Source organism: Stegodyphus dumicola, chromosome X2 (genome assembly GCF_044657685.1).
Source record: "Stegodyphus dumicola isolate Sdum_Otavi_A_Nest chromosome X2, ASM4465768v1".
NCBI lineage: Eukaryota > Metazoa > Arthropoda > Arachnida > Araneae > Eresidae > Stegodyphus > Stegodyphus dumicola.
The window spans coordinates 100,879,096-101,023,274 of record NC_140781.1 but is presented as its reverse complement, the minus strand read 5'-3'; the positions used below and the strand labels follow the sequence as shown (position 1 = coordinate 101,023,274).

Genomic DNA, 144,179 nt, shown 5'->3' with positions numbered 1-144,179 from the left:
CAACTAAGAAAAAGCACATTTTGAGCATCCTTAAGAGAATACAATTTGGCTCCACTAACTTTCTTTACGAGTATACATTAAATTTTTATTTACATTTCTTTTTTATTCAACACTTAACTTTCAATGGTTTTAAGAGAAAAAGCACTTGATAGAGAGACTCTAAATTCGGAAAAAACTGAAACAAAATTGGTTTATACCCAGGCAGTGCAATTACACTGGCCTGTTGGGAAGAGAAGACCCCGTTGGACATGGAAAATATTAGGCCACACAGAGAGGAAAATGTTTAGCCTCCTCCTCGTAATGCGAAAGGAGGCCACTTGGGAAAAAATTACACCACACAGTACTTTTGAAACCACTACGAACAAATCTCAGACTTCGGATGATTATAGTGTGATGAACAGTTCAACCTCACTTCGAATATTACAATACAAGATAGAGAAAGCACCAATTCAGACACTTCAATATGGAATTCAAAACCTACGAAATTAATGCACAAATGCTACCCTAACCATTAAAACATAATGTGACGCATTCATGTAAAATAAATAACTAGTAAAGCTCCAATATAAAGCAACATGTGAAAAGGGATGGACAAATTATAACATTCAAGTATTTCTAGTGGAAATAAAGTTGATAGAAAACAAGACTTACCAGCCACAGATGTCTTTTTGCTCTGCATTATTCCTCCGTTCTTTTCATCATCGTTCTTTTTCTTTCACGATATCATGTTCTGCATTCCAAGAGTGCACAAAAGTGATGACAAATTACACTAGAAGAGGCCAAAAGGGGAAAAAAAATCGAATCATTAGATTTTATTTACTTTGATATTAAAGAATAATTATACACAAAGAGAAATATCTAATATTGTTTCTTAATATATAAAACTTCAAAAGTCGCCTTCTTTGTTTTAAACTCCAGCAATGTGCTACATTGTTACTGTTAAGCATGACTGCAATCGATAGAAAAGCTGATTTTCCTAATACGACAGAAGTACAGTAAGCGAAAGGGGTTTTTAATATATGGGTACAACATGAATAATGAAAGAAAAAAAAATTAGACAGTTATTACGGATACACAGAATAAAAGGGATAATGATCTTCGAGAAGAGTAAATAATTGCAGCGCTGGTAGAAAGATGGCACCAAAAGACAAAGAGCAGGTAATTTTAAATCACAAATAAACAAAATAAACTTTACTGCTAGCTTTGAAGCAGGTGTTATATATTAAACTATCTTAATTCACACACAGAATTAGTGACATAACAGATCAAAATAGAGTAAGAATCAAACTCGCAATGCATTAACATTAAAAGAGTTATACATATATACTTTTAACGATTTTTTTTAAAAAATGGGCACAAAAACACCTCTCTAAAAACAGACTTCGACGAACACCTTGGAAACAAAAGTCGTATACCATAAAAGAAATATTTCATTCAGAATTTTAACGTAAGAACCGTTTCTAATTTTAAGTTCTCTACTTAGGTACTCTCATCCATGAGAGAGGACAGCTTAGTCCGATATACCAGAAATTATCTTGAAATATTACCAGGTGACTTTAATGTAATTATAGAAATATTTCACTCAGGGAAAGAACATATTGTCTAGCTGCCCGGGTTCGAGCCCAGCTTTAATATAGCAAGCTAAAACACATCAAATGCCATTGAATGATACAGCATTTTGAAATGTTACAAAAAATTTAAATGCAATTTCGTGGAAGAGCTATTGCAATTACCTACATACTAAAATTTTGACCAAAAATTCAAGAAAACTAAGATACTCCTTTTTCTTTCGAAGGAATCAAAGTCATATACTAATGTAGGGATGCTCAACCTATTGTACTATGAAACCTACACAAAGGAATGAAATTTTGTCAGCTATGTGAGATGTCCAATACCGAGAAATTCCGTAAATTGTAGAATAGAACCTGCGTCTGAAAACAGACGAAAGGTAAAACATTATTCAAATACTTTACCTTTAGCCTTGAAGCAGGTGTTCTATATTAAACTGTGTTAATTCACATACAGAATTAGTAATATAATAGCTCAAAATATTTTAAGAACCAAACACGCATTATATAAACATTAAAAAATCTATATACATTTATTAGTGTTACGGGGGTTTATTCTGAAATATTATAAGGTCACTTTCAAAGAAATGATAGAACTTTTCACTCAGGGAAGGGACATTCTGTCTGGCTGCCCGGGTTCCATCCCAGCTTCTGTTACAAAAGTTTCATAGAAGAATTTTAAAAATCCAGAAACGAAACTTATGAAGAAATTATTGAACATACCTGGTTCTATGATTTAGCCATTCTTACAGACATAGTAACTAAATCTTAAATTTGAGGGAGGGGGCGAGAGAACTAAACTAAAGTCTTTGAATTAAAGGGTATTATAAATTCATTTTAAATCAAAATTAATTTTGTGAAAATATTACACAAATATGAGGAATATACATTTTTACGATAATGTAATGTACGGTTTGCCCCTTTGAAAATCTGGAGAACTAAGGGGTGAAATATAAGAAAACTGAAACAATCATTTGGAAAATCTCATCGAGCTTAAATTACTTTCTAAATTTGATGTTTTGAGTGTATTTAAAATTAGGATAACTACTTCATTCACTTCAAACCCATTACATAATACTAGTATTTAAGAAAAATGGTAAACGATTGCAAATATGTTAAATAACAATTCTATTGATCTAGAAACGGAAATAACTGATTTTCATCCTAATTAAGATCAAGAATATCACAAAAAGCCATTTGAATAGTCCTAGAACAGAAAAATCATGAACAGTTAAACTTTTAAAAAGATAAATTCCTGCTTCCGATCTACTTAAAAATGTGAAAGAGGATTTTCAACAATGAACTTGTTAAAATCAATGTTTTGATACAGGATACCAAATCAACATCCCAACGAGTGCAAGGATTTAGCCATAACATCGCATGTATCAGAGGCAAAAAAAAAAAAAAAAAAAAAAAAAAAAAAAAAAAAAAAAAACTTGCAGAAGAAATGCAGTGTTAAATTTCACATTAAAATATGATTTCCTTGTATTTAACTTTCATCTTGCTGAATTTTTTGTAAATAATACAAAGAGTATACCTTTTCTTTAACATATTATACCACACATTTTTATACTTTGTGTAATGTATTTATAACTGAAATATTAAAAGTGCACTAGATACTTGTAGCTCGCCAAAATTTTATAAACTCAAAATTGGTTCCCTTTAAGTTAAAGTTGCACATGACTGCACTAAGGGAAGGAATGCAATTTTATTTCTTTGTCTGTATTTGGTTTCATTTTCATATAAAAAGAGTTAAAAATAGGGTTATCTAATTTTGTTATCTAGGTAACAAAATTTAAACACACATTTTCAGTAAAAATTACACAATAAAAGATTTTGTTTCCCTGAAGATGCAACAACTCGCTATTCCAGGTATGGTACAGACTGCATACTGTCAGAAAGAAATTCCTTTCTTAAACAGGGAATCCATATATTTGAATCTGTTTTTACACAAGTACTGTTTATGACTAATGGTCCAGGAGTAAAATACTTTATAGTTAATCCATCTAAATTTTTATTACTTCCGGTCATCTGTATAGACTGTTTATTTATCACGACTAAACTACCAATCTGCATTCTAGATACCTCATATGATTCTTCAAGTCACGTTTCGTAGCCTATCATTTCTAATATAGCAGGTACTTGCAGAGCGCAGATTTGTAAAGCGTGATTTCGCGTATAGCAGTACCTTACAGGATTCCATTTAATTTGTCCACCGCTAGAATTTCATTGATACGTGGTTCAACATTTATCCATCAACACCAGAAAGAATTTATCTGCTACTTTAAACAATTTCCATAGACTGAAAATGAAGTTCAAAAAAATCTTACAAATCTCAAATGCAAAGCATTCTGAAGAATTTTCACATATGGAAGATAGAGAAGTCAAACAATGAATAAGAAAATTACAAAAGAAGAATTGGGTGCTTATAAAACCCCTTGATAAAAAATGTGCTCATTACGAAAAATAGCTTTTAACTGAAGATTAGATGAAGGAATCGTTAAATAACAGAGAAGCAACGTCTGATCTTCTAGCGGAGATGGACACAATTAAAGAAAAAAAAAAACGGACACTTTAAAAGAGCTACTGGGAAATACGTGCTCTTTACAGCGTCATGGTTACAGTTGCATCAGTCATTCTTATAAGCAAGAGACATCAGCTTTTTCAAAAAATAATTCTCTCATGTATTTGCCAAGAGAACGAAAACAAGTCCAAAAGAAACTTTCACAGTGCTTTTCAAAACCAAGTTGAAAGTTAGTCTGCAGAATTTTACTTCGATAATAATAAAACATCTCTGATTTTATTTCAAAATGAATTTTTTTTAATCGATTTTAAAGAGATCTTTGCAAATTGGTTCATAAAACTTCACAATATGCCAAAATTGTTCAGATTAGGGAAAAAATATAATAAAGTATGCTTAAAACAACTAAGAAAAAGCACATTTTGAGCATCCTTAAGAGAATACAATTTGGCTCCACTAACTTTCTTTACGAGTATACATTAAATTTTTATTTACATTTCTTTTTTATTCAACATTTAACTTTCAATGGTTTTAAGAGAAAAAGCACTTGATAGAGAGACTCTAAATTCGGAAAAAACTGAAACAAAATTGGTTTATACCCAGGCAGTGCAATTACACTGGCCTGTTGGGAAGAGAAGACCCCGTTGGACATGGAAAATATTAGGCCACACAGAGAGGAAAATGTTTAGCCTCCTCCTCGTAATGCGAAAGGAGGCCACTTGGGAAAAAATTACACCACACAGTACTTTTGAAACCACTACGAACAAATCTCAGACTTGGGATGATTATAGTGTGATGAACAGTTCAACCTCACTTCGAATATTACAATACAAGATAGAGAAAGCACCAATTCAGACACTTCAATATGGAATTCAAAACCTACGAAATTAATGCACAAATGCTACCCTAACCATTAAAACATAATGTGACGCATTCATGTAAAATAAATAACTAGTAAAGCTCCAATATAAAGCAACATGTGAAAAGGGATGGACAAATTATAACATTCAAGTATTTCTAGTGGAAATAAAGTTGATAGAAAACAAGACTTACCAGCCACAGATGTCTTTTTGCTCTGCATTATTCCTCCGTTCTTTTCATCATCGTTCTTTTTCTTTCACGATATCATGTTCTGCATTTAAAGAGTGCACAAAAGTGATGACAAATTACACTAGAAGAGGCCAAAAGGGGGAAAAAAAATCGAATCATTAGATTTTAACTACTTTGATATTAAAGAATAATTATACACAAAGAGAAATATCTAATATTGTTTCTTAATATATAAAACTTCAAAAGTCGCCTTCTTTGTTTTAAACTCCAGCAATGTGCTACATTGTTACTGTTAAGCATGACTGCAATCGATAGAAAAGCTGATTTTCCTAATACGACAGAAGTACAGTAAGCGAAAGGGGTTTTTAATATATGGGTACAACATGAATAATGAAAGAAAAAAAAAATTAGACAGTTATTACGGATACACAGAATAAAAGGGATAATGATCTTCGAGAAGAGTAAATAATTGCAGCGCTGGTAGAAAGATGGCACCAAAAGACAAAGAGCAGGTAATTTTAAATCACAAATAAACAAAATAAACTTTACTGCTAGCTTTGAAGCAGGTGTTATATATTAAATTATCTTAATTCACACACAGAATTAGTGACATAACAGATCAAAATAGAGTAAGAATCAAACTCGCAATGCATTAACATTAAAAGAGTTATATATATATACTTTTAAAGATTTTTTTTAAAAAATGGGCACAAAAACACCTCTCTAAAAACAGACTTCGACGAACACCTTGGAAACAAAAGTCGTATACCATAAAAGAAATATTTCATTCAGAATTTTAACGTAAGAACCGTTTCTAATTTTAAGTTCTCTACTTAGGTACTCTCATCCATGAGAGAGGACAGCTTAGTCCGATATACCAGAAATTATCTTGAAATATTACCAGGTGACTTTAATGTAATTATAGAAATATTTCACTCAGGGAAAGAACATATTGTCTAGCTGCCCGGGTTCGAGCCCAGCTTTAATATAGCAAGCTAAAACACATCAAATGCCATTGAATGATACAGCATTTTGAAATGTTACAAAAAATTTAAATGCAATTTCGTGGAAGAGCTATTGCAATTACCTACATACTAAAATTTTGACCAAAAATTCAAGAAAACTAAGATACTCCTTTTTCTTTCGAAGGAATCAAAGTCATATACTAATGTAGGGATGCTCAACCTACTATGCTATGAAACCTACACAAAGGAATGAAATTTTGTCAGCTATGTGAGATGTCCAATACCGAGAAATTCCGTAAATTGTAGAATAGAACCTGCGTCTGAAAACAGACGAAAGGTAAAACATTATTCAAATACTTTACCTTTAGCCTTGAAGCAGGTGTTCTATATTAAACTGTGTTAATTCACATACAGAATTAGTAATATAATAGCTCAAAATATTTTAAGAACCAAACACGCATTATATAAACATTAAAAAATCTATATACATTTATTAGTGTTACGGGGGTTTATTCTGAAATATTATAAGGTCACTTTCAAAGAAATGATAGAACTTTTCACTCAGGGAAGGGACATTCTGTCTGGCTGCCCGGGTTCCATCCCAGCTTCTGTTACAAAAGTTTCATAGAAGAATTTTAAAAATCCAGAAACGAAACTTATGAAGAAATTATTGAACATACCTGGTTCTATGATTTAGCCATTCTTACAGACATAGTAACTAAATCTTAAATTTGAGGGAGGGGGCGAGAGAACTAAACTAAAGTCTTTGAATTAAAGGGTATTATAAATTCATTTTAAATCAAAATTAATTTTGTGAAAATATTACACAAATATGAGGAATATACATTTTTACCACAATGTAATGTACGGTTTGCCCCTTTGAAAATCTGGAGAACTAAGGGGTGAAATATAAGAAAACTGAAACAATCATTTGGAAAATCTCATCGAGCTTAAATTAGTTTGTAAATTAGATGTTTTGAGTGTATTTAAAATTAGGCTAACTACTTCATTCACTTCAAACCCATTACATAATACTACCCAAGCAGCATGTCTCCAAAAATATACGTATAATTTTGGTGAAATAAGGGTATGGTATTTTTTGCACGTTACTTTTACGAAATTTATACGAATGAAAAAGGCTGAAGTTACTGTTAACTCTTGATCGTTATTTTCCACACGTTATTTTTTCGAAAATTATACGAATCCGAATGTACTGATAAAACTACCGCCATGATGGTATATTTTATTCGTCACTTTTACACATATTATACGAATCCGAATGTTCTGAAAGAAACTACTGCCTTTATGGTATATTTCATTCGTCACTTTTACGGTTATTATACGAAGTCTAAAAAGATTGAAAATGAAGTTTATTAATTCAAAATATTTAGTGTATTTCTGGCATTTCACTTTGTTTTCCTTGTCCACGAACATGAAAAAAGGGGCAGTCATATATGAGTCTAAAATTTTTCTATAAATTTTAACATGTGAGCTAAATCTTTACGTGCATTTTTGCAAAAAATTATATTTTCTTAATTTAAACATCTTCAAAATAACTTATTTATTTTCTTATATCAAATTTGTTATTTTTATTCTTATCAACACTTATATTAATTTACACAATTTAATTTCTTTTATGAAAATCCTATTACCCATTTAACTGGAATAAGCTGTATATTAAATTTGTGTACTTACTGAGTTTGGTAAAATACTCTCCTTATTTTATTTAGCAAATGTGGGCAATTGAATTGGAATAAGACTAGCAAATCTTTCATGTCGAGGAATATAATAATAAATACAGCAGAAGATGCTCGAAAACGTTTAACTTCTTGAACAATAGTTTAATGTAGACCAAAGGATCATTAATATAATCAAAGATATACTAATATTTTTATTTAATAATAATAATAATAATAACTCTACGAAATTGCAAGCTGAATCCTGATATTTTACATATATTTCAGTTCCTTTAATCTTTGTTATAAAAATCATATGAGGCTAATTTTTTTAAAATTTTGTTTAATGTACGGAAAAAATGATATAGCGATTTTAATAATTTTTATATGAGGAAAAAATTAATAAATAATGTAAATAAATAATTATATTATATTTTATATTTTTCCTGAAACAGTTAAAGACATTCTTAATATGGAGATCTACAGAATAAGTACAAGGGTCCAGTTAAATGAACTCAAAATTTGCATAGTTAATTTTACGCTATAAAAATTATCCGGATTTACGATTATACACTGAGCATGCGCATATACAGACATTTCTATTTTTCGTAGAAAAATTTAATTATTACCTTAATACAGAGATGCTGTGAATATAAATTTATATAATGCAAAAGTAAGTTTATTTCATATGCTAATTTAGAGGCTTTCTTAATATGTTTAATTATAAAGAAAAAAAAAAGCATTGCAATTCTTGTTCACTGACCAATGGCAAAGCAGACACTTTCTACTTCCGGTTGTGGCGGGATATTTGTGAAGTCAGCACTCAGCAATGGCGGTCGAAAAGAATGGTAAAGTCGCAAAGAATACTGTTTGTTCGTGGATTGGCGTTTGTGACAGAATCCATCGAAGTTACTAATTATTTGAAGAAAGTAAGTGAATATTTTATATTTTCAGTGTTTAATACTCGTACCTTTTTCACCTATATAAAATTTTATAAATAGCGTCTGTGTAGGAAATGTGATTTTCCATGTGTTGTTCTTTTGTGTACGTGCCTAATGATTCATTTTCAGGATTTGGTACTGTTAAATTTTGCACTAGTCTGTTTCTTACTGTTTGTGTCACTCCTTTTTGTATGTGTCTCACCTTTTTATAGTTATATTATTTTTACTCAAACGTTTTAATATTTATCTTAAAGCATACTGTAATTAAGCAGGAAATAGCTTTTAATGGAAAAAGAAAGGCAATATTAACATGACTAATTGTTCAGAAATCTGTTATGGAAATGTTATCTACCTTATGCCAAAAAATAAAGCATGTAACTTTCATTTATTTAGAAATACAAAATTTTTTATTTGCTTAGTGTTTTCCCTAAAAATAATTTAATTTCTTATTTTTGAATTTAGTTTTATAAATTTGCTTTAATATATAATCTTTAACTCAAAGATATTGTGCTATTAAAAAAGGAAACTTTATGCCATAGAAACACAGGTACTTTGTTCCAAATCTGTGTTCATTTTTTTTATATATATACTGAATTTTTATGCACTAGTAATTACTGAAATATATCCTTTCATGAATAATAAACAAGTCCTAAGTCCTTTCATGAATGCATTTCTTTTTTGTTTGTTTGATTTTGTTGTTTTAAAAGATCTGCCATAGTTAAAGAAAGAAAATAAAGTAAGAATGCTTTACTTTCAGTTTTGAATAAATTTATTACTATTTACTGCAGCTTCAAATTTCTCTAAACATAATTTTCGAAGTCAAAACTTGATAGTTATGTTGATTATTAGACTTGCATGAAAAAATTTATTGAAAAATTGGTATTTGATATAAAATACCTTAAATTATTTGAATGATATTTTACAAAATCATGTATTTTGATATAACTAGATAGTTAAAAAAATTTTAATTGTAAATGTGCAGAAATGCTTATATAAAACCAAGAAATTGTTTATATTTTTGTTGCTTTTTTCCTTGTAAATTAATTATCTATATATATTACAGTCTGGGGAGTCAGCACCCTGCTGAATTGTAGTAAACGAGACGTCCAATCTACTAGACCATCAAAGATGCAGATTTGGATTTTCTAGTTCATAGTTATTGAAATCGTAATGGTATGTTTGTTTAAATTAGTACTGTTTATGAATGTGATAAAAATAAATTCTGATAAGATAAGAAATGATTTATTTTCTATTAATTATGAACTGTAAATAATGTAACAAATTTTCTTTATAGTATATTTACTAAACATTTTTTTTTTTTTTTTTTTATAAAAGGGAGGTAGTCTTATTTATACAATTCTTGCAGAGATACCAAGAAATAAAACATTTCAGGAATTTTCACTCAGTATATCTTGATGTGTGAAATCGTGTTGTTCAATGCCATATTACTTTTTCACAGGAAAGTAATTTTATTGATCTAACATCTGCATAAATCAAACTTTTTTAAGAATGATTACAGTTTCTAAGCTAACTTAAAATTTTCAGATTTAGAAAATGTATGTTTAATGTAGCATTAGTTTTCCATGGAATAGAAAAGGTTTTCAAAATGTTCAGTTGTTAGAGGGAAATAATATAAATGAGATTGTCCTGATACAGTTTCAGCTGGAAATGAAACTGAATTTTCGGATAGTGAAGATTTCATTTAAGAATTCTGATAAAACTGATTAATGTAATTCCTCTGCATTTAAAAATTCTAATAAAACTGATTAATGTAAATCCTCTGCATTTAAGAATTCTAATAAAACTGATTAATGTAAATCCTCTGCATTTAAGAATTCTAATGAAACTGAATAATGTAAATCCTATGATTCATGTAGGTATTCTTCTGTTATCAGGAGATTCAGAAATGTGTGTTTATGTGCATGCATTTTTAAATGTAGGTGCTCGTATGTGCATGTGTATATTCTTTATGTATGTATGTGTATATGCGCATACATGCATATACACATGCTTACATATCTACAGTGGAACCCGAGATACAAGTTTAATTCGTTCCAGCATTCAACTGGTATAGCGAATTTCTCGTATCTAGAAACAAGCTTCCCATTGAAAACAATGGAAATTCAGTTAACCTGTTCCACACCCCAAAAAATATCAATTTTTATATTATCATTATTTTAATATCAAGTCAATTTTTCCTAATAAATAACACTGGTAAATAATATAACAATAGTTTAACTTTGTTACCAACATTTTAACTCATTCTCATTAATCCACACCAACAACAGCTTCTCAACATATAGGAGTACTTTTATGGTGCTTGGAAGCAACGATAATTCCTTTGGCTACATCAGGTTTCTTAATTTCTTCCTGCTTCTTCAGAATAGTATAGATTTTCGATATTGAAAGGCCGCAAGTCTTCGCCAATTCCGTCACCATGCTTATGTTTATCTACGATTTCTTTCTTGATATCGACGGCCATGGCCTTCTTATTTTTCTTTGCAGCACTATCTGAGGCAACAATTTTCTTGCGAGGCATCTTGAAATAATTATTTTCACGTTAAATGTCAAAACAATTAACTTGAAAGTGCACAAACACGTATATAAAAGAACACTGAGTGATCTGACGAGGGGATTCCCTGAGTTGAGCCGGATAGGGAAATGGCGCCACCCGTACCAACAGCCTGGCTCATTGCTCGTTACTCGAATCAATCTCGTATTTTGCTCATACTTTCCTCGTATCTCGAGGTTTCATTGTACATTTCTGAATCCCATCCTAATAACGGAGGAGTACCTTTGCCAGTATTGCAACAGAGCTAGAATGAATTATTGTGTTAAATATGTGGAAATTGCATGCTTAAAGTACTGTTATTTTCTAAAAATATTATGTATGTCTATTTTTTACAAGAAGAAAAAATAGCTAAAAGCTGTTAATTTACTCGGATTTATTAGTCCAAAGGGGCTTTGTCCCCAAAGAACTATTGTTTTTGTTTTGCATTGGTTCACTATAAATACCTGTTTCACTTTTCAAACTGTTCCTACCAAATGTTAGAGTCCCTAGTGTGGGATTAATACTCTCTATCTTAGTGCCCTCTATAACCTGTATAACCTACAAGGATTGCCAGTTTAGGCGAGATATCTAGGTAGTCATCATAATACGTACCTTATTTTTTATTATTTTTAAATTAAATTGAAAGTAATAAACTAGTTTTCGATAATGGAGTTAAACTAGATTTGCATTCAACTCTGGTTTATTGTATTAATGATGTTTTGCTGTAACAAATATGAATTTTTTGTTTAAGTATAATAATTTAAAATGTTTTTTCTAGAGAATGAAGTACTGCCACTAAGGTAAAGGTACTAACTTGCAAGGTAATTTTCTATTCTACATTAACTCAATCTTTATGTCCTGTTACAGATATATTGGCAGAAATAATGAAAACCTGACATTCAAAAAGAAAAATAATAATGTTGAATGTAGTATATTAGATGGTTAACTGAGGTTTGGCAACTCATTAATAATCTTACACATATTGAGTACGAATAACTTTGACTATTACCGGTATTTTCAATAGTATAAAATTAGGCAAGAAAGCAGTTTTAGCTTAGCACTGATTTTAAATACAACTCTCTTACCAATATTGGTTTGACAAAGGTAAAATATAATTGAATTTAATAAGTTGGAAATACTGTCTGTCTTTCCATTAGTTAAAAAATAATTTCAAATAAAATTTCTTTTTTTCAGTTTTTCATGTTATTTGTTTAATGTTATTGTAATCTGATTTATCATATTTAGTCACATATTCCATCCCTCTTTGCACTATAGTATATAATTCAAAGGACTTATCAGTTTCAGCAATATTTTTTTTACCAGTATACATTTTTACCATAACTCTGTTTCTAAATCATATCCTGAAAAATTAAGGAGTAAAGTACACAAAGAAGGAAAATATGCAAGTAAATAATGGCATTTAGTGTTGTTTATGTGTCTAATATTTGTACTAGATTGTAAAAGTTATATAATTCTATTAGCTTTTTTAAATTATTCTTTTTAAAATTCAGGTGCTTCTTTGCACCCAAATGGTTAAAGCCCTAGTGTGACTTTGATACTTTGATCTAACTTCTATTCCTAATAAATAATCCAGCTGCATACAGTTTACTCAATTTCTGCTATGTGTAAGGTAAACAATATTAGCTTTTTTTAAATATATCTTTTACAACTATTCCATCAGGTAGATTTCTTTCATATTTTGCCTTAATTGAGTCATCCTGCTAATTAAGAATTTATTAAAGTTAATATGTTAAGTTTTTGTGTGTATAATTCATTTTAAGTATGTGCAAGCAAATGCATACATTAACAGTTACGTAGAATTATGTTTTGGGTATCAAATTCAGAAAATTTGAGGCTGTTTTTAGAAGATTTATTAATGATTTATACTATATTAATATTGGTAAAAAAATTCTGTGGCTTTTATATGAGAGTATATATTTTAAAATAGCTGCATGATATGGTAGAGGTAAAAAGCTTCATGTGGATCATAAATTAATATTATGTGGCAATTTTTCATTTATTTAATAAAGAAAATATTCAAGCCACAATTAAAATTTTTTCACTGGATTATTTGCATACAAAGTTTGCAGCAAATATTTCCTGCAACAGAAGTGACAATTTTTATTTTGCCAAGACAGGAAATTTAGTTAGTGAAAGCAGTAACCCTATTTTGAGATGTTAAACAGGAAGGCAAATTTTTTAATTTAAATTGATTTTTGAAGGAAGACTTATTTAGTCTTGCTATCATTCTACGTGGCTCTTAACTTTTTTATGGTATTTATAATTTTATTGTTATTCAGCATTCTGTTTGCTTAGAATGCACATGAATGTAGACTTGAAATATTTTATATTGCAAACTGAGATGCCATTGTTATCATAATTAAAGATTTTTGCTCTGATTTTGGAGGAATTTACTGATAATACTTTTGATTGTGTATTGGTTTCTGGTTTATTGAAATGTGTAAAATAGCCTGTTAATGCATATACGTATGTTAATGACATGTATATGTTTATGAAGTATTCTGTTATATGTATATAGTGTTGTGATTAGTTTTCTGCTTACTCTTTATTTAAGAAAAAGTTATCTGTAAGAAAGTGAATATTCTTTACTATATGTAGGAGTAAAATTGAAAAGGCTAATGCAATATAATTAATACAAAATTAAGTTTTTTCTCATGTACTTAAATACAAACATAGCCATTAAAGACTTTCTCAACCTTGCAGTTCTAAACAAATCTTAAGTATTTTTCACTTGAAATTATAGGCATTGTGTAAGGTATATAATTGAAGCTTACTGTGTGATAGTGTGAAATTAAATTTTTAATTACTGAAATGTAAATTTTTAAATATGAAATACTCAAGTGCATTTTATATGCATCTTTTAATACTTCAACTATATTTAAAAACTGAAAACCTCTGAAGTGTGAAATTATTACAAATTTTTCTTTTTCTTGTTTAGGAGCTGTTCTCAAAACATTGGGTGACAAAGAATTCACTTTTACAAAAATCGAGCAGGATATTAAAGACAGCGAACTATAGAACAAATATGGCGAAGCTGCATGAAGTCTATGTTGAATTTTATTATTGAAAAAAATATGCTCTTCAGATTTAATGTTAGTTTTTATTGTTTAACAGTAATTGCAGTTTTTGAATACTTGTAAAATAAACCTAATTCTTAAATTAATTTCATGTGTATTTCTTTTGCAAGTATTACAGTTCATAATACTTCAAACAACTTGAAATTTTATACTTGTTAATTTATGTGGGATATGTTCATAATAATTTTATAATTTAAATAACTCATTGTCATCATATGAGCATAATCTAAAATGCACAGCATTTGACAACAAATTAATAAAAAATTAGCCAACTTCTAATTGCTTTCTTTTGTCCAGTTGCCTCTTTTTAAATCATTTAATACCATAAAGCTATTTGATGAAAAAAATAATTGATATGTCCACATCAACATGCACATTTATAATGATGTTATAGAAAAAGTCACATGAGATAAATATTAAAAAAATTCAATATTCCTAAACAAATTAACTTTTTGAAATTTTATCTGGTATATAAGATAAAATAAAGAAGATATTTAGGTAATTTTGAATTTGCATAATTTTATGAACTTATTTATGAAATTAACAGTTACCTTGTAAAAGGGAACTTTTTAAAAATACCTCAATAAAGCATTTCTTTTGTAGAGGTGAACTTTTAGTACTGATCTAATATATTTATAAGATTTTAAACTGAAAAAGACAACAATAATAGATTACAATACATTGCAAGATTGACTGATAAATGTAAAATTTTTACATATCATAATCATGTGTGTAATTAAAACAGAAGCTACTCGATTAACTTGCATGCAAATTAATATTTTCTTTAACATGTTTGGGATAAACTGAATTTTAATAAATAAATATGTATATATTTGTGTATTATCTGAAGATATGAATGAAATATTTGTGACATTAAACATTCATCTTCAACGAAAATAACAAAGTCAGCTTGGTAAACTATTGGAAAAGGTAAGTTTTATACAATTTCCTGGTCTATATTTAACAATTTTAAAATTTAGCACACTCATTCAAATAATCTAAACGTATGATGTTTTCTTTTGTGCTACATTCGTTTACTGAATTTGTTAATTAACTATATTGTACTTTAGATCGAAATTAACGTAGATATTCCTTGTATTTTAAGGTATAAAAACTTATATATTTGATAATAATTGACCTAAATCTTCCCTATGTTTTCTTTGCATATACGAATGACTTTGGTAAAAATTTAGTCCGATGTCTTCTCCTCTTCACTGTGTAAAGTGCACATTTTTGGTAAAAAATTTGCATAAATCTCCAATTACCTATTTACTGCATTTTTCGTAAAATGTGCTTATTTTAATCTCTTATTTTTTATATAAATCTATGCAAAAATGTTCTGCATATTATGATTAAAAGATAAAATTAATTTAATATCAAATTTTTACATATCCACCTTTTAGGTATGTACAGCAATATGGAATATATATAACTGGAAAATTTAAATGCAAAAAAATTAATTTCTATTCAAAAATTACATAACACTAAAAGGCTGAAAATCACTTTTAATATTTCATTTAAAAGTGACTACAATATATGCAATAAATTTTGTAAACCTGAGTTCTATGTTTTAAATCAATTAATACTATCGTTCATTTACATGGCATAAGAAAATGTCCTTTGGAAAAGCAAATAATTTATTTAAAGTGTTATTTAGTAAACAACTGTTTGCTACAGTTGTTTACTAAATTTAAATTTATGAAATGAATTTAGTAAACAAAAATGCAAATGAACGATAGCATTAATTGATTTAAAACACAGAATTGATGTTTACAAAATTTATTGCATATTTTGTAGTCACTTTGAAATGAAATATTAAAAGTAATTTTCAGCCTTTAAGTGTTACATAATTTTTTAATATAATTTTTTTTTTTTTTTTTTTTTTGCATTTACTAGTGCATTTAAATTTTCCAGTTATATATATTCCATATTGCTGTACATAACTAAAAGGCAGATATGTAAGAATTTGATATAAAAATTATTTTACCTTTTAATCATAGCATACAGAAAGTTTTTGCATAGATTTATATAAAAAATATGAGATTAAAATAAGTACATTTTATGAAAAATGCAGTGAAAAGGTAATTGGAGATTTATGCAAATTTTTTACCAAAAAATGTGCATTTATACACAGTAAAGTGGAGAATACATCGGATTAAATTTTTACCAGTCATTCGCATATGCAAAGAAAACGTAGGGAAGATTTAGGTCAATTACTATCAAATATATACGTTTTTGTACCGTAAATTACCGGAAATATATACGTTAATTTCTATCAAATATATACGTTTTTGTACTGTAAAATACGGGGAATATCTACCTTAATTTTTACCTAATATATACGTTCATGTACAGTAAAAAATCGGGGAAATTTACGTAAATTTTTACTAAATATATACGCACACGTGAAGCAAAAAATTGAGATTTACGTATATGCCATAAATATACGTAAATCCCTGAAATTTACGTTTATTATACGTAAAAGTAGCGAATGAACAGTAGTCTCTCGCGTAAATATACCTAAATTTTACGTAAAAGTTACGTATAGTATAACGTAAAAATATACGTAAATATTTAGTAATTGCCACTGGACACTTTTTATGATATTTTTACGTTCAACTTGAACGTTTTTTATACGAAAGGCCATTCGTAAATTGCGTGTATTTTTCTCGTGCAATTTACGAATGCATGCTGCCTGGGTAGTATTCAAGAAAAATGGTAAAAGATTGCAAATATGTTAAATAACAATTCTATTGATCTAGAAACGGAAATAACTGATTTTCATCCTAATTAAGATCAAGAATATCACAAAAAGCCATTTGAATAGTCCTAGAACAGAAAAATCATGAACAGTTAAACTTTTAAAAAGATAAATTCCTGCTTCCGATCTACTTAAAAATGTGAAAGAGGATTTTCAACAATGAACTTGTTAAAATCAATGTTTAGATACAGGATAACAAATCAACATCCCAATGAGTGCAAGGATTTAGCCATAACATCGCATGTATCAGAGGCAAAAAAAAAACTCGCAGAAGAAATGCAGTGTTAAATTTCACATTAAAATATGATTTCCCTGTATTTAACTTTCATCTTGCTGAATTTTTTGTAAATAATACAAAGAGTATACCTTTTCTTTAACATATTATACCACACATTTTTATACTTTGTGTAATGTATTTATAACTGAAATATTAAAAGTGCACTAGATACTTGTAGCTCGCCAAAATTTTATAAACTCAAAATTGGCTCCCTTTAAGTTAAAGTTGCACATGACTGCACTAAGGGAAGACATGCAATTTTATTTCTTTGTCTGTATTTGGTTTCATTTTCATATAAAAAGAGTTAAAAATAGGGTTATCTAATTTTGTTATCTAGGTAACAAAATTTAAACACACATTTTCAGTAAAAATTACAGAATAAAAGATTTTGTTTCCCTGAAGATGCAACACCTCACTATTCCAGGTATGGTACAGACTGCATACTGTCAGAAAGAAATTCCTTTCTTAAACAGGGAATCCATATACTTTAATCTGTTTTTACACAAGTACTGTTTATGACTAATGGTCCAGGAGTAAAATACTTTATAGTTAATCCATCTAAATTTTTATTACTTCCGGTCATCTGTATAGACTGTTTATTTATCACGACTAAACTACCAATCTGCATTCTAGATACCTCATATGATTCTTCAAGTCACGTTTCGTAGCCTATCATTTCTAATATAGCAGGTACTTGCAGAGCGCAGATTTGTAAAGCGTGATTTCGCGTATAGCAGTACCTTACAGGATTCCATTTAATTTGTCCACCGCTAGAATTTCATTGATACGTGGTTCAACATTTATCCATCAACACCAGAAAGAATTTATCTGCTACTTTAAACAATTTCCATAGACTGAAAATGAAGTTCAAAAAAATCTTACAAATCTCAAATGCAAAGCATTCTGAAGAATTTTCACATATGGAAGATAGAGAAGTCAAACAATGAATCAGAAAATTACAAAAGAAGAATTGGGTGCTTATAAAACCCCTTGATAAAAAATGTGCTCATTACGAAAAATAGCTTTTAACTGAAGATTAGATGAAGGAATCGTTAAATAACAGAGAAGCAACGTCTGATCTTCTAGCGGAGATGGACACAATTAAAGAAAAAAAAAACGGACACTTTAAAAGAGCTACTGGGAAATAAGTGCTCTTTACAGCGTCATGGTTACAGTTGCATCAGTCATTCTTATAAGCAAGAGACATCAGCTTTTTCAAAAAATAATTCTCTCATGTATTTGCCAAGAGAACGAAAACAAGTCCAAAAGAAACTTTCAGAGTGCTTTTCAAAACCAACTTGAAAGTTAGTCTGCAGAATTTTACTTCGATAATAATAAAACATCTCTGATTTTATTTCAAAATGAATTTTTTTTAATCGATTTTAAAGAGATCTTTGCAAATTGGTTCATAAAACTTCACAATATGCCAAAATTGTTCAGATTAGGGAAAAAATATAATAAAGTATGCTTAAAACAACTAAGAAAAAGCACATTTTGAGCATCCTTAAGAGAATACAATTTGGCTCCACTAACTTTCTTTACGAGTATACATTAAATTTTTATTTACATTTCTTTTTTATTCAACATTTAACTTTCAATGGTTTTAAGAGAAAAAGCACTTGATAGAGAGACTCTAAATTCGGAAAAAACTGAAACAAAATTGGTTTATACCCAGGCAGTGCAATTACACTGGCCTGTTGGGAAGAGAAGACCCCGTTGGACATGGAAAATATTAGGCCACACAGAGAGGAAAATGTTTAGCCTCCTCCTCGTAATGCGAAAGGAGGCCACTTGGGAAAAAATTACACCACACAGTACTTTTGAAACCACTACGAACAAATCTCAGACTTCGGATGATTATAGTGTGATGAACAGTTCAACCTCACTTCGAATATTACAATACAAGATAGAGAAAGCACCAATTCAGACACTTCAATATGGAATTCAAAACCTACGAAATTAATGCACAAATGCTACCCTAACCATTAAAACATAATGTGACGCATTCATGTAAAATAAATAACTAGTAAAGCTCCAATATAAAGCAACATGTGAAAAGGGATGGACAAATTATAACATTCAAGTATTTCTAGTGGAAATAAAGTTGATAGAAAACAAGACTTACCAGCCACAGATGTCTTTTTGCTCTGCATTATTCCTCCGTTCTTTTCATCATCGTTCTTTTTCTTTCACGATATCATGTTCTGCATTCCAAGAGTGCACAAAAGTGATGACAAATTACACTAGAAGAGGCCAAAAGGGGGAAAAAAAATCGAATCATTAGATTTTAACTACTTTGATATTAAAGAATAATTATACACAAAGAGAAATATCTAATATTGTTTCTTAATATATAAAACTTCAAAAGTCGCCTTCTTTGTTTTAAACTCCAGCAATGTGCTACATTGTTACTGTTAAGCATGACTGCAATCGATAGAAAAGCTGATTTTCCTAATACGACAGAAGTACAGTAAGCGAAAGGGGTTTTTAATATATGGGTACAACATGAATAATGAAAGAAAAAAAAAATTAGACAGTTATTACGGATACACAGAATAAAAGGGATAATGATCTTCGAGAAGAGTAAATAATTGCAGCGCTGGTAGAAAGATGGCACCAAAAGACAAAGAGCAGGTAATTTTAAATCACAAATAAACAAAATAAACTTTACTGCTAGCTTTGAAGCAGGTGTTATATATTAAATTATCTTAATTCACACACAGAATTAGTGACATAACAGATCAAAATAGAGTAAGAATCAAACTCGCAATGCATTAACATTAAAAGAGTTATATATATATACTTTTAAAGATTTTTTTTAAAAAATGGGCACAAAAACACCTCTCTAAAAACAGACTTCGACGAACACCTTGGAAACAAAAGTCGTATACCATAAAAGAAATATTTCATTCAGAATTTTAACGTAAGAACCGTTTCTAATTTTAAGTTCTCTACTTAGGTACTCTCATCCATGAGAGAGGACAGCTTAGTCCGATATACCAGAAATTATCTTGAAATATTACCAGGTGACTTTAATGTAATTATAGAAATATTTCACTCAGGGAAAGAACATATTGTCTAGCTGCCCGGGTTCGAGCCCAGCTTTAATATAGCAAGCTAAAACACATCAAATGCCATTGAATGATACAGCATTTTGAAATGTTACAAAAAATTTAAATGCAATTTCGTGGAAGAGCTATTGCAATTACCTACATACTAAAATTTTGACCAAAAATTCAAGAAAACTAAGATACTCCTTTTTCTTTCGAAGGAATCAAAGTCATATACTAATGTAGGGATGCTCAACCTACTATGCTATGAAACCTACACAAAGGAATGAAATTTTGTCAGCTATGTGAGATGTCCAATACCGAGAAATTCCGTAAATTGTAGAATAGAACCTGCGTCTGAAAACAGACGAAAGGTAAAACATTATTCAAATACTTTACCTTTAGCCTTGAAGCAGGTGTTCTATATTAAACTGTGTTAATTCACATACAGAATTAGTAATATAATAGCTCAAAATATTTTAAGAACCAAACACGCATTATATAAACATTAAAAAATCTATATACATTTATTAGTGTTACGGGGGTTTATTCTGAAATATTATAAGGTCACTTTCAAAGAAATGATAGAACTTTTCACTCAGGGAAGGGACATTCTGTCTGGCTGCCCGGGTTCCATCCCAGCTTCTGTTACAAAAGTTTCATAGAAGAATTTTAAAAATCCAGAAACGAAACTTATGAAGAAATTATTGAACATACCTGGTTCTATGATTTAGCCATTCTTACAGACATAGTAACTAAATCTTAAATTTGAGGGAGGGGGCGAGAGAACTAAACTAAAGTCTTTGAATTAAAGGGTATTATAAATTCATTTTAAATCAAAATTAATTTTGTGAAAATATTACACAAATATGAGGAATATACATTTTTACCACAATGTAATGTACGGTTTGCCCCTTTGAAAATCTGGAGAACTAAGGGGTGAAATATAAGAAAACTGAAACAATCATTTGGAAAATCTCATCGAGCTTAAATTAGTTTGTAAATTAGATGTTTTGAGTGTATTTAAAATTAGGCTAACTACTTCATTCACTTCAAACCCATTACATAATACTACCCAAGCAGCATGTCTCCAAAAATATACGTATAATTTTGGTGAAATAAGGGTATGGTATTTTTTGCACGTTACTTTTACGAAATTTATACGAATGAAAAAGGCTGAAGTTACTGTTAACTCTTGATCGTTATTTTCCACACGTTATTTTTTCGAAAATTATACGAATCCGAATGTACTGATAAAACTACCGCCATGATGGTATATTTTATTCGTCACTTTTACACATATTATACGAATCCGAATGTTCTGAAAGAAACTACTGCCTTTATGGTATATTTCATTCGTCACTTTTACGGTTATTATACGAAGTCTAAAAAGATTGAAAATGAAGTTTATTAATTCAAAATATTTAGTGTATTTCTGGCATTTCACTTTGTTTTCCTTGTCCACGAACATGAAAAAAGGGGCAGTCATATATGAGTCTAAAATTTTTCTATAAATTTTAACATGTGAGCTAAATCTTTACGTGCATTTTTGCAAAAAATTATATTTTCTTAATTTAAACATCTTCAAAATAACTTATTTATTTTCTTATATCAAATTTGTTATTTTTATTCTTATCAACACTTATATTAATTTACACAATTTAATTTCTTTTATGAAAATCCTATTACCCATTTAACTGGAATAAGCTGTATATTAAATTTGTGTACTTACTGAGTTTGGTAAAATACTCTCCTTATTTTATTTAGCAAATGTGGGCAATTGAATTGGAATAAGACTAGCAAATCTTTCATGTCGAGGAATATAATAATAAATACAGCAGAAGATGCTCGAAAACGTTTAACTTCTTGAACAATAGTTTAATGTAGACCAAAGGATCATTAATATAATCAAAGATATACTAATATTTTTATTTAATAATAATAATAATAACTCTACGAAATTGCAAGCTGAATCCTGATATTTTACATATATTTCAGTTCCTTTAATCTTTGTTATAAAAATCATATGAGGCTAATTTTTTTAAAATTTTGTTTAATGTACGGAAAAAATGATATAGCGATTTTAATAATTTTTATATGAGGAAAAAATTAATAAATAATGTAAATAAATAATTATATTATATTTTATATTTTTCCTGAAACAGTTAAAGACATTCTTAATATGGAGATCTACAGAATAAGTACAAGGGTCCAGTTAAATGAACTCAAAATTTGCATAGTTAATTTTACGCTATAAAAATTATCCGGATTTACGATTATACACTGAGCATGCGCATATACAGACATTTCTATTTTTCGTAGAAAAATTTAATTATTACCTTAATACAGAGATGCTGTGAATATAAATTTATATAATGCAAAAGTAAGTTTATTTCATATGCTAATTTAGAGGCTTTCTTAATATGTTTAATTATAAAGAAAAAAAAAAAGCATTGCAATTCTTGTTCACTGACCAATGGCAAAGCAGACACTTTCTACTTCCGGTTGTGGCGGGATATTTGTGAAGTCAGCACTCAGCAATGGCGGTCGAAAAGAATGGTAAAGTCGCAAAGAATACTGTTTGTTCGTGGATTGGCGTTTGTGACAGAATCCATCGAAGTTACTAATTATTTGAAGAAAGTAAGTGAATATTTTATATTTTCAGTGTTTAATACTCGTACCTTTTTCACCTATATAAAATTTTATAAATAGCGTCTGTGTAGGAAATGTGATTTTCCATGTGTTGTTCTTTTGTGTACGTGCCTAATGATTCATTTTCAGGATTTGGTACTGTTAAATTTTGCACTAGTCTGTTTCTTACTGTTTGTGTCACTCCTTTTTGTATGTGTCTCACCTTTTTATAGTTATATTATTTTTACTCAAACGTTTTAATATTTATCTTAAAGCATACTGTAATTAAGCAGGAAATAGCTTTTAATGGAAAAAGAAAGGCAATATTAACATGACTAATTGTTCAGAAATCTGTTATGGAAATGTTATCTACCTTATGCCAAAAAATAAAGCATGTAACTTTCATTTATTTAGAAATACAAAATTTTTTATTTGCTTAGTGTTTTCCCTAAAAATAATTTAATTTCTTATTTTTGAATTTAGTTTTATAAATTTGCTTTAATATATAATCTTTAACTCAAAGATATTGTGCTATTAAAAAAGGAAACTTTATGCCATAGAAACACAGGTACTTTGTTCCAAATCTGTGTTCATTTTTTTTATATATATACTGAATTTTTATGCACTAGTAATTACTGAAATATATCCTTTCATGAATAATAAACAAGTCCTAAGTCCTTTCATGAATGCATTTCTTTTTTGTTTGTTTGATTTTGTTGTTTTAAAAGATCTGCCATAGTTAAAGAAAGAAAATAAAGTAAGAATGCTTTACTTTCAGTTTTGAATAAATTTATTACTATTTACTGCAGCTTCAAATTTCTCTAAACATAATTTTCGAAGTCAAAACTTGATAGTTATGTTGATTATTAGACTTGCATGAAAAAATTTATTGAAAAATTGGTATTTGATATAAAATACCTTAAATTATTTGAATGATATTTTACAAAATCATGTATTTTGATATAACTAGATAGTTAAAAAAATTTAAATTGTAAATGTGCAGAAATGCTTATATAAAACCAAGAAATTGTTTATATTTTTGTTGCTTTTTTCCTTGTAAATTAATTATCTATATATATTACAGTCTGGGGAGTCAGCACCCTGCTGAATTGTAGTAAACGAGACATCCAATCTACTAGACCATCAAAGATGCAGATTTGGATTTTCTAGTTCATAGTTATTGAAATCGTAATGGTATGTTTGTTTAAATTAGTACTGTTTATGAATGTGATAAAAATAAATTCTGATAAGATAAGAAATGATTTATTTTCTATTAATTATGAACTGTAAATAATGTAACAAATTTTCTTTATAGTATATTTACTAAACATTTTTTTTTTTTTTTTTTTATAAAAGGGAGGTAGTCTTATTTATACAATTCTTGCAGAGATACCAAGAAATAAAACATTTCAGGAATTTTCACTCAGTATATCTTGATGTGTGAAATCGTGTTGTTCAATGCCATATTACTTTTTCACAGGAAAGTAATTTTATTGATCTAACATCTGCATAAATCAAACTTTTTTAAGAATGATTACAGTTTCTAAGCTAACTTAAAATTTTCAGATTTAGAAAATGTATGTTTAATGTAGCATTAGTTTTCCATGGAATAGAAAAGGTTTTCAAAATGTTCAGTTGTTAGAGGGAAATAATATAAATGAGATTGTCCTGATACAGTTTCAGCTGGAAATGAAACTGAATTTTCGGATAGTGAAGATTTCATTTAAGAATTCTGATAAAACTGATTAATGTAATTCCTCTGCATTTAAAAATTCTAATAAAACTGATTAATGTAAATCCTCTGCATTTAAGAATTCTAATAAAACTGATTAATGTAAATCCTCTGCATTTAAGAATTCTAATGAAACTGAATAATGTAAATCCTATGATTCATGTAGGTATTCTTCTGTTATCAGGAGATTCAGAAATGTGTGTTTATGTGCATGCATTTTTAAATGTAGGTGCTCGTATGTGCATGTGTATATTCTTTATGTATGTATGTGTATATGCGCATACATGCATATACACATGCTTACATATCTACAGTGGAACCCGAGATACAAGTTTAATTCGTTCCAGCATTCAACTGGTATAGCGAATTTCTCGTATCTAGAAACAAGCTTCCCATTGAAAACAATGGAAATTCAGTTAACCTGTTCCACACCCCAAAAAATATCAATTTTTATATTATCATTATTTTAATATCAAGTCAATTTTTCCTAATAAATAACACTGGTAAATAATATAACAATAGTTTAACTTTGTTACCAACATTTTAACTCATTCTCATTAATCCACACCAACAACAGCTTCTCAACATATAGGAGTACTTTTATGGTGCTTGGAAGCAACGATAATTCCTTTGGCTACATCAGGTTTCTTAATTTCTTCCTGCTTCTTCAGAATAGTATAGATTTTCGATATTGAAAGGCCGCAAGTCTTCGCCAATTCCGTCACCATGCTTATGTTTATCTACGATTTCTTTCTTGATATCGACGGCCATGGCCTTCTTATTTTTCTTTGCAGCACTATCTGAGGCAACAATTTTCTTGCGAGGCATCTTGAAATAATTATTTTCACGTTAAATGTCAAAACAATTAACTTGAAAGTGCACAAACACGTATATAAAAGAACACTGAGTGATCTGACGAGGGGATTCCCTGAGTTGAGCCGGATAGGGAAATGGCGCCACCCGTACCAACAGCCTGGCTCATTGCTCGTTACTCGAATCAATCTCGTATTTTGCTCATACTTTCCTCGTATCTCGAGGTTTCATTGTACATTTCTGAATCCCATCCTAATAACGGAGGAGTACCTTTGCCAGTATTGCAACAGAGCTAGAATGAATTATTGTGTTAAATATGTGGAAATTGCATGCTTAAAGTACTGTTATTTTCTAAAAATATTATGTATGTCTATTTTTTACAAGAAGAAAAAATAGCTAAAAGCTGTTAATTTACTCGGATTTATTAGTCCAAAGGGGCTTTGTCCCCAAAGAACTATTGTTTTTGTTTTGCATTGGTTCACTATAAATACCTGTTTCACTTTTCAAACTGTTCCTACCAAATGTTAGAGTCCCTAGTGTGGGATTAATACTCTCTATCTTAGTGCCCTCTATAACCTGTATAACCTACAAGGATTGCCAGTTTAGGCGAGATATCTAGGTAGTCATCATAATACGTACCTTATTTTTTATTATTTTTAAATTAAATTGAAAGTAATAAACTAGTTTTCGATAATGGAGTTAAACTAGATTTGCATTCAACTCTGGTTTATTGTATTAATGATGTTTTGCTGTAACAAATATGAATTTTTTGTTTAAGTATAATAATTTAAAATGTTTTTTCTAGAGAATGAAGTACTGCCACTAAGGTAAAGGTACTAACTTGCAAGGTAATTTTCTATTCTACATTAACTCAATCTTTATGTCCTGTTACAGATATATTGGCAGAAATAATGAAAACCTGACATTCAAAAAGAAAAATAATAATGTTGAATGTAGTATATTAGATGGTTAACTGAGGTTTGGCAACTCATTAATAATCTTACACATATTGAGTACGAATAACTTTGACTATTACCGGTATTTTCAATAGTATAAAATTAGGCAAGAAAGCAGTTTTAGCTTAGCACTGATTTTAAATACAACTCTCTTACCAATATTGGTTTGACAAAGGTAAAATATAATTGAATTTAATAAGTTGGAAATACTGTCTGTCTTTCCATTAGTTAAAAAATAATTTCAAATAAAATTTCTTTTTTTCAGTTTTTCATGTTATTTGTTTAATGTTATTGTAATCTGATTTATCATATTTAGTCACATATTCCATCCCTCTTTGCACTATAGTATATAATTCAAAGGACTTATCAGTTTCAGCAATATTTTTTTTACCAGTATACATTTTTACCATAACTCTGTTTCTAAATCATATCCTGAAAAATTAAGGAGTAAAGTACACAAAGAAGGAAAATATGCAAGTAAATAATGGCATTTAGTGTTGTTTATGTGTCTAATATTTGTACTAGATTGTAAAAGTTATATAATTCTATTAGCTTTTTTAAATTATTCTTTTTAAAATTCAGGTGCTTCTTTGCACCCAAATGGTTAAAGCCCTAGTGTGACTTTGATACTTTGATCTAACTTCTATTCCTAATAAATAATCCAGCTGCATACAGTTTACTCAATTTCTGCTATGTGTAAGGTAAACAATATTAGCTTTTTTTAAATATATCTTTTACAACTATTCCATCAGGTAGATTTCTTTCATATTTTGCCTTAATTGAGTCATCCTGCTAATTAAGAATTTATTAAAGTTAATATGTTAAGTTTTTGTGTGTATAATTCATTTTAAGTATGTGCAAGCAAATGCATACATTAACAGTTACGTAGAATTATGTTTTGGGTATCAAATTCAGAAAATTTGGGGCTGTTTTTAGAAGATTTATTAATGATTTATACTATATTAATATTGGTAAAAAAATTCTGTGGCTTTTATATGAGAGTATATATTTTAAAATAGCTGCATGATATGGTAGAGGTAAAAAGCTTCATGTGGATCATAAATTAATATTATGTGGCAATTTTTCATTTATTTAATAAAGAAAATATTCAAGCCACAATTAAAATTTTTTCACTGGATTATTTGCATACAAAGTTTGCAGCAAATATTTCCTGCAACAGAAGTGACAATTTTTATTTTGCCAAGACAGGAAATTTAGTTAGTGAAAGCAGTAACCCTATTTTGAGATGTTAAACAGGAAGGCAAATTTTTTAATTTAAATTGATTTTTGAAGGAAGACTTATTTAGTCTTGCTATCATTCTACGTGGCTCTTAACTTTTTTATGGTATTTATAATTTTATTGTTATTCAGCATTCTGTTTGCTTAGAATGCACATGAATGTAGACTTGAAATATTTTATATTGCAAACTGAGATGCCATTGTTATCATAATTAAAGATTTTTGCTCTGATTTTGGAGGAATTTACTGATAATACTTTTGATTGTGTATTGGTTTCTGGTTTATTGAAATGTGTAAAATAGCCTGTTAATGCATATACGTATGTTAATGACATGTATATGTTTATGAAGTATTCTGTTATATGTATATAGTGTTGTGATTAGTTTTCTGCTTACTCTTTATTTAAGAAAAAGTTATCTGTAAGAAAGTGAATATTCTTTACTATATGTAGGAGTAAAATTGAAAAGGCTAATGCAATATAATTAATACAAAATTAAGTTTTTTCTCATGTACTTAAATACAAACATAGCCATTAAAGACTTTCTCAACCTTGCAGTTCTAAACAAATCTTAAGTATTTTTCACTTGAAATTATAGGCATTGTGTAAGGTATATAATTGAAGCTTACTGTGTGATAGTGTGAAATTAAATTTTTAATTACTGAAATGTAAATTTTTAAATATGAAATACTCAAGTGCATTTTATATGCATCTTTTAATACTTCAACTATATTTAAAAACTGAAAACCTCTGAAGTGTGAAATTATTACAAATTTTTCTTTTTCTTGTTTAGGAGCTGTTCTCAAAACATTGGGTGACAAAGAATTCACTTTTACAAAAATCGAGCAGGATATTAAAGACAGCGAACTATAGAACAAATATGGCGAAGCTGCATGAAGTCTATGTTGAATTTTATTATTGAAAAAAATATGCTCTTCAGATTTAATGTTAGTTTTTATTGTTTAACAGTAATTGCAGTTTTTGAATACTTGTAAAATAAACCTAATTCTTAAATTAATTTCATGTGTATTTCTTTTGCAAGTATTACAGTTCATAATACTTCAAACAACTTGAAATTTTATACTTGTTAATTTATGTGGGATATGTTCATAATAATTTTATAATTTAAATAACTCATTGTCATCATATGAGCATAATCTAAAATGCACAGCATTTGACAACAAATTAATAAAAAATTAGCCAACTTCTAATTGCTTTCTTTTGTCCAGTTGCCTCTTTTTAAATCATTTAATACCATAAAGCTATTTGATGAAAAAAATAATTGATATGTCCACATCAACATGCACATTTATAATGATGTTATAGAAAAAGTCACATGAGATAAATATTAAAAAAATTCAATATTCCTAAACAAATTAACTTTTTGAAATTTTATCTGGTATATAAGATAAAATAAAGAAGATATTTAGGTAATTTTGAATTTGCATAATTTTATGAACTTATTTATGAAATTAACAGTTACCTTGTAAAAGGGAACTTTTTAAAAATACCTCAATAAAGCATTTCTTTTGTAGAGGTGAACTTTTAGTACTGATCTAATATATTTATAAGATTTTAAACTGAAAAAGACAACAATAATAGATTACAATACATTGCAAGATTGACTGATAAATGTAAAATTTTTACATATCATAATCATGTGTGTAATTAAAACAGAAGCTACTCGATTAACTTGCATGCAAATTAATATTTTCTTTAACATGTTTGGGATAAACTGAATTTTAATAAATAAATATGTATATATTTGTGTATTATCTGAAGATATGAATGAAATATTTGTGACATTAAACATTCATCTTCAACGAAAATAACAAAGTCAGCTTGGTAAACTATTGGAAAAGGTAAGTTTTATACAATTTCCTGGTCTATATTTAACAATTTTAAAATTTAGCACACTCATTCAAATAATCTAAACGTATGATGTTTTCTTTTGTGCTACATTCGTTTACTGAATTTGTTAATTAACTATATTGTACTTTAGATCGAAATTAACGTAGATATTCCTTGTATTTTAAGGTATAAAAACTTATATATTTGATAATAATTGACCTAAATCTTCCCTATGTTTTCTTTGCATATACGAATGACTTTGGTAAAAATTTAGTCCGATGTCTTCTCCTCTTCACTGTGTAAAGTGCACATTTTTGGTAAAAAATTTGCATAAATCTCCAATTACCTATTTACTGCATTTTTCGTAAAATGTGCTTATTTTAATCTCTTATTTTTTATATAAATCTATGCAAAAATGTTCTGCATATTATGATTAAAAGATAAAATTAATTTAATATCAAATTTTTACATATCCACCTTTTAGGTATGTACAGCAATATGGAATATATATAACTGGAAAATTTAAATGCAAAAAAATTAATTTCTATTCAAAAATTACATAACACTAAAAGGCTGAAAATCACTTTTAATATTTCATTTAAAAGTGACTACAATATATGCAATAAATTTTGTAAACCTGAGTTCTATGTTTTAAATCAATTAATACTATCGTTCATTTACATGGCATAAGAAAATGTCCTTTGGAAAAGCAAATAATTTATTTAAAGTGTTATTTAGTAAACAACTGTTTGCTACAGTTGTTTACTAAATTTAAATTTATGAAATGAATTTAGTAAACAAAAATGCAAATGAACGATAGCATTAATTGATTTAAAACACAGAATTGATGTTTACAAAATTTATTGCATATTTTGTAGTCACTTTGAAATGAAATATTAAAAGTAATTTTCAGCCTTTAAGTGTTACATAATTTTTTAATATAATTTTTTTTTTTTTTTTTTTTTTTTTTTTTTTTTTTTGCATTTACTAGTGCATTTAAATTTTCCAGTTATATATATTCCATATTGCTGTACATAACTAAAAGGCAGATATGTAAGAATTTGATATAAAAATTATTTTACCTTTTAATCATAGCATACAGAAAGTTTTTGCATAGATTTATATAAAAAATATGAGATTAAAATAAGTACATTTTATGAAAAATGCAGTGAAAAGGTAATTGGAGATTTATGCAAATTTTTTACCAAAAAATGTGCATTTATACACAGTAAAGTGGAGAATACATCGGATTAAATTTTTACCAGTCATTCGCATATGCAAAGAAAACGTAGGGAAGATTTAGGTCAATTACTATCAAATATATACGTTTTTGTACCGTAAATTACCGGAAATATATACGTTAATTTCTATCAAATATATACGTTTTTGTACTGTAAAATACGGGGAATATCTACCTTAATTTTTACCTAATATATACGTTTATGTACAGTAAAAAATCGGGGAAATTTACGTAAATTTTTACTAAATATATACGCACACGTGAAGCAAAAAATTGAGATTTACGTATATGCCATAAATATACGTAAATCCCTGAAATTTACGTTTATTATACGTAAAAGTAGCGAATGAACAGTAGTCTCTCGCGTAAATATACCTAAATTTTACGTAAAAGTTACGTATAGTATAACGTAAAAATATACGTAAATATTTAGTAATTGCCACTGGACACTTTTTATGATATTTTTACGTTCAACTTGAACGTTTTTTATACGAAAGGCCATTCGTAAATTGCGTGTATTTTTCTCGTGCAATTTACGAATGCATGCTGCCTGGGTAGTATTCAAGAAAAATGGTAAAAGATTGCAAATATGTTAAATAACAATTCTATTGATCTAGAAACGGAAATAACTGATTTTCATCCTAATTAAGATCAAGAATATCACAAAAAGCCATTTGAATAGTCCTAGAACAGAAAAATCATGAACAGTTAAACTTTTAAAAAGATAAATTCCTGCTTCCGATCTACTTAAAAATGTGAAAGAGGATTTTCAACAATGAACTTGTTAAAATCAATGTTTAGATACAGGATAACAAATCAACATCCCAATGAGTGCAAGGATTTAGCCATAACATCGCATGTATCAGAGGCAAAAAAAAAACTCGCAGAAGAAATGCAGTGTTAAATTTCACATTAAAATATGATTTCCCTGTATTTAACTTTCATCTTGCTGAATTTTTTGTAAATAATACAAAGAGTATACCTTTTCTTTAACATATTATACCACACATTTTTATACTTTGTGTAATGTATTTATAACTGAAATATTAAAAGTGCACTAGATACTTGTAGCTCGCCAAAATTTTATAAACTCAAAATTGGCTCCCTTTAAGTTAAAGTTGCACATGACTGCACTAAGGGAAGACATGCAATTTTATTTCTTTGTCTGTATTTGGTTTCATTTTCATATAAAAAGAGTTAAAAATAGGGTTATCTAATTTTGTTATCTAGGTAACAAAATTTAAACACACATTTTCAGTAAAAATTACAGAATAAAAGATTTTGTTTCCCTGAAGATGCAACACCTCACTATTCCAGGTATGGTACAGACTGCATACTGTCAGAAAGAAATTCCTTTCTTAAACAGGGAATCCATATACTTTAATCTGTTTTTACACAAGTACTGTTTATGACTAATGGTCCAGGAGTAAAATACTTTATAGTTAATCCATCTAAATTTTTATTACTTCCGGTCATCTGTATAGACTGTTTATTTATCACGACTAAACTACCAATCTGCATTCTAGATACCTCATATGATTCTACAAGTCACGTTTCGTAGCAGCGGGTACTTGCTGAGCACAGATTTGTAAAGCGTGATTTTGCGTATAGCAGTACCTTACAGGATTCCATTTAATTTGTCCACCGCTAGAATTTCATTGATACGTGGTTCAACATTTATCCATCAACACCAGAAAGAATTTATCTGCTACTTTAAACAATTTCCATAGACTGAAAATGAAGTTCAAAAAAATCTTACAAATCTCAAATGCAAAGCATTCTGAAGAATTTTCACATATGGAAGATAGAGAAGTCAAACAATGAATCAGAAAATTACAAAAGAAGAATTGGGTGCTTATAAAATACCTTGATAATAAAAGTGCTCATTAGGAGAAACAGCTTTTAACTGAAGATCAGTTGAAGGAATCGTTAAATAACAGAGAAGCAATGTCTGATCTTCTAGCGGAGATGGACACAATTAAAGAAAAAAACGGACACTTTAAAAGAGCTACTGGGAAATATGTGCTCTCTACAGCGACATGGTTACAGTTGCATCAGTCATTCTTATAAGCAAAAGACATCAGCTTTTTCAAAAAATAATTCTGTCATGTATTTGCCAAGAGAACGAAAACAAGTCCAAAAGAAACTTTCAGAGTGCTTTTCAAAACCAAAATGAAAGTTAGTCTGCAGAATTTTACTTCGATAATAATAAAACATCTCTGATTTTATTTCAAAATGAATTTTTTTTCATCGATTTTAAAGAGATCTTCGCAAATTGTTTCATAAAACTTCACAATATGCCAAAATTGTTCAGATTAGGGAAAAAATATAATAAAGTATGCTTAAAACAACAAAGAAAAAGCACATTTTGAGCATCCTTAACAGAAGACAATTTGGCTCCACTAACTTTCTTTACGAGTATACATTAAATTTTTATTGACATTTCTTTTTTATTCAACACTTAACTTTCAATGGTTTTAAGAGAAACAGCACTTGATAGAGAGACTCTAAATTCGGAGAAAACTGAAACAAAATTGGTTTATACCCAGGCAGTGCAATTACACTGGCCTGTTGGGAAGAGAAGACCCCCTTGGACATGGAAAATATTAGGCCACACAGAGAGCAAAATGTTTAGCCTCCTTCTCGTAATGCGAAAGGAGGCCACTTGCGAAAAAATTACAACACAGCAGTACTTTTGAAACCACTACGAAGCAATAGAACTCTAACAAATCTCAGACTTCTGATGATTATAGTGTGATTAACAGTTCAACCTCACTTCGAATATTACAATACAATATAGAGAAAGCACCAATTCAGACACTTCAATATGGAATTCAAAACCTACAAAATTAATGCACAAATGCTTTCCTAACCATTAAAACATAATGTGATGCATTCATGTAAAATAATTAACTAGTAAAGCTCCAATATAAAGCAACATGTGAAAAGGGATGGACAAATTATAACATTCAAGTATTTCTAGTGGAAATAAAGTTGATATAAAACAAGATTTACCAGCCACAGATGTCTTTTTGCTCTGCATTATTCCTCCGTTCTTTTCATCATCGTTCTTTTTCTTTCACGATATCATGTTCTGCATTCCATGAGTGCACTAAAGTGATGACAAATTACACTAGAAGAGGCTAAAAGGGAAAAAAAAAAAGAATCATTAGATTTTAACTACTTTGATATTAAAGAATAATTATACACAAAGAGAAATATCTAATATTGTTTCTTAATATATAAAACTTCTAAAGTCGCCTTCTTTGTTTTAAACTCCAGCAATGTGCTACATTGTTACTAAAAGCATGACTGCAATCGATAGAAAAGCTGATTTTCCTAATACGACAGAAGTACAGTAAGCGAAAGGGGTTTCTAATATATGGGTACAACATGAATAATGAAAGAAAAAAAAAATTAGACAGTCATTACGGATACACAGAATAAAAGGGATAATGATCTTCGAGAAGAGTAAATAATTGCAGCGCTGGTAGAAAGATGGCACCAAAAGACAAAGAGCAGGTAATTTTAAATCACAAATAAACAAAATAAACTTTACTGCTAGCTTTGAAGCAGGTGTTATATATTAAACTATCTTAATTCACACACAGAATTAGTGACATAACACATCTATTAGCTTTGAAGCAGGTGTTATATAGTAAACTATCTTAATTCACATACAGAATTAGTCACATAAGAGATCAAAATAGATTTTTTAAAAAAAAGGGCACAAAAACACCATTCTAAAAACAGATTTCGAAGACCATCTTGGAAACAAAAGTCATATACCATAAAAGAAATATTTCATTCAGAATTTTAATGTAAAAACCGTTTCTAATTTTAAGTTCTTTATTTAGGTACTCTCATCCATGAGAGAGGACAGCTTAGTCCGATGTACAAAAAATTATTCTGAAATATTTCCAGGTCACTTTAATGAAATTATAGAAATATTTCACTCAGGGAAAGAACATATTGTCTGGCTGCCCGGGTTCGAGCCCAGCTTTAATATAGCAAGCCAAAACACATCAAATGCCATTGAATGATACATCATTTTGAAATGTTACAAAAAATTTAAATGCAATTTCGTGGAAGAGCTATTGCAATTACCTACATACTAAAATTTTGACCAAAAATTCAAGAAAACTAAGATACTCCTTTTTCTTTCTAAGGAATCAGTCATATACTAATGTAGGGATGTTCAACCTATTGTACTATAAAACCCAAACATAGGAATGAAATTTTGTCAGCTATGTGAGATGTCCAATACCGCGAAATTCCGTAAATTGTAGAATAGAACCTGCGTCTGGAAACAGACGAAACATTATTCATATAGTTTACTTTTAGCCTTGAAGCAGGTGTTCTCTATTAAACTGTGTTAATTCACATACAGAATTAGTAATAAAATAGCAGGAAATATTGTAAGAACCAAACACGTATTATATAAACATTAAAAAATCTATCTACATTTATTAGTGTTAAGAGGGTTTATTCTGAAATATTATAAGGTCACTTTCAAAGAAATGATAGAAATTTTAATAAATATAAACTACAGATTTTCTTACCTTCGAAGTTCGAAAATGTAAGTTCATCACATTCAAGTACAATATCGTGCATATCCCCAATATGCTTTCTTAATTGTTGATTAGGTTAATAAATTTCTGCCGTAAGATGAACCAATTAAACCACTTCCTATTGATTCGGAACGTACATGATGCACATTACATAAATGGCGAAATAAATTACAACGAAATTAAAAATATGTTTTCGCAAAAAAAGCAAATTTCATTTTTAAGAATTAATCTATCCAGAATGAAATAACTTTGTACACAATGCTAGAATATTATGCAAGAGCAACGGCTGGCATACAATACTGTCAAAAAACTAAAATGGCGGTGGTAAAATTTAGGCTGTGTCTACCCGTACGACGTCGGACGTTTAGCTGAAACATGGTAAAAATGCTAAACGTACGACCAGTTGCGCAGAGACACTTTCGTGATTTCTGCCCATTCCGACCAACGACTTCTTATAACAGTATATTATCTCGTTGATTCCGACCAGTCGTAAAGAGATGTTTGTTTACATTTGTTTTGATTATCGGAAGGGTGAATTGCTTTTCCGTGTAGTGTTAGAATGTCAAGAAAAAGTTATTTTTTATTTCGTTTGATGACTAATTACTATCATTCTTTGATAGATATCTAAAACATTATATAAAATAAAGAACTTTGAATATATCTGAATATTATTCTTGTTTTAAATTGCTAATGTTTGATCATTTTATACTGATGCGGAGTTTACACAAATAATCAAAATTTCTTGAAATTCTTATCAACAGATTTAAATAAATCACGCATGCAAGCAGTAAAATCACATTCTTACGAAACGAAATTGAAAAATCGTCTCGCATGCAAGCAGTAAAATCACATTTTTACGAAACGAAATTGAAAAATCGTCTTAAAACCTTATGTAATTTTTCTGTCATGCGTCTAAATATTTCTATAAAATTGCATACAGAAGCATTTATATACATAAAGAGTGTGTTCAGGAGATTAATTCAGAAATGTATGTGCATATGCTTGTATGTACCGATGTAGGTGTTCATGTAGCATATGTATATGTGTGTACATACGTTTGTGTGTGTGTGCACAGATATACATGCATACATACATTTTTGAGTCTGGTCTCGAAAAACGTCTTGCTGAAAAAGAATGTAAACAAACCACCCAGCTCCTTAAAAAAAAAGTTTAGAAATTTTTTATCATAATTTTGGTTTCTACAGCAAACTTTTGTGTGTGGGTTTGATTTAAACTCTTAGAAGAACTCAAATTTTAATATAAAGACGTGAAAATTTTTCACCTTTTGATAGTGTACCTGATGATTTATTAAAAACACAATTGACTCTCTTATATTTAATATTGAAAAGAAGGAGGGGGATATGTACAAAATTATAATAAAGATAATTCTAAGGTATTTTTTATAAATATATGTGACTTCTGAATATAGAAAATAATCGCTTACAAATGACTTATGCAGTATTTGTTTTATTATCATATCCTGTCCTCATAAGCTCAAAAATAAAACTTTATACAGGAAAGTCATTTTACCTCCAAATATATTTTATGGTATTGAAGTATGATAACAGATGATTATTTTTGTTAGAAAAATTATAATGTTATGAATATTTTCCTGAAGATAATTATACATTATATTCAAGCATATTTATATATTAATATATATATATTATATTCAAGTAATATATGACATATTTATATATTCTATTTAAAAATAAATGGCAGCACTATGTCTTGTCATTAACTTTATCAAAAGAACTTATAGGTTTAAAGCACCTATATAGTATAATTAGTAATATATACCTATATAGTATAATTAGCACCTATATAGTATAATATACCTATATAGTATATTATTCTAGTATAAGAACTGTACTTCAAATGTCCTTTTCTTTTCCTTTTTTTTTTTTTTTTTTCTGTAAGTTTTGCTTTATACTATTTACAGATGTGACATCTAAAAATGCTTGGCCTTTTTTATCCAAATATCTAAATATGAAAGTCTGAAATAATGCAATATATTTGTATGTATATAGAGTAAAATATTAGTAAATTCTACATAAGTACATTATTATTCTAAGATAATGTGTTTAAAAGTATTCAGTTTAATGCAAATATGTGAATCAATTTATACATATAAATTTTAAGTGTATAACTTCTGTTGGATGTTTTAAGTAAACAATCAAAAAAATTAACCTTTTTATCAACTTATCTTGCACATGTATACATTATTACTTTTTTTTCCTATAAGAATAAACTTAATCTAATATAATAATCTAAAAATAAATAATACACAACATCTATTAAGGCAGACCATTTTTAGTACAGTAACAAATAATACAAGCAATATAATTTAATACTTTCAGTTGTCAGAGAATGAAGTGAGTTTTGTGAAGGTATTTAATGAAAAAATCTGAAAACAATTTTTGATGGTTCTAAAAGAATTAAAATATGTACATGAGATAAATGCCGCTCTTTTTGTTTTAACCCCTTTGAATAAATTTTAACCAATTTGATACTTTTTTTACTTCTTTTCAAAACCTTGAAATACATGAGAAACTGATTTCAGGGCCAACACATTTCAAGAAATATTGCTAACTGCAATGAATCAGCACACATGTATGACTTCATCAGAACCATCAGAATGTCTTGTATTACCTTTACTTATTTATTTAAAGTTACTAATGGATTTATATGTAGAAGAGCTGAGATTTCTAATACAGTTACCACACTGGCATTTTTAATGATCTTTTCACTAATGATTTAAAACCTCTCTATATTTTTTTATTATTATTCAAACGAAAAGTTTTTGTTCATTTGTTTCCAAAATAACAGCTACTTCCTTAGTTCAATTATTATTTTTCTTAACTGGTTTGTCTGGTGAACTCCTGTGATTTTTTTTTTTTTTTTTTTTTTTTTTTTGTGAATACATTAATTCTGTAATTTGTTGTTTTCAGTTTTTAATTTCTCTTTTGAAAAGTTTTCTGCATTTTAACTTAATAGCCTTGAAACTTATGATCAACATTCAAAATCTAACTTCCATTTTAAATTTCAATGTTTACCTGGATTCATAACAAGTGTATTATTTTTAAATTATTCAGACAACTTAAGAGCTCTGTGTCTTACATCTTCATAATGGTAGAAAATTTCATTGTACAGCCTATGTACATTTTAGTTTTGTCATGTCATGCCATTTGTGAAATATTCCTTCTCTCTGCTTAATTTTATTCCATATATAGAGATACAGTACGTTTAAGCAAAATAAATTTGTAGAAGATAAATGTCTAAAATTCCATTTTCAGTTTCCTATGTAGACTTAAATGCATTTAGCACAGCAATCAATTACGCATTGAGTTCCAATATAAAAATATTTTTTATCACAGCCTTCAGATCATTCCTGAACATCATTCAAATCATCATCAGACTGCAGTATGAAATATACAAATACTTCTTCTGTTTTTGAAGAAAAAAAGAAATCATTTGATGACAAGGTCTAGTGAACATTGTGCATAGGGTATAAGCTGAAATTATCATTTTTGGAACAGCAATCTAGCAAATTTTAGTCTTGTGTGCTGCAGCGTTTTTATGCATAGCAGAATTTTACTGCTGAGTTTGCTACACAGTTTTATAGTTAATAGGAATTGTATTGGATTATTACGTCAAAAAAATGTGAGAACTATCTGTCTAAGAGAAGATATACCTTTTCAAAGGAACAATATAAGGAAAACTGGCTCTGATTCACTTTATACATGAGGAAAACAGAAAAATCTCCTCTGGAGCCAGCCTATTCGTCAAGATAAAACTCTGAGCGAATTACTAGCATTCAGCGGATTTACCTCTCAGCCGCTGGTGGGCCTAGTACAAGTTGAGTCAACAGGTTAGCGTAATAAACACCTCTTATCATGATATTATGTGACCTATAATCTATAAGCAATGCTCTTCATAAAAAATGTTAATTCCGTGTGCTTTCTGGATTCTGAACTTAGCTCTTGTTTATCTATTCTCTTGTTTTGAGATCTGCTCATCAAAACAGAGCAGCAGGTCAATTAAAGAAGGATATGCATGCAGTGCAATCATCTTCAGTACGATCTCAAGTCATAGTTTAATCCACCTAAAATCCAGTCCCAGTACTTTTCACTATTTGAGCAAAAGTATAATTCCTGTTGGAGTCTAAATTAAGATGAGCTCCGGTATTTCAATTTTCTACTGAACTATTTTCATTAATTAAATTGAATTATCTAATTTTATTTATTAATTTACATTTTATTTTTATCTTTGTTGACGACCTTTCATAGTCTTTCTTCTTTTAGAAATTAAGTACTGACCACAATGCATTGAGGCATAAAATTGAACAGGCACTCGTATAATCCTATGGCAAACATTCCACACTTGCTAGATAATGTGTTTCATATTGAGGACATCGAAGCACTGAGCCTACGCAGGCCAGATAGAGCTTAAGTCACATTATTTTGATCACTGCAAAGCACGCAAGGGCTTTCTGCCTAAAAACAGTGATGCTTTTGTGGAGCACTTTTTAAAGGTTCGATTTGGTTTGTTTTATTTTAGAAAAGCACTTGAGGGCTATTTGTCTAAAGAAGAGCAAAGATTCTTGATGGCTTCATGATGGACTTTTCGAAGAAAACTAGCTGGCATTCACATTGCGCAAGAGAAAACATCAAAAACTCCCATGCGACCAGTCCGTTCGCTGGAATTTCAAACCAGTCGAACTAACAGTATTCACCAAATTTACTGGTAGGTTTATACTCAACAAGGGACATATTTTTGGAGCAGGTAGGTAGCGTAAGTGTCAGTAAATGACGTAGCCAGTCTTGGGCAATAAGCTATGAGTGGCGTTCTTTATCCTACTGAAATATCGTGCTTGGATTCTTTGTCAGGTATTGGTGTATATTGGTTGAGACAGATAGATTTTCGCATGTTATGTCTCATGTGCAAGCAGTAATTAGAATGGTGCAAAGCATAATATAACATCGTCAACGTATTAGACAGTGAGAAATGTGACAACACTGACTAAGAAAGGAATGCAAAAGATACAAAAGCAGATTCGAAATACATCTGTATTCTACTCAAATCAGAAGGTGAATGCCCATATGATAAGGGTAACACAAACGCAATTATCACTAGGGGATATAATCTTACTTAAATCCAGTTTTCTAGGACAATAGAGCAGCCGCTGCAATATTATATGAGGCGTTATCATCCCGGTTCAAGAATAAGATAACAACTTTAATCTTCCGATATTTAGATTATCTAGCCATTCTGGAAGTCTAAATATCTAGATAAAGCAGAGATTACGCAGTCGTCCCTCTGAGATCATCGAAAGGAAACAGTTTGCAAGTGCTCAAATTTTCGTTTGTGGAAGTGAAATGCTTGGTCGCTATATGAAGCTCCATACATCTGAAGAAGATTAATTCACTACTGACTGCAGTTGTGCTAATGTTCTTCTCCTCACGTGCATCTTTTCCAAGATATTTTTAATAGTTTTATTTTTTTTTTATATTGCTTTACATGACGTCAATTTAAACATAAGAAAGCAGAGAACAAAAGAAATTCACACTGAAACTAAATTTAAAATTAGTCTGAAGATTACTGATGTAAAATAAATAGTGGCTAATTTATCAAAATTACATAAGAGGGCAAATACATAATCAGATATTTATTATAAGTAAAAATACACATATTACAATGTTATTAATTTATTACTTGCAACCAACTCAGCAGAACTCATCAGATTTTTAAAATATGCCAAACTCTGGCAACCATGCTCATAACAGTCCTTTAATAAGGCAATGTCGCCTTTTTTGTATACATTCTTTTTGTTGTATTTCAAGTTTCAACATTTTTTTATGAACAAATTGTGATATTTTGTGCCTTAATTTTAAAATATGCACTTTGGAATTTATCAACAATGGAAAAAAACTACAGTGAGAATTCTACAGGAATACAAAATTTTGCCAAGACATTTCTAAAAGAAACAAAAAGGGAATGCATTTGGTAGGTAGCCAATGCTGCTGAGGTTTGTGCGATGGCGAGTCTCTGAAATTCTTTAATTTTTTTTTCAAACCGCTTGGGGAAAAGAATAGGGCAAAACAATTACAGAAAGTTTTGGATATGAACGTGTTTTATTTCCTTATTTAATAACTAAAATTTATATTTCAAATTGCTAAAATATGTTTTTTTTTTCATCATTTGATAATGTTAGCAACTTATGATAGATATCAATAATTTGGGTATCTATTTAAGAAAATTTGTGAAAACCATCATCTTGTAGCCAATGAATAACTTTTACCTTTCATGTGTTAAATCCAAATTGAGCCAAGGTAGTTGTGTTAATACACAAGTCTCATTAATTTTATAGGCAGTACACAATATTCTTTTATATACTGTAATACAGTCAAAAGTCGTTAATTCGGAGACACCCATAATTCGGAATGATCTATAATCCGGACCTCAAAGCTAAAAACTTTCTGCGCATGCTCCGCGTTGACACATGCGCACAAGACCTCTTACGACTGCGCATTTGCGTGTGCGCAAGCGCAGAATACGTTTTCACGTGCGCGTTTTATGTATAACGGACAGTGTAAGCTAAAATTATCTAATTCGTTTAATGTTGATGATTGCGTTGTTCCTTAATTTTCGAATTGGATCCGGCTTATTATTTTTTGCAGACTGTAAGAGCAATACTAAAAAAGTAAACTTGAACTTTCGATTATGTCAAATAGAATTTTTGATTCTGGAGCTCCCAAAGGATCGTACAAAACGAAAGTATGTTTCGATGTCCATCAAACAAAAAGTGGAATTGCTGCAAAAAATGGATAAAGACATGAAGAATGTGACAGAGAGGTTAGTGAAAACGAAAAAATTTCTATTGACAAGTTAGTCAGTATTCTCGGCACAGCAATTAACGGGACTTGAACAGCGGAATTTTGTAACTGAACAAGAAATTATGTCTGTTTATAGAATTAAAGAGAAAGTATTATCACATAAAACGAAGCAACTTACTTTGAAAGAAATGTTTAATAAAGTAAACAAATAAATATTAAGCTTTATTTTTGTAAATTTTGATATCCTTTAGATCATAATTGTTCTTTATTTCATAAATTACGGTTTCATATTTTTAATTTTAGAATTTCTGCATGCCATCTTACGCGATTTAAACTGATGATCTATAATCCGGAATCGCCGAAGTCCCGACGAGTCCGGATTAATGACTTTTGACTGTATTTAGTTTGTGCTGAAATTATGTAGTGACAATAATTTTACTTAAGACAGAAATTTTTCAATATTACAAGTTTACATTTTAGTTAATTTTTTTTTTTATGTGATAAAAAGCAGCACATTAAAAACTTTAAGACGAATATTTTGGAGTTGGTAACAGTACTAAATATTATATTTTAAATTACTTGATGACTAGTCCAGAAATAAATAATTTAATTCTGTATACCCGAAGAAAATCATTTCTGACTGGCTTTAAAATCAGAATTTTGAAACAGTAGTAGAAAAATCCTTAAAAATACTTATTTTTTAAAACTCTAATGCAATAAAAACAGCTTACCATGAAATGTCTGAGTAAAAGATAACTTGTGATCTTTATGTATATACAGTCATTCTTATGTAAATAAATGTTACGTGATATCTTAGACCAGCGTTTCTTAAACTGTGGGTTGTGACTCCCAGAGGAGTCGCAGGACCTGCAGCAGGAGGTCGCGAAAACTTTTACTAGTTTTGATATTTCTTTAACTTATTATAATAATTTTACAATTACCAAATATTTTTATACAATATCTGAAAATAGATAAGATAATACAATATAGACAATGAAAAAAACGAAAGGTCTTCGATGCATTCTTTTATAATATAAACATTAAGTTTACTTGCTTTGCACATGGCACTGTCATTTCGTCTGTTACTTATTTAAACTTTTCACACTGTTCTATGTCTTAAAATTAGAAATTAAAGTTAATGACCTAAAACTGCAATAGTATATTACACGTGAAAAAATTGATAGTCTCACTCATGTATGTGTCGGATTTGCGCGATGCTTAAGGGATCCCACAAAATTTTCGTAAATATTATGGGGTCCTGGGGATCGCGAAAAAATCTCAGTGATAAAAAGGGTTAGATACTGAAAAAAGTTTAAGAAACCCTGTCTTAGACCTCTGGTTTTTAAACTCTATCTATTAATCTGGGAATTTGATTATTTCGCTATAATAAATAAATAAGTGGTACTTTTCCGTTTTGCCGGTGCAAGCATTAAAGTCGCCAATAACGATACAACTGATGCCAAACATAATATCCTCGCTGGCAACCTTTTACGCCTCATTTTCAAAACAATTCGCAGCCATTTCTTATCACATTGATTGTTTCTTTCAATACTGGCATACAGTTACACAGAATTTTTACCAGATAGTTTAATTTTATGCCCTATAGCCATTCGCTATAATTAAGTCAATTAGGATGCAATCACACAGCTCACCAGAAGGCGAAAGTATAAAGTAAGTCAAAGTCAAGGCTTAAATTCATCCATTCTAATGAGAATGCACTACGGAGTAAAGCACTGCGGTTTTATATAAGTTCTGAGTAAGCTATTCGTACGAACTGAAATAATTCTTGCATTTAAACTTGTATTGAAATTAAGATTTAATTTGAAATTAACGTAGAGAATTAGATTTTTGTAGCGTAGTTTACATGAGACAAAATCACTTGCGGTCACGTGACATGAAAAGGCGAATCAGGATGTTGAACCATGAAAGCATAATAAATTCTTAAATTAATAGCTTTTTATAAATTTATTGCCTTTATTTATTGGATTTTTTACAAAATTTGAAACGATATTAAAATGTTTATGCCTTCGAAATAAAACATTCTTAGAACTAACATTTGTTAGCCTTTTTTATGTGTATTCTGTATGTTGTTGTCAATAAAGTCTGCTTGGCGAGATTTGCGCCGGCGAAACGGAAAAGTACCAAATAAGTTTTAATAAATGTATTATAGATGTCAATATGTTTGTTTTCTGTAACATATACTTTGAACATTTTAATTAAATAATTTTTCATCAATAATGTGTGTATATATTTTACACACATTATTGATGAGCTTGATGAGGAGAAATTAATTTTTAAAAAATGAATTATAGACTGAAAGTATTTTGCAACAGAAGATATCAAAAAAGGGAATTATTGAAATTCATAGAACTCGTAAATAAATAAATGCGATAATTAGTATCATATTGTTCTTATTTGTTAAGAATTGATATTAAATTACGGATAATAGAATGGACTTCTAAATGTGAAGCACTTATATGATTAATAATATTAATTCATAACATTCTGAGCTTGATTTCGATAAATATAAAGCCTTAACAGCTTAGTGGAACTCGTATTAAATAATTACAGTGTGATCTTAAGTCCAATCTATTTATTACAAGATAACGAAATATAGTCTGGATTTTAATTCAAAATTTTCACATATCTTTAAAAGCCGAATTTTAACTAGTACTCTTCTGTTACTGGGACAGGATTCAGAGATGTAATGTATGTATGTATACACGAGTGGTTTTGGTTTCATTTTAATTTAGTATGGTAAAGCACACTAGGACTATCTGCCTGTGAGAAGGGATGCTTTTGTGGAGGACTTTCTAAAGGAAACTGGCTGGTATACACTTTACAAATGGGGAAAACTATGAAAACGCCCATGTAGCCAGACAATTTGCCTGGATTCGAACTCTGTGTTCAAAGATTTTACCACTCGGCCACTGGTGGGCCTGTGCACACATGTAAAAGTGTGTGTGTTATGTGTACACATGTACATGAATACATACGTACATTTCTGAATTTGATCCCAAAAATAGTATTTTTTAACCATATATCTTATAGTTTTGATTAATTTTATGTACTGCCATCAATAATACATATTATTAGATACATCAGTAATGCATCTTATTATCATTAATTTCTGACTAACAATTCAATTTCAATTGCCACGAGTTGATTCATGACTCATACATACACACACACACACACACATATATATATATATATATATAAATAAGATGTTTCAATATAAAGACATAGTTAGTTATATAGCATATTTACAATAATTATTTATTACTCATACATATAATGTATAAAATCAGGCAGTAAATTGTAAAAAAAAAATACTTTCAATGAATTTGGAAATAAATGAAAGTATCTGCATTCATTAAATTTTATAAATGCACAAGCTTCACAGTTGAAAATACATACTAATCTAAGAAAATCAATATTAAATGCTTTTTCTCACAAAAAAAAATTGTCGGTTCAAGACATTTTATCGAGTCCAATCATCGGTAGAACTCCAGGTAATCAGTCTTTAATATGTAAAATTTGAAATGTTATTTTAAATTTTTTTTTAATCCATTCAGTTTTAGCTTATGTAAGCTTTATTGTATTTAACCAGATGTAAAGGACTATAATCACACAATTCACTTGAAGGTATGTTTCCGAGAAATAAAAGTATACTTATTGGATTCAATTCAGTGTTACACCTTAGAACAGGTAATGATATCTCATTGTTAGGCATTTTTGATAGTTCTGAAATATCATAACTGGTAACAATTATGTTCAGCATCATTTAGCATTTGCAGTTTTATAGCTAAATTAGATTTCAGTGGGTCTATTATACTAAGCACTTACAGTTATTCAGTATTATTTTCTTTACATTTCAGCAAAACAATGAACTTCCTTTCTAAGAATGCATACTGAACAATGAAAATTCCAAATATGATATATGCTTTACCAGAACCATAATTTGTCAGTTAATAGTGATTTACTCTTTATAGACATGCATATCCAATAGTCTTGAAATATCAGAGCTGGTAGCATATCTTAAATATATTCAGTTAATGTGTTTATCATTTAACTTCAGTAGTTTCACAGCTAAATTACATTTCAATATGTTCATTAGAGTGGTCACACTTTTTCATCTTTATGCTCTTTACATTCTAATAATAACATAAAGTTTATTTCTAAGAAAAGATGTTGAATCCAGAAAAGAAATCAAATCACAGTTAATAATGCGGCAAATACTCAGATCTATATATATGAAATGTATTTTAAGGATTTCTTGACACACACTATGTTAATTCACTGCAATGGTAACTGGTGGCTTAATTGCTGACACAAATTAGCATTTTTAACCAAGGAAAGATAACTTCACTTGGTTTAATTACCGCATGTACATTATATATATTAGCTGATTTAACTCATTATCACTTAAAAGTCTCTGATTATTAATATGCAGAATAATTTGTAAACCACACTTTACATGCATCTTTCCCCATCTTCCAGCCATCAGTAACTTCCATCCAACTAGATTTAATTTTGTATTGGAACAATAGAGTAATCCTTAATATTCCGAAACAAACATTAAATGGTTATTCTTTAGTAAATAAGTTATTAGATATATACGCATATATACATATAAACACTTCCATTCCGAAAAACTAAATGGACATTCAAAGAACGCCCTTCGTAACGCCGAACAGCAGAATGTAAACAAATGTCAGAAATGTGACATCACTCATGTGGGCGGAGTTAATGCTGACCATGGAGGTAGGAAAGGGAGGAGGGGCCATTCCGCGCTAAAAGTGAAGCACTGCTTTGAAGCTTGGGTCACCAGACGGGGTGTTTTTTGTTTACATTCAGAAGCTCGCTTGAGCAATTTCTGATAGTATTTCGACACACGACAGTTCCATAGAAATCGAAAACGGGACACTCTCGCATTAAAGAAACATTCATAGTGTGATGGATAATAGTAATTTGTATAGTTTACTGACATTTACGCAAAAATCACATCTTCGTTATTTTTCGATAACTAACAACAGCGATTTTGATTATGAATGTGTTTTATAAAATTCTAAGCTGTTGCACTACAAAAATATAGATTTTAAGAAAATTGCTAAAAGAGATCTGCCAAAATTTATTTTCTAGAAGATTTGAAAAGTTTGAAACTTGATGGCTAAATGTAAATATAAAATTATATATGTTAAAATATTTGTAATTAGGCACATAGGTCAGATTAAGTTTTTATTAAATAGAGTAACACATGCAAGGGCTATCTGCCTAAAGAGAGAGATGCCATCGTGGGGGAATTTTGAAGAAAAACTGACCTTTGAGTGGGTATTAAAAATAATACTTATAATTTTCATTCAAATTATATTCATATATATTTTTATGTAAAACTTTCGGGTGTATGCTAAATTAGTGTAAATTACTTTACACGAAAAATATAGTGAATGCACAGAAATTAAAGATTTGCACATGCTGGAAATGATAAATAGGAAATATGTATGGGTATTTATGCATGTGCTTGCAAAAAGCATGTATCTGCCTTTGACAAAATACTTAAATATTCATTAAATTATTTATAAATGTATTTGAAATAAAGAATTTATTCACTTATAAACAACTGTGAAGAAATCTAATGATTAAATGTATCTAATTTATAATGATTATAAATGTTATCTAAATATATAATAACCTTAATATTGAATTGTAAACATAAATTGAAATCCTGTTGACAAATATGTTATAAAACTATTTAAGCAAGAATTGTTCGTATTGGAAAGCAATCTGTTAAAAGCAAATGCTATGAGATGCGCACTTAAGAACGTAATAAAGAGTTTTGGAATATGTATTGTTGAAATGAAGGGTAAAAAAAAAATCTGATAAGTATAATTGAAAGAATTATTCCCTTTACATTTTATAATAACTCAGTTACAAGTTTTAAATAATACTTAAAAAAAAAAAAAAAAAAAAAAAAAAAAAAAAAAAACTTACTTTATTCCCTTTCAGAAATGTTCAGAGAAAGTCAAATACTATTTTCCTAATAATTCTCTAATTTAAAATGAACCGAATAGAGCATTAATTATAAATTGACTTACATTTTTCGATTTAAAAGAAGCCAAAAAATCATGTCATATTTAAGAAAGTATTTTAGGAAGAAGCTCTATAAATAGAAAAGAAATAATGCATAATTTTAATATTAATAATACAATAAACTTTGATCTTAATTTTTGTACCTTAACCGAATAAAATCGAATTACCTTAATTTTTTTTTCTAATGTAATTAACGAAAACTTATGAAAATATTTCATTCAAATTAAACCATTCTGAGAAAACTGTCCTGTGAAAAGTATAGCATTTAATTCCGTTCAGAATGAAATGTTGTTTAAAAATATGTTGTTTTCACATACTTAGGACTCTGAAGTGTTGTAGAAAAAGAAAATATATACATTTATATGTATATTTGCGACGTAATTACAAAATATTTACACCCGAACGCGTCAAATCCCATAGAACTCAATGGTAAATGACCCAATGTTTTGGTCACCACGTAGGGATCGCCGGTGCTTCAGAGCAGGGTACGGAGAAACTTGTTTAGGGCGACTCCTTCTTACTTCCTACCTCCATGATGCTGACCCTCATCTGGACTGTCATTGGCCAAATTCAAGCTGTTGTCCTAGCAGTGTACATTTTGCTTATATGCGTGCGAAGCCCTAGATAAAATGATCTTGTAGAGTCATTAGGTTAATGGAAGCAGAAAAGATGAAAAAAATGCAACCGCCTTCGCCGGGAATCGAACCACGGACCTCTGAAATACCGGCTCATTGTGTAGAACCACTACACCATGAAGCCACGCTAGGGAAAGCTCCGGTACTTCTTTTTATAAAACTGAACCACAATTTCAAAGAAAAAAATTTAGAATTCCTAACATTTTATTTCAACAATAATATTTTATTAAAAATCGCTTATTAAATTAAAATTTTTCTCTTTATGTTTTATTTAATTTTAATTATTTAATTACTTTAATTATTTCAATAAATAATATTTAATTAATTATCTAATAATTAATTATTGATTAAACAGCAATTTATAAACATTAATTAATTTGATAATAATTAACTATTTAATTTTAAAATTATTAATGAGTTTAATAGTCATATTATTTATTTATTTACTCCTGTTCCTCTTTGCTGACGGTCTTCCATAGGGCTCCGGCATTTCTAATTTTAGAAATTAAGCCCTGGTTATATAGAAATCTTAGGAGTGTAAGGGATTATAAGAGTGTTTTAGATAATACGGAAAATACAGTGTCTCAAAAAAGTGATGGGACACTTGTGCTTTACAAAAAGAAACTGTAATAAAATAAATTAAAAAAACATGTAAAAATTTTTTGTGGGTGTGTTTCATACTTAAATTTAGTAACAATTATTACATAACATACATTTTTTCAAAATATTAAAATATTAATTTAATAAAAATACAATTGTTTAGAAGGGAGCAAAAAATGGCTCGCATAAGTGATGGCACACTACGTACTATGCAATAAAAATCGTCTGAAATAAGCAATAAAAATATCTTTTGGGGTATTTATTTTTACTCAAAAGCAATTGGCAATAATTTATAAAATCGTCTGCAGTATTTCTCTCCAGTTTGTTTTGGAATTTTTGTGTTTTTTAGCTCTGTGCAGCTATGAATGCTAAACGAAAAGAAACTTTGCCTGAAATTTGAAAATTAGTTATTAATTTGCATATTGAACGTGGAATATCTATTAGAGAAACAGCTGAAACAGTTTTCAATATCATTAAACGATATAAAAAGAATCATATGATCCAGGATAAAAGAAGACCTGGCCGACCATCAAAACTATCCAATGGAATAAAGCGAATTATCGTTCAAAATATTAAAAAAAATCCAAGAATGAGTGCTCCTAAAATTGCTGCTGATTTACAAGCATTATATGGAGTAATTGTTAATCCTGAGACTATTAGAAAAGTAATTTGATCTGCTGGATATCACGGTAGAGCAGCCAGGAAAAAATTCTTTGTAAGTGAAAAGAATGAAAAACTCGGACTGGCTTTTGCAAAATCCAACATAAATAAGAATTCTGATTACTGGAATGAAGTTATATTTGCTGATGAGAGTAAATTTAATATATTTGGTTCTGATGGTAGAATCTTGGTGTGGAGAAAACCCAGGGAAGAATTTCGCAAACAGAACTTGGTGCCAACAGTAAAACATGGTGGAGGAGGAGTTATGGTATGGGGGTGTATGTCGTCTACTGGAGTTGGTAATCTTGTTTTTATTGACAGTATGATGGATCAGTACAAGTATATTGACATTTTAAATCAAAATTTGAAATCTTCAGCACAACAATTGTACCTTTATAACAATTTAAATTTCTATCAGGACAATGACCCTAAGCACACTGCTTTGAACGTTAGACTCTGGCTGCTGTATAACTGGCCTGAAATAATAAAAACACCACCACAATCTCCACACTTAAATCCCATAGAGAATATTTGGCAAGAATTGGAATCAAGAATTTGCAAACACACCATTTCTTCAAAACAACAATTAAAATCGGTGCTTCAAGAAGAATGGAGTAAAATCACTCCAGAAATCACAAAAAAATTAGTGGAATCCATCCCAAGAAGATTAAATCATGTTTTAAAAGGAAAAGGAAATCCAACAAAATATTAAAAACCTTTTAAAAAGTAAAATTTTTAGATAAATATTTGATGGAAAAGTAAGTGTCCCATCACTTATGTGTGCCATTTTTTGCTTCGTTCTAAACAATTGCATTTTTATTAAATTAATATTTTGAGAAAATGTATGTTATGTAATAATTGTTACTAAATTTAAGTATGAAACACACTCACAAAAATTTTTTACTGTTTTTTAAATTTATTTTACTACAGTTTCCTTTTGTAAAGCACAAGTGTCCCATCACTTTTTTGAGACACTGTATATACACTTCTGCTGAAATCTGAAGTGAATCAGTATAAGTAAGTGACTTTAAAAGAATGTGATAAGTCTATTTAAAAGTATAAGGATGTGATATTAAGAAATTTGTAGAATTTTAGTGTAATTAAATATGAATTTATTGATTTGAATCATTTTATACATATTTTTGCTTATGTAATTTTAAATGAAAATCACAATCATATATTTCTGATGGAATGTCAAAATTCATTTGTATCAAAAAATGCATGAGCAATGAAAATAAATTGAAAAATACTTTTTTATTATGTTATTACCATGGTTTTAGCAGTTATGCCTTCATGTATTCTATTAAAAAAGATTTACTTAATGCAGACAATACAGCACAAATATATTGGAAAATACCTCGTTTTACAACATTTATGTCCCTTAATTAACTTAAATATCGGTTTTCATGTTCTAATGCTTTCCATTAAGGAAAGGATGTAATGTTTACAATTATTTTGAGCATTCGTACGAATTCTGTGCATAAAATAAACATTCGCTTTAATAAAATGCTTAATCAGAAAGTATATACCCGGTATTTTATTATAATTCCCACATATAAAAGGATCATTTTGCTTTAGTTTACATTTTTCCCATTACCAAAATCATGTAGCAGACGCGCCAACCCATATGTCTTGTCACCCGGGTGACGTCACTACCAGCAACCAATGGCATGCTTTTTCCGTTGCTGGCCTAACCTTTAATATTAAAGAACCTTGCCAAAGATGAGTTAACTCGGAGAAAGCATGTGCGAACCAGTTTGGCTAACACCCAAGGTTTACTCCTCAGAAGAAACCGCCAAGTTCAGCAGAATGCATATCGGCAGATTGGAAAAGATGGAAATTCTAATAACAAGAGTGCAGAGAAATCAGAGGGTGGCGGAAAGAAAAGTCAGCGTAAAGAGGCAGTGGGGAAGCAGAATTTAAACGCAAACCGGTGATCGAGAAGGGGCGACGGTCACTGAGTGGGAAGGAAGACCCCTCAGAAATTCATTTAAATACAGTAGTGGTACAAAATCTAGCTATGCCAGAGATATATATTCTGGTAAATAATGTACCAACCACTGCACTCCTGGACACAGGGGCTCAATGTTCATTTCTGTCAGAAGATTTTTTCAGGAAGTATTTTTGTCATTACAGACTGTTTAAAGCCATGGGACAAAAAGTAATTGCCCTCTAAGACTTTACTAATTAAATAAGTGTACAGCATACGTACCTCTTTCTTTCTGAAAAACATAAGTGTAGCTTCCTGCAAATACAACTTGGAAAATTCAGCCTTTAGACCAGGGTATTATAAAAGTTTTCAAATGTCATTACAGAAATGGTGCTCAGGAAATGATGAACAGAACTGAATTTTGTGAAAATGCAAGCACTTCAGAGGAGATAAGTCAATACAGATACAGGCCATGCATATTATATTCAATGCATGGGGTTAAGCTCTTAAAAATCAGTTAAAAATTGTAGCTTTTATGCAGGAGAAGAATCAATCAAGAATTCAAAGGAACTGCAAGCTCAAACTAATGTTTCAAACATCAGTGAGGTAAGTTATGAAGATTCACTTTTATATGTATCAATATAAAAGTGATACATATAAAAGTGAATCTTATTATATAAAAGTGAATCTTTATATATATAAAAGTGAATCTTTATATTAATACACATTAGAAACAAGTACATTAAATACGTAACTTCAAAAACTATAAGTTTTTGAAGTTACGTATTTAATGTACTATAAGTTTTTGAAGTTACGTATTTAATGTACTTGTTTCTAATGTGTATTAATATAAAGAATATCACACTAATAGAAATAAATTAAACAGGCAAAATACTAAAATCATAACTATACACACAGAAATAAGTATTATAAACATGAAAAAAATATTACAAATATGAAAAAAAAAAAAAAAAAAAAAAAAAAAAAAACTAAACAAGAATTACCAGTAGGTTATTAAATTCCAATTTAAAAATTCTGCTGCGTGTGAAATAATTCAAAACAAGGATCGACACACAGTCCTACATTGCATATTTCGCACTCAAAATTCGTTGTTTGCTTTCGCTTTTCCTTGGTTATAGCGCACACAATGCATTTTCTCCTACTTTTATTACCTTTTCCATCAAAGTAAATTTTTGGAAACTGTCTCCCAGTTAGATGGAAAGGAGGAGTGTCCAATGATTTTAGACAAATTTTTAAGTTTTTACGTGAGGTCTTAGCCATAACAGAATGAAACTGAATATAATCCCTACACAATTGCCAAAACTTTTTCAAAAGACACTCAGAAATATTTCATGCTCAAATCCTGCATGACATCAAGTTTATATTAGAAAAACTTCCTGTTTTTTTAAATCGAAAGCAGCGTCCACGATGACTGGAAATTGATCAAGGAAAGACCCCCAATTGGCGGGATATCCGTTACTGATCACGTCCAATATATACATTATAAATAATTACATTATATGTAAAGTAAGTACATTATGTACCAAAATATAATGCCTGTGTCATTATATATAATGACGTATTAAATTGAGTAAGAAAAACAAAAACACTGGCTCTTTCCTGAGAAATGTGAGTAAGATGCATTACGCATTGAGAAAGCTGATAGTCTTTAAAATCTGTAATAATGTTACTTTTTAATTAACCAAGAAATCTTATGCTAAGTTTCAAAATAAATAGAAAAACAAACAAAAAAAATTCCTAACAAAATAAACAAAAACGCCTGTGCCCCTTTAATTCACTGGCACACTTACAAGGAGCCATGATTTCCAGTTTGCTTATTTCAATAAATCTCTCAAAACCAGAAGCTCAAAACTAGAAGCACAAAACGGAAACTAATGCCAGTACATAAAGGTCAAATGCCGTATGAATCAACCTATGTGAAAACAATTACCACTTAGCTCCATTTACTGGCTTTTAAAAATTCAAATAAATTGTTCCATTTTAATGCCATGTATACGCGAGGCTGGGCTGATAGGAGCAGAATCGTCGCATCCTGTATACGGGACGCTGGGCTGGTAGGAGTGGAATCATTGCATCGTGTATGCATGATCCTGGTTCTGGACGGATTAATGGAAATCGTATCTGACCTTTTAAATAATTAGCTTTTTATTACAGTACTAACATCTCATATAAAAAAAAATAATAGTTTCAAATTTTTTTATCAACAAACTTACTTGTGCAACTAGAACACACAACACTTGCTAACAAACAAGACAGAGTGAATTCTATTTCCAACTCACATATTATAACATCATAAAATATTTTTAAGCCTTTCACATATAATTTTAAATAATATAAATTATAACTTTCCAGGAAAATGCATTTTCAGCTGCATCATACAGAAAATTTCAAGAACATTACATGTTTCCATTGAAGTCTTCCAACTAGAGATATCTTATTTTTAAAAACATCCTATGCAGCATACATTCAGAATAAATTAATAAAGATGACACAATTCTTTAGAATGCAGTTTATGAATGAAAGATTACATATAAATGCAGTCTTGTAATATAACATTTTATTACACAATCTGTGTAACCTAAATGCGTTAAAAAAAGCAAATTACGAAGGAACTGTCAGTTTAAAAAGTAACAAATTTGGACACTGCACGTCAATAAAGAGAAAGGAATTAAATCAGTTCTGTTTAGTATTAAACAAAACGACAACAAAGAAACAGTACTAAAAATTTATTCTGTTACCAACATAAAAGAATGTAATACACGAGACTTTCATACAGACAATCAAGAATTCTACATGTAGAAAATTTCTTTTATAAAAGGTAGAATCAATATGAAAATAATAATAGCTGCAGTATGATTTTTTAAACAACTTTATTACAATTTATTACAGACCCATTAAGACAAATTAGTAGCTTTAAAACAATTTAGGCTCAAGATCTCCTGAAGTTCTGGGACTCAACATAAATTATATGCATAAAGAACAAGCCCTGAAAAAAGTAAACATGTCGATATTTCTTTCCAACAAGTAATTTTCAAAGAACATGATTTAATCCCTCAAAGCAGCAAGCCTAAATAGGACAAAATGAACACACATTAATTAAACATATATTAACAGTATTCTCGGGTTTCATGGCATATTTGAAAAATAATTTTAATTAAAATATTTTTTTAAGTTTTTTAACATTTTCCAATTTTAATTTGATAATTTTGGTGCACCAAAGTTTTTTTATATCATGTCTCACACTGACCTTAACAATAAACTTTCATGCACATACAATTAAATTTCTATACAGATATATAATATATATATTTAAAATATACAGGTTTGACCAGTCAAAAACATAAAAACTAAATAATCTCCATTTTTATCATTTTAAATGTTGAGCACAACTCATCTTAACTATCTAAAACCAAAAAAACATAACCAGAAAATATTTAATACCAAATTGCACATATAAAACAAAACTGAATAATTTGAAACAAAGTCTTCCAATGACATGCCTGAAAATGAGAACCATATGGGAAAATATGTAGAGTGATTACATAAGGGTAAAAAGAATTCTATGTATTCAACATGAAGAATATGGATGAAAGGTTTTTCATATCTCCAAAGCCAATAATATGAAGCAACATGCTATGTCTTTGATAATGTTACATATCTTTTGACTAAAATGATAATTAGTTTTTTAGGGCATTATAATGAAATAACCTTAAAACTGTTTAGTTTTACTTGAAAATACACTAGTTTGTTAAATTGAAGCAAAAAATGAAATGCATACCTAGTCTTACAGTTTTAAACACTGGATCAGCTGTAAGGTCGAGTTTAGAAAGTGCATTCTAAAAGGGATGTAGCTGATTATGAATCATAATCAGGCTAGGGAAGTTACAGGAATTTAACACAAATGATTTCATTATCAGAACAGCTGCCTCAATCATATACCAAGTTGCACCTTAATGCATGCGAATAATATGAATGAAAAAGTTGGATGATGCAACTTATACATAATGCTTAATGCAAGGTATAATTTCATACAACTTAATTTTTCTACAAGTTTAACTTCCAGTAGCTACTAATTGATACAGCTCATAACAAAGTTTTGTTAAATTTAATCCAAGAAGAGAAGGTATACTCTAGAGCAGTGGTCTCAAACTTGTGGCTCAAGGCCCACATGCAATGAATGCAGGAGGCAAATTTAAGTGGACTGCAAATAAATTTCCTGTAAATTAATTAGTACTATCAGACTACCTGTTAAGGCAAGAATAAGAATAAAGGTTTGCGATTTTAATGATTTTGATTCGAGTTTACATAAATTTTATTACCATCAAAAATTAATGTAATAGAACAGAAAATCAACAAATAGAGTTAGTTAATTTAAACTGCGATTTAAATCTTTTAATTTAAGATAATTAAATTAATTTTACTTTTAATTTAAATCTTTTTAATTTAAGTATTTAAAGATAAAGATTTGATTAATTTTTTTTCATACTTCTCAAGAGATAAATGCATTCAGTAATGAATTTTTCAATAAGAATAATCGGGTACTTATGTACCACCACAACAAACTTGTGCAATATGGAGATTTTTTAACGATGAAAATGTACAAGTTACTTAGCATGTGTAAGTTGGTGTTTCTTAGAAAGATTCCCAAACTATTGATATTTATAGTAAGTTTGGTATACAATATTAACATTGTAAAAGAAAACATACCTTAGCAATTTAAAATAGAAATTTGAATTATTAAATAAGGATTACGTCATACATTAAAAAATAAAACACATTCTTCTTCAAATCTTTCTGTAATTTTTTTTTTTTTTTTTTTTTTTTTTTTTTTTTTTTTTTTGCGTTACTCTTCTCCTGAAGTACACAGCAATCTGTTTTCATTAAAAAAATATCAGAGAACTGCGAAGATTCAGCTTTGTGCAATCTTCAGCAACAGCGGCTATCTAGATAACACATTTCCTCATTCTTTCCTTTAGAAAATTTTCAGCAAAATTCTATATTACTGTAGTTTCTTCCATTACTGGCAAATTCCACAAGCTCATATTTTAAAACTAAGTTTAAGACAAAAAATATTCAGTATAAAAACCAGTGGAACTTGGAATACAAGAAAATAGAACACATACAAAAATAGTGGCATCGCTTGACTGAAACGATTGTCTGAGCATGGTTGCGACAGTATGTAAGTACCAATAATCACTTTGTTTGAAAATACATTAAAACGAGAGCATTGTTTTCCCACAATAATAAGGAAAGAGATCAGGCTGTTCGGTTAGCATCTATAATTCATGATGAAGATAACGTCTAGTGATTTTTCTACAAGGCCACAAACTTTATTGAAGTTCAAATGCTGTAAGCTGTAGTAAAAAATAAAGTTTATAATTATTTGCATACAAATACACAAATTTTTTCTATATGTATTAAAAAAAATTAGTTAGTAAAAGAAAGGCAACAGGTCAATACTATTTATTCTCATGTTTGGTCCCATTTGGAGAGTTTTCATAATTTGTTAACTTTAAGTTAGTCATTTAATTGTTAATTCAGTATATTAGAATTATTTGACATGAATGTGAGTCTCAAAAATTTAATATTTAGTTGTCAATGCGTTTGAATTACAACATTCAATCAGTAGAAATTTCTCGCAGATACCAACCAACCTTTACATTTCAGGACAGAAATTGGAATTTCTTCCTTTGCTTGATAATTATTACCATTTATGAATATTGTGATAAATATTTAGAAAATAAAGTTTAAAATTTAGTTAAACAATTTTTTTCAGTTTGGTAAAAAAAGAAAACCACCCTGTCGACTGTTGTCATATCATTGCACTTGACCCAAATGCAATTTCAGTTTGAAATCACTGCTGTAGAGGATATATCAAAAGACACATTTTTAAAATAAATGAGAAATTCTACCACCACTAAAATAATCTAACACTTGGTTTATTTTACATAGCCGAATTTGCTTCAAGTAACTGATAGCTCTTCTAATTCCTGTTTGCTTTGATAGATAAATTTTATTAGTATGGAAAAGTCATATAAGCAGCAAAGTAAAATATACATATACTAAGCAAGTAAAGTATGTTTGAAACAAGACACCAAATTTACAGGCTGCCGAAACAGGTCAAAGAAATATAATTCAAGAAAAAGTAATAATAGGCCATTTATAGTATGCATGTACAAGAAAAAAAAGGTACAAGTTTAACGACAAACAGTGAAAAGATATTAAAGTTTCACGAATTAATAAAATGCTACTGAACAAACCCTCTACCTGAGGTACTCTTCTGCTGTTTATAAAACTAAAAATGTTATAACATTTTTGGTAACCAGAAGTTTTTTTCCGAAAAATATGAAAGAATTTTTAATCTGAAAAGCTTAGCAAATTTATACACAGGTAAACTTGCTAAACACAGTTTTCATAACCATTGACTAAAAGAGCTGCTAGATTCAAGAATTTGTTATAAGCTGTAACATTTTGGCAGTCGGGCACATGAATGAAGCATGAAGCTTGGCATGAATACAATTGACATACACTTAGCAAAATTCAGAAACTTATATCACGGATGTGCCACTTAATTTAATAATCTGCTATGAGCAAACATTAGAAATCTTGTAATCATGTATAGAATGGCTAGAAAATACAGCTGAAACTATGCAAAATACACAGCAGAACATCTCAAATGCATGTCAACTGCAGTTCTCAACGTTCACAGATGTTCCAAAAAATACAATTGCCATACACGTAGCAAAATTCAGAACCCTATACAGTACAAAGTCTTTAATTCAGACGTCCATAATCCGGAACTCAAAGCTACAAACTTTCTGCGCATGCACATAATACGTTTACACATGCACGTTTAATGTATAACGGGTGGTATAAGCTAGGCTAAAATTATCTAATTATCTATTTCAGTTAATGTTGCAGATTGTGTTGTTCCTTAACCTTAAGAAGTCGGCTGGTACAGCAGTTGTACCAGGAGAATGACTTTCTCAGACGCCGGCATTGGTACAACTGTCGTACCATCCATGCCCTCCCCATTTTAGAGAATCGCCTATCTGTAGATCTCTGGGTGGTCCATTGTCGCTGCTCAGAGTAGCCACTGGCTACGCATTATTTCCCTCTTCTTATCAATTTGGCTACATTTTGGCAAAAACCTCAGCTTTTGTCTCGCGCCAATATACTTGAAAATCAAATAGAGGCCATCTCTTTCTCAGTTTCATAATTTTAATGATAATTTTTTTAGTACTGACTTTTGCTATGATTAAAACGTCAGCGATTTTGCACGCTCTTTAAGCTTACCATATTTAATGTTTTTTAATCATAACAAATAAGAATAGATTAATATTTTAGATTTAATGCCCTTCTAGAAAATAGGTAAACCACTTTTAACGTTTACTTCCTTTTCATACTTATGAATAATAAGATTTTATTTTGACATTTTTTTGTGGAGTGCATAAAACCCCTAAGAACTGTTAACTCTTTCAAAGTGCTTCTATTATGTAGGCAATTTTGTCTGATTTATCAGGTGATAAATAAGAGACAATTATATGCATAATAGTTTTTGTGATTTTCATTCATTCAGTGATTGCTTTCAATGATTTTCATTGATTGTAAATTAAATAAATTCAATTTATCTTTAGACCCTCTTTTAGGATGAGATCTGCCAAAAAGTATTTAAATATCAGTAAAGCTCACGTTACTTCTAAATTGAATCAAAACATCAGTTACATTGTATAAAATTTTGGCCAGTTTTATTTGCTGAAATTCTTATACTCCTCAAGAGATAAAGGGAATTCAGAGAAGTTAATATAAAATATCTTTAAAAAAGGTTGTTATTTTGTCTGTAATAAGGTGTATGTCAACTTACTATTAAATGTATGAAAATTAGAATTGGATTACGGAAAAGCGCGCGAACGCTATCTGCTTAAGGGGATGGATGCTTTCGTGTAAACCTTTTTAAGAGAAAATTGCTCGCATTTACATTCCTGGTTGAAAACTCCACATGTAATCAACCCGTTCTTCGGGTTTGATTGGATTAATTTTGTTCGCTTACTGAATTACATCAAAGCACACAACAATTACCTGTATAAGGGGAGTTATGCCTTCGCGGAGGACTTTCTAAGAGAAGCTGGCTTGCATTTACGTCACACAAAAACCGTGAATCCAACTATTTAGCCAGGATTCAAACCCAAGCGAGCTACAAGTGTTCAGCCAGCTTTACCGCTCTACTGAAGAGCCCGTAAAAATATTGATGAAGGAAAAGCATTGAAATAACCGGTTTAATTTACTAACCTATATTTCTCAATCGACAGTACATAAATTACGCATATGAGGGAGATTATTTGTGAATAAATAAACTGTATTGAACTTTTCTCCACTATTTCATATTACGATGGAATTATTGCATTTCAAAGTTATTTCTCATGAATTAATTTTGCTCCGTTCATGATTTTTTATATTTTCAAAGAGAAAATTCCACACTTTAAATAAAAAAATACACGAGAAGATAGTTTATGCAAAATTTGGCGTAAACGGTTTTCTTAATTTTGCTTTGAAAATATTCCAGGGTAATCGTTTTCATTACTGGAAGAAATATGAAAAAAGATTTACTACATTGTGTCATCACCCAGTATGTCCTTATTCTTTTGAAAACGTGAAAGATTACTCTTTCTAAAATAAATTAGAAAATATATTATGTGCAAATAGAATATTCGTTGAAAATGAAATAGACTTCAACCTTTGGATATAACGATGGTTTTAGATGAAATTTCTATCTTTGAAAAGAAATTGATGTATAATTAATTCTTCATGAACATTTAAAACTGTTCTCAAAATTCTTTCGATGATTGCATGTATAGGTCACGGATTTTTTTCTCTGCTAACATAAACAAAAGCCAATTTTACAAAGAATAATTCTCGTTAAAGATATACCTTCTTTGCCTGATAGTCCAATGTAATATTTGTTAAAGTTAAATGATTAAACGCAACCAATGTATCTCGGATTTTGATTTTTATATTATAATAACAAAATTATCGAAAAAAGCAAATTTAAATCTCTGTTATTGTTATGTAAAGCTTTATTATTGCTGTAAGTTCATCTCAAAATCTAATTGTATTGAATCTCATTCTAATCATCTAATGGTAATAAATATTATTATTATTATTTCATTAAATTAGTCATTACCATTATTTTATTAATGAAAATATGTTATTAAAAATCACATTCCAGCCTGCAGACTTACAAATCTAGTCCGTATTTACTATATTTTGTTCTTGCTTTCTAATTTCTAATACGACAATACGCGAATATAAATGAAGAGTGAAAACAAAGTTAAAAAATTCACAAATTATTTACGAGATTGATTAGAAATAGTGAGTGAAACATAAACATTGCATACATTTTGCTCTAAATAAATTGTGCACTGGATATGCATCCAGTACTGCATATTTATTTAGAACTTCATTTAAATGAAAGCAAAATAATCATCGAAAAAATTGCAAATCTAGCAACCCCTCTACTATGGGACGTGAGCGTCCGACAAACATGTAAATTTTACTTCATCCATGGAGGGGGACTAACGACTTTTCTCATTAGGAAAATGTCAAAGAGGGGGGCAAAACTGTTTCGGATCGCGCTGGTCTGAAGGCTATATTATGAGAATTTTGGCCTGGTTTTAGAAGGTTAATCTTCTAATTGGATCCGGCTTATTAATTTTTGCAGACTGTTAGAGCAATTTTATAAAACGTAAGCTTGAACTTTTGATTATGTAAAAAAGAGTTTCCGATTCTGGAGCTGCCAAAAGATCTACAAAGCGAAAGCATGTTTCGATGTCCATCAAACAAAAAGTGCAATTGCTACAAAAAATGGATAAAAACACGAAGAAAATGACAGAGAGGTTAGTGAAAATGAAAAAATTTCAATTGATAAGTTACTCAGTATTCTTGGCACAGCAATTACAGGATTTGAACAGCGGAAGTTTGTGACTGAACAAGAAATTATGTATGTTTATAGAATTAAAGAGAAAGTATTAGCACATCAAACGAAGCAACTTAAACAACTTACATTGAAAGAAATGTTTAATAAAGTAAACAAATAAATATAAAGCTCTTTTTTTTTGTAAATTTTGATACCCTTTAGATCATAATTGCTCTTTATTTCATAAATTACGATTTCATATTTTTAATTTTATAATTTCTGCATGCCATCTTATCAGATTTTGCCATCTTATCATCTTATCAGATTGATGATCTATAATCCGGAAAAACCCCTAATCCAGAATCGCCGAATTCCCGACGAGTCCAAATTAAAAACTTTGTACTGTATAAAGGATGTGCCACTTAATAATTTACTATGAGCAAACATTCAGAAACAACACCAAGTGCTTTTGAATCATTAAAAATTGCTTGATGTGCATAATCAGAAGCAGTTGTAGCTCATGTTCTGCTGTCGTGATATTTAATAAGATTGTTTGCATGTAATAAGATTTGCACTGTATGGCAACAGTGGAAATGTTTTCCCTGTTCATTACAACATGTTATTCTTGTCTGCACATAGTTGTTGGCAGATTGCTAGGCCTGTCGAATTCATTTTGCAGGAAGGTGAAATGTTACACGAGAGTAGCAACAGATATCTGCACAGAATTACACCAAACATTCATATTGTATGAAACTTGTGGATATGTGGGCTTTGAAAGGGTAGTGAACTGCAGGATTTCATGTTAATTTTTCAACAGTAGTTGAGCAATTTATATATATTGCTCGACTGTTGTTGAATATTGCATGAATATATGAATCCTGTTAAATATTGCATGAATTTGAAAAATGTCAAAATGTTTGATATATTATGAAATTGAATAAATACAGAAGAAAATACACCAAAGACATTTTTCTTGTTAATGATGATTTGATTGGGATTCTCGTAAATGAAACAAATAAATATGCCAATCAAGCCTTTGCAGACATTATGCGACTTCTGAGGCTAATCAGTTTATTCTGGAGGCACCTAACAGGCAGTTAGGCGTTACCTCGTATGAAAGAGAGACAATTTACATTTATAATTTCTTCGGGATTAAACCTGGGCCCTTCAGTAATGCAATTGGAGTCACTAACCATATTCCATTTGGGTGGCAAAATTATGTAAATTACATGAAATAATTGCATATTTATAGATAAAATTTGAAACTGCATTTGCTTCAGATAAAAATATAAGTAAAGACTGAAGCTTATTATTACTCAAAGGAAGACTCAATAGGAAGCAATACATTCCCATGAAAAAGTCTGAATTTGCCATAAAATCAAGCATTTTATCAGCATTAAGTTACATTTGGTATTTTCTACTTTATGTTGGGAAGAGTTCCTGGAATATATATTATAGAGTAGCGATTGAAACTGTTTTGTCCCTGATGAATATTTCATTTGAAAAAGGTGTTACTGTCAACAACTTTCTCCACACCTTGCTGATTATTTACTTACACATAAAAAATATATATGGAAATTTATGACTAATAGAGAGGATTTCCCATGCAAATTCAGAAGCCCAAAATTTAAAAAAAGGAGTAATAAACGCTTCTAAAAGAGGCAATGTAATGATTCTAAAATGACAAAATACGAAAACCTTTTGTGTATTGAGTACAGTGAGTAAATCCATCTTCATGCAGTGCAAAACTGAAAAACTGTATAGCAGTAGTAAAGCTTCAGGTGATCGTTGAATACAATCACATGATGGGAGGTTTAACTGAGCTGACCAGGAATAGTATCATTATGAAAGCATCCCCAAACAACAAAGAAAATATTAAAGTTTCAATATCTGTTGAAATTTACTCAATATATTGTGTTTAAAAAAGTTACAGGAAAATATTAAAAAACAAACTTTTTAAAAGATATCTACAGTCAAAAGCATGAAACATTCAACAAGTTTAAAGAAATATGCAATTAGCAGCTCAGCATTTTACCTCACATATTACCCCAAATCCAACATAAAGGAATTGTTTATGTATGCACTAATGTACACTAATCGAATCAATGAATGGTGCTGCCTATGTATCTAACTATGAAATCTAACGACGTATCTAAATGCCACATCTAAATTTCTGCAAACGGTGGTTCAGTTATAATTCTATGATCAAATACTCAATCTAATTTTAAAGGGATTTATTAAATACTAAGCAAATTAATCTAATCTAGAATCGAATCTAATGTTACATCTCATGAGCAGCGTTCGAGCTGCGTCATAACAAATTGAAAGTCAAGTTCTCACTGTTGCCATTCTGAGGCAGAGAAAAGTTTGTTTGAACACCCGAATGAAGAGATTTTTTGTGATAATAATCTATGAGTAATTCAGTGAAATGATGTCCTTTGGGTAAAAGAAGTTGATGTTTCTGGTCTGAAATATTGGAGAAACGTAGTCTCCCACCAACTCGTAAAAGTTCACCTTCATCAAGAAATACATTTAAGGATAAAATCTTACTATTACTTGGAACTGATCATTTTGACTGCACGCACTTAATTTCAGGTTGAAATTCAGAATGCTGTACACATTTGACTAACACCTATAGTGGTTTCACTAGGAATGTTCATACTTTCCTTATCCGAATGTTCGAGTTTGTGTAATTCTCTCAATTTTTTCCTTGCTCTAAATTGCAACAGTTGGATTTTTTCTTCATATTCTAGAGCAGATGAAACTTCAAGTTCAAATTCATCATCTGCAACCTTCAAATTCCTTTCTATTTGAGTGTTTAAATCACTCAGAGTTTTTGCTTTTTCGTTTAATATGTCTAAAGTTTCTTCTATTACGTTTATGCTAACATCATCTTTGCTTAGTTCTGTCTCAATTTTCTTCAGTACCTTGGACACTGCGGTCCTTAATACTTTGTGTTTTGATTTAAGCTTAGCGACAGGATCTTCCATAATTACTTTAAAATAGAAAACTTATCCTACCAGTTTGCAGGTTTCGCACACTTCACACCGTGCTAATCCATACTTAAAAATTCATATTTTCGAACATTAGCCAGCTTCCCGGCATGTAGCACCATAAAATGTTTATGTACGCACTAATGTACACTAATCGAATCAACAAATGGCTCTGCCTATGCATCTAACTATGAAATCTAATGACGTATCTAAATGCCACATCTAAATTTCTGAAAGCGGTGGTTCAATTATAATTCTATGATCAAATACTCAATCTAGTTTTAAAGGGATTTATTAAATACTAAGCAAATTAATCTAATCTAATGTTACATCTCATGAACAGCGTTCGAGCTGCGTCATAACAAATCGAAAGTCAAGTTCTCACTGTTGCCATTCTGAGGCAGAGAAAAGTTTGTTTCTAATCAAACCGGAACATCAGCAGAGTGAAAGTTTCTAGTCAAACCGGAACAGGAACCATGACAAAGATCAGCAGTATGTAGCTCTGAAATACATACAAATTACGAGAAAAGAAAAGAGAGGAGAACACGCTGCAAGGACTGAAATATGATTTTAAGCATGGAAGCTTGGATTAAAACATATCATATGCAATATAGTTATTTAAGTTCTTTATTGTCATATTACAATACACCAAATATATGCTATCTTGTGTCAAACGTGATAAACACATCTCCCACATAATGTACAACTGGCTACTTTTATATTAATTGCTTTACTTTCTTTTCATATTCTTTTACATTTTGAATCTACCTAAAAATACTATTTTCCCATGATTATAATCAAAATTAAAAAAAAAAAAAAAAAAGACTTGCAGTCAAAGGGTTAAGTATGGAAAAGAGGTGATAATGGACTGTAAATTTCTGCAAACGGTGGTTCAGTTATAATTCTATGATCAAATACTCAATCTAATTTTAAAGGGATTTATTAAATACTAAGCAAATTAATCTAATCTAGAATCGAATCTAATGTTACATCTCATGAGCAGCGTTCGAGCTGCGTCATAACAAATTGAAAGTCAAGTTCTCACTGTTGCCATTCTGAGGCAGAGAAAAGTTTGTTTCTAATCAAACCGGAACATCGGCAGAGTGAAAGCTTCTAGTCAAACCGGAACATCCCGGCCCCCGTTGGACGATTGTCCAACATCATTTGGAAATGGGAGTGGACTAATATTGGAGACGGCTCGACGAAAGATTCCATTTGAAGTTCTGACGTCTACGACTCGTACTAGTCCATCTGGACCAGGAAAGATCTCCTCAATGCGACCTAGTGTCCATTTCATGGGTGTCTTGTTTTTATCCTTTAACAAGACTGGTTGTCCTGCCTTGAGATTGGATTTAACTTGATTCCATTTCGAACGGTTCTGCAAATGATTAAGATATTCCACGCTCCAGTGGTTCCAGAAATTAGCTCTAAGTTTTTGAATTAAGATCCATCTAGAAGACAAGGTCAAAGAATATACAGAATCATTCGGTTCTGGTATCGACAAAAGTGGAGCTCCTATTAGGAAATGACCTGGAGTCAAAGGCTGAAGATCTGTTGGATCAGCCGAAATAGGTGATAGAGGTCGAGAGTTCAAGCAAGCTTCTATTTGTGCAATTAATGTATTCAAAGTTTAAAATTATCGTTTTCACGACCTTTGTCAAATTTCTCTTCATTGATTTTATATTAGCCCCCCATCATTTGGTTTAAGGTTTGGTTCCTTGTCCGAAAGCACGTCATGCATTTATTTATAAAGCGTCTAACTCTGTTTTGTCTGGAAAGTAACCAGTATAATTGTCTAATAAGAGAAAGTGTTGTTTGAACACCCGAATGAAGAGATTTTTTGTGATAATAATCTATGAGTAATTCAGTGAAATGATGTCCTTTGGGTAAAAGAAGTTGATGTTTCTGGTCTGAAATATTGGAGAAACGTAGTCTCCCACCAACTCGTAAAAGTTCACCTTCATCAAGAAATACATTTAAGGATAAAATCTTACTATTACTTGGAACTGATCATTTTGACTGCACGCACTTAATTTCAGGTTGAAATTCAGAATGCTGTACACATTTGACTAACACCTTTGTTGCATTCTGTAGTTCAGAAGCACTCAAAAAACTTTCTTTTCTTAATGGTGGATTGGTTCTACAGTTGTTCGCAAACCTTAAACAACATGCAGCAGTTCTAATCAATTTGCTACATGACGAATACCTTTTAATGAATTCGTTCTCAATGGAATTTTCACCTGTGACTGTTGAGTTCACTACAGCGCCCCTTTGAAGTTCAAGCTCTTCATTATCTTTGAAATCTCTTACTGATTCTGCAAGTTTAGGCCACGAATTGATGCTCTGTAATAGCCATTTCGGTCCTTGCCACTCCATGTCACTATTTCGTAGTTCAGACAACATTATTTCTTTCGTGGAATTTGTCTTCGTTCCTCTGGTTAGCATATTAGCCGGATTTTCATCTCCAGGGCTATAATTCCAGGACTCAGGTGATGTTTTCTCTTGTATTTCCATTACTCGATGTTGGATGACTGGCTTCCATTTATTGAAATCGCCCCTTATCCAATGTAACATAACAGAAGAGTCTGACCAAAAATATACATTAATCTGGAGTCTTTTCTCTAATTGTTCTTTCACATTTGAGGCTAATCTTGCTCCAATGAGCGCCCCCATCAGCTCTAATCTTGGAAGGGGCAGCTTCTTCAGTGGAGCTACTCTGGTTTTGGAAATGACAAAACTACTTCCTATTTCACTGTCCGTCATGACATATCACAGGTATATCACAGCTCCATATACCTCCTGACTTGTGTCGGTAAAGCAATGCATTTGAATATCTCCATTTAGACTTGTTAGTCTTTCGGAAGTAATGTCGTGGAATGTTTTTACATCCTGAATCGCTGACAGTTCATTAGTCCATTTTTTCATTCTGTTTTCAAAGTTCAATGGTAACGGATTAGCCCAATCTACGCCAAGTTGCCAAATTTCCTGCATTAGTATTTTTGCCCTAATAGTGAAGGTACTTATAAATCCAATGGGATCGTAAAGCTTTCCAATGGTTTTAAGAACTTCTCCTTTTGTCATTAGCTTTGTTTTCCCTTGAGCTTATCTAGTTAGATTTTGTGATTCTATCTTCAGAAGGTCTTCCTAGTAATTCCATTTATATCCCAACACCTTCTGTTCTAGAACTTTCTGGATTTCACCACTTTCGTATTCTTCAAGAACTTCCTGCAGATTTCCACAATTTGTTTTCCATTTTCGCATGTTGAAACCAGCAGCCTTCAATATATATCTAATATCTTCATATATGAGTTTAGCTTAGTTTTTGTCTTCATCTCCACCTATTATTAAATCATGTACGTATAAACATTCGTTCAATAGTTTAACTGCTTTCTGATTTGTTTCATTAAAAGTATTTACATGATGTTTGATAGAAGCGGCAAGCAAAAATGAGCTGGATGTAGTCCAAACAAAACGCGAGTCATCCTAAGTATTTTCGTGTTAGGTTTCCCATCCTTATCTGTAAGGTTATTTGCCCACAAAAATCTTACAGCATCCCTATCTTCAGGTGACAGAGAAATCTGGATAAAGGCTTGTTCAATGTCAGCAGTAAATGCTATGCTATGTGTTCGAAATTGTATTAATATCTCTAACAATGATGGATTTAAATTAGGACCGGAATAGAGACAATCGTTTAAAGAATATTCGTTTTTCGAATGGCTGGATGCATCAAATACAACTCTCACAGGTTTGTCAGGTCGAATAACTGGCTGGTGAGGCATGTAATAAATTCTTCCTGTTTCTTCAGAACTTGGATCAATTTCCTCAGCTATACCCATTTTTAAATGCTGTTCTATAACTGAGTGGTACTGCTGATGAAGCAGTGGACCATTTCTCAACCTTTTAACCAGTTTATTAAAGCGAACTTCTGCATTTATGTAATTCATTTTTAATTCAGACGAATTTTCATTCCAAGGGAGTTTAACCTCATATCGCTTTTCTTTAAATTTGATAGTTCTGTTAAAATTCTCTAAAATGTCATTATCTAGTCTACTAATTTCCTTCCCTTGTTCAATTCCCAATGTTTCTAATTCCCAAAACTACTTTAACTGTGTTGAGACCAATTTGTCGTCAACAATAATGTCCATGTTTAACAATTCACCGTTAGAATCAGCCCGACCTTGAAGGCACCATCCAAATATTGTTTCGGAAGCTATTAAGTTTATTTTTAAAACGTTTAAGGTCTACCAGTTATTACTTCATGATAGTAATCTGCTCCGATCAAAACCGCAATGTTTTTGTCACTGAATTCACAAGAATCAGCTAACTGCAATCCTATTAACTCTTTGTTAATTTTAGAAACTGGGATATCAGGGAAAGGTGAATTAGTTGCACATATTTGGTTAGATTCTAAAGCTTCAATTTCTATATTTAGGGATGGTTCACTTTTGTTTTCGAGTTTGACTTTCACAACATTGTAAGTTTGTTCTGTTGCCTGGTTAACCCCAAAGGCAAATACGGACAAAGTGTCCTTTCGAATAACAGGTAACTTACACTTTTCTGAAATGTCCCGAATTATAAAACTTCTCATCGATCCACTGTCTAATAGAATATAAACTGGTTCTAAATTATCCTTATCAAAAAATGGATGTATCATCATAGTGCACGTTTGTAGCAACGCACTGCAGAAAGTTTTGGTTTTTAATTGACTAATCTGAACATCTTCTTTACTGGATGGAATTGTCGACACGACCTTGTTTTTCTCCGATTTGGTTTTGAGTTGGAAACAAATAGACCTATTGTGTTTTTTATTACATATTTTGCACATTTTTCTTTCCTTGCACTGCTTTATTTTATGCTGAGATTTAAGAGACAAAAAACATGAGGCTTGAGATTTCAAAATATTTCTTTTCTCCTCTACGGTTATAATTTCACAGCGCTCCAAATCGGGTAGTTCATCACAATTTACTGCTAGCGACTGGAGCAACATATTCATACATTTTAGCCGAACTTTTTTCAAACTGTTTACTGCACTTGCTGTTTACATTATCGTGAGTGGAGTGGAGACGATCGCTTAATTTATGCCTCCAGTTATGAATCATTTCCGCTCAGTTTTTTGTTTTTCTTTCTCTACTGTCATTTAACTGCGTAGCTTTTTCGCGGCTTACTATTTCTTTACGAATAAATTCCATTAATTCGTTAACGTTCAATGTTTGGTCACTGTTTCTACTGCGACTGTATTCTAATGTAATCTCTGATGGAATTAATTTTAACAATATTGGGCAAAGGAAACTACCGTCAGTTTCTGATACCACGTTCATTGACTTTAAGCATCTAATTTCAGTTTCACACTGATCATATTAATTCTTAAGATTTTCTATATCCCTTACATTTTTAACAGGGAAAATATTTAACAGTTTAATCATGTGAGCATTTATTACCAAATCTTTTCTCCCTAAACTATTAATTAACAATCCTATAGCTGAACTGTAGTTCTCATTTGTAAGCAAAAGTCCAGAAACAGCATTATAAGCTACCCCACTTAGTAATGACTTCAAGTAACTGATCTTATTTACTTTCGATAATGAGTCATTGTTATGGATAGCTGCCTCGAATTGACTCCAAAATTCCTGCCAATTGCTAGAATCACCAAAAAATTTAGAGATAGTCAATTTTGGAAGGCGAATAAATTTATTACTTTCAAGTTTGGAATCTATAGTGGTTTCACTAGGAATGTTCATACTTTCCTTATCCGAATGTTCGAGTTTGTGTAATTCTCTCAATTTTTTCCTTGCTCTAAATTGCAACAGTTGGATTTTTTCTTCATATTCTAGAGCAGATGAAACTTCAAGTTCAAATTCATCGTCTGCAACCTTCAAATTCCTTTCTATTTGAGTGTTTAAATCACTCAGAGTTTTTGCTTTTTCGTTTAATATGTCTAAAGTTTCTTCTATTACGTTTATGCTAACATCATCTTTGCTTAGTTCTGTCTCAATTTTCTTCAGTACCTTGGACACTGCGGTCCTTAATACTTTGTGTTTTGATTTAAGCTTAGCGACAGGATCTTCCATAATTACTTTAAAATAGAAAACTTATCCTACCAGTTTGCAGGTTTCGCACACTTCACACCGTGCTAATCCATACTTAAAAATTCATATTTTCGAACATTAGCCAGCTTCCCGGCATGTAGCACCATAAAATGTTTATGTACGCACTAATGTACACTAATCGAATCAACAAATGGCTCTGCCTATGCATCTAACTATGAAATCTAATGACGTATCTAAATGCCACATCTAAATTTCTGAAAGCGGTGGTTCAATTATAATTCTATGATCAAATACTCAATCTAGTTTTAAAGGGATTTATTAAATACTAAGCAAATTAATCTAATCTAATGTTACATCTCATGAACAGCGTTCGAGCTGCGTCATAACAAATCGAAAGTCAAGTTCTCACTGTTGCCATTCTGAGGCAGAGAAAAGTTTGTTTCTAATCAAACCGGAACATCAGCAGAGTGAAAGTTTCTAGTCAAACCGGAACAGGAACCATGACAAAGATCAGCAGTATGTAGCTCTGAAATACATACAAATTACGAGAAAAGAAAAGAGAGGAGAACACGCTGCAAGGACTGAAATATGATTTTAAGCATGGAAGCTTGGATTAAAACATATCATATGCAATATAGTTATTTAAGTTCTTTATTGTCATATTACAATACACCAAATATATGCTATCTTGTGTCAAACGTGATAAACACATCTCCCACATAATGTACAACTGGCTACTTTTATATTAATTGCTTTACTTTCTTTTCATATTCTTTTACATTTTGAATCTACCTAAAAATACTATTTTCCCATGATTATAATCAAAATTAAAAAAAAAAAAAAAAAAAAAGACTTGCAGTCAAAGGGTTAAGTATGGAAAAGAGGTGACAATGTACTGTAAATTTCAGGAAAACAGTATAAATGCTGTTCGTGACAATGTTTTTAACAGTGAGTGCTTGACTAAAGAGAGTTATGGTACTCAGGTTACAGATACTGGAGCAACATAACAGGTGCAGATAGAATTGGGGAAGAGATCAGAATTTCACTACTAATTGCACAAGTATAACCCCACTGGAGTAACTGTATACCATGTAGCTTCACCCCAATTTTGATGGAGAACATCCACAGGGAGGGAACTGAAGGTCTTCCACCCCTCTTTCTCTACCACCACACTACTTCAAAGGGCATTCTACTTGCCATTATTATGCTTGCACACTGCACAGATACTAACATCCATATCTTCTCTGGGATTTGATACTAGAACCAATGATAAAGCAGTTAGCATCACTGATGACATTACTAACAGAAATGTTGTTTTGTGACTTATTTTACTTCTCTGACAGCAACATCATCAAATGAAATTCATTCCATGAAATTCATTGTGGCAAGGAGTGCAAGATTGAATCTGTCATCAAGAGCCTAGAGCACCATATTACGTGACAATATGACTTTGCTCATTTCTATCCTGTTTTGATTTAGAGCACCCTAGGGGGATGGATCTGAGGATCTCCCACCCCTCTTATCCTACCACCAACTTCTCGAGAAGACTTTTGACTCGATGCATATTTAGAGTGCCCCACACCACACAGACGCTAAACATTTACAAACATCCGTGTCTTCTATGGGTTTCGAACATGGGCCCTTTGGAATAGCAGTCAGCATCACTAACCACTACCCCAGTTGGGCAGTACTAACAGAATTCATAGGCTGAAAACATTTACACATAGGGAAAGCTTAACAGAAGATTAAGTTGAAAACAGCTCAACAATATAATAATATGAACATAGTGTAATTAACACCTGCAAAAATGGTTGAGTGTGGCAGCTAAAAGAACTGCATGATGAAGTACTTTATGCTCCAGATGCTTTTTGAAACTGGTTTTAAATCAACCTTTAACATCTCAGTTCCAAATTAAGAATGTCAAGTTAGGTGTTAAATCTACAGATGTTGTTGCTATCAGAATACATAATGGCAATGTCTTTAAACTGTTATGCAAAGCAGTACTGTCTACGACAAACAATGTGCCTAATATTATCACAGGGTTCTCTGCTCAAATTAATTGAATTCTCTTCTACTCTGACATGAGAGATTAGGAAATTTGGTTAAACAGCATGATAAAATTTTTCCTTCTTCCAAGGAACAGAATTAAAACCTGATAGTCAATATGGTCAAGCATTTGTGCTGACCACACAGCACAGGTTACTATTTCAAAGGCACCAACAGTATGTGAAAGATTTTGACAAGCTTATACACATAAATGTTAATGAACCAATGGAGAAGGAATGCCTACATGCTTCTCTTTAACTTGGTTTGTTTCACAGATGACTGACTATTCTAAACCCAGAAAAGCATTATTTCTGAAACGTAAGTCAGAAGTTGCAGCTACATTTGAAGAATTCTGTGTTTTCATCATGAATCAGACATAAAAGATAATTAAAGCAGATTTAAATATGAGGACTGAAAAAACAGTTTTCAAGATACTTCTAAAAATAATACCCATTTCTTTTACAAGATTTCAGTACAGTACTCCTCACACACCGTTATAAAATGGATCAGCAGAATGAACCAACAGGACACTTGCAGATTTAGGCAGATCAATCGTGTCTGCTAAATATCTATGTACGTGACTGTGGGCTGAATGCACTTGTGCACATACTGAAGCATGCTAGATTATCAACAGTTGAGGGAAAATCACCCTACAAATTATTTTGTGGTAAAACACCAAGATTTGATCATCTGAGAATCATTGGCATGGTGTGTTTTGTATGTGTACCGAAGCATAAACTAATGAAGCCACAAAAGCATCCTAGTCGGATATTTAGATGATGCTGATTGTTATTGTCCACTAGAAGGATAGAAAGAGATTTTTTTTTTTTTTTTACTTCAGAAATAAAAAAAGATACATTCAAAATGAAGTTCAAACCATGAACATATAGATAGATATACACCCAGCTTACTCCTATACATCCTGATTTCATGAAATAAAGATACCTTCTGCTTCTGTTTAACACCCCTCATTGCATGATTTGATCTAACATATATGTTCAGCTAATAACTGATTATAAATAATAATCTGCATTACAAAAAATTTAATTATTCCTATACATTTAATAAACTGGGAGATCATTAAATGAATATTTTTTACCAATAAGACTTGCATTAAGTTCAATAAGTATATGAAATGTCATGTACTTTTAATATAATTCACATAAACTATGGCCTGGAAATAAAGTTTCATTTGAAGACAGTAGAAAAGTAAGTGAAAAAACATAGTGATTATTCCACAAAATATACAAGTGAAGAATATGCTGTCATCTGTTACCTGTTTCAAAAATATTTATCTGGTAGAGAATCGCAAGGACATGCACATGCACCAGAAGATGACATATAATCACACATATAACAGAGTTATAAACAGCAGAACTTATGAACAAAGCTAATAAATCAAGACAAATAATACCAGTGGTTGTGAACACTGACAGATATATCAGGATCGTGGAAGAGAACTGAAGCAAAAGAATGCAGAAAACTATTCAAAATAATTTTTTCATAGATAAATCAGTGTCAAATAGGTATTCAGAAATTCCACTTCTTACCAAACAAAAGCCAGAAAACTGTTTTCAAAACAACTTCTGATTACACAAAACTAATTTGGTGGCTCTTTTTTAACTAGCAATGAAACCTTTGTCCACAACTTAAACAAACAAATGCAGTAACTAAAGGCATTGAAAATACAAGGCAATCAATCTTACACCTTATTACTCTCTAACAATTTAACACACAGCCTTCATTTGGAAGATCATGAGAATACTCTGCTAAGATGTACGATGTATCCTTGTTGATTTTAAGCAAAAAATTAATACTATAAAAAAAAATCATGAAACAAATTTCACTGAGCACCCGCAAGAGACATTAGGAAGTGTACATATGCTTCTCCACTATTTCATTCCATATGCTTGTAAAGGTTCAGATAATAGTATACTGACCCATTGATATCCTGTCAATCTCAAATGCCTTTCACCTTTAACTTCCAGAAATAAAAATACAGAGAAGAATTAAATGAATAAGTTAAGAAATGCCAGAACTGCAGAACGGCGGAAGAATTTTAATACAGTCAAAAGTTTTTAATCCGGATGTCCATAACCCGGAATGATCTATAATCGGGACTTCAAAGCTACAAACTTTCTGCGCATGCGTCAATGTATAATGCATTAACGCATGCGCATAATAACTTTATGCATGCGCATATGTGTCTGCGCATGCACATAATACATTTACACATGCACGTTTAATGTATAACGGACAGTATAAGCTAAAATTATCTAATTATCTATTTCAGTTAATGTTGCAGATTGCGTTGTTCCTTAATCTTTGAATTGGATCCGGCTTATTTTTTGCAGACTGTTAGAGCAATTTTATAAAAGTAAGCTTGAAAGTAAGCTTAATTATGTCAAAAAGAATTTCCGATTCTGGAGCTACCAAAGGATCTACAAAGCGAAAGCATGTTTCGATGTCTATCAAACAAAAAGTGGAGTTGATACAAAAAATGGATAAAGGCATATCCTTTGATTCTCTGACCATTCTGAAATATGTTTATCAATTTCACGCTGCTCTGCGGGGGAAGGGGACGACATGGCACGCAATGAACTGCAAATTGATCTGTCAGCACTATCCTTATCTTCAGGGCAGATAATTTTATTTTATTCGGCTTATAATTCCTTATTAAATGTAGTATTTCATCTCGATGTACTCAGTCTTTGATATGATTTAAATCAAATTCCTCGTCATTATAAATATCACGAATACACATCAAATAGTTTTCTGTTGCAATTTTCTAGTTTCGACTATGCGTAATGTATGCTTTACACATGCCCGCGTTGAAAGAAATGTTTAATAAAGTAAACAAATAAATATTAAGTTTTTTTTGTAAATTTTGATACCCTTTAGATCATAATTGCTCTTTATTTCATAAATTACGGTTTAATATTTTTAATTTTATAATTTCTGCATGCCATCTTACCAGATTTAAACTGATGATCTATTATCCGGAAAAACCGATAATCCAGAATTGCCGAAGTCCCGACGAGTCCGGATTAAAAACTTTTGACTGCATACTGCGCAAAGTGTTTCAACACACTTATCTTTTAGTGTAGCAGGTAAATTCACAACTTGCTAATCCACTCCATAATGTTTAAGACACCAGAAGAAACTTATTACAGTCACCTAGAAATGTCAAGTTTCGATGGCAGGAACTTCTATGTTTACAAATTCAAACTATTATGCCATAAAGCCTTCCTGAAGGAAATGCCTAAACTTCAGTAGAATTGTTTTCCAAAATATTCACATATAGAGATTTTATTGTGTGCTTACTAAAAGCACTAAGGCAATATAAATATTTTCTATAAATGTTTTAATTTCACCAGAAATTTCTAATCAGATTTTTGTTCTGAGTTCAGTATGATTTAAAGAAACAAAATTTAAATCAAACTAAAAAATATATCAATAGTCAAGCCTGTAATTAAAAAAATGATGGAAATGAATTTATAATTTAAATGCCAGGTTCCAATTAAAGTCCAGTTTCAGGTGTGCATAATTTCAACTGGAAATCTACTGATTTACAGACTTAAAGAAAGAAAAAAACAGTGGGTCATGGAATTTCAAGTTCTGAAATTAAATTGAAAATGCTGAACTCTTTAAATATAACATAAGTAAATAACTACAACTAAGATTTCTTTTTAAAAATAAAAATGCACAAAGCATAAACCAGAATGGATAGGGAAGTCTAAGCAGCTTAACAAAATGCAAAAGACTTCATGTATTTAGTGAAAGAGAATAATAATAATAATAACATAAAAAATGCACAAAAAGAATGTTGTGATATAAGTGTTGTCATTAATGGAAAGTTTTACAACCTGCGAGAAAGTGCATCTTCATCAGCTAATGATCTATCAGCTGCTGCTGCTCTTGATGCAACTTCACCACTAGGAACTGACTTTGCTTGTGCTAACTGATCCATAATGTCAAGACCATTTTCTTCAGCAACCTGCTGAATAAGACTGTCTACTTGTGCCAGTGGAGTAGATGTCGTGACTGCACTCCCCATTGCATCTTCAACAACCTGTTAAAAAGAATTTCCTATAAATAAACACGTTTACAATTTCTTTCAAATTAGTTAAAAATACATTAGCATTCAAAACTAAATATACATTAATGCTATAATGTAAACAGATCACTGCAGTAAAATTGAAAGCAAAAACTGAGGGCTGTGTGAACTCTGTTTTGGAGTACATTTTACTTGTATTCACTGATGGAGTCTGCCCACTAAAATTTCTGCTGTACGGACAGTTTCTTTGAAAGTTAGTAACCCTACCATAAACAGAAACATAAAACAGCTTGACGAAACATTAAAAAAGATCGCCAACTCATGGGAAATTTTTGCCAATGTCACTTTTGTCGTTTTTGATAGTGAAAGAGTAGTTGTCTAGTACTAGTTATATGAATAGTATCATAAAACTAGTTATTTATTTGTAATTAGAGAAGCATTTTACACTATTGAGAGAATTTGTAAGTGATGTTCATTTTTACAAAAAGTATTGAACCAGAGGTACTAAAACATGCCATCGAAGAATTGTGCAAATGTGCAGAGTCGAATACTATAAGTACACATGTACATGTCTGTGCAGCTGTGACTACGGAGGGGATATAAGCAAATGAGGGATTTTCGGGAATTTATGTGCTTGTGACAACTGCTTTTTCACAAGAGTTGGTAAATTTTATAAAGTATCAGTGGCAGACTGAAGACAGCCCAAGTGACTACAAAGCTCAATGTAATGCCCAGTGTCATGAAACTTGTGGAAACAGTTTCAGGGCACTGGATCCATATCACAAAATCTGGGCAAGGTCGACCAAGATCCACAATGACGAATGACGATCGTATTTGGCACTTTCAGCATGGTGATACAGGATTGCTACAGATTCATAGCTCTTATTTGAGCTGTATAATGCTACTGGAACCATAGTTTTATGGTCTACATTTGCCTGAAGGCTTCTTGAGACAGGGCTGCAAACCAGACGTGCTGTTTACATCCCACTCACTGCAGCACACAAGAAAGTACATTTAGCATGCTGCAGATAACATGAGCCTTGGACCAGACTCAGTGGAGCATCATGCTTTTTTACATATGAATCGAGGTTCAGTCTGGACAATGTTCTCGGCATTACCTGTATCTGGTGAGAGACTGGAAGAGGATATCTATCCTCAAGTCACCAAGGAAAACGATCATTATGGTGTTGAAGTAAGGGTTTAGCCAAGCATTAAGTTGGATGGCTGTATGAACACCCACTATGTGTTTGACAAAGGCTCCCTGACTGCTATGGGGTACAGAAAGTAGATCTTACAGCCTTATGTTCGACTTTTCAGAAATGCAGTTGCTCCTGGGCTACTGTTGATGGGTGATGATGCTTGCCCACACAAGGCTCAGCTAACTGATGGTTACCTGTAAAGTGAAGATATTTGCTATATGGAGTGGCCAGCCAGACCTCCTGACCTTAACCCTATACAGCATGTCTGAGATGCTTTTGGGAAGGGCATTTCAACTCACCATCCCACAGTTGAAAACTGCCTTGCTGCAAGAGTTTGACTGCCACAGGGAATCCTCAACTGCCTCCTGTTTAGTCTGCCATTGCATAGTGCTACCTGTCTGGCGGTGAGAAGAAAGCACACCCCATATTAGACTCGTTTTCAATTTGGGATATCAGAGAGTGCACTTTGAACATTCCCGAATTATGAGTTTTACTGGTACTCCTGCATAAAAATGACTTTTAAATGTTACATCTTCTTCTCAGTTACAAATGTATATTCAAACCATATTTCATAAAAATCTGTCTATTAGTTTTTCATAAATTCAATATAACGAGCAAATTCTCTTAATTTTGCATACAAGTGTACTTACTTTACATGACTTAGGTAAAAATATGAATTAAAGTTTTTTGTGCATTGAAAATAGTTTTAAAAATCAACCATTTCTATTTTTTACAAAAAAGCTGAGAATTTGATATTTGAAACTGCACTGCCCCAAATAGTCTTGACAAATGAATTTCTACAGTATATTTCCCTTTCAACAGTTCATTAATTTGTGCAAAAATAATACCTAATATCGATAAATCATGTATTTTATCATTTATGTTAAAAGAGTTTGCTAGTAAATATTTTCATTGCATTCACATTAAAGTAAGCACAAATCAGTTAAACTATATCATTAATGAACAAATAAACCAAAAGAAACTTGCTATGTGTGCAGACAAAAGGTAGAGAATAATATTTAGAACTTAACACTATATCTGCAAATTAAAGTTATTTTGTAGGGGCGAGAGGGCAAAACAAGATCTGCAGATATTTAATTAGTGAGTGAACTTTTTTTTTTTTTTTTTTTTTTTTTTTTAAAGCTCAGGATGCATTTCAAATGCTCAAATATTTCAAAGATTCAAGAACTGGACCATTTTACATTTCATTATATGTATGATTTTTGATAACATTCAACAGCAGTCTGCTGGGAAACCACATTATGAACATAGGAGAACAAATTTAACACATTTTTTCAAAACTTCTGTACATGTTTTTAGCCTTGATATAAAATTGCATCTTTAAAACATTAAATTATATAACATAATTAAAATACTGAACAAATGTGAAAACTTCAAAAGCTAAAACATTATATTTTTGGATATCAGAAACTTATACAGAGTGTTAAAAACTGCATAATTGAATACCTCTCAAAGCATTGGCTATAGATTCATAGTTAAAAATTAAGGAAGGACTTAAATAAGTTTCTATACTAAGATAATTTTGGTTGTGATGAGTTTATTACATATATGTTATGAAATTTTAATATTACATAGGCTGATGGAGAAAACTTTCAATAAGCAGCATATTTTTCACAGTTAAAAAAAATCCTCACATAACTAATGGATTAAATTATCGAGGATTGTTTCTAACAATTGGCTATTGCTAATGAGAACTATGCATATTAAATTCCTGAATACAAATTTTAAAAATATCCTTAAATTCAAATATGCATTAACAAACAAGTATAAGTCACAGTTGTTAAGAGTTCAAATTGAATGAAATACTACAATTTAAAATTGTATATGTAATGACATTAAAAACTTCAACAATACACTGTGGGTAAAACAGGTATAACTGGAGCAATTTTGCTAAAATGTTTTCAGGGTCAATTTTTTTATATCAGACTTCTTTTTCAGAACATTTCAGAATAATAAAGAACATGCCTTCTTCTGTGTACAGACCTTTTAAAAATTTCAAATTTTATATATTTTTACTAAAATGTGTTACAAGACCAATGTTACAGTGCTAAAGCCTGTCTTACCTGATTCAAGTCTTAAACTGAAACCAGTGGTCTACAACAAGACTGGAGGAGACAGAGAGTTGTGGAGTCTTTAACGACTCAGTATTGTAAGTTCATTATGGTAAATCATTATTATGCAATCCAAATCATACTTTTAGTAATGTCAACTGCTTTATAAAAGCAAGAAGAACCTTTCTTTAAGGATAATAAATAGCTAGAAACAATGCTTTCGGTTTTCATTTACAACAAAAGTAGAACTAGAATTGATAACTAAAATTTTTAAGTTCTGCATAACTTTTCTTTACCCTGTATTTAAAAGGAGTAACAAAACTGTTTTGAAAAAATCATGCATAATAAATACAATAAACATTCATTATTTTTTCAAATACTTTTACATGAATTTTACTCTAGTTTTCATCAACTGAACATAAATCTTAGTCTAGGATCTAAACTAGTGTCAATTTATCCATCATCCAGCAACATTTAATGTAAATCACATTTGATATTTTTAATGTTATTTCACAGGATCAGAAAATAATAAAACAAAATTTCTTCATAAACATCTAAGTCCTCTGTTTCCTAAATCGTGCAGAAAATCCTTCAAATCTAAAAACACTGAAACTTTTCCAAGATGACTACTTGAAGTTCCTATGATTTGTAGTTTCTGTGGGGATGGACACCTGACATAACAATAAGACAGCCAATCCTTAAATTTTTGACAGACGTCTAAATGGTTCAAGTTAAACTTATCAAATCTTAAGTGTGTTCAAAGGAGTCTTCAATGACATCAATGCATTTTTGTAAGCAAATTTTCCAAAGCTTAAATATGCTTCAAGAAAATCCTATTTCTTGGAATCAATGAAAAATATGTTTTTATAGCCTCATCAATCTCATTTCAAAATGAAAATGATGGCCAGATAAATTTTGTTTTAGATTAAAAAATAGCCAAAAGTAATAAGCACATAATAAAGAGAACAGGGTGGATGTTCTAGAACTTTAATGTGATTTTGTTTGAATTAACTATATGTCTTCTCTACTTGTAACATGATGACACTGCTCAGTCCTGTACTTTAGAAGAAAACACATACATTACTTCCGTCTTTTGTTGTTGTCTTTTCATCACTGTTGACTTGGCATCATCATCATCAAAGGATGATACATAACTTTGTCAAAGGACCATACTTTAGTTTCTTGACATGTTGGAGTATAAAAAAATGGTACATATTTTTTATCATAAATTCCACTTTTAGAATTAATATGGTATCAACAATCAATATGCAATTTTAAGGCTTTTTTAATTGATTCTGACATGCTCTATAACTTGGGTGGGGGAACCCAACAACAAACAAATTTTTTCATATATACATCTTCATGAATAATTTTGCTTATAGGTGTGAATCCAATGTAAAGTTCCTCTGTATTATTTAGTAGGTTATTGATTAACATTTTTCGTATGGCCAATACATTTTTTTGGGAAACTATAGCTGAAGAAGATCTTTCTGCATGTTCTTCATCCAGGAGACAAATTTCGACTTCAAACCACCAAATACTATAATACAAATTTCTTCAAACCACCTGAATACAGCAGCAAGAGTTGGAGCTTCATCTCCATGTCTAAATGTATACATTGAAGGCATTTTTCTTCATTCAGTCCCACTTTAAAATCATAGTATGATACTGTCCCCAGGTCAGCCCCATTTTCCATTCTTTCAAAATTTATTCTACAGTACAGAAATTTGTAACTATTGCCATAAATTATCATCTGCAGACATAAAAGAGGTCAAATTTACAGATATAACAAATAATTTTCTTTCTTCAGTGTATACTGTCTGCCCCCAATTAAAAAAAATTAGTTACCTACATAAGTATTATTGATTTCAAAACTGTTATTAAATTATGCTAGCAAAAATGCTTGTTAAACTGTCTTGGACTAAGGTACACATAACTAGTGGAATTATAAAGCTTTCAGGTTAAAGGTTCATACCATTCTATTCTTAAATATGTTTGAATCTTCTTAAAAATATTCAAAGGAGATTATATAATTTACTACAGTTAACTCCTGATTAACTCTGCTGAAATCTGTGATAATGTCCATGGTTAACTCAAAATCACAGTTAATCTGGGAGCACATATAACACAGGAAAGAAGAATAACATATACTATAAATAACAAAAAAGAAAAAAATAATAATGTTAACAATATATACGTATACTTTTAAGAAGCTTAATTTAGAGAATAATTTCAAATGGTTATGTGAATTTAATCAGTATTCCAACAAAACTCTCTCTTGAGTGTCCACACATCATCATTCTCTTGGTTTCTTCCTATTCCTGTTAATATTTCTCACTTCACCATGCATGTACTGGTTCTTCGTTTTCCTTCTTACATTACTATGGTACTTCGATAGGAATCAATGTGAAACCATGTAAAAAAGTAGATGGGTGTATTTAATTTATTTTTTATTACAAGAGAATTTTTAATTTTCGATATTTTTTAATGGTGTTGATCATTTCTTTAAAGAAAAAGATAAATGAAATACAATACGGCATGAATGGACATACACTACAAAGTACGAGATCTGGATTTCGACTCACTGGAATAGTCATGTGATACATGATAGTAAGTAGTGATAGTGGTAATGGAAGCAAAAAATGATTCGCCAGGTTAGCACCAAACGTATAAGCTATCAGTAAATGCAAAAGTTTGGTAGTGCATTTTGGTTTGAAATGATTGGCTGTCTACTGAGGCAAATTATTGATCATACAGATTTATGCTAATAAACGATTGTTTCTCCAACATGGTGATATTTTTTACTTAGTGCTGAAATGAAAGCAAAGATTTGCTTCACATGGCTTTATTATGAAAGAATGTCTACCGTGCATTCGTAAAGCATTAAGCATGGGCTAAAGTGAGATGCAACTTTCAAACTCTAATTTTTTTTCTCCCTTTTGTAAAAGAAATTGCTAGTGGCCTGAATATTAGATCATTCCAGATACTGGATGCCCAGATTTTGGACTCTGGACAGTATATATTGTAAAATATGAATATTTTCTGATTATATTGTTCCTTTTCTATACTGCAGCAATGTCTTGTATTAGTGCCTATATTTATTGCTTTTAGGTTGATAATTTTGGGGTTTAATTTATATTTAATTAATGCCACATGCTTTACATTTAAGCCTTTATTTGCTACACGGAATTATATATTTTAATTCGAAACTTAAGAACACTGGAATTATAAAAATAGCTCAATTAGAACATGAGACAGGGAATTTTTCACCAACAAGGTAACTTTCAGGAAGATTTGCAAAACCACATCTTTGAAGCTCTACGACTGATTCTTTTAGATGTTTCCAGAGCAGATGCTACAGTGTATAAATACCTGTTGGAGAGCTAGGAAGTTCAGTTGAGAATTAGCTATGAGGTTTAGTGGTTAGCTGAATTAAGAGATAGGGTTCCCCCTTGACAGTTCTGAGGAATTTGACAATTTATTTTATATGCTAAGGAAGAACTGCTTTATATTCACGTTCTCAAGTTATTTCCAAAAAGAAGTTCCACATTCCTTAATATCCACATTCTCAAGTTATTTTAATGTAAGTTTATTATTATACTGTGCATGCTTTTTTCACAATGAAATGTTCATTCCTTGCTGCTTATATTGCTTGTTTTTGGTTTATTTTGATTTAAAGCAATTGAGGGCTATCTGCGCAAGGGAAGGGATGCCTTTGTAGAGGACTTTCTAAAGAAAATTGGCTTACGTACATGTTACACATGGGCAAAACCACAAAAATGCCCATGTAACCCACCCATTCACCACCTGCTTATCTGGACATATTATTTAAAGAAATATCAAAGATCCTGTAGCTGAGAACAATATGCGCTAAATATAATATGATTGAATGATACGAAGAATAAGAATAGAAAGAAGCACAAGTGTTTAAAATGAAATGTGAACTCACTGATGTACGGACATCTAGATCTTCAAACTGTTGTTCAAACTGTTCCATCACAGCAGAGACCTAAGAAATAATTATGTTCAGCAATATTTTAGATAGTAAAAAGGGTGAAAGTTGCATCAACACATTAAAAATTTACACTGCCAAACATAGAAGTATTTGTTTACTTTTTGAAGATCCATCGAATTAATAGCTTTGTCTAATGCTTTAACCACAGAGCCCATATTTTTAGTCACCTAACAGGAAAAATAAATAAATAAAATAACTACAACCATAAAAAATCTCAGCTACATCTACATACAAATAAAATAAAACAGATTTTCAATTACAAAGAAACCAAACTTACTTAAGAGATCTACAACATTCAGTAACAGAAGAACTTTCAATATTCAATTCAGTTCTGTTTCGAGTTGGGAAGACAGATGCCACGTAAGGGTCTAACTGATCCACAATTATGTTCAGACAGTCTGCAGCCTTCATGGTCTGTTCTATCAAAACTAAGGGTCCCACAGCAGACATGAGAACATCCCCCAAAGCATAATACTGCCACCACTAGCCTGTGTATATCCTGCTGTATGGGGAGGGGGGCAAATATTCACTAGGAAGATAGCATATCCTGACATGACTACTGACATGAACAAGAAATCATGAATCTTCCAACTAGGCAGCTGTCTTCCACTTACCTATGGTCCAGCCTCAATGCTCCCAGGCCCACTGTTAGACGGAGCTGACAAAGATGCTTGGTCAACAGAGGCACACGAGTGGGGTCGTTTGCTGCTTAGTCACATATCCAACAGTGTCCTCTGACCTGTATGTTCTGAAACACTGGACTTGCACTATATTGGGCTGTCAGCTAAGACACTGCCTGGTACCAATTTTGCTGTACCATGTGAGACAGTCTCCAACATCCTTTTTCTTTGATGATACATAAACATCAGACCTTGGTGTCTACTACTAGTTCCATGATCATTTACCCACTTTGCATAAATACTAACAATGGCAGATTGTGAAAACAACTTAAAAGTCATGTAGTTTTGAAGATATGATTCCTTACTTTTTCCAGCAGCAGTTAAATATCATTCTCACTTAATAACGTGCTCTCCACGTCATCCAGATGGATGAGTTCATTGAAAAATGAGAGGATGGTGGAAAATAATATTGGAAACAACCTCTAGTTTTAAAAAGATACATTACTCCTACTTCAGTTCTTTCCTTTATTTCAAATGATGTCTGCCTCCAGGATTTGGCATTTTGATATAATCATTGAAATAACTGCATAGCAATTCAACAGGTTTGAAACCTAAAGTTCCATCCACATCAAACATGTAATTATTTTTTCTCTTTTACTATGGAAATGCTGAGATTAAGATAATTAAGATTGTACATAGTATTAATTATTAAATTCAGGCACATAGTTAAATTATCTCACACATAATGAAAAAGCTAGCTGTAATCTTGAAAATTTATGTTTTCATGAATTTCCATAAGCATCCAGCTTTTAAAATAGTTATAGATATCACACTCAGCACTTTTTTACATTCGGAGTTTAGGAGCTTAACAGTCATCAAAATTTTATAATATATTATAACTGATACATGAGTTACATTAAAAAAAAATGGAACTTTGAGTCAAGTAAGAATATATTTTACTTAATTTCAAAATACACTGAGTGAACCATGTTTCCAAAAGCAAAAATACAGGATGGCAAAGAAAAGGACTTTCTAGTCAAAGAAATACAACTAAAGAAGTCTAATAGAAATTTGAAACATTAATATCATTTGATGATATTTTTTTATATAAAATGTTCATTTAGCAATCATATAATACTAAACAATCAAAAATATGTTAAATCACTAAGTTAGGTAATATTAATAAACACATATAATAACCAATCATTTTAAAAAGTAGACAAATACCCCTTTCATTGTAATGGCACTCTGAATTTTTGAAGAAACAGCATCAATTTTAGATGACATACGCAAATAGTTTAAAGCTTCATTTTTTTTACGTATTGCGTTTTCAGCATATATTTTTGCTCCTTCCACATTTCCTTGCTTTATAGCCTGGAAAAGTACCAGAAAAAAGTTACTTTCAACCAAAAATAAAGAACCACTTAAAAAGCACATGTTCAAAAGAATTTCTTAGGGACAACTTCATAATCATACTATATTTAACACTTTTTATGTGATAGAAATAATGACAAACAAAAAGAAACTGAACTAGTTAAGAAACAGAATGCTCCAAAACCTTTTTTACTTGCATTATTTGGAATATCTTTTACAGCTAACAGATAAAAAAAGTTTAATTTATAAAACAGATTTAAAAAAAAAATATCAAAAGGTGGGCAGAACAGACTGAACGTTACCTTTCAGGAAACTCAAAAGAAAAATTCTTAAAACAGCATTTATTTCACAAGTACCAAAAGAAATACTCAGTTGTCTATAACTTCTATTTCATTTACAAATAACCAAATTAAATTATTAAAATAGTCGACCTCAGTTGGACTGGCCATGTTATCCGTATGATCGACAATAACATACTAAAAGAAATATTTTTGGCTAGATCAAGTAAGACAAGAAGAAGAGGTAGGCAGACTTCGATGGATAGCTGCTGTAGAGGAGGATTGTTTAGCCCAACTAAGAATCAGAGGAGTTTGGCTGCTAGCAGAGGTGGTTGGAAATGTCTAGTTCAGAAGGCTCTGGCCCACCCTTGGCTGTTGTGCCATGGATGATGAAATTAATTTACTACAACTAATCCTAATCAGTATAATCTTCATCAAAAGTTTTCCAAAGAAAACTAGCTCATATTACAGTCAAAAGTCGTTAATTCGGACACCCATAATTCGGAATGATCTATAATCCGGACCTCAAAGCTAAAAACTTTCTGCGCATACGCCGCATTGACACATGCGCATAGGCGTTTATGCATGCGCGTAAGACCTTTTACGACTGCGCATATGAGTGTGCGCAAGCGCAGAATAGTTTTCGCGTGCGCGTTTTATGTATAACGGACGGTATAAGCTAAAATTATCTAATTATCAATTTCAGTTAATGTTGATGATTGCGTTGTTCCTTAATTTTCGAATTGGATCCGGCTTATTATTTTTTGCAGACTGTAAGAGCAATACTATAAAAGTAAACTTGAAATTTCGATTATGTCAAATAGAATTTCCGATTCTGGAGCTCGCAAAGGATCATACAAAACGAAAGTATGTTTCGATGTTCATCAAACAAAAAGTGGAATTGCTGCAAAAAATGGATAAAGACATGAAGAATGTGACAGAGAGGTTAGTGAAAACGAAAAAATTTCGATTGACAAGTTAGTCGGTATTCTCGGCACAGCAATTAACGGGACTTGAACAGCGGAATTTTGTAACTGAACAAGAAATTATGTCTGTTTATAGAATTAAAGAGAAAGTATTATCACATAAAACGAAGCAACTTACATTGAAAGAAATGTTTAATAAAGTAAACAAATAAATATTACGCTTTTTTTTTTGTAAATTTTGATACCCTTTAGATCATAATTGTTCTTTATTTCATAAATTACGGTTTCATATTTTTAATTTTAGAATTTCTGCATGCCATCTTACGAGATTTAAACTGATGATTTATAATCCGGAAAAATCGATAATCCGGAATCGCCGAAGTCCCGACGAGTCCAATTAACGACTTTTGACTGTATTATATAAATGAAATTATCATAAAAGTACCTGGGCAGCCAGCAAAGGTGCTTCCCCGATCATGTCCGAGAGCAATGAAACTGAAAGGCAACTTACCATTATTCAGTAGCTTCTTAGAAAACTCTCTAGAAAGCTCTTATTTAAGTAAAAAATAAGAGACTTATTTTAAATGGGAATTATGCTTATTTAACTGTATACAATAGTCAAATGATTTGGAAATGAATAGTTTTTCTGTTTTAGTTTGTAATCAGAGAAGAGTCGATGAAATCTGTCTTCAGTCTCTCCTTACCAGTGAATATAAACATAATTCCAGACAGTGTAGAAAATTTACAGATAAATAACAGAAAATGATGAAAATGCCTATCCTTTCCTGCCAGAACATAAGTTTTTACTAATTTTCTTAGTTTTCCTAGCCTAAGAGTTTATTTTCATATAATTCCAACTTTGCATTTCATTTTTTAGTTCCTTAAGTTTCAAAATATCTCAAACAATTATGAGACATAAAACATTGCTAATAATTTGATTTGATTATAACAAAACATATTAGAGTTATTTGCTTAAGAGAAATGATGCTTTTGTTTAAAACATTTTAAAGGTAATGGGCTTATATTCACATTATACTAAGGAAAACCATGAAAACCTAATGCAGCCAACCTGTTCAACTGCGAAGAACAGAGCCTACGGAAAATTACAGGTCTTTCAGAGCTTTAGACTTTCAACAAAACAATTATAAAATAAAACATGATTATGACAATAATTATGAGATTCCTGAAATGACTGCTTTAAGAATTCTTTGCATATTACTCAGTGTGCTGCAGTGGCACACAAGTCCATAATCACAAGTAATGTGTGACAACCAGTGATACACATTAGTTTGATCTTAAATACCGTAATAAGGAAATACATAATCAATATCAATTAATGGATAGTTGGGAAACACATGGTAACTATAATAAGGATAAATTTTGAAAAATATATGGCTGCTCTTTACGGTAATCTTGGTTTCTGTCTGAAAAAATCGCCAAGTGGTATTGGTTGTTTGTGAAATCTGGAAGCCAGCTGTGCGAAATGGGTTTTTTGGTAACCCTAATGTTAGCAAAACCAGATTACTCTCTGTTTGTGTATTTCTGGTTATTTGTTCCTCTCTGTGTGTTAAGACAGTGGCAAATTTTTTTCTCGTTAACATGATAGTTTTAACTTTGTTTTAGCTTCCTGATTTTGTTCAAATAGGTCAATGTGTACATGGACAAAGCTAAGGGCAATGCCTAGTTTGTGCAATTCTCTGATGTTTTTATAAGTTAAAATAGATCGATGTGTACATGGACAAAGAGTTTGTGTAAGTCTTTGACTTCTTGTTTTGGTTTTGTGTAGCGGGCAGAAGGATCGGCCCCATCTTGAAATTGGTGCCAATCATTTCTGGCACTGATCTTGGCATAAAAAAAAAAACAAAAAACAAAAAAAAAAAACAGACAATTCGCCAAGGGATACCGTAAATTTTAACCAAATATATTAAGTAATGAGCAATTTACAAAGAACACAGAGAATTTTTGAATTAATTAGACAGTTTAAAGGAAAATAATAACAACAGGGGGTTGGAGTTTAAAACATTATTTATTATTTTGCACATGAAAATTTCTTTTGAATATCTTGTTTATGAGTGAAACCTATAACAGCACAAAGTACTACTAGTTGTCTAGAATTATAAAACAAATACTTATAGTGCTTTTGTTCAAGAAAATTATACATTACATGCTGATGAAGCTGAAGATAATGTATGTAAAAAGAAAAAAAAAAAAAAAAAAACTCACAATTAACTTACCTTCTTAATTTTATTCCTTTGAATCATTTCATCTTTTTCTGCTCTTTTTGACAGTCGCTCTAGTTGTTTACAGCTAAACTGTAAAAGAGATACTCAGTCTTTATGGTTCAGTATGGATACATACACACATGTACATGTACAGTAATTTTTAAAAAAATATTGCACCACCTGGTAACAACTGGAAGAAACAGCTAAAAATTAATATATGTTTATACAGCATATTATTTGCCCAAATGATATCCATATCCAATTACTGTATGCAAAAACCTTACACTTTTAACTAGGGCTTTGAAATGTAACAGAATTAAATCAATTGACAGAGAATTAAAGTCACCATGTCATCATAAAAACCATTTTTTTCAGAACATAAAGTGTTCACATTATTAGAATAGCTGGATGATGGATGCTAATTCAGTATAAAGTCTTTAATCCGGACGTCCATTATCTGGAATGATCTATAATCCAGACCTCAAAGCAACAAACTTACGCACACAAGTTTGATGCGCGCATCCGCTACACATGCGCATAAAGCCAGTAAAGCGTTTACTTCCGATAGTGAAGAGAGTAACAGAAAACGTTATTGAAAACGAAAAAATTTCGATTGACAAGTTAGTTGGTATTTTGGACACAGCAATTACAGGACTTGAACAGTGGAAATTTGTAACTGAACAAGAAATGTCTGTTTATAGAATTAAAGAGAAAGTATTAGCACAAAAAATGAAGCAATTTAAACAACTTACATTGATAGAAATGTTTACTAAAGTAAACAAATAAATATTAAGTTTTTTTTGTAAATTTTGATACCCTTTAGATCATAATTGCTCTTTATTTCATAAATTACGGTTTCATATTTTTATTTGTATAATTTCTGCATGCCAGCTTAGCAGATTTAAATTGATGATCTGACTTTGTACTGTATAACAATTAATGCTAGATATTAGCTTAAAATGCACAGGCTTATGGGCAATGCTTACGATAAAGACAAATAAAAGATTACACATAGATACATTTAGTAATATATAGGATGTCTCAAACAAATCATTGCATCTTACAACTGGCTAAGTAAGAAACAATTGCAACAGTCTAGTAGATTTTAAACGCTGTGAAGCCATTTTTGTTCTGCTTATAAATCAGCACTATCCTACCAGGGATATAACTAGAAGGGGGACATCTGTCCCAGGGTGCAGCATCCAGGAGGAGCCACACTGCTGTTATGAAATTTTAGCATTAAATATTTTCCATTCTTAGCAAATGGGGGAGGGGGTGGACCCAAAATCTTAAGCTGTCCATGGGCGCTGAAAACCCTAGCTACGACTCTGTATCTCACATGCAATATGCTGGTAAATTTAGGAATGGAACAGATGCTTAATGAACCTTTTCGTATTGATAAAAGCCAAAATCTGTTCCTCTCAAATATGCATACGAATTTCTATTGGTATGGATTTCCTTCCTCCTTGGCAAGTACAAAACTACGGCATTAATGATAACCTACTTAAGTGAAGTTACTTTTGGGGATCTTTGTGTATTTTCACCAACTGTGTGCAGTTTCCTCTTATGACAGAATTGCAAGTGCAAGCATCAATAGCTAAGTGTCCACGCTAAACAAAGGAGAGGAAAGGAGCATTTAAAAAAGACAGCTACTTTAGTCACTTCAAAAGAATGACTCGTGTGTCATTTAACAACTCTCAAAACCAGTCAGCCATGCACCAATGGGATAGAGGAAAGCACCAGGCAGAAAATGGAGGGAAGCACTCAGGTGACTTACCAATGCCTGAATGCATGGGTGATACAGGGAACTTCACTGCAAAAGGGTTAACTTGCACCAACTTTTACAGTAAACAACAAATCATACTACTGCAATCATAAATGTGCAGTTCATTTCCTTTAGTTATTATTAGCACTAGTTTGAGTATGATTAGATATATTCAAACTGCATAAATAACACAATCAAAAATAAGACAATTAAAAATTTCAGTTGAAAAAATTCCAATGAAGTGTCTAACACAATGAAAAGGACAAATTAATTTGATATCTGCAGTGCTTTTGTTGAACTGACAGAGATCATAACCACAACTCTGACAGCTAATACTGATCTCATCCCAAGGGAAAAGCATTACTACACGCACTGCATTTGTAAGCAGATATTCGTATTGCAAATTACTAAGATAATGCCTAAATCACAGTGAAATTTTAACTTTTTATCCCAGTTATTTCCAAATGCATGCAGCTTGAAAGAGCATTTGAGAATTATGTCATAAAAATAAACACAAAATATACATATTACAAAATGTATCTGGAAAATGAAAAAATACCACATAAATAGAAATTAAGAATGAAGTTATTAAAAAAAATTATCTTACCCGCAGCTGGAACAGGAGTTCTGCAATTAAAAAATGAAGTTTTTTATTATTTATTATACAATAAAACAAAAAATAAACTCTTAAGCATTATGAGTATAACAATAAAATTTTGGTTCTTACGAATTAACGCAATTCCATGAAAGTTACTTATTGGGTACAAGTTGGTGATTTTCGTTACTTTTTTTTTTTTTTTTAAGATTCCTAAACTACTGATATTTAATGTAAATCGAAAAACATTACCAATATACAGGGTGTTCCAGAATTCTTTCCCTGATTACAAATATTCATAAGATATAAAATCTGATACACAGACAAACACTATCTTGAATTGTGTGTGACATATTCAAATTTTTGTGTCCACAATTAATAAATTTCTATATGTGATTCTTTCGTTGCCTGAAGGATATCTAGGCGATGTTCCAGTTCCATCCATGTGTTGGTCAACATTACTTGAGGGATGGATGTTATGACTTCAGTAATTCTGCACCGTAATCTTGCAATGTCATTCACTGGTGTTTGGTAAACGTTGTTGTTGACATAACCTCAAAGGAAGAAATCCAGTGGTTTTATGTCCGGTGATCTCGGAGACCAATTTATGGGACCATCATGCACAATCCATCTTCCCAGAAATGTTATAAACAAATAGATATAGAAATTTAACCCCCAATGAGGTGGCGCACCATCTTGTTGGAAAATTAAGTCGTGAATCTATGGCACAGCAAATAACTGCAACATTATCAATATATGGCTGTGATCATCTTTTCACTGAAGAAAAAAGGTCCTATGATTTTATTGTGCATAAGACTGCACCACACATCCAGCTTAGGGCTGTCTCTGATAGTCTCAAACACAGTGTGGGGATTCTTGCACCCCCAGATTCTAGCACTGTGCCGGTTGACACCACCTTCCAAATGAAATGTGGCCTCATCCGAGAAAAGGACATGTTTCGAATAATCAACATCTTTCTCAATCTCGGAGAGCATGGCAACAGCAAAGTCATAACGAGTGCTTTAATTGAACAAACAAAGTAACACTATGTACGTACACCCAGGCCTGCGCCAAGCCTAATCGGCACCGTCATGCAAATGTCTAGCACGGGACTTTTATGTAGTGATGATATTAAAGGGACATTACTTATGGTTAACATTTAAAGTGAAGCATTATTAACATAATAATATGAAAAACTGAAAGAATTACATTTTATCTTTTATCTAAATATGCAAACATTTTGTGCTTTATTAAAACCCACACTCAAACATATTTATTGAAGAATTATACATACATTTATGTTATAAAAAGCCGCCTAACCGGTATAGAGGTTAGCGTTATTGACTGCCGTGCCGAAGAGCCCGGGTTCAAATCCCGGAGAAGACATGGATGTTTGTAAATGTAGTGTCCATGTGGCATGGAGGTATTCTAAATATGTGAGGTGAAAGTCCTCTCGAAAGTTTGGTGATACGGGAACAGGGGTGGGAGATGCTCGGACGTCTATCAAAATTGGGGGCAAAACTGAGCTAAATTGCACTGTCACCTGTAAGGTGCTCAAGGCTGTTACCAATGACCGGCATATCTCGTGCTCTTTGCAACGAGGAATTTTGTGGGCTTGGGCTGACTATAGATTAGAGAAGTGAGCATTAGTCAACAACAACAACATGTTGTAAAAACGTGTTGTTGTTGTTGCAACTGCAAGCAAAGCGAAATAATATACTAAACGCATTGAATACCAAATATATTGCTGAACACTATTTATTATCTTAAAATTAAAAACAAATTTATATACATATCTAATAAGTTTGCACTGAATAAATTGTTGTTCGCAGCATAGTTTACGACAAGGTTCAAACTGTGATTACAACAGTGCATGATTACAAGGCACAAAAAATGCTCTAGGGCTGATATCTAGGGGATATATCCAAAATTCTTTTCTGCACACTGCTATGTTGTTAACAACGGTATAGCGTAGTTTCAACTGGCAATACTACATTTCCTCCAAAAGTTTGCAATTCATGCATAAAATTTATACTATTTATATCGCTTTGATTTTTATCAATTAATGTTTTTGCAGTTTTTGTTGAGCTGGTCTTGGAAATATATGTAAACAAAAATACTTAATGCCAATGCGCATGTAAGGGTACATGGGGCGACATAGACACATTCCACAAATTGCTTAGTCCCTATTTTGTGTCTATTGTTGCAATTGGTGCAACATTTATCTTTTTTGTAATTTTTGTTTTGTTTTGGTGATTACTTGTTGTTATTGTTATTCCACATAAAAAAAAAAAAAGGTAAGTGCAGTTACATATTATGTTAAACTTAGGTTAGCTTTTTAATTCAGAAAAGTGACGATTTGAACATAATTACTTGAAAAATATAATTATACAGTTTTAAAGGTTCTTAGATGCATCAACTGGCATAGAATAAATATACTGAAGAAAAATCAGGACGGAAGTGATCATGAATGTTTAGCTCACATGATAATGATTCTCAGAAACTGATACAGATTCTGAAAACGAAAGTAAGAATGATATAAATTGCTTTATTGGAAAAAAAATATCGGGAACGATAAAAAAAAAAAAATGAAGATTTTGCCCAGGGAAAATGCACACAAAAATGAAAACAGAATGTGAAAAATATTTGTATGTGGAACACACAACACTCTGTACATAGTACTGCTAACATTTTTTGTTGCGTTTTTCTCGGTGTCTATAGTGCTAATAAAGAAAATAAAGAATCGATGCTGCGTAAACAACAGAGCTAATAAAAAAAATAAAGAATCAACAAAGAGATAAAGTATTTTAACATATAAATTTCTATTCCTTTAAGAAATTTTATTTAATAAAAGCATTTGCAGAAATTAAAAAATTTTAATAAGCATATTTTTTTATGTTTGATCCTAAAATTTACTACTGGCACAGATGTAACACGTTTCCTGAAGATTTACAATTTTTTCTTCAAAAACCCTGAATTGGTCTTTTGGACCCAGTGCACGCGCTCATTTAACTCATGGGTTAACATAAAATGTAACTGCACTTACCTTTATTTTATGCAGAAAAACAGTAACAACAAGCAATCACAAAAAAGATAAATGTTGCACAAAATTACTATGATTGCAAGAGAAGACACAAAATAAGGATTAAGCAATTTGTCAAATGCGTCTACCCTAACATAGGCATCGGCATCAAGTATTTTCACGTTGAAATAAGACAGAAGAGAACACCAGAGATGAACTCCTGCCCTAGTCATAACTTTTGGTCAAGTCAGACAGTGTGCTAGGAGGAAGGGGTGCTCAGACCTGGCAAGCTCGAGGTTGCCTTAACAAAGTTAAATGCTCCAACCCTTAGAGGCGATCCAAGACGCCGCTAACCTATCGGCCAAGCCAGCGAGCTAAGTCTAAGCTGAGACAATAGGAATACTCAGCAACTGACATTCCAAGTTCCTGTTCTGGAGGGATGGTAAAACGATCTGCCATCAACAGGGGCTGCAACCCCGGACAGCACTTAAACACTGTCAGATAGACCAGACCACAAATCTGGCCTGCTAACACTACGTCATGGTATACAGATGCTGGCTTTAGGCATCCACTGGAAACCTCAAGCAGTTTAAAGGTTCGTTGAATTTGCTAACTTCATCGACAGGGATATTTCATCCTGAACAACCATGACTATGTGACTGCATAGCTCCACCACAACCAACAGAACGGACAAGACAGTACCATATGGTCCCTGTCGAGCCTGAAACAGCCATCGCCAGAGACTGATTTTAAACACCCGTGGCCGAGACTGTCTAGGTACAAATCCTAATTCGCATAAAGTAGCTTCCCAGGTTTTTACCCAAGTTGACAACTGGAGGGAGATCAAATAAGACAAGATTTTTCCTGTCCATACAGGCAGTGAGATGAAATGCTTGGCGCTGTCGCGTTACAACCAACCTTGCACCTATTGTCGGCGTGGGCCTGTGTACACCAAAACTTGAATATGTTACACGGAATTCGCGATAGCAAGTATTTGTCTATGTGTCATATTTTGTGCCTTATGAATAATTTATAATCAGGTAAAGAATCCTGGTACACCTTGCAGATATATATATATATATACAGTCAAAAGTCGTTAATTCGGACTCGTCGGGATTTCCGTGATTCTGAATTATCAATTTTTCCGGATTATAGATCATCAGTTTAAATCTGGTAAGATGGCATGCAGAAATTATAAAATTAAAAATATCAAACCGTAATTTATGAAATAAAGAACAATTATGATCTAAGGGGTATCAAAATTTACAAAAAAAAAAAAAAAAAAAAAGCTTCATATTTATTTGTTTACTTTATTAAACATTTCTTTCAATGTAAGATGTTTAAGTTGCTTTGTTTTATGTAATAATACATTCTCTTTAATTCTATAAACAGACATAATTTCTTGTTTAGTTCCGCTGTTCAAGTCCTATAATTGCTGTGTCGAGAATACCGACTAATTTGTCAATCGAAATTTTTTCATTTTCAATAACCTCTGTGTCACTTTCTTCACTATCCGAAGCAAATTATAATAACGAGGAATTTGATTTAAATCATATCAAAAACGGAGTACATCGAGATCAAATACTACATTTAGTAAGGAATTATAAACCAAATAAAATAAAAACATCTGCCCTGAAGATAAGGAAAGTGCTGACCCTCCCCCCCCCCCCCCCCCGCCGCAGAGCAGCGTGAAATTGATAAACAGATTTCGGAATGGTTAGAGAAATGAAGGATATGCCTTCATCCATTTTTTGCAGCAATTCCACATTTTATTTAATGGACTTCGAAACATACTTTCGCTTTGTAGATCCTTTACATATTAGTAAATATATATCGGAAATTCTATTTGACATAATCGAAAGTTCAAGCTTAACTTTACAAAATTTCTCTAACAGTCTGCAAAAATAATAAGCCGGATCCAATTCAAAGATTAAGGAACAACGCAATCTGCAACGTTAACTGAATTAGATAATTTTAGCTTAGCTTATACCGTCCGTTATACATTAAACGCGCATGCGTAAATGTATTATGCGCATGCGCACACGCATATTCGCAGCCATAAAGGTCTTGCGTGCTTGCGTCAAAGCGACGCATGCGCAGAAAGTTTGTAGCTTTGAGGTCCGGATTATAGATCACTCGGGATTATGGGTGTCCGACGGATTATCGGTTTTTCAGGATTATAGATCATCAATTTAAATCTGATTAGATGGCATGCAGAAATTATAAAATTAAAAATATGAAACCGTAATTTATGAAATAAAGAGCAATTATGATCTAAAGGATATAAAAATTTACAAAAAAAAAAAAAAAGAACTCATTATTTATTTGTTTACTTTATTAAATATTTCTTTCAACACGCGCATGCGTAAAGCATACATTACGCATAGTCAAAATTAGAAAGTTGCAAAAAGAAAACTATCTGATGTGCATTCGTGATATTTATAATGACGAGGAATTTGATTTAAATCATATCAAAGACGGAGTACATCGAGATGAAATACTACATTTAGTAAACAATTATAAGCCGAATAAAATAAAAACATCTGGCCTGAAGATAAGAATAGTGCTGACAGATCAACTTCCAGTTCATTGCGTGCTGTGACATCAGCCCCCCACAGAGCAGCATAAAACTGATAAACATATTTCGGAATGGTTAGAGAAACAAAGGATATGCTTTTATCCACTTTTTGCAGTGATTCCACTTTTTGTTTGATGGACATCGAAACATTCTTTCGCTTTGTAGATCCTTTGGCAGCTCCAGAATCGGAAATTCTTTTTGACATAATCGAAAGTTCAAGCTTACTTTTATAAAATTGCTCTAATAGTCTACAAAAAATAATAAGCTGGATTTAATTCGAAGATTAAGGAGCAACGCAATCTGAAATATTAACTGAAATAGATAATTAGATAATTTTAGCTCAGCTTATACCGTCCATTATACATTAAACGCGCATGCGTAAAGGTATCATGCGCATACGTAGACGCATATGAGCATGCGCAGAAAGTTTGTAGCTTTCAGGTCTGGATTAAAGACTTTTGACTGTATAAGATAAAAAAAAATATTCAAACTAAAATTATAATTTAAACTAACAGTAACCCTTTAATTCTCCCTCCCTATTTTAAAAATCGTAATACCTCCTCTGGATTGCATTATTTCTAGATCAATCTATCGTGCATGGTATGTGCAACGCTGATGATGCAACTCTGAGAACTAAAACCTTTCTTTTAACACACTGCCATATTGGGTACATGCACAGTTGGCTTGCAGCTCTGTTGCCGCTTGGACATTGTTTTATTTTGCCATGTATTGTCATGCTGCTAACTAGGCCATTATTTAAAATGTGATACTCTATAGAAATTTGTGGTGTGCATATAGTGTTCATGATCATTTATAATGAGAAATATAGTTTCGATAATTAGTTCGTGTTCAGAATAAAGATTATGTTCTGTTCAGCTGCATCTGTCTACAAGTCATCTTTCTAATTATGTAGTAAATTATCTCCGAGTTATATGCTGAGAACCATTGTCAATCTATTGCAGCTTACTCCAAGTTTTTATCACACACATATATAACAAATATATAACATTTAGCAATTTTAAAATATAAATTTTAATTATTAAATGAGAATTATAGGATGCAAAAAAATAAAAATAATTTTTTGTAAAATCGTTCTGTAATTTTATACTCTAACCTCTCCATGTACACAACGCTAGTTTTCAATTAAACACAAATCAGAGAACCGTACAAACTTGGTATTGCACACAACTTCAGCATTATTAATAGGCTATTAATCAAATGCATCTCGTTATTTCTCCCTTTAGCGATTTTGTAATAAAAATGCAGCATTTTTGCAGAAATTTTACTGCTGTTTCTTTCACTGTTGGTAAATTCCATGACGAAATTTAAATAGAGTCTCAGAGGTGAAAGAAAAAAAAAAAAGGATATCACAATTTGTTTATAAAAACCATTGGAATTTGGAACAAAAAGAACACTTAAGAAAATGCTGACACTACTTGACTGAAAAAATGTTATGAGTATGGCTACTTGAAGAATGCTTATGTGCAAGACTGCCAGAGTTTGGCAATTTGACTATTTCTACTAGACTACTACTACTACTTTCTTCTACTAAAAAGTGATTAGTGATTCTGATGCCAAAATTTATGTTGATGCAAGTACCAAAATTTATCCCTATAATACTTATTTCATGCTTTTCTATTCACAAACTTCCCAAGTTTGTAAACTAAATAAACTTTCTCATAAAAAGTTCTCAGATAGTTGCTTGAAAGACACATATATGTAGGGATAATTCCACTTCATTCTTGGATTTCTCATTTAAGGAATGAGAGCTTAGAACACTGACACAAAAGTTGCAAAAAATTATGTAGTTAACAGATAATTATTAATAATTCTCTAACCGGCTATCGATTTTGCTTCCGAACCCCAACGTTTGCAAAAATGATATCAGAATGTTGTGATATTTTTCAAAATAATTACAAAATAACTCTGCCTCTCTATACTTTGACTCTTTTTATTCAGACATACAGCCATTTCAAGATGCACATACGCATAGGCAGAGCAAGGATTCAGCCACTTCACAGTGATTCCTGAATTACTTTTAGTTCAGGAAAGCAGTAGTTAAATTGAATTGCAACACTTATTTAGGCAATTTATTATTTATTTAAGTGCCAAACAAGTTCTCAAAAATTATTAGTTCTACTGCTTAAATATATCAGCAAAAGTATTGTTGCCCATATTATATATATATATATGTGGAAAAATCAAAAATCCTAAAATGCAATACTTATTCAACCTGCAGTAAGCAAACACAAAAAATAGAAAATGTCTCCAAAAGCAATAAATCACAGTGAACAACATAAGCATGACCAGCATTGAGATCAATATTGCAAAAATGCACAAATATTACAAATGCAAAATAAAATAGCTAATGCAAATAATAAAGAACTTACACGTCTCTGCACTTTGCCATCAGGGGTTAGTGTATCAACAGAAGCAAATGGATCAGCCTGCTTTTGAAATGATGACACAATTTTACTAAATTTAAAACTTTAATAAAATACAAATCAATTTTTGCCTCGATCATCCCAACATCTACAAGCAGGAATAAGATAAGCATTTTGCCCAATTTCCTACAAATCCAAAACCTATTAATATTCAAATAACTACAGGAACAGCATCAAAAACCTATCATTTGATTTTTCTTTTACATACTTTTAATTTTTGAGTATTACCACCAGTTATTGCAGCTTATGGTACATAACTAGATACTAGTTTAGAACTTCATTCATGCTGTATTTATTACTATTATTATTATATACAGTCAAAAGTTGTTAATTTGGAATGATCCATAATCCGGAATGATCTATAATCCGGACCTCAAAGCTACAAACTTTCTGCGCATGCGTCGCATAGGCATTTACGTGCGCGCGTAAGACCTTTACGGCTGCGAATATGCTTGTGCGTATGCTCATAAAACCTTTATGCATGCGCATTTAATGTATAACGGACGGTGTAAGCTAAGCTAAAATTATCTAATTCAGTTAATGTTGCAGATTGCGTTGTTCCTTAATCTTCGAATTGGATCCCGCTTATTATTTTTTGCAGACTGTTAGAGCAATTTTATAAAAGTAAGCTTAAACTTTCGATTATATCAAATAGAATTTCCGATATATATTCGTTAATATGTAAAGGATCTAAAGCGAAAGTATGTTTCGAAATCCGAAATCTGTTTATCATTTTTCACGCTGCTAGGCGGGGGAAACACCGCGGCACGCAATGAATTGGAAGTTGATCTGTCAGCACTATCCTTATCTTCAGGGCAGATGTTTTTATTTTATTTGGCTTATAATTCCTTACCAAATGTAGCATTTCATCTCGATGTGCTCCGTCTTTGATATGATTTAAAACAAGTTCCTCGTCATTATAATTTGCTTCCGATAGTGAAGAAAGTAACAGAGGTTATTGAAAACGAAAAAATTTCGATTGACAAATTTTTCGGTATTCTCGACACAGCAATTATAGGACTTGAACAGCGGAACTTTGTAACTAAACAAGAAATTATGTCTGTTTAAAAGAATTAAAGAGAAAGTATTATCACATGAAACGAAGCAACTTAAACAACTTACATTGAAAGAAATGTTTAATAAAGTAAACAAATATTAAGCTTTTTCTTTTTGTAAATTTTGATACCCTTTAGATCATAATTGTTTTTTATTTCATAAATTACGGTTTCATATTTTTAATTTTGTAATTTATGCATGCCATCTTACCAGATTTAAACTGATTATCTATAATCCAGAAAAATCGATAATCCGGAATCGCCGAAGTCCCGACGAGTCCGGATTAACGACTTTTGACTGCATATGGCTAGACAGTAAAAGTTCATTTATCTAAGGAAGAATATAATACATCAAACTACAGAAACTATTAGCTGGATAATATATCCATGAAAGCATTTTTTACAAACGGTAAAATATTCCAAAAGAACTATACATTCAAATAAACAAATTTCCAGTCTCTTCATTATATTTTTTATGTTCTTTTAAGAGAACACTGTTTATACTAGCGCTAAATTAAAAGATTGTTATTAACTCCTAATCATGGTCAGGTTAGAGTAGACTTTAAGGTACCCCTTGTATTATGGCGAAGTTGTTGTTTCATTTATCACCAAGTTGCTGTTTCATTTATGGTAGCCTGAGTAGTTGAATGTTATGGAAACCCTATTGTGACATAATCAGGTGCATGGTTCTGGGAAATTTTGAATCATGAGATGTTTTGTAAGCGCTTTTGTGGTGTGTACTGGTTTTATTGTTTAGACGGTAGAATGGCTGAATGTAGTAAGATTAATTTGAAGTTTCTGTATGACTGGAACGAAAGGGCAAAAGAGCATTAATTGACTGATGTGTAAATGAAGATTTATTTAGTAGCCATTATAAGTGTCCTGTATGTAGGAAGGATATGCGTCTAGTCGAACGTAAAAACCGTTTAGATGATTTTGAATGGGTTTGTAGAAAGAAAGGTTCAGATGTGGCGACGCGATATACGGATTCGAGTTCAGATAATTTTAGGAAGTTTTTGGATGCTGTTAAGGAATTTTGTGTGCCACAGACTAAAGACAAAGGAACTTCTAAATAGCGTAAGTGGATATTTGCTTTAATTGTGGATATTCTGCCATTAACAAATGATTGGTATAATAAACAAGGCTTCTAAAGATTACCATTCAATTCTCCCTTTTAATTTCATCACTTTTTATAGAATTAAGTTATGATTATTTTATTATGTCGTTTTGATGTTTACGCTTATGAAATTCAGATTTACCATTCTCTTATCATACTGTAGGATTCTCCACTGTGTAATTATAAGTTACCGTTGAAAGTGAAGAATCTTAAGAACTGATAAGCGAATAATCGCTTGAGTTCGTGTGACAGGAAACAACAAGTCAGAAGGATAAAATAATCTTTTATTATTCCAATCAAGTGTAACAGAACTCCATCTTGGAGTTGTACAATAAAGCCAACACTCGGGCTTGAACTTAAGAGACTAAGAATTAAACTAATCTTAACTAAAGGAGATATACCCAAAGCTATCAAAATTCTAACAGAGTTGGCCCCTTAACGTTAATAAAGTGCAAAGTTATCACGGGCCTAAAGTACGGACGAGCATAATAATAGCTTACAACGGAGTAGTCTAAAAAGGCAGACATGTGCAGCCAGAATATCTGGTATCTCTCTCACTAAGACAGTAGAACTTCGCGGTTAAATACCACTCTTCCTCGTTAGCATTGAGACGTGATTCTAAAACTATGCTCTGGCCTGAAGTGGTAAGCTAAAATTAAGAAGCGATAGGAAAGGAAGTTTTAACTCAAAATTTAACTGTTAATAAAATTAACATAATCCGGTACTTTTCCATTTTGCAGGTACAAGAGATAAAGTCCCAAAAAATGGTACAACCAATGCCAAATGGAACATCCTCGCTGGTAACCTTTTACGCCTCATTTTCAAAACAAGTCGCACCCATTTCTTATCAGATTGATTGTTTCTTTCAGTACTGGCATACAATTACATAGAATTTTTACCAGATAGTTCATCTATCATTATAGTATCAGATTAATTCATGAAATCTAATGAGAATGTACTAGCGAAGTAAAGCACTGCGGTTTTACATAATTTCTGAGTAAGCTATTCGTACGAATTGAAATAATTCTTGCATTTAAACTTGTATTCCAAATTAAGATTTAACTTGCAATTAATGTAGATAACTACTGAGAGAATTAGATTTTTGTAGTAGCTTACATGAGATGAGATCACTTGGGGGGTCACATGATATAAAACAGCGAATCAAGATGTTGTACCATGAAAGCATAGTAAATTCTTAAATTAATGTCTTCTTACAAATTTATCGTCTTTATTTATTACCTTTTTACAAAATTTTCAACAACATTAAAATGTTTATGCCTTCAAAATAAAAATTTCTTAGAACTAACATTTGTTATGTGTATACTCTGTGTTGTCGCCAATAAAGTCTGGCGAGATTTGCGCTGGTGAAACGGAAAAGTACCCATAATCCTTACAATATACAATAAATCCATTGCAAACGAGTTCTGGGTTGGTCTGCCTAAGATAAATAGAAAAGAAATACCAAAGAGTATCAATACTCTAATAATATACATTATAAGAAGGGATCCAAAGATTTGCTTAACAAAGATCTATAACGCATTTGCATGTTACTAATTGCATGCACATGAACTTAATGTTACTCTTTATTAACACAAGTTGCTCCCTAAAATTATTCTGAAATTACTCTGAAAGAAAAGTACTATATGCAAATTTAGTTTTTAAACCTTAAAATATAAAAACGTCTGTGGTAGGGGAAACATTTAATCACATTGCAAGAATGATATTTGACAAAAATGTAATAAACTTCACATTACATATATAAATTTCCATAATTTTATAATGTTTATACAGTACAAAGTCCAAAATCCGGACTCTTAGGGACTTCGTCGATTCCGGATTTGGGATTTTTCCGGATATTAGATCACCAGTTTATAACTTGTAAGACTGCATGTAGAAATTTTAAAATTTAAAATATGAAATCCTGATTTAGGAAATAATGAAGCATTTATGATCTAAAGGGTAACAAAATTTAAGCCCCCCCCCCCAAAAAAAAACTTGATACTTGTTTACCTGATACTTGTTATATTTCTTTCAATGTAAATTGCGTAAGTTACTTTTTTGTGCTAATATTTTATATTTAATTCTGCAGACAGATATAATTTCTTATTCAGTTACAAAGTTTCATTGTTCAAGTCCTGTAATCGCTGTGTCAATTCCGATTAAATTGTAAATCGACATTTTTTCGTTTCAATAACTTCTTTGTCACTTTCACTGTTGGTAGTGGGATTTTAAAGAAAATAAATAAAGTTAAAGCGCTATCTGGTATATTAACTGAAATTCCTTGGAATAAGTAAAGTATTATTTTAGTGTAGCTTAATAGCGCCCGCTATCAACACCTTCTTAAATACAAGCCTCCCTACTGAAGGCTCGTAGTTTAGTGACGTCTCAAACTGTTGGCCTTCTCAGTGGGGTGCGAAAGATCGCCCCTAAACCAAAGCCATCTAGATGGCATTAGCAAGTTAGGGGAATTTCGTCCTTGGTCGTGAGAAGGCGCGTTAGTGAACCAAGTCTTCTTAATTTAATATTGATATTTTTTTCGATTTCCATTATGCCTTTGAAGTGCTGTGTGCCGTTATGCCAAGCAAATTATACTGATGGTCCTAAAGTGTCAGTATATAGATTTCCTAAGCAACATTACATAAATGGTTAAAATTGATACCACAAGAAAATTTTACTATTTCGAAGTATTCTCGGGTAAGTTAGGCCTAACTTGAAATTTAAATTTATTAAGATATTTGCTTCTGTATTTATTACGTTAATGTTGAGGAATTTTATTTCTATAGTATACATTATGTATAATATTGTGTAATAATGTATCAATAAGTATATTTATGTATCGAATTGTATGGTTAATAATTATGTATCGAAATGTATGGTTAATAATTATGTATTGAATGCTAAATATTCACTTACTTTTTTAATTCTCCAATTTTTTTCTTTTTGATTAATTTTATAACTTGGAACGTTCAACTTCATACGTATATGGCAGAAAATAAAATTATTTAACTTAATATTTAATATATTTTGGTATTAATTTTTTTTTAAAACTGTGAAGGCAATAAATATACATATAGTTTTTAAAATTGTAATATAAAGTGCACAGTTTAGCGTAAAATAATGAATAATTGAAATTCTTAATACATGAAAATTCAATTACTATAAAAACTTATGTCACTAAGAATTCTTTTCTCCATGGTTCCTACTACCTGTTTTGTTAAAATATAAATTGCATTACTAAAAATCCTACTTTTATTACTTTAAAAATAGTAATTAGGTCTATGTTTACATTTGCGGGGATTTAGGTCTGTGAATTACATTTTCATGAGAAAGATTTTCAGCGTGTTTCTGAATACTACGATGAAAAAACGGGGAAGAAAATGGAAGTTCCATTAAAACAAGTACGATTGAAAGAAAATGCAGTTCCTTCAATTTTCAGTGCTTGCCGCAAATATTTGTCTTCAACAAAATCATCTTGAGAAAAACCGCTGAAGAAAAAAGAGAGAAGGGAAAATGAGCAACTTGAAGCAGTAATATCTAAAATCATAGCAGAATAGCAAGTATATGAAAAGAAATACTGTTATAGTAATCTGAGTGAGTAAATTAAAGGTGATAATAATGAAAACAGCTTTAAAAATTTATTATTCGTAACTCAAGGCCTTCTTTGTGAATTACACTCATGTTCATAAATTAAGGATAATGCAAAATCAGGCAAAGGAATGTTAAAAGCAAAACAAATTTGACTTATTTGTAAAGCTTATTTATTAAACAAAAGATAAAGAGCAAAAAAAGATGCTATACGTTTGATATTATTAAAAAAAATTAGCGATTTGTTCTCCCTGGAGCAAATTACAAAAAACTAATATTACATGTTTGGTATGATTGTTAATACATTGTATGTCTCCCAGACGATGCAATACAGTCCGTACGACACCTAGGCATGCTGAGTATCAAATTATCAATCTGATCTTGGGGGATATTACACCACTAAAAAGCAATGCTCTCCGAAGTTCCGGTAGACATGTAGGAGGAGGTGGACGGGCTGCAACTCGTCGGTGAAGTCGGTCAAGCATGTCCTACACGTGCTCTACATGATTCAAGTCCGGTGAGAATGCTGGCCAGTCCATAGGGGTGATATCCTCCGATTGAAGGCATTCACTTATGATGTTTGCATGGTGAGGACGGGCGTTGTCATACATAAACACAAATTGTGCGCCCATGGCACCCCAAAACAAACGTACATGTTGTTCCAGAATGCTGTCCCAATAGATTTGGTTTGTCATGGTTCCAATTTGAACATGCAGGTCAGTTCTGGAACCCAGAATAATTCCACCCCAAACGAGCACTCCTGCACCACCGTAACGGTGTCGTTCAATGATGTTTTCTTGGTGGTAACGGGTACCTGGAGCTCTCCATATGAAAGTCCGCCGGGAATCAGACTGCAAGCTAAACCTGGACTCGTCGGAAAACATCATCATACCTGCCAACCTCTAAAGATAAAAATTCAGAAGATTTCCCCCCCAAATTCAGAAGATTTCTCCAAAATTCAGAAAAACACGAAGAATTAATATCATGCTTTGATATTAAAAAATAACAATTTATACAAATAGAAAACAGAAAATTGTACTTACATTAGTAAATCTCAATTAAGTAGTAAATAAAAAATTTATTAGGAAACATAAAACAAGAACTTAATGTTACACAAAAAAATTATTGCAATGAATTTAGAGTGCATTTCTTGGCTTTAGCCAAAAATTCTTTGGAAAATTTCCTGTCATAACAATTAGTTTCCTCATAACATTTAGCAATTAAAATGTTTTCTAGAGTTTTTGGTGAAATTGAAGAACGAAAAATAGTTTTGTTTTTCTTCACAACACCGAAGACTCTCTCCCACTCAGCATTACAGTGTGGAATTACGAGAATAGCACATAAAACTCTTGCTAGTCTATCATATTTTGGTGTTCCATCAGCTCTTTTTATTCTTTTTAAGGTACCAACAAGGACATCAAGTCTATCTTCTCCAGAACTGGCAGTCTTCAAACTGTGCAGCAGAAAATTGGTTCTGTAGTTCATCTAAAGCATCATTATGGCATTCATTTTCTTTAATTGTTAACAAAAATGGAAATTTATCAATAAAAAAGCGAATCTTTTCAAAAGATGAATTTTCAATTTGTTTCAAATTTGCCACTTCAGCATTTAAAAGAACTTCATTTTGCAAAGGAAACTTCCTTACAATGTAATCACAGGCTGAGGAAAAGTACCTTCTAACACATTGAAAAAATTCTTTTTTCTCATGATCTTTCAAAGAATTTACAAGTTCCCTGGTTTGATTTCCAATTATAAGATCATTGTCATCCTTTTGATTTGCCAAACTATTATAGGCAACACGAATCAACACACTGTGTTTCACAACGGACGGTTTTACAAACTTAGTATAAAGTTCTTTCAAAAGATCATTAAGAATTTGGAAAAGCAGCGGAGATTTTGGCGAAGCTGATTGTAGAAGGGTATTTACACTTTCAAAAATCTTAATGATACTTAACACAAAACTACAATAGTCTTTGTTCAAATCCGAAGAAAGAAGATAGAAAATCCTTTCCTCCCGGCTAATAGAAGACTGTTTCTTCTTCCCTTCAACTTCTTTAACAAAGTTGACCTTTGAGGAGTCTTCTAAGCATTTTCTTTTTAAAGGGTTTGATTCTGTGTGTTGGCTTTTCCCTTTTAAAGCATTTTGATTAGAAGCAAAGTTGGTTTTCGGAATCTTATATGCCGACAAATTTGATGGCATTTGTGGTTTCGTTTTGGTCTCTTTGTGGAAATATTTTAGCAATGCATCCCACTGTTCAATAAACCTTCCTAGCGCTCTGCCTAAGGATAACCATTTCGTGCATACATGTTTCAGAATTTTTCTCGTTTCATCAGAGCACAGTTCTTGGAAATTCGTTAGGTTTTCTTTCCTTTTTACACTTTTTTCCAGATAGAAAAACACATCAATCAGAAGCTGGTCAATATTTAATGGTAAAGCAGCTGCAGCTTTTCTGCTGCCAAATTGATTAAGTAGCATGGGCATCCAATAACAATTAATTCATTTTGTTCTTTTTTGAGGAAAGAGGCTACACCCTTTTTGTCACCCACCATGACATGAGCATTATCTGCACCAAATGAAATGCAGTTTGATATTGGGATGTTAAGTTGTTTCAACTCATTAATTACCAAGGAGGCAATATTTTCCCCCATAGCGTCATTTCATTAGAAACATCACAGAAATATGTGACAACGATGGGGTAAAGCTTCCAATCACTGTCATTGCTGCCATCGATTGACACCGAAAATGCTGAATTCTGGAGTGCAGCTATCGTTTTACTTTGTGCATCGCAAGAAATTTTGTTCACAATAGAAGATGTTTTCGTACGAGCACAAGCATATTTCTGAGCAATCTTGGAGTCGGGAAACATCCGTCTGAAAAGTTGACCGGCGTGATCGGCAGCGCTTAGCGGCACGTTGTGTTCGATGAGGAATGCAGTAAACAAACACTCTGCCAAAATGACATCGGCATCCGAATTCGTAGCCGAATTTGAAAAAAAAATCATCCACTTTCTTTGACGTTGTCGAAGCCGAAGCATTAACTTCATGCTTTTTATTAGACTTAACATGCTTCAAAATGTCGCTTCTTCCACCGTGACTTATTATGAAGTCACACATGCACACGTTGCAAAATGCATAGTTATTTCCTTTGAAGGATTCTTTAATTGTTGGAAATTCGGCTTTGTAGGCAGGCCGAAAATATTGAGAATACGGTTTTTTTGAACAACGACGTATTAAGAAAATTCGTAGCACGTGCAAAAAAAAAAAAAAAAACATAATGCGACAACCACGCTTGCCGAGTCCGAGCTGAGTAATTCCCTTGCTGCTGAAGCGAACGCGAAAAAAATAATAATCTGGCGCCCACAAAGCCAGAGAAAGAGAAACAAGTTCAGCGCATTAGATTGGCTGGTTAAGCGGCAAGTTTTAAGAAACCGCAGGTTACTGGATTCGAAGTAGTCGGTAGTTGGCGGTAAAACACGATGCAATTGACGAAAATCGCTGAATTGGCGAAAAATTCTAAAATTTAGACAAAAATCACTAAAAACACTTCAAAAAGGAAAAAAAATCGTAAAAAATGGATTACGATCGTAAAATCGTAAAGACAAACGCATTTTCGTAAATATTACGAAAAATTCGTAAAAGTTGGCAGATATGCATCACACAAGCCCACTGTTGCGGTGTCCACAATGCATGCTCTCTACTCCAGGCTAACCGCAGGTGACAGTGAGTTGCAGTAAGTGGAACGCATCTGACAGGTCTACGAGCATATAGACCAATCTGCCCTAAGCGTCTGTACACGGTCTGCCTTGAAATTGTCGGACCAGTGGCTGAAGAGAGCTGACGAGACAGGTCTGAGGCTGTGCTCCACCTGTTTCTTTTGGCAGTAACTGCCAAATACCGGTCCTCATTCGGCGTTGTAACTGTACTGTAACGTCTACCCACAATACCATCATCTTGAAATCGTTGCCAAAGCCTGGAGATAACACTCTGGGCAATTCCAAGTTCATCTGATACTTCCAGTTGGGTACGCCCACATTCCAGACGGCCGATAATTTACCATGTAAAAAATCATCCAAATGTGCCCTTTGTGTCATAACCATTTGGTTATTGCACTGAAATGCTTATAAAGCGCCTGCAAACAATTTTACTTCTTTGCCTGCATTCCTTATATATCACTCCGTTACACTCTTGTCATTGTGACGTACCATTGGTGTCATCTGGTTACTTCCTGAAATTTGCATATGATTCTTGAAGATGTGTGTAGTGATTTTGCAGGTGATATATTTATTTTAGAGTTTGATTTCCGCGTGACTGAATTATCCTTAATTTATGGACATGAGTGTAGAAAAAATGCTCCTGAACATAAAAAGAAAGTAGTTCAGTTTATATTTGAGCAGCTGTCATTAAATGACTCATTGTCCAAACAAGGTGGAAAGAAAAGAAAAATTTTTATTTAATGTTAATTTGTATGAAAAAATCTACAATTTGAATGTAATAAGAATAAGGACATTTTGAGAATGTTATTAAAATACTTGGTAAATTCACAACAGAGGAAAATTTATTTAAAAAATGTGAATTTCAATACGGGAAGAAGGGAGGGATAAAGTGTTAATGCAAGGGATGTCCGGTATCCTATAATGTCATAGCACTATTCCTGACATAATTAGGCTCTACCACATACACTCTGGTAACGAGGATTGGAAACCTCGGCTAACACCTAGCTATTTCAGAAAATTCTATTTAAGAATAAAAATAAGAAAGAATTGTGATTCAACTTGCGTATATATGTGTATATAGAATTAGTTTCTTTAATGGAAGCTTTTGTGCTTATAAATCTGCCTTGCTAAAATTTAAAAGCTTCTAACATCCTTAAAAATATTTCTATACATCCTTCCTATGTATTTTTTATGCAGTTAAGTGACTTGAATATTATTAGTACAGAGCGAGATTCCAACATTTCTTTACTGTTTTTTTATCAAAAGTCAACCAGTACTTTATAGCATTATTTTAACTATAAACATACAATATAATACCATACAAAAATTAATAATATATAATATACTTTGTGCATATGAATATGTTTTCAATATTATATCCGCGAATGAATTGAAAATACATATTTTCATCTCTCTTCCTCTGTATATATACCTATTTACATATATTAAATGTTGAATGGATATAGAAAGGGTAAAAGTATAATTTATGATACCCCTTGGCGATTTTTGGCGGTACATGGATACCGATTTTGTGCAATTCTTTGACTCATTATTTTGGCTTGCAAAGCGGAGATTTTTGCACCAAAAATCACCACTACACAAAGCCAAAATAACAAGTTCAAACAATTGCACAAACTCGGTATCCATGTGCACATCGAATTATTTTCACTTAAAAAAAAAAAAAAACCTCGAATTGCACAAAAATGGCATTGCGCACTCCTTTGACTTTATCCATGTACACGTTGACCTATTTTCACTTAAAAAAAAAAAAAAAATTCCCCGACAGTTTTAACACACACCACAAAAACGCTTACAGAACATCCCATGATTCAAAATTTCCCAGAATCATGCACCCGATTACGTTACAATAAGGTTTCCATAACATTCAACTAGTCAGGCTACCATAAATGAAACAACTTGGCGATAAATCAAACAACAACTACGCCATAATACAAGGGGTACCTTAAAGTCTACTCTACCCTATATAAAGCAAAAAAAAAAAAAGAAAAATAATATGTATCTACATCACTAGAAAACACCACCTTGTTAGTAAAGCTTTAAAAACATATATATTTTAAAGGTAAGTAGTAGGTGACCAACAGCGATTGTCAGCCGCCAGTTTGTGACATCACGATCTCGTAGTTGGGCTTCTGTTTAAGAAGGTGTTGCTGCTATACATTATTTGGCTATGTCTCATGAGATTGGCGACAAAAGACAAGGGTTAGAGTTGACTTTGGGGTATCTCTTGTATTATCACAATGTTGTCGTTTCATTTATCGCCAAGTCGTTGTATCATTTATTGCAACCTGAGTAATTGAATGTTATGGAAACCCTTTTTTGACATAATCGTTTGCATTATTCTGGGAAATTTTGAATCATGGGATGTTTTGCAAGGGCTTTTGTGGTGTGTGTTGTTTAGGAAATACATTGCTTGTTTCATTGTTTAGACGGCTGAATGTAATAAGATTAATTCAAAGTTTCTGTACGATTTGGAACGAAAGGGGAAAAGTGCACTAATTGACTGGTATATAAATGAAGGTTTACTTAGTAGCCATTTTCCGGACAGTCCAGAATTACATAGTATATTTTTGACTCTTATTTTTGTGAATTTATGTGGCGACGCTGATATACGGATTCTAGTTCAGATAATTTTAGGAAGTTTTTGGACGCTGTTAAGGAATTTTGCATGTCACAAACTGGAGATCAACGAATTTCTAAATAAGATAAGTGGATATTTGCTTTGTGTAGTGCTTAAATGCATAAAAGTTTTTCCTTTTTTATGTTATTTTTATTGTTTAGTTTAAAATGTAGTTTATTGAGATTATGTATTTTTTGTTTGCCTCTATTGCAGAATTGGGTGCACCTTTGACTTTTTAAGTGAAAATATATCAATGTGTACATGGACAAACTCAAGGGAGTGCATAAGGCATAGTTTGTGCAATCCTCTGATGTTTTTTTTAAGTGAAAATAGGTCGATGTGTACATGGATAAAATCAAGGGAGAGGACAATGCCATTTTTGTGCAATTCTGGGAATTTTTTTTTAAGTGAAAATAAGTCGATGTGTACATGGATACCGACCGAGTTTGTGCAATTCATTCTTTTGTTTATGTTGGCTTTGTGCAACGAGAGTTTTGGGCCAAAAATCGCCGCTATGCAAGACAAGATATGGTACTTACGTATTATCGCAACCAGGTTGGCTCTATTTGTAAGTTTGAGTAAAAAAGTATGAATAGAAAGAAAATGTACATTTATTAATTACAGATAATTTTTAATACAATTTTTTATATTATTTTGTTTCAAAATATAAAATAGCAATTAAACCCTTCCGGTTTCGAATTTGAATAAGTTGCAGAATTATTTTTTTGGCGGAAATCTTTTGGCTATTGCTTTTAGCACCGATTGAAAACCGTATTCGCCATAACCATGTACACGTCGACTTATTTTTATTTAAAAAAAATCCCAGAATTGCACAAAAATGGCATTGTGCACACTCTTTACTTTTATCCATGTACACTGCTATTTTCTCATAAATTACAAAAATTTGCACGATAATGCAGGAAAATTTTGTGAATCTCCACATGCTCTTTTTACAAAACTATGTATAACACGTAGGGTTGCCGTAAGTAGGGTCGCCAAATTTCGCAATTTATGCGAATTTTGGCCTGGTTGCGTTAATACGTAAGTACCCAAAATAACAAGTCAAAGGATTGCACAAACTCAGTATCTGTGTACTGCCAAAAATCACCAAGTTTCGCCAAAGTGTACCCTAAAATATACTTGCCTAATCTTTAGAATATGGTAACTGGTAGTTTGGCGACATTTTGGAGGCGATAAAGGTTACTACCTGGGACTTTGGTAATAATGTGAGCAGTACTCAGTTCCAATTATGCATTATTTTGTGTGAGTTAAATGAGAGATCATGGGATATGTCATGTGATATTAATGGACGAATTACGGTTCTTTAATCGGAAAAGGGGGGAATTTGGAAAAATATCTGTGGCTATATATTATTTTGTATTAAGCTTCATTGTGTGTTGTGTGAAGTAGGGTTGAATAATTTTGGGATTGTATGGTGCTGTCTAAAGTGAAAAATCGTATGAATGTTTGGAAGATGAAGGTTTTAAACATTTTGCTGTGAACCACAAATATTATTTTAAAGATCCGGAAACAGGTGCACATACCAATACAACAGAGGGCACATGGAGTGCTATAAAAAGCGCCATTCCGAGGCATTGTGATAAAGAGAATTTTGCTTTTTATTTAGCGGAGGAAGTGTGGAGGAAAAATTCGCAGAAAAAATCGTTCAATGATTGTATTGAATACATAAGAAAAGTGTATCCACCATGTAAGCAAGATTCTGAAGAAGATTAGGTAAGTTAGTATTTTTAATTATTTGAGGATATTATTTTTATGCATTGTTCTAAATGTAAGGTGGAAGTAAAGTAATTTGGCATTATTGGGAAAATTGTTACAGTCAAAAGTCGTTAATCCGGACTCGTCGGGACTTCAGCGATTCCGGATTATCGATTTTTCCGGATTATAGATCATCAGTTTAAATCTGGTAAGATGGCATGCAGAAATTCTAAAATTAAAAATATGAAACCATAATTTATGAAATAAAGAACAATTATGATCTAAAGGGTATCAAAATTTACAAAAAAAAAGCTTAATATTTATTTGTTTACTTTATTAAACATTTCTTTCAATGTAAGTTGTTTAAGTTGCTTCGTTTTATGTGATAATACTTTCTCTTTAATTCTATAAACAGACATAATTTCTTGTTCAATTACAAAGTTTCGCTATTCAAGTCCCGTTAATTGCTGTGCCGAGAATACCGACTAACTTGTCAATCGAAATTTTTTCGTTTTCACTAACCTCTCTGTCACATTCTTCATGTCTTTATCCATTTTTTGCAGCAATTCCACTTTTTGTTTGTTGGACATAGAAACATACTTTCGTTTTGTAGATCCTTTGGAAGTTCCAGCATCAGAAATTCTATTTGACATAATCGAAAGTTCAAGTTTACTTTTATAAAATTGCTCTTAGAGTCTGCAAAAAATAATAAGCGGGATCCAATTCGAAGATTAAGGAACAACGCAATCATAAACATTAACTGAAATAGATAATTTTAGCTTAGACCGTCCGTTATACATTAAACGCGCAGGCGAAAACGTATTCTGCACTTGCGCACACGCATATGCGCAGTAGTCAAGGTCTTACGTGCACGCGTAAAACGCCTGTGCCAGCGCGGCACATGAGCAGAAAGTTTTTAGCTTTGCGGTCCGGATTATGGGTGTCCGAATTAACGACTTTTGACTGTATTAGCAATGATTTAGTTTAAAGTAATTAGGATTGTAAGCTAATTTTTATTAATTTAATGTATGTGCTTATTTATATTTTAAGTAGTGTTTTTGAATTTAATTATATTTTAATTAAATGATAGTTATTTTGTGAATTTTATGTTTGTAGGAATTTGGTATACGTTTTAGTTGAAGTAAATGTGCATGGAAATAATTTAAATATTTGACACTAAGTATTTGTAATGTTTGCGGTATGAATTCGTTGGTGACGTTTATAATATAATAGATAATTTAGAGGTAAAAGTTTTTGGATATTTTACTTATTTTATACGTGGAAATGTTCATATTTGGAAAGGGTATATACTTTTTCGTTATTAGGTAATTTCATATGTTCTTTTTAACGGGTTTAAAGATTCAGAAAATTGTCATGCATTTTTGTGAAATTTTTCTAATTTATGAGAAAAAAGCAGTGTACATGGATATGGTGAAGAGTGTGTGCAATGCCGTTTTTGTGCAATTCTGGGATTTTTTTTTAAGTAAAAATAAGTCGACGTGTACATGGTTTATGTGTATGTGTTATTTTGAAAAACGCATAAGGAGTATGGTATTGTGCACTTTTTCCCAATTTTGCAGTGAATATTTGTCATGATTAAGCAGTTTTGTTAGATAAAATTTCTAGCATAAGTGTAATTCGGCTAGTAGATTGTTGGAAGAAGTGTTCAGTAGATAAAAAGAAAAGAAACATGTCTTTACTTCGTGAAGACAAAATGGCGGCGGGAAAAAAAAATAGAGGGTTGCTGTAGGAGAGTTGGTCGCCAAATTTTCGCCAAAAAATTGCCAAGTTACCATAATCTAAAGATCAACCATATACTTTTACCAAGACAAGTTCCGCTAAATTTTCTGTTACTTCTATCATGCATTGAGACAATTAAGCCTGATTGTATTAGTTTAGTTATTTATTATACTTATGTCTATTTCTTGCACATGCTTAAGGCTTATCCGAGTCCTGAATAAATAAACTGCCACATATACTTAAGGCTTATCGAGTGCCGGCCCTAGATATCTTACTGCCTGATGCAGTCTCTGCGGGTCCTAAATTTTGCTACCAACCACCTCTCCAAGTTCTAAATTTTGGATCCACTGCTTTCCGTAAATTCTAAAAATATTCTGATCTCTTAGTTTTGCTTCTCGGTGTTTCTCAAAATTCCCAAAATCTTGTCTTCCCTAAATTCCGTCACCCGGTGCGGCCACATGAGCTCTGGCGCTGGTTCTGGATTTATTTGAAAAACAAATCAGTTGTTCTTAATTTAAATAGCACTAAAGGTAATCTTTTAGTTTATGAGTATCAATAACAAAATCTATTTTTAGCATATGGAAAAAATTTTATTAAATTTTTCATCGTCAGTATTTTTTAGCACATTTAACTGAAATCTTTAATCATTGCTAAGTGTAACGTCAACATAAAAGGTTAACATAGTCTTTGTTATTAAATTACTAATATAAAAAAATTGTTTCGGCATTACTGCATGAGTCATTACTCAAGTTGTCATGTGTTGGTAAACATGTGGTGATGAAAGCAAAATATAATTAAAGTAATAATGGTTAAAGTAGAGAGAAGGGTCCCCTTGTATTATCGCAAAGTTGTTGTTTTATTTATGGTAACCTGAGTAGTTGAATGTTATGGAAACCCTATTATTACATAACTGGTTGCATGATTGTGGTCAATTTGAATCACGGGAAAAGATATGGAAAGTGTGCATTGGATTTTCAATAAGTATGTTGTTATTTGGTGGTTTACACAGTAAAGTGGCGGAATGTGGTAAGATTAATTTGAAGTTCTGTATGATTTAGAACAAAAGGGAAAAAAAGCATTAATTGACTGGTTTGTAAATGAAGGTTTACTTAGTAGCCATTATTAAGTGTCCTGTTTTAGGATGAAAACACGTATGGTTGAGCTATATCGGATCTACGGAGAATATTTTTTAATCTTATTTTTGTGAAGTTATGTGGCGACGCCAGTATACAGATTCTAGTTCAGATAATTTTAGGAGGTTTTTGGATGCTGTTAAGGAATTTTGTTTGACTGAAGATGTGTTAATTTGTAAAGTAAGTGGATATTTCCTTTGTGTAGTGTAAAGACGAATTTCCTTTTTTTATGTTATTTCTTTATTTGATTTAAAATGTAGTTTATTGAGATTATATATTTTTTTGTTGGCTGCTCATTTGACTTTTTAAATGAATACAGTTCGATGTGTACATGGACAAAGTCAAGGGAGTGCGCAATGCCTAGATTGTGCAATTCTCTGATGTTTTTTCAAGTGAAAATAGGTCGATGTGTACATGGATAAAGTTAAGTGAATGCACAATGCCTAGTTTGTGCGATTCTCTGACCTTTTTTTAAGTGAAAAATATGTCGATGTGTACATCGATAAAGTCAAGGGAGTGCAAAATGCCAAGTTTGTGCAATTCTGCGATGTTTTTTTAAGTGAAAAGCAGGTTGATGTGTACATGGATACCAGTTTGTGCAATTCTTTGTCTTGTTATTTTGGCTTTGTATAGCGGCGAGAGAAAAAAAAAGTTGTTGGCGATTTTGATGTCTGGATTTCGGACTTTGTACTGTATATCTTAATTGGGATCTTAACAACATAGTAAAAAATCGGTATGACATACGACTATTTGATGAGACACATCGAAACACCTTATTTTAGATCAATCGCTTTCTAACTATCCAAAAGAATTAATGTTTAAGCATATTTATACGTCCTTCTAGAATTACATAAGGAATTATAAAAGAACGAAAAAATACAAGACTAATGTATTAAATGTTAAGAAAGTTCTGCAACAAAGTTGCCATTCTAGGTGTAATCACAGGTATGCGTTATTCTGACATTTTCCGAAATTGAAAAAAGAAAAAGATAGCATAATAATTTCAAAATGTATATTAAAATGTTTATAAGTTGTTTCGTAGAAATATCTTAATATTCGGATACATAACATATCACAAAAAATAAGCATTCAAAATCATATGATTACCTTGCATATCAGGCATGGCTAAACGATCGAAAAAATAATATTTGTTTTATGAAAAATTAATTATAACTACTCTGCTATATGGACAAAAATTTTATGTCCATGTAACTTAAAATACAGAGACAGGCACTGCGATCATAAATTACTCAGCTGATGTTTCATAAGAACATACACACATTCCTGCAATATTGCCATTCTCATGACGCGGAAAAAAAATGACAGCTGATTTATTTTACGCTACATACAAGCCATATGAGTTTGGAAGCGACTACTATCTCCAAAGAAAGATGGAAATCTGTAGGTATTAGGTAACTAGCGTTTGTAACGCTAACAAGTTCCGCCAATCAAGGAGAAGGCACCACAGGGTTTGAAATCATCACGATCGTAGCGCTAATAGTCATCTTTTCCTAAGCCGTCAGGCTCCATTTTACTAGGTCTTTTTATGGACTGTGGCCTCTATTGAAAAAAGTCTTACAACACAAAGATAATAACAACAATAATAATAAAATGAAATTATCTAACAGTATGCTCAGCTGAAAGACAGGGTTCTATTAAACTCCACGTATGTTAGTTTAGGCATTTACAACTATTTACAAAAAAATGTTCTCAACTTAAGATGCATTTATTTGCCAGGTACGGAGACCTGTCACACCGCATATTCACGAAGCCTACAGATCGTTTCTGCTCCAGTTTGCCGCGATTGGTTAAAACAGGAAATGTAGGGTCAGGTGCGTAGCCGGGGGGGTGCCCTGGGTGTTCGGGCACCCTCCCGCTTCACCACTGCCTATGCTTAATTTTTTTTTTTTTTTTTTTTTTTTTAATATTGCTTTCCAGCTTCCCAAAAAATTCATGTGATTAACGAAGAATGAACGTAAAGTGTACGATTTTCCATTTAGAAGTAAGATCAGGAAAAGTCGTCCTTCCTCAGCAAACAAGCGGCGGGAAAATACTCCGAAAGTAATGTGACACTTTCAAGTCGTAAAGCTTTTGTTCTTTTACAGCTTTGTAAAGTCTTCCATATTCAGTCTCACTTTCCTTTTAGCTTTCAGTCTTAATGTCACTAAAGAAGAAAAACCCCTTTCATTTCGGACCAAGCAATCTAAAAGCATAACGGTTGAAAGAAAATAAGTGTTAAAAAAAAGAAGAAGAAAGAAAAGAGAATAGAAAATAATTTGGGATATTTAATTTTAAGATTTACTACTTATTATCTAAATATTGCACAAAAGAGAAAAACAGTAAAATAGTTTTGAGTGACTGTTTTTTACATTAATTTCGGATTTAAGTTAAGTCAATAAATATAGCAAAAATATTCAACTTTTTTGGGGAGAATAATATAGAGAGCATGTCAACTTCGATGCTTTCAATGAAATGAGTTTTATTTTCTTAATCATCTAGCAATTAAAATTCTTGTTATTTAAAATGGTTTAATAGAGTAGTTCTTAAATATGCAGATTCACTACCAAGTATTTTATTTCATTTTGTTATTAGCCCAAAGGAGAAAATTGCCCAGAAATGCTATTAATTTTGTTTTGGCATTTTGCGTTGGTTCACTATAAATGGCTTTCCCCTTTTAAAATTGTTGCGACCAAACATTAGAGCCCAGCATTATATTAAAAATAAAATAAATAATGAAGAATCTGCATGAATGTATGTATGTTTCTAGAACTGTGAAAAACAACGGTACCTAGACACATCAAATTTTGAGTGTCGTAGTCTTCCACTCGAATATGGGCATCTGGAAGCTCAAATTTGGCATTTGCAAGTTGTTTTATTATCTACTTCATATTTTGTAAAACTTTAACGAATTTTTTATTAACAAATTCCGCGATTTCAAAGCGAGCAATGGCAACACTGTACGAGGAGAGAAAAACGGTTTTATCTCCAGTACGCGAGATTGTGTATCGGAAATTCTAAAGATATGCCCTTTTTAAACTTACTTTGTGATATTGCTGTTGATTTGGATTTTATGGTTTAAGTGCGGAGAACATGATATTTAATAAATAAAGGTAACACACAAAATGTAGAAAAACTCCCGCTTGGTGGTAATATATAGTTTGAAAGATTTCAGATTTTATTCATTTATTTGTTTTGTGTGCGTCTATGTTTGGGACAATTAATCAGATAATTACTGATTAAAAGAACGGATAAAACAAGAGAATTTAATAGAATGAAAAAAGTACATAGCTAATTAATGAGCAAAATGTATAATATTGCTGAAAAATTGCTAGTTTGACATAGGTTAGAACATCAGAGAACGAGCTTTTATGGTTTTTCTTACGTTTAAGAAAAATACAAACCAGTTTCCCTCAGAAAGTCCTCCACAGATGCGATAGCATCCCTTCCCTAGTCATGTCGATGGAAAAAGATAACTTTTGTATGCTTTTCTGTACTGATTTAAACAAACAGTAGTAAGCATATATGAAATACTGGTTATAATGATAAAAATTTGATGCAATTGTAAGATCATATACATCGTCGACCTCAAGCCGAAATCACGAATCAACACACATTCCTTTCAGAGGGAAATAATTCCTTTGGCATGAGCTTTAGTTTGCAAAAATCGATGTTCTACACTATAGTTCTAACATATTTATCAAAAACAAATGCATTTTACTTTTGGTCATAATGCAGAACAGAAGAATAGCAGGAAAAAATTCAATATTATTTTTAAAGGGTATCACCGTTCCTCGGATAGGAATGCGAAAATATTGTAAATTTTTTTCTGTTCCCTTTATATCATATAATAGTTCAGATTTATGGCCTAAAATTTTAAAATGATAGTTATTCGTTTTCAAATTCTATAGTGTAGAACATCGATTTTTGCAAAAATTTAAAACTGCTTTTTTCGCTGTTTCATAGCATCTATTCCTCTTTAAGAAAAAAAAGTAAACATTTTAAAATAACATAAAACGTAGGCATATAATCTTTGCTCTCTTCCTCTGTTTAAGAACAAAGGAGTCTCGACGAGTGGAACCAAGACATTTTACTAAATTGCTGGAATCATCATTTAGGAGGTCCAATAAGCCCTTAGGATAAACTATGAGAGTTAAGGTCAATTTGATCATGACAAAGTGAAAAGTAAGGATCAGATCTAACGCCATCGAAACTTACTATGTTTTTCCTGCAAAGTTTGCTGTGCGTTGTGTTACTAGCAATAATGCTTTAACTTGTGTTGTGTTAATATAAATTACTTAGTACAGAGCGCCCTGAAAAAGGAAAGCATAAATTAGAAAAAAGTGTACAAAAATTGAAAGTTTCTTTTCTCCAAAACTTATACATATTCCAAGGAAGTGAACTCTACCGGAATCATTTCTGTTGTGGAAAAAGGTAAGCAACCTTTCCCTCTCATTTGAAAATGCTGACTATTATATAATTATAGCTATTACAATAATAGATCTCCCACCCCTTTCCCTTCCACTAAACCACACGAGAGGACTTTCGTCTCGCCGCATATTTAGAGTGCCGCCATGTCGCACTGACACTAGACATTTACGAACATCCATGCCTTCTCCAGGATTCGAGCCCGGGCCCTTCGGCACAGCAGCAGCGACGCTAACCACTATATCGGTTGCGCGGCAGATAGTTAATGCTTTCAAGTTGCGCACTTAGAGGAAATAATTGTCATAACAAAATTATTTCTTTAATGTATGATAATGAGGGGACAGTTATTTTAATTATTTGAAGTTTTTCTTCGAAGAGCAATACTAATTACAAAGGAATGATCAGATCAAAATTGGCTAATAATGCTTCAACTTTACTGATTTTACAGAGTTGTAAAAGGAAAATGTCTTATATTACAAATCTTATGCTTGCTACAAATCCGTATGCTGTGACATATTTCTTGTTCCTATATCCAAGAACTGAATTGTTTAATCTCTTATACTCTATTAAAATTCTAAGAAATGTGAGAATCGTTGATTTAGTTGCCTGGAGAGAAGTACAAAACCCTCTTTCTAACATTTTACATTGAAGAATCAACTGTAAATAAGTTAACCTGTGCTACTTCTGTCATTTGAAAGACCGAGTTGATATGTAATTTGAGTTTAGGTCGACAAAAATAGTATTAGACCTTTGCCGGAGAAGATGGGCCATGCGGTATAAAAAATCGGTATGACATACGACTATTTGATGAGACACATCGAAACACCTTATTTTAGATCAATCGCTTTCTAACTATCCAAAAGAATTAATGTTTAAGCATATTTATACGTCCTTCTAGAATTACATAAGGAATTATAAAAGAACGAAAAAATACAAGACTAATGTATTAAATGTTAAGAAAGTTCTGCAACAAAGTTGCCATTCTAGGTGTAATCCCAGGTATGCGTTATTCTGACATTTTCCGAAATTGAAAAAAGAAAAAGATAGCATAATAATTTCAAAATGTATATTAAATGTTTATAAGTTGTTTCGTAGAAATATCTTAATATTCGGATACATAACATATCACAAAAAATAAGCATTCAAAATCATATGATTACCTTGCATATCAGGCATGGCTAAACGATCGAAAAAATAATATTTGTTTTATGAAAAATTAATTATAACTACTCTGCTATATGGACAAAAATTTTATGTCCATGTAACTTAAAATACAGAGACAGGCACTGCGATCATAAATTACTCAGCTGATGTTTCATAAGAACATACACACATTCCTGCAATATTGCCATTCTCATGACGCGGAAAAAAAATGACAGCTGATTTATTTTACGCTACATACAAGCCATATGAGTTTGGAAGCGACTACTATCTCCAAAGAAAGATGGAAATCTGTAGGTATTAGGTAACTAGCGTTTGTAACGCTAACAAGTTCCGCCAATCAAGGAGAAGGCACCACAGGGTTTGAAATCATCACGATCGTAGCGCTAATAGTCATCTTTTCCTAAGCCGTCAGGCTCCATTTTACTAGGTCTTTTTATGGACTGTGGCCTCTATTGAAAAAAGTCTTACAACACAAAGATAATAACAACAATAATAATAAAATGAAATTATCTAACAGTATGCTCAGCTGAAAGACAGGGTTCTATTAAACTCCACGTATGTTAGTTTAGGCATTTACAACTATTTACAAAAAAATGTTCTCAACTTAAGATGCATTTATTTGCCAGGTACGGAGACCTGTCACACCGCATATTCACGAAGCCTACAGATCGTTTCTGCTCCAGTTTGCCCGCGATTGGTTAAAACAGAAATGTAGGGTCAGGTGCGTAGCCGGGGGGGTGCCCTGGGTGTTCGGGCACCCTCCCGCTTCACCACTGCCTATGCTTAATTTTTTTTTTTTTTTTTTTTTTTAATATTGCTTTCCAGCTTCCCAAAAAATTCATGTGATTAACGAAGAATGAACGTAAAGTGTACGATTTTCCATTTAGAAGTAAGATCAGGAAAAGTCGTCCTTCCTCAGCAAACAAGCGGCGGGAAAATACTCCGAAAGTAATGTGACACTTTCAAGTCGTAAAGCTTTTGTTCTTTTACAGCTTTGTAAAGTCTTCCATATTCAGTCTCACTTTCCTTTTAGCTTTCAGTCTTAATGTCACTAAAGAAGAAAAACCCCTTTCATTTCGGACCAAGCAATCTAAAAGCATAACGGTTGAAAGAAAATAAGTGTTAAAAAAAAGAAGAAGAAAGAAAAGAGAATAGAAAATAATTTGGGATATTTAATTTTAAGATTTACTACTTATTATCTAAATATTGCACAAAAGAGAAAAACAGTAAAATAGTTTTGAGTGACTGTTTTTTACATTAATTTCGGATTTAAGTTAAGTCAATAAATATAGCAAAAATATTCAACTTTTTTGGGGAGAATAATATAGAGCATGTCAACTTCGATGCTTTCAATGAAATGAGTTTTATTTTCTTAATCATCTAGCAATTAAAATTCTTGTTATTTAAAATGGTTTAATAGAGTAGTTCTTAAATATGCAGATTCACTACCAAGTATTTTATTTCATTTTGTTATTAGCCCAAAGGAGAAAATTGCCCAGAAATGCTATTAATTTTGTTTTGGCATTTTGCGTTGGTTCACTATAAATGGCTTTCCCCTTTTAAAATTGTTGCGACCAAACATTAGAGCCCAGCATTATATTAAAAATAAAATAAATAATGAAGAATCTGCATGAATGTATGTATGTTTCTAGAACTGTGAAAAACAACGGTACCTAGACACATCAAATTTTGAGTGTCGTAGTCTTCCACTCGAATATGGGCATCTGGAAGCTCAAATTTGGCATTTGCAAGTTGTTTTATTATCTACTTCATATTTTGTAAAACTTTAACGAATTTTTTATTAACAAATTCCGCGATTTCAAAGCGAGCAATGGCAACACTGTACGAGGAGAGAAAAACGGTTTTATCTCCAGTACGCGAGATTGTGTATCGGAAATTCTAAAGATATGCCCTTTTTAAACTTACTTTGTGATATTGCTGTTGATTTGGATTTTAAGGTTTAAGTGCGGAGAACATGATATTTAATAAATAAAGGTAACACACAAAATGTAGAAAAACTCCCGCTTGGTGGTAATATATAGTTTGAAAGATTTCAGATTTTATTCATTTATTTGTTTTGTGTGCGTCTATGTTTGGGACAATTAATCAGATAATTACTGATTAAAAGAACGGATAAAACAAGAGAATTTAATAGAATGAAAAAAGTACATAGCTAATTAATGAGCAAAATGTATAATATTGCTGAAAATTGCTAGTTTGACATAGGTTAGAACATCAGAGAACGAGCTTTTATGGTTTTTCTTACGTTTAAGAAAAATACAAACCAGTTTCCCTCAGAAAGTCCTCCACAGATGCGATAGCATCCCTTCCCTAGTCATGTCGATGGAAAAAGATAACTTTTGTATGCTTTTCTGTACTGATTTAAACAAACAGTAGTAAGCATATATGAAATACTGGTTATAATGATAAAAATTTGATGCAATTGTAAGATCATATACATCGTCGACCTCAAGCCGAAATCACGAATCAACACACATTCCTTTCAGAGGGAAATAATTCCTTTGGCATGAGCTTTAGTTTGCAAAAATCGATGTTCTACACTATAGTTCTAACATATTTATCAAAAACAAATGCATTTTACTTTTTGGTCATAATGCAGAACAGAAGAATAGCAGGAAAAAATTCAATATTATTTTTAAAGGGTATCACCGTTCCTCGGATAGGAATGCGAAAATATTGTAAATTTTTTTCTGTTCCCTTTATATCATATAATAGTTCAGATTTATGGCCTAAAATTTTAAAATGATAGTTATTCGTTTTCAAATTCTATAGTGTAGAACATCGATTTTTGCAAAAATTTAAAACTGCTTTTTTCGCTGTTTCATAGCATCTATTCCTCTTTAAGAAAAAAAGTAAACATTTTAAAATAACATAAAACGTAGGCATATAATCTTTGCTCTCTTCCTCTGTTTAAGAACAAAGGAGTCTCGACGAGTGGAACCAAGACATTTTACTAAATTGCTGGAATCATCATTTAGGAGGTCCAATAAGCCCTTAGGGATAAACTATGAGAGTTAAGGTCAATTTGATCATGACAAAGTGAAAAGTAAGGATCAGATCTAACGCCATCGAAACTTACTATGTTTTTCCTGCAAAGTTTGCTGTGCGTTGTGTTACTAGCAATAATGCTTTAACTTGTGTTGTGTTAATATAAATTACTTAGTACAGAGCGCCCTGAAAAAGGAAAGCATAAATTAGAAAAAAGTGTACAAAAATTGAAAGTTTCTTTTCTCCAAAAACTTATACATATTCCAAGGAAGTGAACTCTACCGGAATCATTTCTGTTGTGGAAAAAGGTAAGCAACCTTTCCCTCTCATTTGAAAATGCTGACTATTATATAATTATAGCTATTACAATAATAGATCTCCCACCCCTTTCCCCTTCCACTAAACCACACGAGAGGACTTTCGTCTCGCCGCATATTTAGAGTGCCGCCATGCCGCACTGACACTAGACATTTACGAACATCCATGCCTTCTCCAGGATTCGAGCCCGGGCCCTTCGGCACAGCAGCAGCGACGCTAACCACTATATCGGTTGCGCGGCAGATAGTTAATGCTTTCAAGTTGCGCACTTAGAGGATATAATTGTCATAACAAAATTATTTCTTTAATGTATGATAATGAGGGGACAGTTATTTTAATTATTTGAAGTTTTTCTTCGAAGAGCAATACTAATTACAAAGGAATGATCAGATGAAAATTTGCTAATAATGCTTCAACTTTACTGATTTTACAGAGTTGTAAAAGGAAAATGTCTTATATTACAAATCTTATGCTTGCTACAAATCCGTATGCTGTGACATATTTCTTGTTCCTATATCCAAGAACTGAATTGTTTAATCTCTTATACTCTATTAAAATTCTAAGAAATGTGAGAATCGTTGATTTAGTTGCCTGGAGAAAAGTACAAAACCCTCTTTCTAACTTTTTTACATTGAAGAATCAACTGTAAATAAGTTAACCTGTGCTACTTCTGTCAATTTGAAAGACCGAGTTGATATGTAATTTGAGTTTAGGTCGACAAAAATAGTATTAGACCTTTGCCGGAGAAGATGGGCCATGCGGTATAAGGCGTAATCTTTTTTATCAAAGCTTTTTCGATATAACTGAAGCCCTAGAGGACACTGTGTGCTCAACCAAACCAGATGCTTATGTGCATAATCAATGGATTGTGCAATGTAAACGAGACTCTATGGTTCTGCCAAATTCAATCATTTCAACTGCTTTCATTGTAACATTCATAACTGCATATCATTATCTATCTCACTTAGAAGGAATTCTAGCTTTACTTCAGGGACAGCTGTTGATATTTAGAAAGCCTATAACATGGTCCAGGAAATAACTGAGTTTTATATTTCTAAGTGTGAAAATGCAGAGAAGAGTTCTCATCTTATCATCTATAGAAGAAGTAGGAGATGTAGTTTCGTGATCTTGAAAAAAAGTCGGGGTTTGGAAAAGGAACTCTTTTTTCAGTTGTTCCCAAAGAATCCATGAGAACCGGTCGACGAGAAACAGGCTCTTCTGTGTCGTTAAAATGAGATAATGCTTCTTTGGGGGGGGGGACTACATAGTATTTGGAAGGTCTTAGAACATACTGCTTAAATTTAATCCTGTCGATCACTTTAAAACATCTCCCCTGGATGTCGGGGGGGGGGACGATGATTCGTAATAGACGTGTGGGGATGCTGTGGTCTGATATATATGAACTTCGTCCTCGGCCGTTGTTCTCACTCCAAACGTGAAGTATCTTTTGGTGAGAAAAATATTCTTCCACTGAAAACGCATGCGAGAATACGTATATCTACGGTCTGTTTGAATGAGACGTTTCAAAGCTTGTTCCAAGAGAAGGGTTGGCAATTTTTTGTTTGTTCAGAGTCTAATAGATTCCTATTCATATTATGAATAAGCAGGTCGGACCATTCGACCACATGCTTGAAAGAAACTGTCACTTTACCGGCCGCTAAATGGGGGATAAATTTAGCACAATGACTCGCCAAAAAGGTTTTTAATGTTGGCGATTTGCGACAGCGTCTTCAAATCATCCGCACCTGAAATAAATTGAGTCGGAAAGACATCTAGCAGGGACATGGCTCAAATAAATTGATCTCGAAAAGTACTTTTGCCTTTTTATAGCGGCATTCATTATCTCTATGACCTCAGTTTTTGTTTATCGTTTCCAAGAAATCTTATCTCCATGACCTTTTTTGAATTGAATGGGTTGGAATGAGGACGTAAAAAACAAAATAACCAACTATGACATTTCTTCAGTCACCCTTTAAATCCCAATGAAATACAGAGATAGAGGAAGAGGGGGGGAGTCTCTCTCTATATACTAAATAGAACGAGAGAGAAAGTGGTCATTGTTTTCGAGTGGATCATTATGAGGAGTCCCCAGATCACCATGTGCATTCCTTTCAAATATAAAACTCATGAGATTTCGTTTTTTATCATCCAAAGAGTCTGTCATGTATCTGGCTGCGGTCAGCCAATCAGCTGCCTGCCTCGCGGTAAGAATCCAGCAAGTGAGACAGACGAGACGTGTCTGCAGAAAGTGTGGTACGGCGTTTACGCCTATGTTCGAGTTTCGATTTTAGCCAGCGATGCTGATTAATTTGTAAGGTATTAAACAACTGTGTTTCATCTGAGTTAGTTTCTTAAATCATATAATATCAACCTCATGTAAATATTTGTACATAAAAGTCGTGCTTCTATATAATAAAGGATTAAATTTCCAATAATGAATTTTTTCACATCTCTGCCATCCCGACAAGCATGACAGCACTCTCTCTTTCGAGAACCAGAAAGAACGAAGGTGATTGGATTTTGCGAAAAGGTGAGAAATTTTTGTTGTAATTCTTAAAGAAATTTTCTTATAAATATGTATAAGGGAGTAATTAAAAGTGATTTGATTTCGGTGTCGAAGGACTTGGTGAAGAAGCCGATTCCAGTTTAAAAGTCGTAGAATTAACAAATAAGCTTTTAAGTTCTAAATAATATTTGAAAGATAAAGATATTGTTATTGAATTCCTTAATACTACGGTTGAAGAAAGGAAAAAGTCAGAAGAAATTGTGAAACTGCGTTTGATGCAAATTGAAAGTAGCAACGAATCTAGTAACAACGTAGAAAATACACTTTCAATTAGATAAGCTTTTGAAAGCGGTGCAGGCATTATCGATTTCTGTACCTAAAAAGGGTGAAGCATGGAACTTATTTTTTGATTCAATAGAAAGGGCTTTTCAGCATAAGAACATACCAAATGAGTTTAAATCTGAAATTTTACCTAAACTGATAGGTGATAAATCTTCTAATATTCCAGTATATATTAAAGATGATGATTTGAAAGATTATGAAAAAATTAAATCTTTAATCCTTAAGGAATTGGAACCATTGCCAATTATATGTTTAGAAAATTTTCGCCAAGCTCAAAGGTTGATGGGGGAAACTCATTTGCAGTTCGCCTCTAGTTTAAGATCATGTTGGATCCATTACTGTAAAAGTAGAAACGTCAATGATTTTGAGTCTTTAATCAACTTAATAATTTCTGTCAAACTTTTTCAAACATTGGATAGTGATTTAGCTTGCCATGTTGCAATTCGACAAGGTGAAAGTTTGCTACGTCCAGAAGAACTAGCGAAGAAAGGCGACACTTATTTCATCGCAAAAGGTAAATCTTTTGATGACATAAGAGATGAAAAGCGTATTAATTTTCGTGATTCATGTAACAAAAACTCTAAACATATTCCACCAGCGCTAAGAAAAGATTCAGTGGTAAATGAACAGAAACATTCGTTTCGTGATTACGTGTGTAGTAGCAGTTTACATTTGGCTAAGGATTGCCCGAATTGGCGAAATAAATTTGAGAGGTCCAATATACAGAACGATAATTTTCTGGTCAAACCGAATGTTAACACTTCAAGTAAACCGAAGGACAATGCGGTTGTTACAAATGTAAATTCTAAACATTTACAAAAACGCGAGTGTTCCGACGGAAAACTTAATTTTTATCTCCTGGAAAAGATTACTATTTACATTGCAGGGAAGCAAGTAGAAGCTATAAAAGATTCAGGTACGGAAATACCAATTTTGAACCCTACCTTAATTCCTGATTTAAAAATAGAAAGTAAGGGTAAAATCATTTTAAGTTCTGCATTTGGCGACGTCATAGAGGCAACGTTAGCAACTATTCCCATTTATTACAAAAAACCAAAAAGTTGTCCATATTTCACGCGTAGAAGCTCTTTTCGCGTTGACAGATAAGCTCAATGTTTACTTACACCAGATGTATGGGATCGCAGATATGAAGACGAGAATGAATCAACAGTCTTCCCTGAGACGAAACCGGAAACTCATAAACAAAAACAACTTGAGGTAGGCGCCGTTGAACTGTCAAATGTAAATCTTTTTTATAGCTCAGCTGCGAATCAGAATGATGAAAGACTAAACAGTTATTCGGAATGAAATAAATTTAAGGTCGATCAGAGAAAGTTTCAATTATTAATAAATTCTTTTAAGGACGCAGAATTAGGAAAGAATAATTTCTTTTTACAGGACGAATTATTATTTCATAAAGAAAATATTTGTGGGGAAAACATACAACAGTTAGTTTTGCTCGCGAATTATCGAAATAAAGTCCTTCAATTAGCTCATGATTCCATATTCGGGAATCATTTAGGTATGAGGAAAACTAAAGTAAGAATTAAGATTTCATGTTATTGGCCGAACATATCCAGAGATGTAGAAAATTATTGTAGAACATGCGAAAGATGTCAATTAAAAGTCCGGAAAGACAATCGGATAAAATTCCGATTATTCCTATTGTTCGCGCGCCATATCCCTTTCATGCAGTAAATATAGATATTGGTGAAATTTCACCGCCTTCAAGAAGGAAACATAAATATTGTTTGTGTTTGATAGATAATCATTCAAAATGGCCGGAAGTCATACCTTTAAAAAGTCTTTCCGCTAAAACTACTTGTGATGCTCTTTTAGATATTTTTATGAGAACCGGTATTCCAGAAATAATTTGTAGCGATCAAGGCACTAATGTTACCTCACAATTAACTCAAGAATTCGAAAAAAGGTTAAGAAATCATCCTCCGTTTTCGACGCCTGGTTACCCAGCATCAAACGGCTCAGTGGAAAAAGGGAATCGGGTATTTAAACAAATGTTACATCATGCAATTCGCATAGATCCTGTTAATTGGAACAAGCACATACCTTATTTACTTTTTGCGTAAGTTCCAAATTGCACTACCGGTGTAGTGTATCTCCATTTATACTTATTTACGGTCGTGAAGCTAGAGGTCCCTTAGCTATGTTAAAATCATCATGGTCCGGTGAAATACCATTACCTCTTAATCTAAGTAATTCAGCAGTTCATTATCTACAAGAATTAAAGTAAATTTAGAGAAAGCGTCTGAGCTCGCTTCTTTATCTGCCGCGGAAAAACAAGAAGCTTACGCATATTATTTTAACCGTCGCAAAAGTATGAAAGAATTTAAAAATGGGGATTTAGTATATTTACTTATACCAGACTTTAGCAATAAACTGTATGCTAGGTGGACAGGTCCAGGTGAAATTGTTTAAAGAGTAAATCCTCATTCTTATAAGGTTAAATTACCCGATGGGAGTGTGCGGCATGTTCATGTACACAAAATAAGAAAATTTTATGTTCGAGCACAAACTGTGGGAGTGATATTTGAAGATGATTCTGAGTTTGGAGAAATTCATCCAACTCCAAATATTGCGCTGCAACTAGAAGGGACATCGAGGTGGATATTAGTCATTTAGAGGGTAGCAAACAAAAGGAATTGCACGAACTTTTACTCAAGCACATCGCGTTATTTTCTGGTGAGATCCAAATAGCCAGCGTTGGTGAACATAGAATTCGGTTGTTACCTGGAGCTGAAAGGAAAAAAAACCATATATCTATAACATCCCAGAATCTTTGAAACCTGGAGTAGATAAACAGATCAGGGAATTAGACAGCTTGGGTCTTATTGAGCCAAGTGAAGCTGAAATAGCATACCCGGTCGTATGTGTTACCAAGAAAGACGGAAGTAAGCGTTTATGTATTGACTTCAGCTTGTTGAACCAAGTAACCAAGCCTGTTGATTTCCCAATGGAGAATGTGACTGATATAATCAATAAAATTGGACACGCGAATATTATCACCAGTTTAGATGTTTTGAAAGGTTACTGGGAAATACCTTTAGAAGAAGAAAGTCGTGATTTAACATCATTCAAGACACATCGTTTCCAATACCGTTGGAAGGTGATCCCTTTTGGATTTAAAAATGCAGATAGTCTTTCAAGACTAGTTGGTGAATGAAATAGGTGTGAACTAAGCATGAACTAATATGTTTAAAACTTTGCATTAGCTATTTTTCTTTTGTTCCGGAATTGTGCGAGAGCTACTTTCCATCTGTTTTTGAAAAACAAATTACTGGTTTCCATTTAATGTTGCATTATAATATTGTGTTTTGAAATAGTATTGCATATATGTTTTATTGCAGAACTCCGCTATTGTATCAAGGCGTCTGTTCATCTGTTGTGGCCCACCAGCGGCCGAGCGGTAAAGACGCTGAACACTGGTAGTTCGGTCCGAGGTTCGAATCCCGCGAACGGGCTGGCTGCATGGGCGTTTTCGTGGTTTTCCCCATGTGTAACGTGTATACGAGCCAGTTTCCCTTAGAAAGTCCTCCACGAAGGCATCCCTCCCTTTAGGCAGATAGCCCTTGTGTGCTTTGCCATAATTAAATAATCCAATCCAGTCCATTCATCTGTTGTGAGATGAATGTTTATTGCACTCATTTCAAAGTATGTTATTACGTCATGTATACATGTTCATATATTTTGAATTAATTTGGTTAAGAAAAAAATTATATAATGAGATACTAGGCAAGTATTGGTATTACATTTGTAAAATGAGATTTGTAATATGAGAGAATTTAAATATTAATAAGTGTATTAATTATTAAGCATTGGTTTGTAGAGTATACAGTGTTTAAGTTCGTAAACTCATTTCCTGGTTCAGTTTTCAGATTCCGTTTCGCTTTGGTATAGCACAATCTTACCGGGTAGGTGTCATATATCTTGCTGCGATCAGCCAATCAGCTGCCTGCTTCGTGGTAAGAATACAGCAAGTGAGACAGACGAGATTTGTCTGCAGAAAGTGTGGTAGGCCGTTTACGTCTAAGTTCGATTTTAGCCAGCGTGGCTGATTAATTTGTAAGGTATTAAACAGCTGTGTTTCATCTCAGTTAGTTTCTTAAATCATATAATATCAAACTCATGTAAATATTTGTACATAAAAGTCGTGCTTCTATATAATAAAGGATTAAATTTCCAATAATGTATTGTGTCACTTCTCTGCCATCCCGACAAGCATGACTGAGTCGTTTACTTGAAAGCCTCCGATTTTTCAAAATGTGTGGGTTATAATGTAGTGGGCAGCTATCACAAGATGCGGGAACGATTTCTGGCAGACGAAGAGGTTTTTGCGGCTTGTGAAGTTTCTACCTTGGATACACAAATTTTGTTGATGAAATGAGGCAAATATCATTACACGGACGCATTTCTAACCCTCTCGCAAATGAACAGTATTATGGATCATCCTGAGCAGGAAAAGTGACTGGTTGCAGAAAATCCTGCACGAAACACTCTCGATCGTGACGACCCGGAAGGATCACTATTATATTCTCGAGGACGATCACCTTACCCAGTTCACGACTTTAAAAAAAATTGTCGAACAAGAAAAGATTGAATGGTTGAAAAACTACTCCATACCTATCATCGATGATGATGATGATGAGGAGCTTGTGCAGAAGAAGAAGCCTGTGTTGAAAGAGGAGCCTGTCAAAAGCCCGTTCAGACTCCTCTACATCTCTCAAGACCTCTCGAGGATAAGGGAGCCGAAGCTCCTCTAAATTTCTCAAGACCCCTCGAGGATAAGGGAGCCGAAGCTACTATAGATATCTCAAGACAGGACCCAAATATATCTCTCCAGGATCAGAGAGAAATGAAGCCTATTGAAAGACAATCTATCAATGATACTCAGAAAAGACCACCTGATGAGAATAGACTTCCATTCAAAAAACGACTCCTTAATATAGCCACCTCTTCTCAACAGAATCCTATAAAATTTGCAGATAAATGCCATCAAACAGACCCCTTTATAGTGATCCTTTTAATTGGAGATCCCGTGTATTAGCCTCAAAGAATGAGATCCCAGAATGTTTATATCACATTTTAGAAAGGGAAGGTAAAAACGTATGAAAACAAATCGGCTGAAAAAAAGATTTTTCTCTCAGAAACATCTGTGGCTCAGAATTAAAAAAATAGATAGCCGAGAGTCCATCCAAAGTGACGTAAGCCAATTCTTTCACAATAAAGTATCCTTGAGAATCGTAGAAACCTTCATAGTCGAGCACGAGTTCCATGTCCTCTTTTTTTTAAGGTGACCTTTATTATTTATGCACGATATCAAAAGAATGTGACAATCAAAAGGTTAAAACGACTTGTCACGTGCTCCATTGCCTATAAAAGAGGGTATCGCAGAGGGAGCGCTATCATTTTTCTTCAGGACAGAGAGAAAGAGAATTTTTGCTTTTCAATTAACGTTGGCATCATAGGTCCCGATCCTCTCACCGGTTCCTACATTATTCTGAACATGGAGTCGTTTCTCTGCCATGATCAGCAGAATGGAGAAATGTCTTTCATCTTCAAAGAACTAGGTTACATCACCTATGATTTAACCTTATGCGGATCCATGATTTTTCTACCTCCTGTCAATTATGCAGACCTATCGTCCCGAAATCAAGCTTCGGTCGACCATACTATTCGTAACCGACACGGCCTGCATTGGACATAGGGACACCTTTCCTACGAGCATCTTCCTACCATCTTGAAAATGCTGACGGAAAGTGTGGAGACGATCTACGTCAATGGATACGATAAAGCCGAATTTTTCAGCAAGCTCTGTGAGCGGCCTGTTTACGAGTTTTATGTCCCGTGGAAAACAGAGAGGCGTTACAAGACGAAATGCACACGACACCAATTTTTCCGCAAGCACTATCTTCATTGTGCCGAGAACAAGGTGAAGAATTTTCGATACAGATTAAAGGAGTGCGATTACGTTCTCAGGAAACTACATTCTTACAACCCAGAGCACAAAGGAGTAGAAGAAGAAGAAGAGGAGGAGGAGGATGTGTATGAGGTCGAGGCTCCCAAGGAGGACACGAGTGATGACGATGATGAACATCTATGAAATGCTTAATTTTGGACGCTTTAGAAATAAAAGAATATTGGACTCAACCTCAGTCTCGCATAGACCTGAAAGAGAATCCTCAAGAGTATCCTTTGTGGTCCTCTTCTAACATCTCTTAGTTTATATTCATTTCTCTTCTCTTAGTTTACGTTCAAGGGTCTTGGAGAGATCCCCTGAATGTAAACTAAGTGAATTGTATGGGTTTTATGAATCATTAGAATAATAATGGAAAGGGTTCCTTTTCAGTTATGTGTTTTTCTTTCCCATCACATTTCTTTTCAATGACTACGCCAAAGTCTATGAGGAAAAAATCTTCCAAGTTAGACGAGACATATAAGGATTTCATCACTATCCATTTATCGGAATCTCCCGCACTTATAATGCAACATCTGTTCTAGCCAACGGTTTCATCACCATCCGTTTATCTCACGACCGATTAGAAAGTCCTTTGAAAGAAGGAAAAATATCTTGCGAAACTAAAACGGATCTCATAGGTCTTATCAGCAAACCGCCTATATAAATTCATACGTCGTTTCCCCATTGACACCATAATTACAGCGTGTATCGATAGGCACAGACTACCCAAACTAAAAGTAACGATAAATACCGAGGAAACATTAAAAGAAGAATTGGAAAGATTTTCAAGGAGATTAGAAGAATCAAAACGGGATTGGTTTTAAAGTTCTACTAAAGAGGAAACTGAAATAAATTTAAACGAACCTCTGCACTTTAATCCACTACCACAAAGAACGAGACGAGTTTACCAACAGTGCAACATTTCAAATGAGAAACAGAAAGCGACCCATTTGAGTAGCCAATTTCAACGCATGATTATTTTATAAGTATTTTTCCCTAAAAGAATAGGGAAATCGAATGATTATTTTTCCTTTTCCTTTCGTAAGAAAGTCGGAAAGAAATTTCTCTGAGTTCTCTCAGAGAAATATCTAACTCAAAAAGAAAAAAAAACCTTTTTGTTAATTTTAATGTCTTTAGACATTATTAAAATAACCTATACCCCCTTTTTGTTTGAATGATATCTCAACATGTTGTCTCGACATGTCTCTAAAAATAGATTTCCAAGAAAGGAATGAGTCATTTTCTATTTTTAAAAACATGCTGAGACAAAATGTTGAGACATCATTCAAACAAAAAGAGGGTAGAGTTAATTTTAATAATTTCTAAAAACATTATTAAAATTAACAAAAAGTTTTTTTTAGTTATAGATTTTTCTCTGGGTAAGAATTTTTTTTTCAGCTCTCAGAAATTTTTTCCAGTCGACCTGATCATCAAAACAAGACATCAAATTCTTTCTAGAATGGACCCTCGCTTATCTATTTAAACCATTCGAATTTCGCTTCAGATGACTCTGTGCCATGGCCTGGATACAAGCCTCTGGATTATGTATGGAAACAGACTCTATCGATCAATCCCAATTTTTTAAGAATGGATTTTTTGTTATCTATTTCAAGTTTTCGCTGCAGATCACACTGTTTCATCACCTGAATTTCACTCTCGCTCTTCATGAAAGGTAGGTGTAGTTTCTTTTCAAATGACCGCCCCCCTCCACAGCCAAGATTGGATCCAAGAAGTTAACGAAAAAACAGGGTTGAGTAAAGGAAAAAGCACATTGGATAAAACAATATTCTTTTCCAATGTACTGTTTCCTTCACCCAACCCAGTTTTTTCCCCACCTATATGACAGACGGGATAGAATGGAAAAACCAAATAGGAGGCGGTCCGTATAGATGGGATGTCCTCCAAAATACAACCCCTTTTATAGACCGTGTAATGCCACCTTCTAATCATTATTTTTTGGGCTAGATGATGAAAATATAATATAGATGAGAGTCCAAGATTGGATTGAAGAAGTGATGAAAAAAATCGGTCTGGAAGGAAAAGAGTGCTTTTGGAAAAAAAGAGCCTTGTTTCCCGATGCACCCGTTTCCCTCCAGAACGATTATTTTTTTCCACTTCTTACGAACTTAGCTTAAGAAGTCCAGCTCGAATCTCTGAAGATGTTATAGATGCATAAATCTGCATTATCTCGGAGAAAGATACTTTGATCCTATCGCTGAGAACGTATTTTGAGGATGGTCAGGACTTCTATATCTCAGCTGACCTTTTCCAGCGGAGAATACAAGCAGTCGTGGACGATATTGTAAGCTTTCGTTCCCAGTTTCTCCATTGCGTATAAAGTTTGAGGTAAATCAAACCATATATTTTTAGCATAGACGTCTGGATCGCCCGGGGAGAGATCCTTCCACTGCAGGAGTTGGGGATGACGGGTTTGGAAGAGGTCAATCATTTTGATGTAAAACCATTGTCCGGGATTCCTTGTCAGGATGGCTAGAGAGACAGCATTGAAATAAATACGGAAATTGGAAATGTGGGCTTCAAATTCATTAACATCCAAAAAATTATATAGTAACGCATGATTCTGCTCGAAACGTTTCGAATAAGAATAAAAAAGGGAAACGAACGTGTCCTTTTATAGATCTCGTTTAGGAAGAGTTCCAAACTGACCAGTTATTTCGAAAGGTCCAACAAGATTAGCTTTTCCGAGGTGACATTTACATAACAACCTATTCATTGTAAACACGTCTAGAGGTCCTCATATGAGTTGTTTTTTTGAAACGGTCCAGGTGACCTTTACGAGATCATGATAAATAAGTCACATGGGTTGTTTTCACCTTTACGAGATCCAATAAAGACCTTTTGTTTTTTTGAATAGAAGTTAATGGGTCAATACAAAGCGTTCTCACGATCCTCGCATGTCATTTCATATGCATATTTTATAGCGCGTTATCAAAGTATTTCTTTCATCGCAATCCTTTTTAAAAAAAGGTTGGAATGACCCTGACATTTTGATGCGGTCGCGATAATGGTAGCTGTCGCACAAGTATAAAGGAGCGTGTCAGCCCCGAGATTTCTTCAGAACAGAAGAAGACTTGAATTGAGCTGGTAAGTCTATGTTTTATTGAGTCATGAATATGTATAAAATAGATTCTATTTTTTAAATATAAATTCATTAAAGGAATTCTCTTGGGCCTTTTATTCTTTTAAAGAAATGCCTCTTTGAAGAATATGAAAAATGTCTTTGATTCTTAAAAAAAGTAATTTTTCTTTCTAGATCTTCCCTGTTAATTTTTTTCTTTCCTGTTTTTGGGAAAATCTATTCAATTGGCATGGAGTCTGCTGATAACTTTATCGTGCTCGAGCTAGAGGATTTCCAGTCCTACAACCGCAAGAAGGGCGAATATGCCTACCTTCTGAAGGAAGTTGGTTATGCGTTGAGAGATCTTCTGACAGTGGGATCGTTGACGTTTGGACCTCCTCAATCTTTCAACCAACTGAATGCGAAAAACCAAACGACCAACGCCTGGCTGACGAGAAACAGATACGATCTTCGCTGGAATGAGGGTCATATTCCTTACAACCATTTAGCTCCGATTCTCAAATCGTTAACCCACAGCTTCTCTACCATTTACGTCGTGCAATGCGAGAAAGCAAAATGTTTTTGCCAATCCGTGACCATCAGCAAACCGTGACAGAGATTTATGTGCCAGGCGCAATTATTTGGAGGTATCGGGCGAAATGTGCCAAACATCAGTAAATGAGGAAATCGTTCCACTGTGCCGAAAACAAAGTGCGCAAATAGCAGTGGCACATTATGGAAGAACACTTTCATATCAATAAGATCTATCCTGACGGGTTGAGAAGGAGGAAGATGAAGAGACGGCTCTGCAAGCTTTTGATAGGGCCTACGATCAAATAGAGAAGGATCCGTTTCTGAAACATTACGACGAACGCATCAACACATGGCACAATCTGTCGTGTTTTCAAGTTATGGAATATCGGGATGTGCATACGCCCTTTCATTTCATGGTCCATCATTGATTAACTTCTTTTTCTTCTTCCAGTAACTTTCCAAAGATTGATAGTTGTGGTGACATAACTGAAAATGTACCCCATTACGATCCGGCTGCATGTTGGGTCTATGAACCTCCAAAAGTATCTCCTGACACCTTAAAGATACCTTCGGATGATCGGAAGACAGAATGTTCTACTAGCTCTGCAAAGACTGATGGTTTGGGACCTGAAAATGTGCCCCATTACGATCCGGCAGCATGTTGGGAACCTCCAAAACTATCTCCTGAGACCCCAAAGATATTTTCAAAAGGTCATAGGACAGAATATTCTACAGAGGCCACTGAGTCCCAAAAGCCCGATGAGATTTGTTGGGAACCCACAAAGATATCCAGCGATCATAAAACAGAATGTTGGGATAACGAAACTGAGGAAACGACAGAGAATTGGGATGACCGTTCTCAAAAATATTTGACTTCATGAATGAACTCGAAAAAATGTTTAAATAAATAGGGAAGTTTTCTCCGCTTTCCCTATTCAGTAGGCCAGAGAGCTGAATCGAGAGACCAAGAAAACGGGTCTTGAAAGGAATGAGTGCACATGCATTCGATTTCTTCCGAGACACATTTTTTGGGTTAATCTCTCATCCAATCTTAGGAAACGAACTTTGTCATATTTTCTACATCCATCCAAAAAAATTGGTAACTCATTTCTTGACGATCCAAAGTCGAAAAAAATTCTTTATAAGTCATCCACTCTAAGGAAATCCAGGCCTCTCTGAACTGAATCCATTATGAGAATCTGCATTCCTTACCGGCTCGCATTCATCTGAAGCGGAACCCGGAATGCTTAAATAGATAAGTGAGAGTCCATTATGAAAAAAGTGAGAGTCCATTATGAAAAAATTGTGATGTCTTATGAATCGAGTCGGTTAGAACAATTTTCTGAGAGCTGAAAAAAAATATCCTAAGTTGTATATATATATATATATATATATATTTGGGTTGGCATCGTTCATTTATAATCGGATGACGCGACAAGCTGTGAGAGTAAATCTTTCACTTTTTCGATGACGAAGGCAGACGATTCCGCCATTAAGACGAGGACGCGATTCAAAGATGTTTGCTTATAAAATACGATTCCTTCTCTTCGTTTGTGAATAATCTCATCTAGTATTTCCTTCTACGTATGTAATTACTTTGTAGTTTGTAGCAACTATTCATGTTTCATTAAATATTCAAGTTTTACATAAATTGGACTAGTTTATTAGCCCCTAGACAGCCACATCGGAAGTAAGTTTACGAACACCGTATTCCTAGACAGTAAGTACCGATTCTACAGATTTGGGCGCTCAGGCCGCGATAAGCCTAGGAAGAAGTATTATGAATATTACAAAATAAGTAAGTTTTGTTTCGATTATTTCCACATTCTTACTTCTAAGAATAGTGTTCTATGATACTGTGAATTAAGATGACTACCTTAAATTCTATTCCTAGAATTTCAAATTCTTTAAAGGCTGGGCCTACTAAGTCAATTAAACTTTTATATCAAATTGTGTTTGGAACTTTGGGTGATCGAAAAAATAGAGCTAGATTACGTAACTTTTGCGGTTTTCCATCTGATTTTAATATTGAAGAAACAAAACAAAAATTACTTAAAACTTTTACTGGAAATGATTTTATTTCTGTGTGTAATTTGTTACATCTTAATTATGACTCAAATCCTGATAAAAACTGTGATTTAATATTGAATAGTCTTTGTGATTTTAAGCTTTTAAAATCCGAAAGTGACGACGATGATGAGTTATCTGAAAACGAAAGTGTTATGATTCTGATAAAAATGATGATATTAATTCTGTTCGGTCAGAATCACCTACCATAAATAACTCAGTGGATGAAAACATTATAATGCCTAGCAATATTTCCTTACATTTTCGTGATATTTTAGAAACTGTTTCTGAATTTAATGGCACTGATACATATCTAGTTGAATCCTTCATTGGTGATTTAGAAGAATCTTTTAAATTATTTAAGTTATCGGAATTACAGAAAATTGTGTTTGCTAAAAAATTGCTTACTGGTTCTGCTAAAGTATTTATTAGGTCTTTGAAAAGTATAATATCATGGAAAAAATTAAAAGAAAATCTTTTATCTGAATTTGGTTCTAAAATAAACAGTGCACAACTTCATAATTTGTTACAGAAACGACACTTAAAACCTGGTGAATCACTTTCCGAATATTTAATTGCCATGCGTGAAATAGCCAGTCGCGTTTCTGTTGATGATTCATCAATTCTTTATTATGTAATCAATGGGATACCAGATCAGAGTAGTAACTAAATTGTTTTGTACGGGTGTAAAACTATTTCTGAATTCAAAGAGAAATTAAAAATTTATGAGAAAATTCGCGTTCCAGATACGAAAAATAAGGGTTATTCAAGTACTATCACACAAAATAAAACACGCGCTGTACCTAGTAAGATTAAAGAGCCAAGGTGTTATAATTGTGGAAGTTTTGGCCATAAGTCGAATTTTTGTAACCATAAGAGTAAGGGATTTAAGTGTTTTAAATGCGATTTGTTTGGACACAAAGCCGTAGATTGTTCGAAAACATCATCTAAAAATATCCAAGATGCCAAAGCTGTTACTCCAATAACTCAGACTTGTCAGAAAGAAATGCATAAAATTGTTAATTTGGGTAATTTGCAAATTGATGCTTTAATAGATACTGGTAGTCAGGTAACGTTAATCCGAGAAGATATACATAAGAAGATAGGTTCTCCTGAACTTAAGTCGGCAGATCTACAGTTAACGGGGTTTGGTAATGGGAAAATTAAGCCTATAGGAAGATTTGAAGGTGAATTCGAAATTGATGGTTCTTCATTTCGATCAAATATTTGTGTTATCGCAGAAAACGAAATGTTGGGTCTATGAACCTCCAAAAGTATCTCCTGACACCTTAAAGATACCTTCGGATGATCGGAAGACAGAATGTTCTACTAGCTCTGCAAAGACTGATGGTTTGGGACCTGAAAATGTGCCCCATTACGATCCGGCAGCATGTTGGGAACCTCCAAAACTATCTCCTGAGACCCCAAAGATATTTTCAAAAGGTCATAGGACAGAATATTCTACAGAGGCCACTGAGTCCCAAAAGCCCGATGAGATTTGTTGGGAACCCACAAAGATATCCAGCGATGATAAAACAGAATGTTGGGATAACGAAAGTGTGGAACCGACAGAGAATTGGGATGACCGTTATCAAAAATATTTGAATTCAAGAATGAACCTGGAAAAAATTTAAAATAAATAGGGAAAGGTTCTCCTCTGTCTCTATTCAGTGAGCCAGAGAGATAAAACGGAAGACAAAAAAAAAAAAAAAAAAAAAAAAAAAAAAAAAAAAAAAAAAAAAAAAAAGAGGGTCTTGAATGAGTACACATGCATTCGATTCCTTCCGAAACCCATTTTTTTAGGTCACTCTCTCGTTCAATCTCGGAAAAGAACTTTGTCATATTTTCTACACCCATCCAAAGAAATGGTAACTCATTTCTAGACGATCCAAACTTGAAAAAAATTCTTTATAAGTCATCCACTCTAAAGAAATCCAGTCCTCTCTGAACAGAGTCCATTATGAGAATCTGCATTCTTTAACGGCTCGCACTCATCTGAAGCGAAACTCGGAATGCTTAAATAGAAAAGTGAGAGTTCATTATTAAAAAATTGTGATATCTGATCAATCGAGTAGGCTAGAAAAATTTTCTGAGAGTTGAGAAAAAACATGTCAAGCTATATATATATATATAAATAACCTTTTTGTTAATTTTTATAATGTCTAAAGACATTATAAAAATAACTCTACCCCTTTTTTGTTTTTAATGATGTCTCACCATTTCTAAAAATAAATTTCTAAGAAAAGAATGAGTCATGTTTTATTTTTAGAAATGGTGAGACATAATTGAAAACAAAGAGGGGGTAGAGTTAATTTTTATAAAGTTTTTAGACATAAAAATTAACATTAAGGTTTTTTTTAATAGCTTAAGGTATTTTCTGTCAGCTCTCAGAAAATGTTTTCCAACTGACTCGATCGACGAGACATCAGATATTTTTAATAATGGACTCTCTGTTATGTATTTACGCGTTTCCAGTTTCGCTTCAGACCACTCCGTACTGTGGAAGCAGTCCGTGAATTGCTATTAATTTCGCAAGTCCCAGCTTCGCTCTTCATTTAGGCGTCTCTCCAATAAAAAGAATCCAGATCCCGTCTAGATGGGCAGACGTCCTTGCAGCATTATCCATAATGGATTTTATAAAATCTTATATACATGGAAAGAGGCTAAGTCAAAATATCATGATCATGATGGACTTTGTAAAATTTTATATAGATGGGAAAAGAATTAAACTTAAAATACTATCATGAATTTATCCAAGATTGGCTTTAGAAAATTCTACCTAGATGGAAACGGACACCTCTCCAAGACTGGGCTACAAAACTGTTTTTAACCCAGTATTGATGAAAATGGACTTTACGCAAAAATTCTTTTTTTTTTCAAACTTCCAAAATTGGCTTGAAGAAGTGATAAAAAATGGGTCTGGAAAGAAAAGAGTGCATTTGGAAAAAGGCAATCTTTTTCCTAATGCACCCGTTTCCTTCCAGAGCCATTTTTTTGCCTCCTCAGAATTCTCTTTCTTTTCTCCCCTCTCTTAAGAAGGGGCGAAGAAAGAGGCTAGATGTTGAAGTTTCTATAAAAAATTTGGAGGAGGAAGAAATTTTTTTCCATTTTCCTCTTTAGAAGTTGACCACTCCAGTGAAACTCCAGTGACCGTGCCCGGATGAGGATGTATATACCGAACTCCCAGATTATACGTGGTAATGAAGCTGAATCTTTCCCCTGGATAAAGTAGCCGGTAGACAGGCTAGTTGGGTACGACACGGTTTAGCGGCTGAGTCTGAATGGTATAGACCCAGGCAAGAAGTTGATTGTTTTTCGGATTCTTGTCGGCCAGGTGTATCATGCCTACACTAGAGAGGACAAACCCCTCTTGACCTCTGCATCCAATTTTAAGATCGTTAACTCTTCTGAAGACGTGATTTTCGTAAAAAAGCACCGATAGAACATCGCACATTTTTTTTTTGTTGGAGGTGTGAATCAAAGGCAGAATGTCTGTGGCGTTCCAATAGTGTCTTCCGTCATTCACATAACATCGAACGAACCCAAACTAGTTATACAGAATACGGATCATCATCTCGAATCGCACAGTAATGCGTACAGCAGTCTCTCTTGAAAGAGTATGAAGATATGTCTT

At 32.1% G+C, this 144,179-nt stretch overlaps 1 protein-coding gene and 2 long non-coding RNA genes across 5 annotated transcripts; 2 read left to right on the top strand and 1 right to left on the bottom strand.

Annotated features, from left to right (window-relative positions):
• Positions 1-8,579: 8,579 nt before the first annotated feature.
• LOC146992840 (uncharacterized) lies at positions 8,580-14,456 on the top strand. Its single transcript, XR_015038917.1, has 4 exons — positions 8,580-8,709; positions 9,785-9,894; positions 12,051-12,093; positions 14,232-14,456. It is a non-coding gene; the product is annotated as an uncharacterized LOC146992840 (long non-coding RNA).
• Positions 14,457-22,968: 8,512 nt separating this feature from the next.
• LOC146992839 (uncharacterized) lies at positions 22,969-28,845 on the top strand. Its single transcript, XR_015038914.1, has 4 exons — positions 22,969-23,098; positions 24,174-24,283; positions 26,440-26,482; positions 28,621-28,845. It is a non-coding gene; the product is annotated as an uncharacterized LOC146992839 (long non-coding RNA).
• Positions 28,846-54,975: 26,130 nt separating this feature from the next.
• On the bottom strand, positions 54,976-118,508 carry LOC118199441 (charged multivesicular body protein 1a-like). Of its 3 annotated transcripts, XM_085809987.1 has the most exons (8): positions 118,235-118,507; positions 92,399-92,418; positions 90,039-90,116; positions 86,454-86,600; positions 84,705-84,773; positions 84,541-84,600; positions 77,130-77,335; positions 54,976-55,331 (listed from the first exon to the last, which is right to left on the bottom strand). In XM_085809987.1, exons 1-8 carry the CDS (start codon positions 118,248-118,250, stop codon positions 55,310-55,312), a joined length of 618 nt encoding a protein of 205 aa, XP_085666113.1. In that variant the 5' UTR covers positions 118,251-118,507; the 3' UTR covers positions 54,976-55,309. The 3 variants fall into 3 exon arrangements, with proteins under 3 accessions (XP_085666113.1, XP_085666115.1, XP_085666114.1); XM_085809989.1 differs by lacking the exon at positions 86,454-86,600 and having other exon boundaries at positions 118,235-118,508; XM_085809988.1 differs by lacking the exon at positions 92,399-92,418 and having other exon boundaries at positions 118,235-118,506.
• Between the last annotated feature and the right edge of the window lie 25,671 nt (positions 118,509-144,179).

Excerpts from the sequence above, each read along its gene's own strand:
- LOC118199441 (XM_085809987.1), bottom strand. Across the intron at positions 90,117-92,398 it reads AACTCCTGTTCCAGCTGCGG|TTTAGCTGTAAACAACTAGA; the intron begins GTAAGATAATTT and ends TCTCTTTTACAG. Across the intron at positions 77,336-84,540 it reads ATCTAGATGTCCGTACATCA|GTTGTTGAAGATGCAATGGG; the intron begins GTGAGTTCACAT and ends TCTTTTTAACAG.